The following is a 105,817-nucleotide window of genomic DNA, read 5'->3' on the forward strand; positions in this document are numbered from 1 at the left end:
TCTAGTTTCTTAGGTTTGGCTTTTGGTCAAGATATGTCGCACAGGGTCTGTTTGTCAAATACCAAGGAAGGGTACTGGGCAGCAGCCAAGTCACTGACATATTCCTACTTGACTAGTGAAAATGTACCAGCTGTCCTTCCTCACCTTTAGTGCCCTTGGAAAAAATTCACATAATCTCTGGCCAACTCCTTCCATCAAGGAAAAACATAATTAGCAGTTATATATTTGGTGCAAAGACACATATGACACATAACAGCGATAACAGGAAGATAAGGACTCCTGGAAGGATTATTTCTAGTGGTATTTTATATTCTGAAGTGAGTAGCACAACCAACTGTAAAATCTCCTGGTCATAAATGTACTCCTTGTATTGTTTCTCAATACATACCTGCAAGAAGCTTGAACATGCACTGTTTTCTGGCACAAAGAAAACATTTCTCAGCTGCACAAATGAAGACAATCTCCAGCTTTAAAGACTCAGTTATCATCAGCAAGATCTCTTCTTTCTGTACTGTGGCGTGTGCCAAGATGGGAAGTAATTTCAAAAGCTGAATCAACATCTGGATCATGATGCAATGAACACCCGAGCTAAGAAGCGAAGGTCCTGAACCACATTCATAGTTTTCTTCAGAGATAATAAAAACATAAATTATGAAAAATTACTTGAGCTCAATAGAAAAGCCTGAGGTCAAACATTTGGTAAGTTTTCAGCAAGACAGGAACACTCAGAATCATTTACAGCAGAATAATTACTCTGCTTCAAAAGTTGCTTTGAATAAAATAAATAGCTATTTTATTGACTATACATACATAGGAGGGAGCATCAACTTAAGAGCTGAACTGAGTGTTCATGAAGATACAGAGCAAAACACAAAACACCTTAATTTGTGCTCTGGAAGTGATACATGTTCTAAACATCTACTGAGTCCTTGCAAAGTGTCTTATGCAGCAAGGTCTGTAGCATTCAGCAGTGTGTGTGCAGCTCAAGCTGAGAATATGACAGGATTAGCAGCTCCTGGGCTCTAGCAGTCACACATAAGAGCCACTGGATTGATTGAGTGAGTGCTGTACATACATTCAGGAATGGAACCGAGCAGGCTTTGTCCTTAGAAAAACACACTGCATATAATTAAATCTTCTAAAGCCAATTCAGCTATGCTGAAGATCTAGAAGTTCCTAGCTTTGTAGTATTAGGTACAAACAAACAAAGCTCCAAGGAAATTCCTTGCTACTTTGTAGGTACTAACTGATAAGAATGCAAAACTATGCAGTTTACAATCTTTGCCCTACTTGAAAAACTTGATGCAATCATACCTGCCACCCAATAAACATGTCTCTGCGCTTTATTAACCTTTGTGTAACACAAAAATTCAAATAAAATCTCATCCTATCCCAAATTAGAAAACAGAACTTTATAAAAATACAGTGCTTTAAAAATATATCAGCACATTTTTAAAGCTATCACCCTATCAAAACCAGATCTTTTTCAAATTGTTTCATACACAGACTTTGTAATATCAAACAGATTCTTCCAGGCAACTAAACACACACGTTGCATTTCACTGCTGCCGAATTTTTCCTCCGACTAAGTAAGACCAGGTCAATTATGTACATCAATCTTCCAACGATTTCCAACCCTCTCCCTTTATTTAGTATATATTTATATATTACCATCGTGACATTAAAGCAGTCATTTATTCTAGGTAATACTTAGGTCATAAGCTGCAAGCCTCCATCTACAACCAGAACACTCCCTGTTACATATGGGGATTCTAGAAGAAAGACAACAGCTTGTGCAACTTCATGAGGCTCTCCAAATCTTCCAAGGGGAATTGCTTTCTTCAACTGATCTTCTTCCAAATGAGCTGTCATCTCTGTGCGAATAAAGCCTAAGAGCAGAGAGATGGATGAAGAGTTATCTAACCTTCAACTCAATTTATCTAGTAGATTTCCCACTGAATCTCACAAAGTGAAATCCATTACCAGGATTCGGCACTAGCTACCATTCTTCAAAGTCTCCCAAAGCAGCCCACATCATTTGATGGCCACGACCACTTTTTTATCTAACCAATAAAATACCTTTCCGTTTTGGAAACAGTGACACAATAATCAAAATGCCGAGATCAACAGAAGTCCATTAAAAACACCCAAAAAACCCCAAATAACCAAACAAGAAAAGGTAACTAAAATTCAGTCCAAAACCTATACTTAGTATCACTTTTCTGAAAGACAAAATATACTCATTTCACCAAAATATTCTCAATTAAAACATGAGCACAAAATGTCTGGCAAGAAACCTTCTCAGACTTTAAAATGTTTGCATTATATTTTAGAGCTTATGGCAGTGCTCGCATAGTTTCTATTAGAGCACTCATTTGAAGGATAATTCTTGACATTTTTGAAGGATCTTTTTTACAATTTTCCATTATCTGAGATTTGGTTTTCCCACTGCTGCACAACTCTACACACAAGCTGCAGCTTTATAAAACGCTGACCTTACCTGCTTTCTAGCTGCCATCAAGAAGGGAAAGTCTCCCTTTTGCTTTCTACACTGCCCCTTTATGAAGGCTGTGGATGAACTGCTCAACTCACTAAAGAATAAAAGTATTTTTCCTGCCTAGTCCACAAGCTGAACACACTCATGTAGAATTCTGAAAGGCATCAGAGATACCAGAAGGTGAGCAGCAGCGTACAGAGTTATGAGTGGAAAAATTCAGAAAATACAGACGGGATTTTTCCTTAAGAGTGGCAGTTTGCTTGAACTAGATCATCTTATGAAATAACAGCCTTTACTGACAGAAATAACTTGCAGGACTCCCTCCTTTTACTAAAAGGAGACAGGGGTGCTTTCTCAGGGTCTGCCATATTTTCCTAATAACATTCTCTAGCTGGAGACAAGGGTACCTCTCTGTCTCTAATTAGATCTAATCCTTCCATCTGCAAGGACAGCAAGCTTTGAAGAAGAAACAAAGAAAAAAAAAGACATTTATTACGGATAGAGGAATGGGTAGACTTACTCTTCCAAATTTCTCAGTATTCCCTTAAAAAGACTGAAGGTTTTCTAAAAGAATGTATTATATTTTAAACAAACAAACAAAAGACATTAAAAATATTACTTACAAAGCTGAAGAAAATAATAGAAATTTGTCTTAAGCTACTTTCAGAGTACAAGAAATATCCACAATCTTAATGAGTTGCAACAGTCAAGAGTGCAGGAATTCCTCAAAAACTAACCTGGAGCAACAACGTTGACTCGAATTTGCCTTTTTGCTACTTCTTTAGCAAGAGAGCGTGAAAATCCAACTAATCCTGCTTTGGTAGCACTATACACACTTTGACCAGAGTTGCCCTTAAGTCCTACAATACTCCCTAAAATAAAGAAACATCAAAGAGAAGATTAAACGGGTAACTTGAAATGCTGTACTAGCTTTATCATTTTGGTTTTAAACTTGGAATGAAAAATGAGATCAGAAGGAAAGAGTAGAATATGAATAACTTCACGCACTTTAGCCTGCTAGCATAAGCAAATCTCCCAATTAGCTGTGATTTTTGTACAATCTGTGTATCTATGTTGACCGACAGGCACCAGGACAGTAAAAATAAACTTTTCTAAAAAAAAGTATCCTTGCCCAGATCAAATAAAGAAAGAAAGAAACTGACTGTACCTATCAATTCTTAGTTAATAGCCAGCAGTTGGTAGATCTAGATGTTGAAAGAATTGGTTAAGAATAGCAAAGTTCTTTTTTCAATAAAATATAAACTCTAAGGTGTTTATTACTGAAAAAAGCTATCTAGAAGTTGCTGAAATGACACAAAAGAATAAGCATTCATAAATAAATGCTAAATATAGAATGTCTAAATACAAGGAAAAGGAAAATAAGTAAATTGTAACAAGTAATGTAGCATGTTATACCTGTTAACCATTTCTAGAACACTAATACACAGAACTCCACTGGCTTACACAAGCAACTTACCTATATTGACAATGGCTCCTCCCTGTTGTTGAATCATGACCTTCACAGCAGCTCTGCATGTTAACATTGTTCCCAAAAGGTTCGTGTGAATCTGGGCTATCATATCTTCAGTCTTGGTTCTCAGTAACAAAGCGTCCCTGACAAACAAACCAAAAAAACCCCAAAGAACTGACTGAACAACACCTTGATCATGTTTAGTCATAAAAATAGACTGTTGGACAGAATATTAATTGGGGGGTGATTCCATATATTCAAGCATTCAAAATGACAACACTGCAAGAACTCCACACAGCAAAAAAACAAGTTATCCATGCTTGTGGCCGCAGAACCTCTTTTGCAGAGTGGTATCAAGCACTGTTTTGGACCATTCTGAGGGAAAATGTGGAAGAATAGAGGGGGAACTCAGAATGCAGAAACTACAGTGAAAGCTGTATCATCTGTTAGCATTTTACTGCCATCAGGAACAAAATACTGGCAAGCACTTATTATTGTTTTCAGATGTGCTCATCAGCAACACTCTAACTAAGCACAAAGGGCCAAAGCACCTTACAGCGAGCTGCCTTCATCTAGAATTCCCTATAGTCCTGTAAGGAGTAACCAACCTGTTGATCCCAGCTGCATTAACCAAGTAGCTAATGGGACCCAAACTCCTCTGCATCTCCTCAAAAGTCTTTTGGACTTCTTGTTCATTGGATACATCACAGCTAAGTGCCAGATGTCCTGCTGTATTGAAATATATATAACATCAAAATAAATAATAAAAGCTGTATTTAAATCACAAGCCTTCTTCAGATGTATCAACTCAGTTGCAAAACAAATGTTGAACTAGTTATAATTTAAGGGAACTATTTAATCCCCAGACAATTAAATAAAGACAAATTTCAAGTATTGTATTCATTACTCATGTGATAATTCCTTGGTTTATATTTTTTGCCTTTTGAAATCAGAAGCTCAGTGTGAGCACACTGGTCTCAGTTCTGCCTTGTTCAGGAGCTGAGGGTGACTCACTTCACATCACCTTTACTGTGACCCCAGACAATTCCATTCATCTTAAAATTCCCATCACACAGATAAAATAGATAAGCTACTTTCTCAACAACAATTGTGACAACAAAATCGTACCAGTGTAGCTGTTTTTTAACACTTCTCAGCCCTTATTTTCCTTTTCATCTAGTTAAACAACTAGGGGTTTTTAACGACTCGCTGTTTTCCCAAGTCACCTAAGCACGGAGCAGTGAGGAGATACCTGCACAGCAGCACGTGTACATACCGCCAAGGTGACGGGCGGTGGTCTGGGCCACGTCCAGATTCCTAGCGATGACGGCCAGGCGGCAGCCCTTCTGCGCCAGGAGCTCTGCCACAGCTCTGCCTATCCCACGGGATCCTCCAAAAACAGCACAGACCTTGCCCATCTTCAAAACAATTCACAAATTGCAAACAAACCATCAGCTTCATGTCCACTACAGCAAGACAGTAACTGCTGCTCTTGTCAACATCACAGCCTTTACCTGTAAGTAGCAGTTTGTAATAGCAGGTTATAGAAGTAATGATTTGGGTTTTATTCATTAATTTGTATTCATTTTTTATTCAAAACAGTTGAACTAAATTAGACACCACTTCAACAAATTAAATTAACTCTTAAATATTTCTGAACTATTAAAAAAAAAAAAAAATCATGCACATAATCTAGCATTCCAATACTAGTGTTATGGTAACCCTTATTCAGTTAAAGAATGATGTGATTTATGTACCTAAAGGCCATAATGTAGCCTTCAGCTGCTTATTCAAAGCTGATGTACTGGTTGTAATTATATTGTTCTTGCAACCACTATTCTTGTGCTGAAGTCATTTAGCCTCAAGGTCTCACTCCATCCAAAGTATCTGTGTTGGACAGTACCAGTGCAAGTGTGTTACTGAGTACGATTTGAAACTATTGTATTTACACTGGTTTGATACTGCCAGACTTTGTTTTACCACTAGCCTGAGGGGTTTTGTTTCTGCTTTTGAAGGGGAAAAAAAAAAAAAGGCTTTTTGAAATACAAAGTGATTCTGAAATACAAAGCGGCTAGCTTTGATGTTTAGAACGGAGTAGACAAAGAAAGTACTTCTGTAGAATGATCTTTTATTCTGCAAGTTCTAGAAACCAATCAGCTGTTTTGGGATTTCCTGAGGAGGCAGGAGGACAATTCAAGCAGTAATAATGAATCTTTTTTCCATACATTTGAATAAATCCTTCTTGAACCCAATTATACTGTCTTATCCTGAGGCAATGAGCTTTATTATTTGTGAGAAAGTACTTCCTTTTGTTCCTAAGTTGCTTTCTGATTAGATAATTCTATGAGTTTCTCGTCATACCTTCCCCTTACTGTTCCATTCTCCACCTGTATCCTCTTGCAGGCCTATTCAGTTACTCCTACCCATGTGGAAGCTATTCAATACCTCACTACTGAGTCCTTACACTTGGCCTCACTGAGGTCTATTAAACCCTTCTGGATGAGTGATAATCAGAACAGCACACGGTACTAAGCGTACCAGGCACCACTAACTCATACAGCAGCGTGATGATTTTGGTCTCCTGTGACAGAGTCTGAACAAGCAGACGGTCTGTCCTTTTCCCTAACAAAGTATTCACAAGCGCCTGGCACCAACCCACACGTCTGCTTCCCCTGGCAAGCTCCCGGAGCAGAGAAAGCCCCTCGCGCATTAACCGGGATTCACAGGTGGGGCATAGGGCCCACCCGCAACGCAGTACTGTACCGTCTGCGCTTCAACTCAGGAACGCCACGCCGGCTCACTGGAGTTGTGACTTGGGAGAAAAAAGCTGCAGCAGGAGTAATGACCTGCTGCTCCCGATATAAATAATGGAAGGGAAACCCAGGTATATTTGGAGCAACGGGCCCACGTAGCCACCTCTATCACCTTTGCTCTTCTTTCAGAGTTAACCATTTAACGCGTGACCCCGCAGCGCTCGGCTGCCAGCCCAAGGAGGGCACTGTTAAACAAGGGCGAGCGAGGTTCCCGCAGCCGCGCCCAGCCCGGCCCGGCGCTTCCCTCCTCCCTCCGTGCCGGCGGCGCGGCCGAGCGGGGCTCCGGCTGCAGATGGAGCCCTCGGCACGGACTGCGGGAGGCGGCGCGGCCGCGCCCGCGGGGCACGCCGGGACGCGCAGCCCGCGCGCGCCGCCGGTGCCACGGTGGCAGCACGGCCGCTCCGGGCCGTCCCCGCGTGTCCCCGCGTGTCCCCTTGGCCGCTCCGGGCCGTCCCTGCGTGTCGCCGCGTGTTCCCGTGGCCGCTCCGGGCCGTCCCTGCGTGTCCCTCCCGCCCCGGCACGGGCACAGGAGCAGAACGGGAGAACGCGTTCCAAGCGCGCTCCGGTACCTCCCGGCCGCTAGCTCGTTCCCCTCACGGAGCGCCGCTCCCTCCCCAGCCAGGCCGGCTCCGCTCCGCGCAGAGCGCAGGCGTCACGGGGAGCTGCGTGACGTCACCGCCCGGGGCTGCCGGCCGCGGGTCCCGGCGGGGCGAGGAGCCGGGGCTGCGGGATCGGGGCTGCGCCGCGGGGTCCCCGCCCCACCCCGCCCGCTGAGGGGGCTCGGGCCCCGCGCTTACCGCCCGTCTCCTCTGCGCTCGCACGCGGGAAACACCTCTGCTTTCACCTTAGGCTCGCCGCTTGGAAACTTCCATTTTACAGCGCCCGGATTGGAGCTGAAGCTCTGGGTCCTGCCTTTAGTACCCCCTTCCTGAACAAAAAGGTGCTTCGTATACAGATACAAACAATTAGATGAATCAGGATTTTGTTTCTCTCATTTTCATGTATCCTTGCCCCCAAATACCAAGGATCTTGTATGAGGCATCACTGTACCAGCAGAGTTAAATTTCAAACACGTTAAGGTAGATATGCCCAAAATACAGAAGCGTCTGAGATCAGAGTTCCTGTTCAGGAACCAAAGCAAACTTCATGATATACAATTAAACTAGTATTAAAAATAAAACACTAAACTGCACACCGAGTAAATTTCATCCCTTGAGGAATACTAATAAAATCTATCACAATTTTGTACAAGAGTGCACTTCAGATTTTTTCCAGAAAAATTATTATTGTTACTATTGTTATTAATTGTTATTATTATTTTATGCAGAGTAATATGTTGAAATCCTATTGGAGTTTCTATGAGCAAAGTGGGATTGTAACTTCATACAGTTCTTGCTTTTGACTTGAAAGGTGTTTTTCAGAATTTCAGATTATAGGTGTTTCTGGGGAGCTGTAGAGTATTTAATAACATTAGTTCTATGCATGTAGGATTCTTCTTCCACAGATTATTCTTTACATATAGGAAAAAAAAAAAAAAAAGGCAGATCTAGGCATTGGCAAACAGGTGAACGTATGTAAGAAAAATAAAACTTTGAAGACAATTTAAAATTTTTATTTAAATTGTATTTTATTTGAAAGCTATTATGAGAATTAGTTTCCTTTAGGAAGTATATTTAGATTGCAAGTGGCTCTTCTCAAAAGAGTGAATAAGATCTTGTGATACAATGACGTTTGAGAACATGCCATATTCTGAAAGCCTGGAGGTCCCAGTGATAAAGAACAGGCACTGACAGATGGGACTGACTCAGAATAGTCTCTGACCAAGACTTCTGGTACCTAGCACAATTAATGACCATAATTAAAACATTTACTTCAAGTGAAGCTTATAAGCAAAATAACACGGAGGGCAAAAAATTGTCCTTTAGTGATATTTTCTGAAGATGTGTATACTACAGAGAAAATAACTATGAGCATAGTATTGTACAAGGACAGCAGCAGGCAGATTTTAAGTGAAAAAAAATTGTAAGTAATTATGACTTTACCTTATTTCTGACATGTGTCCTTATCCGCAAAGCTGACCTACCCTTGTAAAAAAGAAAGACCAATCTGTCCTGTACTGTTCAGATTTTGCTGACACAGAGTAAACAGGAGTGTAGTGTGGGGGTTTTAAAGGGTGTTATAGTTGACAAAGTAAAATATCCTTTTCAAAGTTCAGACAATTCTGTTTCATTCTTGTTCATTAACTTAGTGTTTAAAACAAGATGTGTATTCATTCATTGGCCAAAGTGACATTAGCTTTTTTTTTTTCCGGATGCCTGGTTAAATCATGAGATCAGATTAAACAGAGTTCATCTGAGCCAGTTTATTCACACTGATTTCCCATTAAAGCTAGTGGAGTGCAAGAGACAGATCAGTGTCATAATGATTCCCTCCTCATTTGGGGGAGCAGTAGCTGATCAAAGAACTTGATCTGACAGACCTGTTCCATCTATCATAACCAAATCTGTAACAGCTAGTTCAATAGTGGTCATTATTATGCCTGGCTAGCTATTAATGTGAAAATATAGGCTAATAATTCTTGTATGTCTGTCTGTGTGACCATGTATACACACACTTGGAACCTGTCCACAATGTACAAAATGATGCAGCTGTCTTTCCTCAAGCCTAATGCGCTTAGGCATTAAAAATACTCTTCCTAAGAGAGTTATTTATTCCTTAAAAATTTTTAATCATTCTCCCACACAACCAAGATACTGCTTTAAAGTAAAAATTTCTCTATTAACATGGGAAAAAACCAGAATATTTTCAAACAGGAAAGGATGTGTAATGTATCTAACAGCACAGAATGCAAATCAGCACAGAATAGCACAAAACAGGGGCCACTGTAACTGAGGTCCCCTCTATTAGGCATTTTAAATTCCTCCTGGGTTTTGATTTAAGGCAAGATTTTCAGAGGAACTTGAGTCTAATCATTAACCACAGTTATGCCTGAATCTGTGGCCTCTTAAATTTCTGCCAAGAGTCAACACATGAAAGAGCAATGCTGCTCTAATGTGCAGCAGCATTTTCATACTGTTCCCAGTACTGCTTGTGAAAGCATACCTCCCACATTACATGGGTTTTGCGTAAGGCCTGGGACAAAGCAACTGGAGAAGTGGCTGCACATGTGCTCGGTCCTGTTGGAAACAAAAGCCTGCTGGTTGGAGCACTTGGCTCCAAGAAAACCTGCTTTCAAGTCTCCTCCATTACTGGAAACAGCTTTTCACCAGCGAATGAGCTTGTCAGCCACCAGTCTGAAGTGGTTTCAGTTTATAGGAACAAGAACAAAAAATTAAAGTGGGCCAAGGAGATTTGACACTCGAGCCAGATGATTACCATCCAGAAATGTAAAACCTTGGGGATTAAGCATCAATTGAAATCAACATTCAAGAAACTGTTTTGCTTTTCAACTGGCGTATTAAAGATGACCTCCCTAGCTTAAGCAAATCTGATGATGGGGGCATGTATCTGGGATACAGGAGTCATGGGCTTAGAACAGAATTAAGCCAGGGAACAGCTTAAGAGGTTTCCTTCTTTCCAGGTCAAAAGATAACTCAGTGGCAGGTCGCACACTGCCATGCATTTCTTCCTGTAAAAAAAAGGGTGTAACTGGACTAGGTGCCTCATTTTAGGTGAGCTCTCAGGGCTTCTCATCATTTTCCACTTTGCCTGTACAGCTCAGCACTGAGGCTGCTGTCTCTTTTAGTTCCCCTTTCTTCAGGAATGCACTTGTCATTTATCTTTGGAAAAATCTGGTCTAGTTACTAATTTATATATATATATATTTATATATATATATACACACACACACTATATACACATATACAAAATATATAAATTAAGAACGAACAAGTTTTATGTTGCAATTCCCAAATGTATTTGATATAGCCTAAGCCTTCTAGGCAAGTGACAAAACTGAGATAAACTGCTGAGGAAAAAAATCCAACTGCCTAATTGTATGACAGAAAAAACCCACCCCTCTCCTTCCAGTATTTTGCCACTTGGCAGACATTTCCCAGCCACACTAGTTCAGATATTTAAGTGGCTAAATTGCCACACTTTAGCTCTTAAGTGATCTTTTTTTATGACACCGCAGTCTGTTTTGTTTTTCTAGACCATGCAAAATCTCTGCGATATTTGTTCTTGTGTGATAACAGTGAACTTTTATCATGCCTACATGAAGTGGTTTTATACAGTTTAGGTACCTTTTCAAAAGCTTGAAAACTTCTTCCTATTAAGAAATTTCTTCCTGGCACCTCTGTGAAAAGTATAAAAGCTCTGTGAAAACTCTAAAAACAAAAGACAGCACCAAAAACCAGAACAAAACAAAGCTATCAGAACCTTGGCAAGTTACCTAATGTTTTCATATCCTCCTGGCTAAACAGGTTTTCCCACTACGACCAGGATTATTTCACACGTCAGCGTGAGGCCCATGTTTGAGTTAGCACGGTCACTGAACTGCTGCTGCTCCCGGTGAGAAGTCAGGCATTGCCGCTTCATCTGCTGCTAAAATGGAACACTTTACTTCCAGTGCTGCCCTGAGGAACCAGACACGTTAAAATAAAACAGCCCCAACATCACCCATCCCTGCAAAACTATCTTCAAGAAACATTTGTTGCACATTCAGCCTCTGTCCACAACTGCAGTCCAGTCACAGACACTGGACACTCCTACTGCGTATCAGTATGGGCAAATCCAGATTGTTGCCCCCTTTGGTCTTCTGATGCAGTCTCCTGAAAATTTACTGCATCTACTCATATTTATAGTCATTTGAGGAGGGGGAGGGAGGTAGGATGTTGGGAGAAGTGAGCAAAGTCAATAAAGAAGAGGGGGAATAAAGACAGAAAGATTTGACTGAATGATTTGGACTGAACTTATTAGAGTAAGAAAATTCTGCTAAAAGACCTATGCTGGAGGAATAGAAAAACATAGTTAATAAGTAACAAGAGTTGATTCTTCACTTCCTTTCTCATGAGAAGTTCTAAGGACTTACACGAAGCAAACCAAAGCAAATTCTTTGTTTCATAAACACATTAATTAGCCCCCAGGAAACAGCAGATCTGGGGGAAGTGAAATACTTCAGTGATTCCCCCAAATACTTACCTTGACGTGCATAACATTTATGAAGAGTTCAAAAGCTGTTTAAAGCAGGAAACTGAAGGCACATCCACAAGCACTGTTTTTATAGCCTCACATATTTTAGCATACATTCAATATGTGACCATGAATATGTTTTCAAGGGTAGCCCTAATGAGGCACAAATCTACTGAGTACAGGAGTACCAACTTAATGTAGCACATCCACGTACTGACAGAAAGCAGCAAGTCAAGGGACTTGTGCAGTCATCCCTCCATAACTGCAAATAGCTGTGATCCTAAACATAAGGACTTCTGCTGGCAAAACTTCAGCTGCTGATTTGCCAGCAGTGACTGTTGAGCACACTCCATAATAAATGGCAACTGTGATAGTGCTAGTGACAGTCACTCAGATCTCATAGACTTCCCACCTCCTTTATCTTCACCAGTATTATAGGAAATGTCAAAACCATTATTCTTTACAGCTTGTTACCATTTTGCAGCCTGAATCACACAGAGTTATGCTTAGAGAATTTTCAGAGAACTCCCAACATTCAATTTTCTCTATTAGATTGTCCTAAATAACTCTGGTTTCGTATCACATCTTCTTGCGGAAATACATCGCTGTCATTTCATCTCACTCATGTACCTAACTGTGCAGCTGAAGACTTCATGTTCTTGAGACATACAGAAGCTCTTACTGTTGTATGCCCTTCTAATAAAGTAGTCAATCATAATAACACCCAATCAGCTGGCTTAAGAGGTAAAAATTAGGTAATTAAAGATGAAAAGAGGTATTTTCAGATTATTGTTTACACTATTTTTAAATTTATCTATCAGAGTGAATAATTTCTTTCAATAATTATTTATCTATCAGAGTGAATAATTTCTTTCAATAATTATCAGGAGAGATTAGCATCCTTGGAAAAATTAGCTATTGTTCACACCAGACGGTCATATAAGTAATGCTTGATTATATAAAATGTATACTTACCTTATTTCAAAAGCTGGGCTTTTTTAATCATCCCTTACATAGGTTTTGATTTGTAAGAGCACAGATTATGATGAGATTTTACTAGGAGTCAAACATTTTCTAAGCTCCCCATAAGAGCTCCCGACAACACACAGTTAGTAGTGTGGTTTGCAGAAACCCAGGATTGCACAAGCAACCATCTCTAAACTCCAGAAGGTAATTTTGTTATTAATCCTATATATTAACTTTATAGGAAATACAGTTGAAGAAGGGGGAAAGAGCTATTCAGATCATTCTAGAAGGTGTGTCTTTTACCATCAAAAGCGATGAACAAAAAATTCTGATTTAAAGCTACACAATACAGGTGATACAAGAGCCTGGCTTGATTTCTTTTTTTCCAGAACAGGAGAAACTTATATATATATATATAATCCAATGATACATATTTTAAATATACTGCTATGGTTTTATCCTCACTTGCCTAAACCTTCTGCACTTTTTCCATCCTGAACATAGAGAACATACTGTACACTGCACATCGCAGGGGTGGATTATCCCCAGCCACAATTCAGCCTCTCTAACCAGTTTCTACACATCATGGGGTTTTTTTCTTGACAAAAGAAACACTCCCCATACAAGCTTTTTTGATGGATGTAAAACTCATATACCTTTGTTTGATTGTTTGTTTTGTTGTTTTTGGGTTTTGGTTTGGGGTTTTTTTGTGTTTAGTGGGTTTGGGGTTTTTTTGTTTGTTTGTTTTCTTAGGGAACGCTACATTGGCTAGAAATGTCAGTTATGAAGAGCACTGTCAAAAATAATGAATAAAATTCAGGAACGAAGTAGATTTGTCCACGTTTAACATTTTATTAAAAGAAAAAAATAGAAGCTCAGAGACTATTCAAGCTAGTATTTACCTCCTAATTTTCACAGTGTAGCTGCTAAATCAGAAAAGATGGATACATGAAGGCCATGCATTTATCAATGCTATTGATGCTAGACCCTGCTATTTTCCCCAAACCAGGTATCTTGCTTCTCCTCCAGGTTGGCTTTCTGCAGCACAAGGATCATTAGCCATGATTTTTTAAGCTGAACCTACAACTCCAACCAATCTTAACTCAGATAGAAAAGTCCATTGATAATGTTTTTGTGGTTTTCTCTCTTCCTAGTAGATAAAAGGAGGAAGAATGCATCTCTCTTTCCATCTAACATGAAAAAGAGGAATATTTATTGTCTCCAGCCATAGTCTTTTCCTTAATAATGCCCACAGACCGGAGATTTTCGTACAAAATTGCCTGAATTTGGACTCCAGCACCTATTATTGCATAATACCACACTGCATCACTCAGATTATAATATAATTACCTTATACAAGGGCAACATCTCTGCAGAGTGTGCAGTGTTTACATAGCACAGTTTATTTCTCTTTACTTCGCTGAATCATTGTTGAATTTGAGGATGCATTTCATAAACAGTTATTCTGCTCTAATAGTAACAAGTAACACGCTTGCTTTACAGACACCTCAGCGAAGCACTCCTGTCAACATGAATTGTCTGTCATGTGCTTTAAAATGTTTGGAAAAAAAATATGGCATGCCATCTGGCTCCCAAGCACTCACTAAATCCATTGGAACATGAGTGTTAAGGAAGCTAACAACACATGATGCCCACAAGAAAGAAGGAAAGAAAGGAGAGGAGAGGGACAGGGATAGAGAGAGATGATATGAACAAGAAAAAAAGGATGTGTTTACAATTTAATTTCCTACAACTAAGAGCATGCCAACCATTTCAGAGAAAAAAGAGAGATGACAGCTTCTGTTCCCAGGAGTTTTTGGTCCAATATTATTTTCCAAGCAAAATGAAGAAGGAGAAAAAAATCTAGCAGGGGAATGGAATGCTAATGCCATAGATTATTAAGGTTCCTCAGGGGAAGGGTGTCCCCATGAACTGAGATTCAGAGGGCATGCTAAAAGTTTCTTTTAAGACTTGCCAAATCACTTCGTTTTCCCCCTCCAAATGTCAGGTCTCCCATCTTTAATCGAGGCTAACGACTGTCAACTTCCCATATTGGCAGAGCCCCGGGGAAAGATCTAATACATAGTTACTGTCATCTTCTGTGGAAGCACTTTTAGGCTCTAAAGTAAAAAGAGGACTACACCTGCAAAAAGTGAATTTCTGGAATAGATGCAGGATTTAAATCCCTTCTGAAAAGGCATTCTCTTTTATTAGGGGAGTTGTCAATGATTTTGCTCATGCGAAACATAAAAGGATGTAGATTAGGAAAGGCTGGGGCTGGAGGAGTTTCCAAAAAGATATAGAGATAAAAAGATATAAGTGCTTAAAAAAAATCCCCAAACAACCCAGGTTTGACATTAACTCTGTATTTCATGTAATTTTTCAAACAAATTAACTGAAATTTACTAAAAACAGCCAGACTGTCATTTGCTGGAATGTGCAAGTACTTTGCAAAAACAGAGGCGATTTTTGTGCATTTATGTCCAAAAGCTGTTAAATATATGTAAATAAACAATCTGATAAATTCATGTTAAGCAATTCTACTTATGACATGTTGGTCCATTGCCCAATGACAATGATGCAAGAGAAAAGAACAAGCTGCAATCCTGCAGAAAAGAGCCCAGGGAGTAATGGGAAGGAGCACAACAGACAACCAAATGGGCTAAGAAGGAAAAAACAAGAAAGGCCTCATCCAGAAGACACCAGGACACCATCTACTGAATGACATGTAGATTAATGGTAGGTCACTTTCCTCCACTGTAAGAACTGGGTAATGTTGTGCTTACTGACCTTATCCAGCCTCTCTGCATTTTCTCAACTCAATGCATAGCTATTTTTAACAGCAGTACTCTGCAAAATGTTTTATAACTCATTTTGGCTGTAAAGCTGCATCCAGTTGCAACATCCTTCATAGCTTTAACTGTTTCTTTGAATTCACAGAACTAGTCTTGGAGCCGTGGGATTTTGTCAGATTCCTGAATTAGGGGAATTGGCTAAGCCTCTGATGAATGCAACCAAGAAAGAAGAGATACAGGCTATTGAAAGGGGCCCAGGGAGGGATGACACTTTTAAAGCAATAAAATCTAATATTTTAGGATATTTTTAATTTGCACCCTACAGACATAAATTTTGTGAAACTATGAGGAAATTAGTCTTGTTTTCTTTTTTTTCTGAGATATAACCAAAGTCATTTTAGAAATTCAGGCCTGACTGGATGGGGCTTTGAGTGACCTGGTCTAGTAGAAGGTATCCATGCCTGTGGCAGGAGGCTGGATCTAGGTCTTTAAGGTCCTTTCCAAACTATGATTCTGTGACTCACAAACTTACCAAGCTGAAGATGTTCCTTCTTGTTGTTCAAAAGAATTGATTACTTCATACAGTTTGTGCTGCCAAATAGATTTACAAATGTCCAGTCACATGGTCTCCTGTTACCCAAATAAAGTCCCCCAAAACCTGAGCAAGACATTCTACAGCTAATCTGCACATCAGCAGAGTGCCTGCATGAACAGCACTGGTTGAGAAGATTTCTAAATGAGAAAAAAAAAATTTTCATCCATAAAGCTGGAAATCTTCATGGTTTTAGCTCAGCTTTCTTTGAAACCTCTCGGAGAATGAGAGACTCCATTACCGTCAGCAGTGTTTTCATAGCTCCCATCACAACAGGTGGGAAAGACAGCAACAGCCAAACCACCTCATCCCAGCCTCACCTCTGAAATGTCTGCAGAGTTTTTGCCAAACTAATTGATGGTCTTTCTGTATTCTGCATGAAGTGACATGTTTTTATCCCAAATATAAAAGAAAGATCTCTCATGGAAGCTTCCAGATCTCTACTTTGTTTCCTACTTCCTATTCCCCCTCCCACAAGTTTGGGAACATAGAATAATCCTGAATCTCCTTCCAAGATTTTTTATGTCCCCACCTTTTACACTCACTGGATGGCAATCTGTCCTCCACCAAAGTGCAGACAGCACCACTGGCCTGTCTCAAGAACCAGCCAGTTATTGACATTTTCAGCATGGCCATCTCAGTAATACTCCAACACTTGCTAAACACTGCTCTTCACAAAGGCAGACCAGATTAAACAGGTAAGTACTGCATTTCTCATTTAGTTTGATCAGGTAAAAATTGCTTCTCTTTTTTTGGTTTGGGTTTTTAATTTTTTTTTTTTTTAATTATTATTTTTTAAATCTAATGGAACAGTATCTCCAATTAGAATATAAAGAACACACTCAAGCTCTCCAAAGTGCTGTACTTTTCTCTCCTACATGTTACAGTATCCAAGAAATCAATTTCAGGCTTGAAATGTGAACTTCATTTTTTTTTGCTGAATTAGAAAAAGCGTAAGTAACTTCTCTTTGTAAGTAACATTGATTTTTTTCTTTTCTTAGAACCACACGATTGTATTTCCAGGATGGTCCAGAGAGAAAAAAGCCACTAGGATTCAGCAAAATGCCTCCTCAGACATTTAAGGTCATGTTTAAATCTACTCTTGTTATGCAAAGCTTTTGTTCTTTTTTGTTTGTTTTGTTTGTTTTTTGGAGTTTTTTGTTTAGTAACACTTCAATGCACTTAATCCTTTATGAAATGAAGGCCTAGGAGGTTAAGTGCTGCATGTGGGAAAGACAGAAAAGGAGGTAGTTGGGCATAACATCAGGATACATTATAATTAGCCATTAGACATGCTAGTTTTAGCTATAAAAAAGTAATTTAAAGTTATAAGCAAGACATTACATTCATGCCTTAGGGACCTTGCTTATATTTGGAATCACTATTTCAGCATCTAATATCTCTTCCAAAAGCACTCTACTGTGTTACCATATATAGCTGAATCACAAAATAAGCCAGCTATATAAGCTTTTGTAAAGTTGTCCATAGTGCCTTTCGTTACAAAAACATGGGGTTCCTATTTGTGTCTTTTGTAATGCCAGACAGAAATACGCTTTTAATAACAAATATTAACAAGATGCTGACCAGAATCCAATATGTGCCCTTGAAAAAAAAAAAAAACCCTATTTCCTTAAAAATGTTGCTTTTGACAGAATTGCAATAGAGAAAACATGCAGACAGGTGCATGACACATCTTCAGACACATGCACAAACAACTAGGAGTTCCACCCTCTGACAGCAGTACCTGATGACAAAGTCCAAGAGGCTCAAAAGTACAGGTTTGCTAATTTTTCCCCAAACTAGTTCCTGCACCTGACAAAAGCTACTTCTTGTACTTAGATTTAGCCATCACTCAATAGAAACAGGGCTGTGGGCTAATTAATTCACAGCTGCACGAGTACACTCTATTACTGTCCGTGTGAGACTGTGATACTTCGCAGTCAACCCCAAACCTGTTACACTGATTGGCAAAAGTAGGAAGAGAGCAGATGGAACAATTCCCGCATCATCTTGTTCGTCAGTAAGTCCACACACGGAGTCCACACAACAAAGGTTTGCCAGCATAAACACACCCCAGCACTGAGACACACCCTCCTGACTGACCATTTCCCATCAGCGCGACCTCTGAGGAGACGTGACAGCTCTCACAGCCTGGCTTTGCCATCTGAGCTGTCATGCAGCTCTGACAGTGCCATCAGCCCTGGCTGTGCCTGCACTTGGGGGCTCTGGCAATACAGCTGGCACCAGAGCCCCCCCAGACGTGAAACCAGCTAAGTTCTGTTGTGGTCTTCATCTTCCAACATCCAAATACTTGGTCACATTCACTTACAGACCTCCCTGACCTACTGTGGGAAAGGAGCGTTAGCATCATTTACTATGGAATAGCATATTGTAAAACAAAAACCCCAAAATAGCTGTGGTTGGACCAGACAATGTTTCACTGATCTCTGTAATTACCGGGCTGTTTCTCCTCCCACACACTCCCCACTGGCACATTCACTGCTGACATGTCAGTCTTTACAAAGAGAACTGCATAACTTTCCCAGACTCAGAAACTGATGCTCAAGCCCGCTGATCCTGTGCTGTAGAGAACAGCACGTGGTGTTGAGAAAGATCACCTACAGAATTTTATATTTTAGTAGTTAACTTTTCTTTGATTATCTCAGTGTTCACTAACACTGTCAAATCAGAGAAACAAATTACAAGAGCATTGTCGTGCTTTGCCATTGCGGTCAATTTTATCAGCATTTGACACAAAGTTATGTGGATTTCCTTAACCAGGAGTATTCTAGGCAAGGAAAAGAACAAACGAGAAATACAATCTGTCATTTTCTTGAGAGCAGCTATGGCAGACCTCCAAACAGTGATATGGTTGTGGTATGTACAACTAGACTGCTTAAAATCTGGTCCTAAACCAGTCTCTGGTTCTTCAGATGGAATTCTAAGGCCATCTCATTCTTGATCTCTTTTTCCTATTTATTGGAGACATTCTCAACAGAAACTCTCCAGCTTTCTGAGAATTTTAACAGTCTATGGCAGAAATAACCCATTCAGTATTAAGAAATACACATTTAGTGCAAGTAATCAAGAATACTGAATGCCTAGGGAGGATGATTGTTTTAACCTTTATAATGTTTATCTCTTTGCATGTGTTCTTATCTTTCGTGAAAATGTTGATCTTTACAAACCCAAGTAGTACTTTATTTAAAAAAAAACCTATTAAACTTTATCCTTGTAAGAAAACTATATTGTGTATCACAGATTTTAAATTATTGAATGTAAAGAATTTCAGTGACTGCAGGGGCAAATAGTTACTTGTATACTAGAAACTGAAAAGCTGGATAGCAGCATACAGTAATGCTTCGATAAGCAAGAAAATAAGATTTCCCTGATCTGTGTGTATTCAAAAGATACACTAAGACTGCCTACCAAAGGAGTGGAGAGAAATTCTTTGAACTGTAAACTTTTTAGAGCTGACATTCTTCAGCTTAATCAGAAGTTCAACCAGCTGAAATAAGAAATTTGACCTAGGGCACGTCCCTTGTTGTGGAGAACAAAGTCAATGACCACTTTAAAGTTATTCTGCTCCTGACTCATCTTCTCTCCCAAGCATTCACAGATACACCATGAGAAAATACAGCAGCAACTAACCACAGAAGATTTTGGGACTAGCAGCTGTTAGCAAACCAAAGCCTACTATGCAATTGTGGGTCTGGAAATTTATAGGTTTGATTGAAAACTGAGCAAGTCTTCTATGCTTTACAGTGCTGCTAAAAGGCACCATCTTTGATCTAGTGCCTCAGCTGTACCAGTGGGACAAACATTTTTTGAGAGAAGCATAACACAGCCAGAATAGCTCTGTATTTTCCAACTATGAAAATCATCCAGCTCAGTTTCTTTCAAACATATTCATTCCTTTAGGGCAGATGAGATATTTTTCTTCACTATTTAACAGTAGGGGGCATATTCAGTGTATGCCAGCAAAGTTTAATGAAATCAATGAAGTAGCACTGATTTGGAGTAATTGAGAATCCAACCATGTGTTCTAATGCCAAAGAATCTGGATTTTTCTAAGGGCTTATATTACTTTCCTTTCTGGGAAGGAGGGGGATGAGGAAGGGGGGTTTGGGGAGAGTCAGGAATTAAAGTCCATTTGCTTTGTGAAATGGGATTCTATCTGAGGTAGCAGAGACAAGAAAACACCTGCGCAGATATTTTAAAATCTTGACATTTTTCTTTCTGCCTTTGTAATTGAAGTGTATTTTGTCTTGATGTGCCAGCCAAATTTCCACTCTCTACACTCCTGTACAGGCTGTTCTCAGCACTCTGAAATGAGAATGTAGCTAGTGTTTGGACATCCTGTGAATTGGTTTTGATCTGAATGACTACTAGATGCAAACATCAGAAGGCCTCTGGGCCATGTAACCTGAACCATGTGGGCGCTAGAGCTGGGTGCACAGTGCAGCCAAGTGCTATTCACTTACATGTGCTAAGGGGAGTTTTTACAAGCTTGTTAGAACTGTGAGTAATCTGGGGGTAATGTCACTGTGTCTAAATTTTCTTTACTCCACTGAGTAGGAACAGTAGAGCAGTTAAGAACTGATTTGGCCACTTTTTAGCAAAATAATACAGCTGACAGAAAAGAATATAGCAGAAGGAACAGATAGATAATATCTGAGATCTGCTAATATTATGTAGAGTGTAACCACTTTGATTTGATAGGCAGACATTAAATGCTCATTATGTAACATTTTGAATGGCTTTAGCACATTGCAGATTGGGTATAACAAATCCATTTTGTTTTGTTCCTTGCACCAGGGTGATTCTGAACAAAGTGCTCTTCAGCTGTTAAAATGGATCAGCTAAGTCTCTCGCCCTAAGAAGACAGGCTCAAGGAGACTTCTTCTAGGAGGGTTTAGATGCTGATGATCATATTTGGAGGCAGACCTAATCCATCAGAATCTATCTTCAAATTCACAAAAAAACAGTCAGCCTTTACTTTGAAAGCAAGTTTTACACCACATACCTCAGGAGCACAGGAATCCTCAGCTGGCAAAGGAGAAAACAGTTGCAAAAAAAGGTGACAGCTCAAGTTTTCAAGAGCAGGTGCTTACCTCAAGGTTGTCAACAAGTTTGTCTCCCAAAAATTAAGAGCTATTGGGATGACACTGTGGAAGCAGAATGCACTGAACCTTGGTTTGCATTTCCCAAGAGATTCAGTCCTCTAATGTTACTGTTACTGCATAAAATATGTAGAAAGTGGACATTACCCCTGTTTATTAATGCAAACTGGCAACTAAATTCAGAAATACAGTTGCTTAGTTTTGGATTTCAAACATATTTGACAGGAGAACAGCAGTTGTTCTAGACACAAGCATCAAACAAATACAAGCTAAAGAGACTGGATAAAGATTGAGGGCTGCATCTTGAGCCTTAGACATCCAAGTTCCTCTCAGGTTCTTTCACAGAGCTCGACTCTAGTAACTAAGGTAAGATCACTAAGTCATTTAAGATTCAGGTCCCATATACAGATCTTCCAAATCCTTTTTTGTTTCCCATTTTTCACCACATCTGATGTCCATGTTCTCATCATTCATCATCAGCATTCTCAGCTCTTTTGTTCCTATATACAAATATTGCAAATATGCCATTAAAAAGGGAGTATTAGTACTGTTGTTGTTGCTGTTGTTGTTATTCAAAAGATTTATGACGCTGGTTTTGTTCAAATCAAGCCTCAAATCTGCTTATTATTACCATTATTAACCAAGTGCGGAGAATGAGCACCTGAGCATGATGAGAGAAGTATACATATTGCAGAGGCATGGTAGGAATCCAAAGAATATTGGTGTATCCTACAGAGAGCAGTGACGCCACAATTGTGCACATATATGGAAGACTACACTGTAGGAGTTTTAGTAATGCCAGACACAAATCTTTTTAACTAGACAAGTGGATTCTTGTGCTTCATTAAGGTCAATGTACACCTTTAAACACATTTGTTTAAAGCTACTTGGAAAGAACAAGCCAGATAAAATATTTTGCCAGCTGCCTGAAAAAAGCCAGAATGCTCAGAAGCCGTATTTTTAAGCCTATGCAAAACTATCATAGTTGCCATTACTGCTATAAGGCAGAGGTAATGAAGTGAGGGTGAAAAGGATTTCAAGTACCTTTGGCAAGCCAAATGTTAAACACATTATTAGAATTACTCAGTAATTACAGTACAAAACAAGCAAACAAACAAACAAACAAAACCCAACCAAACAACCCAAAGAAATAGCCTTACTTCTGCTACACAGCCACGATGTTTGTGTGTACTTTTCTCCTATGGATGCACTGCTGTCAGACCACAATTCTGAAAAAACAAATAGATCTTGCTTTTGTATATTCTCTATTCTACATTTCTACAAATTTGTTGCTTTCCCCCTCCCCTCATCTCCCTTAATTAAGGAAGGTTAGGTGAGATGCTGCTTCTTTCAGAGAGCACCCAATGCTGCACCATTCACTGCTAGCACAATTTAGGTTCTGCTTGTCAGTCTCAACTAACACTGAGCTTATTGCAGTAGCTGCAACATTTACCAAGTCTCAAACATTTGCAAACACTTGTAGGATTAATTTCCACCAAGTTTCCCAGAGGCCACGTGTATATACAGCAGACATGTAACCACATGCAAATCAAGGTCTCCTCATTAGCCAGCTGCTGCCTGACTGCTGTGCACAGAAAACCTCTTCAGGCAAACGAGTCTCTTGCCACCCAACACTTCTGCCTACAGTGGAAGTTCAGGCAGATGCTTCAGCCTCTGCCAATATATCCTCAGCAGGTCCATTACACCAGACACTTCTTCCTCTAGGGAAAGCAGTTTATAACTATTGTGCACCAATATGCTGTTGATGAGACAGTAGTTCCATCATGAACAGACTGAGATGGAGTTACGTACCCTTTTCTGAAGTTACTCGCTGAAATAAGGAGTTGGGAAAAGATCAGCCAGGTCCTCAGTTCTCGCTACAGTTTTTGCATTATAGTCATCATTCCAAGCTTCTTACATCACGGAATCTGAAATACCCTCCTAGGAATTCAGAAATCAAGTTCTGGGAATTTTATTGGCAAAATCTTTACATGTAATTTATGTTTTATGTTTGCATACACTATTTGCTCTAGCTGTTTGCTAAGAAAATATTTATTAGGATTGGAAGTTTAACATAATAAATCAAACACTTAACATTCACCGGACTTCAAACATAGATATAAAATACCTTACAAAATTTTTTTATGGAATTACACAAAGCAAATGCACAGGGTTTGTCTGTTTCTACACTGAATTAATCCCAAGCCAAAACCAAAAAATAACCCCCAAAAGATCACAAAAAAAAAAAGGCATGATAAACTGCATTTTTGTCATTGTTGCACTACTATGTAATAAGCCCTTTTTACAAACATTTACTCAATGTTAAAAAAGATCAATTAAAAATGTATTCCATCTAACAGAACTATTGGATTAACAGCTGATTTTTAACTGGCTTTACATCATGAAATTCTATTAATAGAGGTACCTTAGTCACTTAGTTTAAAATATGGAGAGTAGAGATAGAAAAAAATTAACCTTTAGTAGTCTTTAATATAAAATGCACTAAATTTTCCAAAATAAGATTACGACACACTAGTGCCAATTTATGCTGACAAAAGCTGGTATCAGCTTCTAACTAAAATTCATTTCACAAAACCTTTATATATTACATGAATATTCAAGTAAACTATTTAAAAGATTTAAAAATGCAAAAAAACTGAATGATACAGTGTTTAAGAGAGATGGTTAATTTGGGAATGCTGTCATGTCCAACTATATACATTTATAGATATAAATTTTTTTAAGACCATCATGATACTACCTGATATGCAAGAAATCTCTGTCATTACCATTTGATATTTTTCAATGTATAACTTCAAGAAAATTATAAGTATTTAACAGATCACTGCTTCTCTGTACTTTGCGACACTGAATCACCTTACTGGCTTCCCTTTGTAAAGTGCTGAGTAACAGCCAAATTACATCGGATTTAAATGGAGATGATGGTGCTCAGTGTCTTACTAAAAAAAAAAAAAAAAATCACCATTAAATTGCTATAATTAAACAACAAAATAAAATAAAAAACCAAGTTCAGTTGAGTAGCGCATGTGTTTACCAGTGTCAACTCTGTAAAAAAACCCTGAAAGACTAACAACGTATTTCTTGCAGTCTGCATTCTTTCTATCCATCAGCTGCAAGGACATTAAAAAATTTTATTTATGATTCAAACACTGGACACCTTCTCCAGCTGAAGGCGAGTTGCTCACTAGTTTTGGTCAAGTGGCTTTTGGGAAATTTTCAGAGCAAAATAACCCAGCAACAGGAAATTGGAATGGAAAATGCGAGCCATGCACAGTTACATTACTGCAGGAATTGAGTAACACATGCAAGACAAAGAAAAAGTCAGAACATAGCAAAGTAGCAATGGTTAAGAAGTTAGTAAAGTTTTCACAGTGTTTCATACAGCCTTTTACTTTAACACAAGTGCATCACTTACCACCACTACTGCTCAGACATTTTAAAACATCTCTTGGCCATGCAGATCATTTTGAGAAGAAAACAGCAAATTACACATCTTAGGCATTTTTAGACATCAAATACAACTTATAATTTTATTTTTATATTCAGTCTTATCAAACAGATGTTTTCAAGTTATATTCATTCTAAGTGTTGGGCTTTAACATCCCTTCCAATTTTGTTGGATCCTGAGCACTAAATGCCCAAAGACCCGGCCAAATATACAAATACAAAGCTAAGCTTTGTTCAAATAGCCAAGTTATTACATGAACAGAAGGTATAGGGAATTTCTTGTTGGCACTCCTAAATTTCTTCTTTCCTAACCTTGAGATGATCCTAACCTTGAGATGGTTTTGCTCAGCTGTTCACATACATCTTTGCCTCCTGGAAACATTACTCAGGTGATTCATGAAGAAGTAAAACTAGACTCAAGAACACCACTGACTTTTTTTTTTTTTTCTCTGTCCAAAAAAGAAAATACACATTTTTTCCCCATTTGGCAAATTCTATTTGACGCCACATCACCACCACTCAACATTAAATCTTACAACAGAGACTTACTCCACTGTTAGACACAGCAGGGGAAAAATGTCCAGAGGATAAATGGGAGGCTCTTTATCAGATATAATTGCTTGCTCATAAGGAGAGAATCCAGCTTCCCCTTTGTTATTCTTTCATAAATTAATAATTTGTTAAAATCATAGTCACAAGAATTTTAGCTATTACACAAAATTCAAGTTTAAAAAAAAAAAAACAAAACCCAAGAATAAATTAGTTACAGCCTTGTAAACAATTGCTCATTTATGTAACATACTTGGGGAAAAAAATTCCTCTATATAATAAATCAGACAGTACAAGGCACACATCACACTTAAGAATTCAAAGTGATAAAACCAGCAGATGCCTTCATCTCCTTTGTTCGCTGGTGTAATTGTGCTATAGACACTGTAAAAATATGTCAATTTTTGTTTACATTACAGTCATTTGAAAATATTTAATGACTGTGCTTTTTCTGGCAAAATATTTGTGCTATTTTACAGTACAGTATGATTTGAAGCTCTTGGAATGAATCTTCTCAAATGTTCTCTACAAAGCTGCCAGGGAAAAGGCCAGTCTTTCCATTTCGTTGCAGAGTGCCTTTGAACCAGCCATCCTCACGTTTTTTGTGTACAAAAACAATGTCACCTTCCTTAAGTTCAAGTTCTGCTTCGCTCTGAGGAGGATAGGATACCACAACCCTGTACCTGTGTAATGAGAAAAAAAATCACCTTCATTTAGGTTCTTTTTTTTTGGTCAACCTCTTCCCTCCCAGCTTTTTTTTTAAACCCAATACTTTTAGAAATATTTCTGTGCCTGTTGAAGCTTATGAACACAGGAAACTGTCTAGAACTTTTTGCTGAGTATTTAACAACTTAAAAGTATGTCTTGAACAGATAATAAGAATAGCAACATAATAAATTTAAGGCAAATTCATGCATCTCCTATGATTGCTCTTTCAGCAAGATCCCTGTAAAATACAGACAAAGGTTAAATAACAGGAGAAAATTGTAAACATTTTTTCCAACATAAATTTTCAGACTCTTTCAGTCAGTGTGAGTCAACAAGAATCAAAGCATTCACAGCAGTAGCTAGGCATAATTTTACATTGTATGTTTATTTTTTATATTATTCCAGTGATGGCTCTTAAGGAAAGGCAAAGAACAAAAGGAAGAAACCAACAAAACCTATTAATTTGACTTGCCTAACCTATTTAACTTGACTAACCTATTAACTTGACTTTAAATAATTTTCATTTTCCTTACAAACTCTTCAAGATAGAACAGCTGCTCAACTTGTGTACTACTATGTTAAAAACTATATTCAACTCAACAATATTCTTAAGCACTTGGCACAAAGTGTATTTTTTGAGTCTCTCACAGTAAAATCACTTTTCGAATCAGTGCATTAAAAGAAGCTACACTTCTCTCTGTTTCTAACATGCATAACAGAACTCAATATCTTCTTCCAGTTTCAGTTCACATTCAACAAAAACCTCTATTACTCCATAGATTGAGATAACTATTCTCTTAATAAGCTTAAAATAATTTATTATTTTAATAGATTAAAATAAATGAACAATCTGATGAAAAGGCAAAGTAACAGGATATAGTCTAGTAAAGGATGGAATGCCAATTATAGCTCAATACACACATAATAAAACAAGTTAATTCTGTAATACTGAAGCAGACAAAGATACTGTGTTATAGTAGAATGTTTTGCTTAAGAACATATGAAACAAAAATTAAGTCTGTCCATACAGTTAAAAGTATTCCGAAAACTGTAGCCGCACTTTGTAAATAATTTAAGTCTCTTAGGAAATCTAAGTATAGCAAAACATATTTGGACTTAATTAGTTGTCAAATGTTATTTATTAGTGACTTATAAGCCATGACTTTGTTTCAGTTATGGCAATCCCCAGATTTCAGAGCACGGGAATTATTACATTCATGCTTCATAAAAGCTACCAAGCCAATTACAAGATTTATTAGTGCGCAGCTCCACAATGCCCAGCATGCAACCTAGGCTTGCAGTAACTTCTGCTGTGGGCAACTTGGGTTTTAATGCTGACTGAGGAAATGAGAACAAAATATTTTTAATAGACTGTAAGTTAAATTGAGACTGTAAAGTGCTTGAGTTAAAACAACAGCCTTTACTCAGGCAGGACAAAGGCAAGATAGGAAAGGATAAAGAACTGCAATAAAGCTATGAAGAGCTTCTACTGTTGTTAACAAGCAGGTTGCTCCCAGGCTGAAAATCAACCACCACACTACACAGTCTGTTAAAAAATGAGTTTCAAGAAAGAATACCTGCCTGCCTCGTCTTGCAGTCTGTCAACCACTGCCTTGTAAACGTTTGAAATACGCTTGTTTTCAGTCTCTAATTCTGTCTCACAGTAACCTCTATGCTCCCCTGAACTGAAAGACAAGTCTGTTCCCTGCTGCTGCTTGCTCCCATCTCCTCTTTGTCCTCCCTTGAGGATCACCAGCTAGCACAGAAACAGTTGCCTTGAGCTTTCCATACAGTGTCCAACAACCTCTGCAGTAATTTGCTACTTCTTGTTAAATTTTAGTTTCCCAACTGGTTTGATATTCATCTTGAAATCTAGTGTCTATAACAGCACAGTGCCCCTGATTTTAAAGTGCAATTTTACTGTACTTTTCAATTTTTAATGAAGGCTTTGCACCTGTAAATAGTGTGTCCTTCTTCAAATTTTCTGTCACATTTTACAAATCCTGTTTGCCCAGAGAGGCGATCAGACACAGACCCATCACACATTCACATAGCTGTCTATCACCCTGGATCAGCTACAGAACAAAAACTAATTTTCCATTACTTATTTCATCATCTACAACATATTGCCAACTACCAATTTCATGCAGAATAAAGAGCTTATGCTTCATCTCAAAAGTTCATTGCAAGGTCCCTAAAGAAAAAATAATCATATTTACTAAGCATGACCTATGTTTTGGAAAAACATGTTCATTCCCACATGTTTGAACCTTCCAAAACACTTCCTTGTTTGTCTCCCTATTTGGTATTTCCAAATGTTTTCAACGACTGAAGGTAAAATTTGTAGACCTAAGCTGTACAACTATGAGATTTTTTTCCTTTCTTTTCTTTGGCTCTCTTATAATATTTTCCATTGATTTTCCAAATATTATCCAATTATTTTTCATCAGCTAGCAACAAAATGTTAGTATAAAAATAAAAGTACTTTATCCTCCCAGAAGTAGCCAATATATTTGCCACCAGTAGTTTGCTGATATTCTTAATGTGTACGGCTATATCCTACAGTGCTTTTGCTTTGTATTTGTAATTTTTTTTTTTTTTTATTTTGAAGAGGGTGGTCTGTCCTCACATTTCTCCATTCTACTTTTCATTTTTAATATTAGCATTTCTCACACTTTTCAGTAACATGGAAAAGATTATATCTTTCATGTGTTTCTCCGTTTCTTCGTTGCTTCTGTTTCACTGGACACAAAATACTGTTTTTATTCCCACCTAGTTGCAGTTGATTTTTGGACAATTATTTGTGGTTTCCCTGATCAACATGTGAATAATAATTTCTCACATGCAAAACATTGTAGCTGAGAGAAACACAGAAAGCTGGAATTAACTACCACTACACAAGTTAAATTAATAAATATTACTCAGCTTCTTGATTTAGCTTTTTTTCCTTGCCCTTAGAATTTTTACTTTCCAGCTCAAGTGTGCCCTGCTGTTGTGCAGATCTTGTGTCTTCTGAGTGGGTGCCTTGACTCCTACAGATCACCAACGCCCATTGAGGGCAGAGTGAATCTCAGCATTTAATTACCAGCATTAAATGGTGCCAGATGTGGTAAGGCTTGCTGCTCCATAAAGCCACTGACCCGCTCACTGGGAGCAGATGTTACACCAGTCATTTTGTGGTAAATGAAATGACTTAGGGTCACTTTAATCACAGAACAAAATTACTGCTTTTCCTTCACTGTAACTGAATGAAAGATTCATTTTATAATTTAGGATATGCAGTGTATTTAGTTTCAACATAAAGTCTCTAACACCATTGTGGTGTGCTGGGTAGTTTATTATTACAATGCTGTACATTTACAGCAACATTTATATTTAAGCAACATTTCCCTCTAAAAGAGAAAGCTCATGAAAAGAGCTTTAAGTTTTCTTTTAACTTTTATGGAAAAAGTAAATTCCTCAGATAACTAAATAACTAAATTCCTGTATATTCATAGCATAGCATGTCTCACTCTGGGAATTGCAGGGAGTTGGGTCTATCTTTGTAAAGAAAACATAATGATCCTTGGCCTTGCCAGCACTGCATCAATACAAGAAATCACCCCAAGACAACCTGGGTATTAGCTGGAGAATCAGGAGAAAGGAGTGAGCCCCACTGCAGAGTCTCAGGTGACTGGAATTCTCCAAACTGGAATTCCCCAGTTACATTGTAATCTGTGAGTGGAATTCTGAGATGTAAGAGCAGAATAATCCGAGCAGGAGATTTCTCTGTTCTTCAGCTTTTGGTTGAGCTTATCCTCATGAATATTTCCCTCCCCAACTCACAAAGGGAACTCAGATGAAACTCTGTCTAAATACACTGACAAAAATGTAACAATTCTGCATGACTACCACTGAGAATTATCATGTAGCAATGCTTCTTCAGTAGCAATTATCACTTAAATAATAGTAAGGATAAAGAGAATGTTTGAGTATATGTAATTACTAGATCAACAAAAATATACAGCATCATTTTCTGTAAGTAGTTCTGAGAAAAAAAATTCCATCATGGAAGTGAAAAAACTACTTTTCGTGATGATAGAAAGAGCTTTATGCTGATATGCACTGGTTATGCCAGAATAAATTTAATATTACTTTCACATTCAAAGCATAAAAACATATTAATGTGCCAAACAGCTTTATGATCATGTGAAAATGAATGATGTTATTGTTAAAGCAGTGTCTTTCAGGTTTTATTTTCCATGTATAAGTGTAAATCTACTTCATAAATTCACTATGAAATACAAATCTCTTGCAAGGAAATTGTGTAGGGACAGAAATAACCTTTCAAAAAATATTAAAAGTATGACATAAGTGAACTAAAGGACAAATAGAAACTTATATACTGTCTGGATTTTAAGACGTGGGTATAACTTAAGATGAACCTCTGGAAGTACAACAAGATGCCAACACACCATGAGATAATAGTATCAGAGCAAAGTCTACAATAGTCAGCTTCAATCAGTTCAGTCCTAGAGCTGTTCATATTTTAACTCTACTATTTTTGCTCTGTACACCACACAATCCTGTAGCTGCAAAAGAAATCCTATGAAACTCTTCATACTGCTTGTCTGCTACCAGGAAGAATAAAAGATCCAGTAGTTAAAAAACTGCCACTTCCTCCACATCCTACTGAGGACCTGAAACTTGAAAAACTACAGGTGGACACAAAAGTCACAGAACATTTAAGCAACTGCCTGTCAGTCTCAGAGTCCAGACAACTCTGTGTTTTCCAGACTCACCTGCCAGAGCACAGAGGCTGCCCTAGAGCCTGTGTGGATGCATGGCCACGGGGCATTCAGACAGTAAAAAGCAGCTTTGCAAAAGCTCAAGAAATCAAGTATTATGAAGCCTACACATAGATAGATAAAGATCTCATTCACCATATGTTTAGGCTGGCAGTTATACACTGCTAATAATCAGGACTGACCTGATACTCTGAAGTGCAAAACTGTACTGTGCTTCTGTTTTGAAAAATAGGAGGTTTTTGTGTCTACCTCAGTTCTCATACCAATCCTGTGATCATCATATTTGAGTGTCCATTCATTCAAAAGCTTTAAGTAACATGAAAAGTAAACAAATATAAACACGGTGTCCTAGGTTACAATGTAAGATGTGCCCAAAGTGCGTATTCTATCACCATCTACATGAGCTGTTGAAGCCAGGTTGGGCAGTGTTTCCCTTGGCCCCCCCCTCCAGACTATCTTCTGTTAATGGCCCATCAATGCCCTGCTGCATGACTCATAGATAACTCCCTCCAGGAGCTATCTCTGTTTAATGGGCAATCAAGGACCCATTGCAAGACTGATAAAATTATATCAGTCCATTGTGAGATGCTCTGCCCAGGGGGAGGAGCCAAGCATTCCCACCTGGATATAATCTGGCATTTGGGACAGCACAGGCAGCCTTACCCACTGGATTCCCAGAGGACAAGAGCTACCAGACCTTTCTGCAAGAACACTGCTTCAACAAGACCACTTCATCTGGACTGCCACCACCACGGTGTCAGGTTGTATTCTGACTCTGTCAGTGATCTTTTGTACTATTGCATGTGTTTTATTTCATTTCATGTTACCTTTTTTTCCTCTCCTATTAAATTGTTTTTTCTGACTTGGAGTCTCTCGCTGGTTTTGCCTTCAAGCTATTGGTTGATAGGTAAATAAAGAATTGTTAAAAGTAAAGTTTCATCTTGCTATAAAATCTCAGCGTTTTGAAGCAGCTCTAACACGCACTACAAGCGTCGGAGAACAGATTTTGTCTCGGTTTGCCCAAGCCTAGCTGCGTAGGACAAGTTACCTTTCACACACGAGAGGCCTGCACTCATTGAGGACCGGCCCCAGCGACGAGCACGGCTGCCGAGGCGGCGGGGCGACCGGAATGGAGGAATCCAGGGAACCGGCCTTGCGGTGCAGGGCCTCCTGTGCCAGCCCAGAGGCCTCGCCGTCGGTGCCACAGGAGCCGGCTTTGCCGTGAGCGCCGGCCGACGGCGGCTCTGGCCCCACGGCGCCTTGCAGGGCCAGCTCTGCCGCGGCCTGCTCAGCCTCCGGGGTGGGGGACGCCGGGGGTGACGGGCGAGGCTTGCGTTTGGTGGATGCTCCAGAAAGTAGCTTCAGCAAACCTTTTTTTTCTTTCTGTAAACCAAAAGCAGAGCCCCGTTTCAGAACGAAACTCACCCAGAAAGAGCTGACCGTTTCCTTCTGATAGAGGACATTGCGCTCAGAGAGGAGTCGGTAAATTATGAGGACATACTTGATATTAGAGAGATAATGATGAAAATTATAAAAGAAAATTAACATTCTAAAGAGAAAAGAAGCAAGTGATTTAGATCATAACTGAGCTATGTCCTTTCACTGTGTTAGGTTAAAGTGTAACTTAAAATGAAATGGCTCTGTCCCAAAAGATTGTCTAGAAAAAGGTGTGAGGAATTAAGATTCCCACAACAGGAATCTATGAAGTAAAACATTTCATTAACATGGACGTTTTTTAGGAAGACAGAGTCACTTCAAACCAAGCAGGGAGAAAAGTCTTCTCTGGAAGCTGCTGTTTAGGTAAGTTTTTTTTATTTATCCTCCTTTAGTAATGGAAGACTTTCATGATTTAACAAAAATTCGCCCCAAGGGGAATGCATTGTGTTTTGCTGCTCTGCTAAAGGGGAGAATTGTAAACATTCTTTTTGCTTGTCCAGACAAGAATCCCTGGAGACTATTACCTACCCTGAAGAGAATTATTTAAGTAGCTTTTGTGTTTCTTTTTTTTTTTTTTCTTTCTTTTTTTTTTTTTTTTAAGGGGTGTGGCAGTGATCTTCTTACCAGCCCTTTGACTGAGTGAATTTAGTGCTTATGAGAGGTGCCAGATTATATGCCCTGGAGACAAAAATAATATTTAACCATAGACAGAAAAAAGCATAAGCACTGGGATTTTTTTTTTTTTCTGACAGCCTGGAATGTAGTCGATTTAGTGAATAAAAATCCTCAGTCCTTTTTCCAAGTCTCCAGTAACTTAGATCCATTTCAGCAAAAAATCTGCTGCCTAGAAAATGTCAAAGATAAAGACAAACTCAGAGAAATTAAAACAATCCACATGTATTAACATTATTCACCTTAAACTACAAATAAGTTTTCTCTAAGGGCACCTCACTCTGATTTTCAATGTCTATGGCTAAAGTAATTTTAAAATAAAGTTCTAGGCACATCCATTCAACAATAATCAACAAAAATAACTAAAAAATGGCTGACATTAGATTAAAATCTTCATAAACTTCACTAAGGAGTACACGTGGCTGAAGTGTAGTAAGTCTAAAACATTTGAGATGTTTTCATTTGAGATATTTCTCAGAAGGAGAAAAAAGTTTTCTAACTATATCACAACTGTAAAACAAAATCAATTACAAAGCCTGAAGAATTTTTCTGACAATATAACATAATCACGACTTGGTGAACAGTGAGAGTGCGTTTACACACATACAAAATACTTCAAATGAAAGGAAAGAAAGCAGAATCACTACAGATTCCGCTGTCCTACATTTAAAAAAGATGGTTATGTGCATTCTTTCTTTGTCCAATAAACATTGCTGGTAATGTGTTTTTCATAATATCTCAGTGTGTCTGCTTAATAGGAAAGGTAACCTAAAAGAATTTTGATTTTATTTTTATTTTTTTATATTCCTGCAACTTCATGTGGGCTTTTTAGGTTGTGTTGTTAAATCTCTTAAAAGACTGTATGATGAAAATAGGAGAATTCAAGGGAATTATTTTATTCTCTACCCACCTTGCCATCCTTGTCTGTTTTACTGACAGCAGCATTTCCACCAGCTGTTAAAGCACTCTCTGGAGATGCAGGAGCTCCAGGGTGAGTGTTTGCAGTTTTCCCACTGGTATCTCCCTCCAAAGGTGAAGTAGCAATGTTAGGAGAATTCAAAGAAGCTGCTGTACATGCCAGTGGGATGGTTGAGCGGTTCACATTCACAGCCGTGACATAAGCAGCAGTATTTGGAAGCTGGGGCTGGAGCTGCTGGGAGGCAACAGAGTGGTGGGGAATGATCACAGCTGCAGGAATAAGGCATGTCGGACTTTGTGCTTGTATGGGTGTGACTGCTGCCGTAGGTCTTTCTTGACTATGTGAGGCAACTAGAATAAAAGAATGAAATGTGAATTGTCTTTTCACAAGACACACAAAGTGAGGTACAGTTACTGTGTTACAGCTAATCAACCACAAGTTTTCTTCTTACCTTTTAAACTTCCATTTATACTACGATAGTGACATGATACACACCACCAAATCTATTTCACCTGAATAAAGCAGTTGCATATGCTACCCTACTTGCACCAGTATGCAACAGAAGAATAACAGCACTGCAACTTCTCTGTTGTGGAGAAATCCAAGCTGCTAAGTAAAATGCTTCACATAAAGACAGATGCAAAGTGAAGATTACACTTTAGTACCTAAGAGCTAGCTAAATACTGCCTGGAACTTGTTTGCTCCTTTTAATATGATGTGTAGTTGTCAAGGCATATAAAGGAAGGTAGGAAGAAACACACCTTACAGAAGCTGCTAAAAATATAATTAGATTGTTTCCCTAAACTATTCACAAAATCCACAACAGATTTCACGGGTCTTTCAAACAATAAGCACAGTGGCAATTACTGCTATGAGTGCTTTCTCTGAAAACGTAAGCTGTTGTCTCTTAGGATGTTTAAATATAGAAAGTGGATTTACTCCTACCTCTGTGAAATAAAAGGAACATCTACACTGGAAGCTGAAGAACAGCACAGGGCTGACTATATTAACCTGGGTTGCAGTGCAAAGCTGCAAAGCACACAGCTTTGCATGAACTAATTTATCCTTTCCAAGAAGTAACACTGCTGTTAAAGTCATATGGTCAATCATATATGCATGCTGTTGGACCATTTCAACAGTTTGGCATCTCTGCACCGCTGGGTGATATGAAATGCAAACACCTTAACTGAACAATATAAAGCAAAACATAGCACCCCAGTGCTGCACAACCTCTCTCCTTCAAAGTCCCTTTGAATTTTTCAGTTTGGACCTGAAAAGTCGGTGGGAAGTATGTTGTCACATTTGTCAGCTGAATGGAAGTGTAAAAGCTTATTCATCTTGACAGCAGTGCAGAGATGTAGGGACAGAAAGGCCTCTGGAGCCCACAGGAACTTTCTCCTTTGTATTGTCACTTGCAAGCTCCTAGGCAGCTCAAAAGAAGGATTTAGAGTAGAAACAACCTGTGCCTAAGAGGCAGGAAAGTGCAGATGCCTTGCTTAGTTTCTCTTACCAGTTGCCAGCAGCACCTGGTTATTTTCATTTAAAGGCAAAGAATAAAGTTGTTACAGAGGACTAACACACCTGCTCCAGCTTCAGATCAGACTGGAGGAAGATGTGGCCAATTAAGGAAATAAAATAACTAAAGACATATGTACATATCCTACCTTCAAAAGCAAACCTGGTGCTGACATCTGAACGTGCACAGGGTGTTTTAGGAGATGCATGACTCTGAAAAGTGGGCTAATCCATGGATTTTGAGCCCGTAAGAAATAACTCTTCTTATGGGGATAACAGAGCATACCACTACAATTTTTTGCTTTCTCTTTTGCTCTGCCAATAAGAATCTTATGATTTAATTAATTAAAGAATCCTTTTTGTCATGATACTCAGTCAGGAGAGCACAGACCCTAAATGCAGGGCTGAAAGGAGAGACATTGAGACAGTCAGAAATGTGAGTTTTCCTTTTTTCCTTTTTTCTTTTGAGGACCTTGAAGCTGCTGGAACAGATTCGGCTCCAGTTGTGTGGTATTTTCTTAGCCTGGCAAATCCACAGAGGAGTGCATGGATTTGGTAAACAAAAACTCTTGAAACCACCACTATCAATCTTTTTGGATCTGCATTTAAGTAACAAGAAGGCATGTTTCACTATGATGTGGCCTGCCCCAGACAGTAAATGAAGAGTTACACCTTTCAGAAATACAGAATTTTATTACATAGATCATAAGGATCTTGAAGCCAGTATAGCCTTAGTGTTTTCAGGGTCAAAGCTGAAAGAAGTTACAATTAGAGAACAAACTGGAATGCCTAAGGACCAACCCTGATCAAGAAACCTGAAAAGGAACACTAAAGGTATTCAAAGATGTTAGAAGGTAATTTAAAACTGAATGCTAAATTAGAGCAATCTGTAGCTCTTATGCAGTTAACACACAAAAAATAAGCTATGACTCAGATGTTCTTATCACTTTTATTCCTGTATGAATTGCATATGAGTGGGGAAAGAGTGTCCCCATCCCAGATACTGCTGGAACAACAACAACAACAACAACAACAAAAAAAGAAAGAAAGAAAGAAAAAATTGCACCTGAAGTACTTGCATATAAATCCCCAATAGTGGGAGTATGTACATACACACAGTTGCTTAGAGGAGAATTATAATAAGATCTAACACGTCAGACTGTCATTTCAGAAAACATTCAACTCTAAACAATGACACTAAGAAATGCTTTTACAAACCTCAGCATATACTTACACAGACCCTCACTCCAGTCATTTGTCAAGATGTATTCTACAGTTTGTAGAGTAACAAATTTCAGGGGTTTTCTTTACCTGTTCTAACTGCATTTCGAGCCTGGTTGACGGTCATTTGTCCTGTCACGTGCATAAGGACCTTGGTTTGCGGACTGGTTTGGATATGTGCTGCAGAAACCACTGCTGTGGGTACTGTGCTGGAGTTCACTGCCACCCCATTCCCCTGGAGCTTCTGGGATGTTCCACTAGCAGTGGAAGGGCTGACCATAGTCACCACTCGTCCTGTTTGGCCAGCAGTAGACATGGGAACTTTTGTTTGTGATGCACTTGTCACGGTCCTGCCAAAATTTAAAGCAAACAATAAAATACAACTGAAAAAAAAATAGCTAGTTACTAAAATGCACACGTCTTCTATTATGCAAGAACAGAAAAAAATTTGATTTGAAACCAGCTAAACTATTTAGACACTTGTATATTACTGTACCTTGTAACTGGAGCCACATAATTTCCAGGAAAAACACCGATCTTGCTTGTATGCATGGAAGTTCCCTTGAACCAGCCATCTTGGCAGCGTTCAAACACAAGGAACATTTCTCCTTTCCGCAGTTCCAGTTCATCTTCTTTTCGAGGAGTGTAGGGGTAGATAGCAACATACCTGAAAGACAGGAAAAGAGATGCAAGTGGTAAAACTAAAACATTTCAAAACATCACTTGTGTTTTCTGGCACAGAGAGTTCAGTCAGAGATGAGAAGGCGTGGCAGAGATGGCTGTGATAATCCATCATACCGTTAAAATATTAAAACAGAAGTTATGGTAATATTAAGGAGAAACAATGACAATTAGGAATATCCTCTGAAGTGCACTTTAATGGAGTGCAAAAGACTTGTAATAGGACTGTCCATTTTCTTAATGAAGTTAGTGATCTTAATTAAGTAGGTGTTTATCAACTACACATCCCAGCATATCCCACTTTTCTTTCCCAACACCTGCTTCTCGTATCTCTTACACTTTGTGACACATCAATTTCTTTTTTTTTTGGAGAGTTGGGAAGAATGGAGAAGTTCCGTTAGTTGTAATTGAAAGATCAGTGTTAGAACTAAATTTTAAACTGCAAAACTGGAAGCTCCTATGCAAACTTCAGTGCAAAAGAAAAAGATGTGTTACTAGAAATTTAAGTCTATGGGTAAGGTGGTTAGCAGCCAATTCACTCGTAAAGTTTATTTCCTTTTATGTTTTCTAAGCAACACTAAAGCATAATACAGTACATTTGAAATCATGTTGAGAGTTCAGACACATTTGCAATTTTTCTTAAAAAAAAAAAAATCTTAGGAAAAAAAGTTAAAGAAAAAAGCTGAAGCTCCTGTAGTTGCATCTTGGAATGTTCCTAGGGAAATTTTCAGATAGGTTTGCACAGTTCTCTATTACTAGAAAGTACTAGAGTAGTAGTCTAGTACTAGAAAGTACTAGAAAGTGATACTGTTTTGACCACCACAGTGTTCTCTTTTCTGCCACATTTGAACCTAAAAAAATCCATTTGAACCATATATACAATTATTGACCCAGGCCTATAGAAAATATGCATTCCAATAAATCCCATTTTCTCTGAAATATACTTTTCACAAGAGGCAGCCAATTAAGTAGATGGGTATACTATCCCCTTCTATGAAAAAGGATCCTCAACTGCTTGCAGTGCTAGTCTTTCCCACTCCCCTTGTAACCCCAAGGGCAAAAAAGTGGCTTTAGAAAACATTCTTTCATCAAAATTGTCTCTTGTGCACAGTAACAATAGCATTAACTGCATGCTTCTCCTTTTTGCATTACATTTTTATTCCTTGCTGTCCACCCAAGAAACTCTGCAATATCTACAAAAATCCTTTAAAAGCAAGAGAGGTACCCAAAGCAAGCAAAAAAATACACTTTAGAGGCAACATACAGTACAGTGGCAGCAGAAGGCTTCACTGGTACATGATTTAGCAGTGATCTACAAAGCCACACACAAAGCAATTGATCTGCTTTAACTGATGTTCATTAACTTCATTTCTAGTTAATTTATTCCAAATTTCATTAGTATCCTCATATAGAGCAACGCCTTGAAGACAGAGGATGGACGTAAATGAGATGGGAACTTGATCGACTGCACTAGGTGCACTAATCCGTAAGAATCAGCGCTAGAATGCCTGACACCAAGAAAAAGCCCAAATCCAAATGCACCTGCTATACAAGAAGGGTGCTTTTTTGGAGTGGGAGGAAGCCTGTTGGGAAGGTAACAAGAACAGAACAAAAGCAGTCCTTATTCAAACATGTCCCATTAGATGGTTCAGCATCTCCTGAATTTTACATTTTCTCGTTCTTATTCCACAAGCTGCACACAAAGAAGTTTTCAAGAAAGACGTTGTTAGCAACACATGTTAAGATACCAAATATTTTCACCCAAAAGGATGACGCATGTTTGCTTGTATTACAAGCATGAAGACATAATGCTAACTAGCAGCTTTCTGCCTTCATCCCAAATTGCCACCCACTAATTAAGTGCACTGTAGAATCTTCAGTCAAATTTCAATTGCAACTGACACAAGTAGTCTGACAGTAACATGTTTAACAGTCTAAATTAAATACAGCGCTTGCTGTGTTTTGGCATAAGTTATTCTACATGAGAATAGCCTTTTCATATCATACATAATGGAAAACATTGAATAAATTCACTCCAGTGAAATGACACTTTTGAGTTATCCAGTATTCAGTGCTAACGCAAGGATTCATTCATCTTCTGCCTAATAAATACTTTATATTTTTGATGTGAGTTCTTTCTATACACAGCTACAGCTGATTATATTTATCTAAGACATAAACAATGCTCAGTATGGAGCCTGTTTGGGGATATCACCTTTCTGCATGCTTTTCTTCCAAGTTGCATGCTTGGCTTTTTGGCAATTCCAGCAGAAAAGAACCAGCTGCTGTGCTAAACGTAGAGGCGGAGTTCTTGATCTTGTTCCGTTTTTCTGACTGGAGAAAAGTTTCAATTTTACTTACACACTTGGACGAGTTTGCTGTCGTAAATGGTCAGTTGATCCCGATGCAGACCTTTGTATGACACTTGTAGACTGAGGTCCAGAAGTGGCCGATGCAATGATTGCAGCAGACAAGAGAGGTGGTGGCGGAAGTGGGGGATTCATATTCTGATTTTATAAGAACAAAAAAAATAACAACAGATGATCAATATTGTTTGATGAGTTCAATCAACTGGGGAAAAAAAAGGCATGATGTTCTAAGGAAGTGGAAAAAAGCAACTGAGTCCAGTATTACTTTACCTACTGTTACAATATAACTGGAGAGTTAGCTTTGTCTCTATTTCTCTTTTTTTTCAGTTTAAAATCTTGACGTTTTGGCAGCCAATTAAGCAAATGACAAGCAATTTCTCAGCACAGGATAAATGGAAAGCTCTGTTTCTAGTTATAACATGTTTAGGATAGGGCTTGACAAAAATTCAGAAGCCTTCCAGGAGGTAGATTTTGCATCCTGCTGCTGACTGTACTTCATAACGTGATTGTTTTTGTAACCTGAAGCTGAAACATAATATACAATTCATCTGCAGTGCACCCAAAAGCACCCCTTCTGGGGGAAATTTTCTTTTGATGTGTGGGTTACAAAAGCAAGCACAATATGAGGCCATAGTCACCGAGCTATTGTTACCTCTTTCTCCTTTTCTTCTAGTTTAAAGAGTTAGCTTTTGAAATTCAGTATTATCAAGATTGGTAATCTTTAACAAATACCCCAGTAAAAAGGCACCACAGATCATAATGGGGGTCCTGCCCACAGACTTCTGTGCCTTTTGAGAATCAATGGAGCAATTGTTACCTTCTGCTCTGTAAGGCCTCAGACAATTCTTTAGGACCTTGTGTACTGACACTCCTGGGAAAAGGCACTCACAAAAGGAGAGCATTTCCTTCCCCCCTTCCAAAAATAACTATTTGTGTTACCACACGCACAAAAAGAGTCATAAAAAACCTCCCACTTTTGAAAAAGTTAAACTGAATTAATTTCAAACATAATCTTCCTAAAACCCACAAAACTAGAATATTAATTGACAAAATATCCTGAAGTAGTGCCTAGCACTTCCAATACATCAACATATAATGCACTGCATTACATTATCAGTTTGGAAAATATGTAATTGAAAGACATTTTAATTCCCCTCCAAACCCTTCACTTCTAAAAGGTTTTGCCTTTTTCTTTTTCTGTTTTTCTAAACAAAGCCTATATTGAAACTGAGTTTAGTTCTAATTTTCAGTTTTAGTTCTACACTGTGTGATTATTACTTTGCTGCATTTGGTGAAAATGTTAATAAAAAGAGAGTTCTTTAAACCAATTTTACACTGCCAAGTCACAGTAAAGTACTGCATAATTAAAGACTTTCAAATCTAGAGAAAACTGAACAACTCTTCGAGTGTTTCAGTCAAAATTGTTACACTTAGCTATGGTATAAATTGCATGTTATATTGTGAAATATTCCTATTTTATTTAAAGCTTTTTTTCTGGTTATACATTAACACATTCTTAAGACCAAATAGGCCTTCTGTATACAACACTGAACGGAAATGACCTGCAGGAGAAACATCACTGCGAGCTTTGATACTAATAGTTTTTTACAAAAATGGCAATTGCATCTGCTTCATATTCTACCCAACAAATTTTTTTTAAGTATCCAGATAATTCACACTGAAATACCAACATTTTTCTTTCAGCTGTTTTACAGCTGAAGTTATTTGTCCCTCTCAGTCAGACAGTCAACAAATGTCTTAGCTGAACGTAAGCATCTAACTTTTATGCAACCTATCAATAGAAAAGAAATTGAAATCCTTTTTTAGGCATCTATCCTTTTAGGCATCAGATTTCTTTATATATGGTAGAACTTGGAAATCTACATTAGAAGATGATTAGTTGGAATTCTTGAAAATTAGACCTATTCATGCACAATATCAAGGTTGTCACGGTTCCATACTTCCTACATCTCTAAAGATGCTGAATGTTGCATTTTATTCATTTGAACACATAATATACACTGAAGCTTGAGCTGCAATAAAGGCACCTTCACAGCTCTATTTTATTCTGCTTTTTTCAGTTTCTGCTCCCCTCGCAGTGTCTATCAGTATGGTAATGAGACCAGCAGTGAGCCACAGACCAATTAAACTTCCAAAGACTTGGCAAGTACCAAGATATCTAAATAAACTACTTGATAGGCTTTAGAGGACTAACACTCCACAGCTTGCACTGCTACAACTTGGTAAAATAGATCCAAATGATCTAGCCAAGTTTTCAAGTTTTCTGGCATGTAACCATTTTTCTAGCTGTTAAGAAGTACACCTACCTCCAGGGCACATGCTAGTTTTGATGGTTCCCATAGTCAACATTCCGTGAAAGAAAATACACAAACCACATGTGATTTGACAAAGTATGCTCAACCATAATTAAGAGTATTTTAGGTAGGTGAGGGGGAAAAATTTAATGTTTCTGCAACTAATTTTCAGACACCAGGTGTACTTTAAAGCATACAAAACAGCAAGTAAGTGATAAATTATTTTTTTAAAACTGGAAGATGAAAAATTACATTATTTGATAATTAATGTATGTTACAACTTCAAAAAGTATCTATACTCATGCTCTAGAAACACATGTATATTTCTAAACTTAAATATAATTAGGCTCCATTCGGTTAATTGAAGATCAGTAATCACTTCACTCAAAGAATCATAAAAGGCACAGCAGTGGAAAAGAACATTCATTAACAGTCTTCACTCCCACAATGTCTACGAAAAAATATACGGCTTGCAAAATTCCCTGAGGGCTAACAAATTAAGGCTTGTGTTTAACAAAATTCCTAAACGGTACGTTATCAAAAACAGGTCTCTCATACAAAACTTCATTGTTTCTTCCAGCTGCTTCCTCTTCACAACAAAAGTTGATTTGAATTTTGGTTGATTAAAATTAGGACAATTCTTATTAAAACCTCCTAACTTGCACTATTGAACTTACACTGGAACTACATAAAAGAGGTAAATGTCATCAGTGTATTATATAACCCTCACAGCTTGTGCCTCATTAATAATAATTCAAACTACCTTGTATTCTTCAACATAAAGAGCATTTTCTCTTTTTGTGCATGTATAACAGAACAAGACCAGAAAAATTAGGTATTTTTTACTTTTTGAAAGCTTCAGCACATAAGTGAATGCAAACCATCCAAATATAGGCCACCTATTTCTGGTAGTTAAGTGCACACACCAAGACACCATTTTCAAAGTCAACATTTCCAATCTGTAGAAGTAGCAATATGGACATCTAGGTTGACTGCAATCCAAAACACTTTTCACTTCTCAAGAGACTGTAAAGGCAGACTGAAAGGAAGATAACTTATCTCTTGTTGCTAGATTGTTTTTCTGCTGCTGCTTTTGAATGTAATTCTAACTTTGTTGTGGTATATTTAGTTTGTTTTTCCCATATCTTGGTTCAAATCACATACTTTAAAATTATTTTTCAGTAAATTCTATGGCAACTAGATCTCCTCCATTAGATAACTACTTTATAAATTACATCCAAGAATTTCCTTCCATGTGAATAAACCTTACATAATTGTATGTGCATATTTTCACCCAACAACTACTGAACTTGACATCTGTTATTTGTATTTTTCAAAGAACTTTAAATATTCCAAACACCTACATTTGAACAAAGGTTCAGAAATGCCAGTGGCTAAGATAAGCAGACCAATTAATGGCCCAATTAAGGGTAAAGCTGTGGTTGGAAGTTCCAAAGAATAGTGCAAGAGATAATATCCCAGCCAAAAGCTCTAGCTGTGAGAAGTCTATCTCAGTTCATAGCTTCTTCAATTTTAAAGACTCAAACCTCAAAATACAAGCCAAGAATTAATGCTGTTGTCTAAAGAACTGCTGATGCAAAATAAAACTTTGAAATAAATTATCAGAAGTTTTCTGAATGAAAATTAAAGTCTGCTTAAATGATACAAGCAGTAGAGAGCATATATGGTCACTTGACAAGGACACTCTCATTTCTAAAGCTTATTTATGTCAATTTTGGCTGAAACTTTGTATATTATTTACTTCATACAGTATCGGGTACCAAACAGCATCTACAAAACATTATTATGGACAGAATAAAATTATTACAATTCGCATTTTTGAACCACCAGAGCAACATAAAAAACAAAAATGCAATCCTATACATGTACACAGATAAAAGAGTCACAGACTCCCTTGGGCTAGGAATTAATCCAAACTGTCTTAGAGAAACCTGTTAGACAACAAGACACCTCAAAATATCTTCTGTTGATAATAAAAATGCCATCTTTTCTTACAGGAGATAAGAGAAGACACTAGGCTTTCCTTGCTTTGAGATTCAGAAAGCAAAGATAAACGTAGCAAAGATGCATAAATTCAGAATTACTGTAAAGGAATATATGCTTCTCTTCTTCACTGATGGGCAGTCATGCTCATCCTCTCAGATTTATTCTTTCTTTCTTAATCTGAGTTTAGCATTATATAAAAGAAGTGTACAAACAGCTTGCTTTCAAAGAACAAATAATTTCAATATTGTTATAAGCACCGAAACGACTGATAGGAAAGACATCAAACAAACTACCTTCATGCTAAAGAGAAACTCGTCCTGTTCCCATCCAATTTCCCTGTCAGTTGCTTAGTATTCAGAAATTAAGAGAAAAAGCTAAAGGGAGAAACTTAAAGAAATACAGGAATTTCTACTTTCAAAAGCAAAAAAAAATATAAGAGCAAAAGGACTCAAGCCAACCACTTCCACTGTACTAAAAATACAATCACAATTGCTCAGAATGTCAGGAAGGGCATTTCCAGAAGGGAAACATCTAGAGAAACAAGAACACCACTTTCTCTCTTGACTGGTCAGAGCTACTTTGCACATTTCTAAAATGAAAACGAGTTGATGAAGAAAGAGGAAAAGGGTAAGCAAAAGATATACCTCACAGTCTGTGACTTTACAAACTGCATCATCATCTAATATCATCTATCGTAAAAGAACACAGGAATCACCTGACTCCAGCCTGAGCTGCCAGCTTGCATTTTAGTCATGCTGAAAAGAAGTCAAGAAGAAATAGAACATTATGTACAGAAGGCTGTGGACTTTTAAAGAGGGTGGCAGAGAATAATTCAAGTTCTCAACAGGAATTATATGTCTAATTGGAAACATAAGCAGGAACATGATTATCACAAAGAAAAAGTAGCACCCCAAGATACAGGACAATCATATGGCAGGAGTTTCTCTCCATGCTGCATTTAGCACTGCAGTTTAATTCCTGTGAATACCCATGGTGAGATTGCCTTTGAACAAGCTTAAGTAACTAAAGCACCCAAGGTGGTTTAATGACTTTGAACCAGCACCAAACTGAAGTATTTTTCCATGTTGGCATCAAATAAAGAACTACAAATTCTTAATAACAAACAGAAGTGTTTGTTATTGAGAGCAAAAAAAACCTCAGCTTCTGACAGAACTTCTGAAATCATGCAATGAATGCTGTCTGCTCAATCCTCTCCAAAACACTGATAAATCAAATCAATTACTCAATGTTTGCAGCCTATGTGTTAGCTAGACTTGCATTCTGCCTGACAGCATCTGACAGTGATTCTGTTTGCTCAGTTCTCACACGTATTTTCTGAAGGATAGGATGAAAGAAGTGTAAAAGACTATATGGATTAGTATATAAGCAGCTAATTGTTCCTAGAATAAGATGCACACCTTTTAGGCAAAAAAAAGTCCTGAGGGTCCTTCCTGGTGGACACCAATTTGATTGAAAGCCCACAATGTACACAGGTTGCCCAGAGAGGTTCTGAAGTCTCCATTCTTGGAGATATTCCAAAGCTATTTGGACAGAGTCCTGGGCAACTGGCTTTAGGTGGCCTTGCTTGAGTAGGGGAGGTTAGACTAGACAACATCGAGAGGCCCTTCTAAACTCATCTGCTCCATGACATTAAAATATGAATCTAAATATAATGAGATTATTAACTGTTTCCAGATTAGCATTTATTTAACAGTAGGGTTACACAGATAATTCAGATTGAAGGAGTCAACAATTTAACGACAATAGGACAAAATCATTGCTACAGCTCAATCTGCATCATGCAGCAAGGCAGGGCAAAAGCACACGATCCATATAACTGTCAATAATAAAGTCATCTGTCTGAAAAGCAAAGAATGTGAAATACATTTACCTGGATAAGAGCAATTACTACATCACAAAAGATGATGAAAATTTGTGGCATCAGGGTGGATATTTAGCTAAACATAAACTTTATGCTACAATCAGGCTAAAAAGGTAAAAAGGTTATACTGTCAATATCTTCTTCACTGGAAAAGACTGCAGTATTGCACCCTTAAATATCTCTGAAAACTGGTATTCACAATCTTTATTGCAGTAAGGCCCTGATGAGTACAGTATGATATATGACATTCTACATCTCTTCTAATATAAGCCTAGGAAACTAAAGAATTCCAGTAGGTTTTGGAAAGAAATCCTGCACTTTTTGAAGAAAATGTCATTTTATTTGTTCAACAGGAACAGCATTGCAATATATCTCTTCTGTTAAAGATGGCCATTTGCTACGTTTTCCTATTGATCTCCAAGAACCTAACTCCAACGTGCTAGACACGTTCTTCATCTGCCACAGATGTACATGCATCTAAAATCACCTTATTTAATGAGGAGATGGCAGACTTTTGAAGCTTATTTCAGATAATCTTGAAAATCTTGAGTTAAGTAAGACAGAAACACCTGGCAGCTGTGGCCCCAAGCTGATGTTTTTTGTAAGAACCTGCTTGCTTCCCCAAACTTTCCCCCCAGCATAATCTCTTTTCTACTCATGCTTAAAAGAGAGACTGTTGTGGAAGGAAGTGCGCTTCTCGTGTTTACTACAGAGAAATTACAGAGGAGAGCTGGAGAAATGGATATGCACAACAAGATGCAAACATTGTAGGAATAGGGCTTTTGCTGTATTTAAATTCGTATCATTGTCTATGACATAGACACAATTCCCATCAAACCATCATTTCAAATCAGTATGTCAGAACTTGAGAAAAAAAATTACTGTACAAGACCAAAGAAAAATGAGAAGGCTGAGTTTTCTTAAGCAGTACTTACCCCAAGGGCAGCTTGGTAGGTAACTTCCGAGGGGAACGTGAAGGAAGGCCCTGTTGTGACTGGGCTGCTGGGGGGTGGAGTCACAATCAGCCCTGTAGTGCCAATATGAACCTGTGAGAGAGAAAAAGCCCAGTAGGGTCAGCTCTGTGTGGTTTAGTAAAAGCTGCTTTTGACAGAGCTATAAACTTCTCGGCCAAAATCACCAGTATTCTACTCCTTGTAACCTTAAACTAGACCTAATTTTCAGTTAGATATTCACAAAAATAGTGTTGAATCACACAACTCACTTTTGTTTTCCACACTGACATTTCCCAGTCTTTGGAGATACATCGAACCAGCTACATGCAACACACTTTTAACCAGTGTCAGTTTTCTTTTTTCTCCATTAAAGGCTGTCAGATCCCAAAGATGTGCAAATAAATCATATTTACAAGCTAAGGTAAAACATCACCAATACCTCCTAGGCTCCACTGCTCTCTCTTTTCCCAAAGTGTAATAAGTATATGAAAAAGACAATTTATCACAAGCTACTGAATAAATAAATTAAGTCAGATAAATATTTCTACTTACCTCAACCAGATAAATATGCGACATTTCAGGAATTTGTGTAATCTTCAGGCTGAATATTTTACTTTTATAGCATGCACTTTATTAATATTCATTATTAAAATTAATTGAGAAAAAAGAAATAAAGAAATTAAATCGCTCCTGTTGCTAGTTTCCACAGCTAATAAAAATCTTTGCGGCACTTAAGAATATAACAACTGCGAAAGACTAGCCTGCAAGACCAAAACTATTTGCTGTCATTACCTAAGAAGTGCTAGAAAATACTCTCCTTAAATGTTCTCATGTTGGAAGATAAGCTTTTTGAAAGTGCATATTTAATATTAGACATAATTAATCTGACAAGATGAGAAGCCTTTCTAGTTATAGGTGATTTCATGTGAGTTACCTGAGAGGGGGCACTACAGGACAGTCCCGTCAGCTCACTTATGCGCGCCGCTGCCGTTGGGTTGCTGGAGCTGATGAGGACAGGAGGACTGATTTCCATGGAGTGGCGATTCTGAGAAGACTGTGAAGCCTTGTTGGACATGGTGAGGGAGGTAAAAGAGTGTCGTTTTTTGGTGTTTTTCTTAGTATCCGTGTGCTTTTGGGTTGAATTGTTGTGGGCTGCCCCAGAGGTACCTTCTCCAGAGTCAACAGCAGAACCTGAGGGCTTGTCCAATTCTATCAACTGTTTGGCTGCTGTGTTAAACTACAAAAACCAGTAAGATGTTAGTATTGTTTTATTTACAAAAGTCACCTGAACGTAACAAATCATCTCTTTTCCTTTTATTCATAAGATGGTTTCAACCATGCAACTTAAAACACAGGTTTCCTAAATGCAGGTTTAAGAACACAGTAGGACAGACTAAATACCCAGCTATGACAGCATACTGCCTGGCTACAGGCACCTATACAGGCATAAGATGGCGTAAGGAGAAAAGATATATATAAAGGCAATTCTGTGGAAATACCTTCTCAGCTTCTGAATTTTCTAATGTAGAGGCACCATCTCTGTGACATTTTTTCTCTTTTTTAAGCTTAGCTAAAGAATTTTTGTTCACAATGGGATTTTCTATCTGCTAATTTGTAACAACAATACTACATTAAATGCAAACAAATCCTTCCTTTCCAATGAAGAAATGAAGAATCCCACACATTTTCTTCTTACAATGAAATGTAAGCTATATAATGGGGAGGAGGAGAGGAAACCAACAAACAAACCCTCTATATTTTTCAAAACCCCTTTATTTTCAGAAAATCTTAGCACTATTAGAAATAATAATGTCAGAACTCTCATGTAATCATGAGCCAAAATAACACCAGCACCAGTTTTCTGAACATGTATCACTAAATATAAATACTGTTACTTGAAAAGTGTAGCTGATTATGAAGAAAGAAAAGACCTTTCCTGAAGAACATTGGGATGAAATAATGAAATTAGTCACTGTGGAATTACTATTTCTATTCTTCAGCATATTATTTTTTCTATTTATTTTACCATTTTCCTGCAAGTCTTGAGATACCTACTATGCTCATGAAGAGTTTTAAAGTAGTATTTTACCCTATCAAAAACTTTACTAGACAAACAACACACTATTAATCATGATAGCAACAACACTGATTTAAATGAAGCTCCCACAAATGACCAACTTATATTATGAACACAAGCAGATATCTACAGAGACAGATATATATAAGGTGGTGTAAAAGATTTTTTTTTTTTTTTAATATAGAAGAGGTTGGCACATGATATTTGAAAGATGTCATCTGGAAGGAAATTTCATTCATATACCAATAAAAGACGAAGTTGAAAACCAGAACTACTGGAACAATGAAGAGTTGACATAAAAACCTTCTGCAGAAGAGGAAGAACTACATGGAACGTGGAGAAGGAGCATAATGGGGGATTTGAAACAGGATATGAAGTCACAAATATAGAATTTTTTCCTAAACGTTCTTATTGTTGGTCCTTTAGAACGCAACAGAAGACAACTGGAATCACAGAATGATTTGGGTTCAAAGGGACCTTCAAGATCATCAAGTTCCAACCTGTCTGCCATGGGCAGAGATGCTTCCCACTAGACCAGGTTGCTCAGAGCCCCATCTGACCTGGTCTTGAACACCTCCAGGGATGGGGCATCCACAACCTCCCCTGGGCACCCTGTTCCAGCACCTCACCACCCTCACGGTAAAGAATTTCTTCCTAATATCTAAATCTTCTAATCTCTACCTATCTTCTTCCAGTTTGAGCCCATTACCCCTTTTCCTGTCACTACATACTCTTGTAAAAAGTCCCTCTCCATCTTCTTTGTAAGAAGGAAGGATAGGAGAAGACAATGTCAGAGCAGTATACAACCCTATGAAAAAGATGGATGCTAGATTTTCCCTCCTGCTGCTACTCAAGGTGGATCATATGGATCAAAATAATGTTGTATTACTTGTGTATAACAGAAGATATAAATATACCATTTTCTCCAATGAAGCCCATAGATGATCACTGAATTTTAAATTTAGATCAAAAATACTTTAAATAGACCAGTGAAAGCATTTTTTCTTTACATAACACTGATAAGAGGCTGAAGGATAGTAGAAACAAGTAGGAAATAAGACCAAAAAAAGCCTACTCTGCTGTTCAACTTGTCAGGGTCTTATTTGTCATCATGACAAACATTCAGGCTTTTCAAAGTCTAATATTTTTATCTATTTTGCACATTTTATTTTTTTTTCAACTCAGATTGAAATTCTTCACATCCTTCCTGAGAATCTATGTATTCCATACTGTTGATACAATAGCTGTAACTCTTTCTATTCTTATGTAATCTATATTCTTATTTGCAAAGAGCTACCTAATCAGAGAAGTTAAGGGATCACAGAGGAATGAAAAGCAAAACCAAAAGCCACTTTGCTAACAGCACCCCAAGGTACCTGTTACACCTAATTATATTTGTTTACCTCCAGAAGCTATCAATGCTTGCAGAATCTGATTACTCTGTACAGTGAACAACCTAATAGGGAAAAGTTAAGGCTTGCCCATGGGATCAATTAAAGACTGCTTCAAATATAAGCAGTCTACTGTGCTTTTTTGTGCAGAGGAACAAGCAAGCGACAGTTGCATGAATCTGAAGATGGAAGAGAACTGATTACTGGCCTCCTCTTTGAAGTAACCTGAGGACAGCAACAGCTGCAGAATGTTCTGCACAGTGCAGTTTACTTGTCTTTCTTGATAAAAGAAATTAAGAACCTGTATGCATTCTCCAGTGAAATGGCTAGCAGACAAGGGACAGAACCTAAGTCATGCTATGAAGTGTTTCAATCCAGCATTCCTTTCTGCAACAAATACCTATGTATCTAGACTCACAGTTCCTACATCAGTTGTTATCCTTAACAGACGTATTTTCACTGAGGCTTCTTCAATGTTCACATTTCATTTTTTCCCATTCAACAAAATCTTTGCTGTAACAAGAGGCCTGAAATCCAATTCCCTTTCCCACCAAACTCCAGGAAATGGAAGAACTTTCCAAAGAGGGCAGGACACAGGCAGCTGGCTGAGCCGATTCTCAGCGCCGCAGCAGGGCTGAGGTCAGCATATAGCTTTCATCTGCCTGCAGATGTCTGCAGGAATTACCATTTCTGCAAGGCCTCTTAGACTTGTGCTTTGCTACACTTATTTTGCAAATTAATTCAAGTGTTCTTTATTCACACAAAAAAAAAACCCCAAAAAACTGACATCATATTTGACGGACAATTTAACTGAAGAGTGATTCCTTTTCCCTGATTTTATTCTATTCTGGGCATTTATATTTGTTTATGAAGTGTTAAACTAGGTCAAAACATCCAATTTGAGGTCTAAGAAATGTATATTGTACCCAGCACCACAATAAATGCAGAAAAATTCTAATAATATCGATTTAGTTATGAATAATCTTTCTTTCTGGAACAGAGATAAGTATAATTGTTAACTGATTGAATAGAATCACTCTTAAAATTTCTCTCAAAATATATTGTCTTACTTTTATTATTACCACAAATTTAATATGTAAAAGTTAGAAAACATCAAAGTAGTGAACACTGATTCATAAAAGGGCAAATTTTTCCTCAAATACGATCAGAGATTTTCATGGACTTTAACATGACCTAAAATTTTATCATCACTGTACAAGAAATATCACAATTATTACACCTATACTACAGAATAAACATCACAGACTATTCCCATTTTATAGTTAATTACTTCAGAAAATCTCTAGTAAATGGAGCTACTAATTCACATTTTTAAACAAAAGGATGTGGACAAACATACACAAGGTAAAAGGTATGTCTGTCATTGTAACATAATAGAATACCATAAAAATAGGCAATGATTACAGGACTGGGAAATGCAATGAAAACTACCATGTAAAAAAATCTTTCAAAACTATTAATTACTTCTCATTCATTGTCTTTCATAAAATAGGTAAGAATGGTTTGCTATACTTGTTTCTCTCAGTTGTCTGTATATTTTCCTGAACAATAGTTATATACTCTCAGAAACCAGGCATTTCAAAATTCAAACCCATACTTTACTGCACACCTCATCGCCCTCCACCACAGTGTGCATTTCAGTTTAGTATATACTGAAAAAACCCACCTATCTGATTTGAAGTAACTGCAAGGGTGTATTTTATCATTCTAGACTTTCCATTCCACACTTCAGTGGGGATTTGAGAATGTGTACATGCTTATGTGTTGATGCCTGTTCTGAAAGTGTTAATTGAAAATACATTTTCTTAGTTGATGTAATCAGTCTAAAAACATAAACAAATACATTTTGTGACTTTCATTTTTACATCATATTTTTGAAGGCTGTATCTCCTTTTTGCAACTTTTATAGAGATAAGAATGTAGTTGTTAGCTAAACAGCTCTAGTGGCAGCCCTAGAAAAGGGCTTTTTTTAACAAGGCTAAGTAATTTAGTTTGAAAAAACACTACAAAAAGCTTTACCGGCTGAATTGAAGGGGCAGTTAATTGCAAGAAGCTAGGAAAGAATACCCAAGGGCAAGAAATTGTTAAACTGGCTTTTAAAACTTCTTAAAGTGAAGCCAAAATTGCACTAAGCAAGTTGAAACAATTTTGGTCTTCTTGTTTTTACAGTCATGTGAAATTTTCTATCTCCAGGTATACCAATCCTAACATCAAGCTAAAAAATATGCGTTTTTTCCCTTTTAAAAATAATAAATTCTATTTATTTGAAAGCAGTAAGTTTTTTGAACTTCCCATCTCATCATAGGATTCAGAAACTGAATTAATAAAACCTGACTTGATTCTTCATAAGATTACACATTTTTTCTGTGACCTGAAGTATATATTTCTCATCCCAGAGATAATGTGAAAATACTTTTTTCTTTCATCATTCTGCCTCATTTATTTAAATAAAATACTGTCGGTGCAGGGAAGTGTATCTTACCAAGTATTCACAGCATACTTATCAGAAATGGACAAACACTATTCCAAACCTTTGTATCTTTCCGTAATGCAAATCTGAATAATCATCGTGGCTGTACACACTGTTCCTAATCACTGATGTCTTTCTATATAAAAGATACAGCTTTCAACTCATGAAATTTAAAAGGTTGGGGAAATTTTCTCCACTGCTACCTCTTACTGTAAATTCTTGTAACACATATGAGAAATGCAGAAAGATACAGAAGATTTTATATATGGCTCTGTTGATGAAAAAGCTGATTCTTTACCTACTTAACTACTGCCTTTGATGTCCTAGCTGTGTTAATTCAGTTTTGAGAGCTGGATATTAGGGACAGTGGAAAGCTAACTATTTCTCTGATTTGCTGACTGCTTTCATTTTCTGGCTAAGTGTGGTTTGGATTGATTGCATGACTCCAGTATTAACAAGAAAACATAGTGTCTGCCTCCAATTACACTCATTTCCATTCCATTCAATAAAAATAGGTATCAAATAGCTAAGTGAAAATCACTGGTTCAACTGCTGAGGCCATTAACTTTCCCAAAGAGCATTTTAGGACTAAGATTATTTATATCTCAGGTAATTTTAGAATCATTACCAGTACTGATTATTTTTCCTTTCAGAAAATTAAACAGTGGGCACAGCCTTACGAAGGATCCAGCTTTACTTACCTCAACATACGAAATGGGAAATATTCCTATCTTGTCAGCCAGCATTCCTTCTGCCCAGTTTTCATCCACACGGCGAATTACAGTCAGAACATCATCCTGTGTGAACATGCAGTGATTATGTCTCCCAGCTCTAATTTAACTTATTTAATTTTCCTCCATAACACAGGAGTAATCAGAGAAGGCAGGACATGGACAAGAACTGCAGAGAAGGCACTCTATAAGAGCAGTATGCTGCTTTTGGGGTCAAAGTCAATTCAAGCTGTTCTTTCTTCTATTTTGTTAGAGTTCAACTAACTGCCCATCTCAGTGATCTGACTTTGTCCATAGTGCCAGTCTTCCTGTCATGTGCAGTCCATGTTACTCATCAGCCCCCCCTTAATTCCTTGGCATTAATTAACAGAACCACAACCATTTTCCTTCTCAACTGACTCATTACCTAACCTTCCCTAGATGTTTTTCTGCTTAAGTACTTAAGAACATCGCCAGTGATACGACTTTTCACATCTGTAATTTGAGTGTTTCTTTAGAAGATGGAATGCTTTTAATTCACAACATAGGTTATTTCTCATAAATTAGGAACATCACTACAGCAATTACGAAAAGATGCATTCTCAGAAACAAAAATTATATGTAATTTAGGAATATAAGGCAGAACTAATCAATATAGAAGAAATACTTGCAGAATTACTTGTCCTTTTCATATGTGTGCAACTCCAATAAGAAATGCAGATAAGACTACAAAACACTTGTATAATTTCTTATCCAAGTGAATGAAATTATTAGAAGAAAGTAGTAATTGTATTCTCTATTTACCTTTGCAAATGGTAAACAGTCTTTATCTGCTTCCTTGTCTTTTACTTCAAAGTCATAAAGTGCTTTGCACTGAGGCGGAGGTTGAGGTAAAGGTTTAATAATCTGAACAAAATTGGTAGGAAAAAAGCCATGGATGCCATTGACTTCTCCATGATACCAATTTTCATCCACCTGTCGACGTAAAATGATGATGTCTCCTTTACTGAATTTAAGATCTCCAGGTTCTTTTCCCTCGTAGTTATACAATGCTTTGGCACATGGTAACTGAGGTACACCCTAAAGACAAAAAAAAAAAAAAAAAAATCATTAGAATTAGATGAGCATTACTAAATAGAATTTATATTATATTTTTGGAGAGTATCAATGAAACTGCAAAGTATAAAATTGCAAAGTAAAATTATACACACATTTTATTGTAATGATTCTATTGATCTTACCCACACAAGTGAGAAGAGCTTCAGTTCGCTACAGTCTCAAGATGTCTCTAAGTTTCATTATGATTTTTAATCATACGAAGTTGCTAGACACAGGAAAGGCAGAAAAGCATACTACTTTAACCCTCATGTACTAATTGACTAAGATTAAACATTAAAAAAAACAAAGCAAGCAAACTGGAAAGCAATCTGACCACTTGAGAGACCACTGGCAGAAAAATGCTGCAAGAAAATACAACACTGGAATAAAAAATTTGCTATAAGACCCTAAAGGCAGTTTTCCTGCCTGACTTTCTTATCATCTTCCTCACCCTATTTACTTCATGGGCAGAGAATAATGACATAATGGAGGTGTTTTCCAGCTTGAAAAAACAAATCTCAGTTTATTAAAAATGAAAAATTTCATCCTGGAGCTACTGTTTTAATTCAATTACTTATTTCAAACCACAGCTAATAAGAATTACTGGAAAAGACCTGTGGAAGGTGTGCATCCTTGAGTTTCCTTCATTTGATTCCTCCATAATATCTGAAAACTATAGATCGTTGGTGCATATCAGAAAGATTGGAATTTAACACTGTCATCCTTCCTTATATATATTGCAGGTATTATTTTTTAATTGCTCAGTCTGTATCTCCAAATTTTGCAAGGGAGAGCCATAAAACTCTACAACTCTGGTGTTAGGGCTACTGCCTTCAAAACTCTCTTTTGTCCAAATTTAAATGCCTTGATGGGTGCTTATCCCCTTAAAGATGCAAACAGCAGTAACTTGCATTACTAATAGAGCCTTTCCAAAGCAAAGGCAGCCATTACAGTCACACAGAGCACATTATTTCACATCTTTAAGGCAAGCCCATATGGAAAAGGCAAAATTTAATGACATTCAAGGTTGCCGGTATTATTTGCCACATGAACCCTATGGTATATCTCTCCTCTCAAGTCTTCCACTACCTCAGACTGTAAATTGGAGTTGCACTTGCAATATCTCAAGGAGACATATATAATGTAAGGAAATTCTCAGAAGGAATTATCACTTTGTGTCTGTCCATGGGGCAGAAGATAGAGTTTTGATAATGTATTTCACATTTAACAAAATTTTATCTTTCAATATAATCCAATTTGGTTGGGCAGCTTTAATTTTTGTACATGCACATTAATGTCTCAAATGTGCAAATAATATCTCAAAGATTAAATTCTCTAGTAACCTTTCTTCTATACCAACAGTCAAAGGAAATATGTATGTGTACATACGTAGGTACAGAGGAGTATGATTTACATATGAATACAGGAAAAATCAAAGTTCCTTCTATTATCTGCAGGATGAATATGAAAAATACTATATTAGCAAGATCCAAGCAATTGTTCACAATCAGTGATCTCCGGACTGCAGCAAATAATATTGTTCTTCATGATCACACTTAATTGCATGAGCGCACAATGACAAACCTGGATACGGAAAAAGACACCAATTAGAGAATTTGTGGGCCTCAGCTGAGTGAGAGAAAAATTAATGGTCAAAATAGAAGAATTTAAAAATCATATATATGTTTATATATGTATGTATATGTATTTTTTAGTTTTATGTTCTCTGCAGGGTAAACAGACAAAATGAAGGAGGCAGTCAGTGTAGCTGGAGTAAGAACAAGTGCAAAGAGAGAACTGTGGGGGAGAGGAAACAAAAAGAAACACACCTCTAAACAAGAGAGGAAATGCTGCTTGCTTATCCCTTTCCATCACAATAACAAACAAGCAAACAAACAAGCAAACAAAAGGATTAGGAGCCAAGAATTACTTGACAGAAAGTGGGCCCCAGGCAATTATGGCTACTACAGGATAAAGAAATCTCTCTTGCACTGGAGCTAATAGTTTAACTTCTCCCAGGAATTGCCCCATTGTCCTGGAAGAAAACTTTCTATGTCCCCACACTGAAAAACAGGTTTTAGATCAGCTTTGGGCATAAAATGCAGTTGGAAAAAAAATCTCTAAAAACAAATAGAACAAGCTAGGAATACCAGCGCAGATCATGTCAAAGCAATCAAACTCATTAGCCATAATTTAATTGTTAAAACTTCATACTGAGTTTATGCAGTTTATCACAAAGGCTCCCACAAACAAATCTGCATACAAAAGTACAAACATCTGTTTATGTTTTATAGGAAGTTCCTTTCCCAGTGTAAAGGTTGACTTTCTGCAAAGCTTGTTTCCCACGTTAAACAGAAATGGTTCCAGTCCATAATTCCAAATAAAACAAAGTTCAACTACACACAGTTCCCAGTTGGACTGCCAGGGATTAAAGAGAAGTAGTTAAATGACTGAGAGGAGAAGTGGATGACTTTTCCTTCTGTCCCAGGGGGAGGATGAATTGAGAAAGAGCGGGTGCAATGGGGAGGGCTGCTTTCAGGGGCACAGGATCAAGAGCCCTCAAGCACCATCTTCACATTCCTGCTCCTCTGAGCAACTTGAAGTGATGGCTCATGGCCGGCGCCTTCCTGGCCCTTGTGGTTATGCAGCTTCAGCCCCCCTTCTGCCCCTCTGGCTGCCCACCAGCAGAGATGGACATGAGGATACGGCGAGCCAGAGTTTACATTTCACTCCATGTCTCTCACTTGGCTAAACATGAAAGAAGGGCTTTGGAAGAAAAACTTTGCAGCCTACCCCTAAGTTTACAGCTGCCACTTACCCTGCCAGTTCTTTGAGTAAGCAGCAACAACTACACCACCAAGACAAAAACCACTGTAGGAAATTAAAATATAAAATTCGGAAAGACTCCACATGACAGGCTCTTAGAATTATTTCCTTAGTCCTTAGGCAAAAATCTGAACTTCTAATGCTACTGCTGATAGACAAACTGTTTAAATTAGTTTTTAGCTAAGGCATAGATATACATATATCACATGCCAGATTCCTTTAAAAAAATAATGTATGATGACATCAAAACAAATGGTTTAAAAAGAATATTAAAAAATGCATATGCATTCATATATAAGAGGCTCAGTTTTCTTCTCCTAACCCAGACATTTTGTCTTAGAAACCTGCAGAATGCACAATTTCGCTATTTTGATTTATACTTTTGTTTTCAGTCACCTTATTTTGAACTTTACTTTTACTTTTTAATGGGAAATACGCAACTGTATGTATTTTTTCATAAGCTTAAGCCAAGAGAAACTTAAGCCTATGGAGAAACACGAGATCTGATTTCCTTTAAAAAGGAGTTTCGGCGGCAGAAGCCCAAATGTAAATATGCTTACACTGGCACAAAACCGTGCACATTCTGTACTTATTGCACTTGAAGAACCAACATAAGCTAAAGTAGTAGAAAATAGTAAATAGTTCTCTCAAGGAAACAAATGGAACAGATACTGGATCAGCTGCATCTCCGTTTCTTTTGAAGCCTCCCAGACATGGTGCTGCTAGTTGTCACACTTCCAAGCAAGCAAGGCACTCCTGGTTCTCTGGCTGCAAGACTGGAAGTGGCCTGGGCTTCCCTGTGTGCCACTTGAATTTACACCCAGAATAATTGCACTGGTTTCACCTGTCTGAGTCCTTAGACACTGAGTGAGGCCCTGAAGTAGTACCTTTTATAGAAGTACTGCTTATGTTGGTATTAAGTCAGAGAAAAACACGTTTCTGAAAATGGCTACATGGACAAACAAAGCTCTGTGAGCTTCCAGAAAAATCCAGCCTGCTCAGATACCTCAGCACCAGTTTTAAGGCCCATCTTTCTTTACAGAAAATGTAAAAACAGGAAGGTGATCCATGTCAAGAGAGGATCTCAAACATGCATTATTTGCAACCTTCTTACAAGGAAAGACAGAAAATTGATTGTTCTTCACCTACATTTTTGCTTTCTTAAACAAAATGGGGAAATGATGCCTTAAGTGCTAACTTTCATGTTTTCCAGGTTCTGTGCTGCCTAGGGGTGTAGTTCTGAGCCTTGCATTAAGTGCTGGTTAGCTTTCTTCACAGAGTAGGTAGACAAAACAAAGCCTTTTCCTGCTGAGGACCAAGGACAACTTTCAAGCCCAAAAGCATAAACAACAGTGGACTGAAGGGAGGAAAAGAAGGATGAGACCTCACAACCTGAAGCTGCAACTGGACAATTAAACCCCAATATGCAAATGGACCAAAACTTATAGAAATGTAAGAACTCATAACTGGTTAGCCATTCTGTGACCATTTTAAGTCCACCTTGGGTGTAGCCCTGGTCAGGCTTTTGTCCTGCCCAAGGTGTATCCTAAAGGCTTTTCAATAACTATCTACTTTATTCTCTAGCTCTGTTCAGTCTCTGTTTCAGGTCAGCCTTCCCAAGGCATCACCATGCAGTTCCTAAATCAAACAAAGAGTCACATTAATGACCACAACAAGATGAGAAACTATCACAAAAAAAAATCTCAAATTACAAAGCAATTGGAAATACAGTAAGTTTAGTGATGTAGAGGAACTTTCTTCAGTCAACTTTTTTTTTTTTTTTTTTCCCCCAAAGAACCAGTATTATAAGACATACTTGATTGCCAGTGAAAGGTGTTTTTACATAAGGATAACATAATGCAAATGTTTGCAGCCAAAACTTGTTTGCAAGGCAGATTTGGGTCAAGTGAATTCTTAATGTGTACATTCTGCAGTAAGTACAGGTAAACCTGAGATTTCCTCTTCAGACTCCTAGTCATTCAAACCTTTTGAAGAACAATTCTTTTAATCTTCTGGTCTATTCTATTTCATATTATTGCTTTCTCAATTCAAATCTTCCAAATGGATACTTCCAATTACTTTTTTTAAAGCGTATTTTTGCTTTCTTGCCTTCTTTGGCTTTACTAAGCTGTCCAGTTCTGCATGCAAGAACATCCCCTTTTGCATTTTTTTGTATTTCTTTGTCTCTTTCATCTCACTGGCTCCAATAAGTAGTTTTAAGTCTTAATTTATAGCCACCTGATCTGTGTAATTCAGTTTTCTTTGTTTCAGCCTCCTTTGTTCCTTCTCTGCTTGCATTTAACTTTTCATGTATTTTGAGACATAGAGCATATGAAAATACTTTACCAAAGACCTTTTTAAACTGCTTACATTAAAAGATGTGTTCTCTTAAGTAGGATTTCCTTCTAAAGGAGGAAAACATGTTCCCTGTGTTAAGATGCCAGTACATTGCTTTAGCCTGAAAAAATTAAACACTCAGTTTTGTAGGACAGACCAGCCTAGAGATGATAACATTTGAAACTAAATCTCCCTGTTTCATTTTGAGCACCAGAACACAGTGTTTCCATAATCCAAGCAGAATGTTAAAAGCTGGCTCCCTGCACTTACTTTTCTCATCTAAGGAACAATTCAAACAAGGTCAGATTTGTGCAAAGAAAGGCTGACTTAAGCGTTGTTCATCTGTACCCAACACTAACTTGTTAGCGTAATCAACTTTACATACTTCTGCCATCAGAACTATCTCAGAAGCCTGCAGAGGTCATCAATACAAATGAAGTTTTTTCTAGACAAAGTGTCTCTAAGGTTCCTGCTAACTGGATGACAAAAAGGCAAGCTGTTTTTATGTCAGGAGGCTGTATCAAGTTGCCAGTATACTGTAATAGCCATAAAAACAAACCTTTGGTAACATCTGATATAAATTGCTATTGCTCTACTGAATACAGTAAACCAGGGTTTGGGTTTTTTTATATAATAGTTCACTAGATTAAAGAAGTGAGCAACGTTTATGTTCATTAAGTATATTCATTTCTACTGGTTTCCTATGACACAGTTGTACTAAATCTCATTTTTCTCCTCACACATAAGGCAAATAACTAAACATTAGACTTAAAACATTACAAACTTGTAGTTGTTTTGAAATGCTGTATTCAAATACAGTTACTCACTATACAGCTTTTGATTTTAATAAAAGTAGAAGTTTAGCATGAAGAGGAAACTAGCTAGCCAGGTTACCCTGATCAGAGAGAACAGGTTTAAAACCCAACTGTGTGTAATTTAATCCATATAACAATCATAATTTTGAAGAAAGATTACTTTAGGAAAAATACCAGGGTGCACAATAAAAAAATATAATCTAGCCAACATATTTATTATACATTTGGAAAAGCTGAATAACGACAATCAACAAAAGTTTTAGGATCATGATAAATTAAGAAACAGGATTACATTTTTACTGTTGCTTAATTCAACTGAAGTTAAAAATTCTTTAGCAGACATTACTAATTTTCAAGGTTTCAGCCATATAATGCAAGTTGACACACCAATTGTTCCTAGACCCCTTTGCCTGACTCTTTTGAAGACTTTACCCGTTAACTTTGCTCTTGGTAAGTTGCAGAAAAATTTCACAGCACAGACTCAGAGAAACCTGTATGTTATAGCAGATGGGTAACTCCTTTATTCACGTAAGCAATTCTTATGCGCTCTTTTGAGGAAAATTCTCAATGGCCTACTTAAAGTAGCCATTTTATTAAACTTTTTCTGCCTCCTCTGTCTTAACAGCTTTTAGAAGAAAACATTTTGGCTTTTTTTTCTTGTCTGATGTTCAGCTATAAATATAAGGTCTTTTAATGTAAGTATGAGCAACTCTTTCCCACAAAGTTGTTTTGAAATTAAAAGCTGGAATACAGGAGAATGAAAGGAATTTAAAAATGTTGCCTTAAGGCCTAAGCAATCACAATAATAATATGGAAGGTTAGGAAGGGACATTTTCCAAAAGCACTTCTCCCAGTCCCTTCCTGTGTCACACCTTTGTAAACATTTTTTTCAAATTAAAAAATGTGTCTTCGGAACGCTGCCTTTTTTTCTTTGCCTAGTCAAAACGCAAAGTTCTCAGCTACTTTCTTTTCCAAAGTTTCTTCAGAAAGTTCTGTATACTTTCCACTGAACTAAACTCCTAAGTTAATAAAATAAGTAAGTAAAAATATGAGAAAGTGGAGGAGAAAATAATTATATCCTGCACACAGTATGTCCCCAAGTATTTTAACTGTATGTACGTGACAGTTTCAAGATTGCTTCTTCCACAAACAAACAAAATGAATTACGAGAAAACTCCACTGCACAGGAACGACTGAGGAGGCAACTTTCAAGATGCAGAAGAGAATGCAGGCCTGTATTGCTGTTGATTTGCATATTAAATAATTCCATTACGAATCTTTAAAAACCTTTTGATTAATTGTTTACTACAAAACATTTTTGCTTTGAAAAACCCCAGATCCTCGTAAGAATCTAAACAAAATTGTGCACTACATAGAGCTAGGAGGTTTATATAAAATAGCTACTTCCAAAAGCAATGATTTGTTTGAAAGATCTGCTCTTACAATCTGTTGCACCAAACACCACTGCTGAAACTGAAAGTGCCACTATTTCCACTGGTTTTCTCTTGGTATGCTGCGACTCATGGGTATTTCATGTCTCCATCCAACTTAACTTCTCTTGTCCCAGTGCCACCATACAGCAAGTGTGGATCTCCTAATCTCTTTTAGCACATCAAGTTAATACGCAGCACTTAGATTCTCCTAGCAGTGTCATTTCCAACGCATTCTCTTTTCAGGTAATATCACCCATGGCTTCTAAGACAAAAAACACTGCACACTGCAAGAAGAAGGAAAGAGAAAACCATCCATCCCTCTTGGCAAGGATACATCTACAACTCTGAGACAGGATAGTGGGACATACTAGTTCTACTCTGAAGGGCTATCCCTGAAGAAGTCTCAGTATGGGATGTTAGAATATATCTAATGATCCCCAATCATATCCGATTTCTCATTATTAAAACCCCCATGAACATCCAAAGTTACAAAGGTGGGAACACCGAGTGCTTTGGAAAGTTGTGCTGTTCCAAATTCCTCTACCCTGTAAAACTGCAAAAAATTACCTCTCAGTTATTAATTTCATCTTTTTGAAGAACAGCTTGGAAAAAGAAAAATAGCTGCAGTTGGTTACTAAACCACATTCTAGACGGCTTGAAAAAAGTGTCTTTATAATTGTAAGACAAACTTTTTTTGGCGGAGGGAGAAAAGAAAAAAAAGTGAACTGGAATAATGTGGCAAGAAAACAAGCAAACAGATTTAAAAATATCAGAATAAAGTATATGAAGGTCAAACACTTGACAAAGACCTTGCAAAAGATTGTGAAATAGTATGTCTCAAGTACTTTTCTAAGAGATATATATCCCTGAAGCACAGAGTACAGACTATATGACTGTTCAAAATACCTAATTGTAAGATAGCACTTTTGTGTTTATCAAGAAGCCTCATTTTGCATAGTTATCTAGTAAACGCCTTTCATAACTACTCACTCCTATCCAAAATCTGTTACAGGAAGTGTGACAACTCTCCGGTGCGAAGAGTTTCTTAAGTATCACTTGTTTTTCTGCTTGTTTATTATATGAACATAAAATCACAAAACAAGAGAAAAGAAAACCCTTGTGACCACTACCAAAATACAGACCACATATCAGTGTTAAACTCTTCCCCTAAATTCCTTCTTACATGGCTAATACATAGCCCTCCCTTTTCTGTTTTAGTTTCCACATAAACTGGAAATTACACATCTTTGGCATTCTTTTCCTGCTGCCTAAATTCATACTTATCCTTCTAATACAGTGACTTACAATTTACTTTCACTGTCAAAAGCCATAAATGCAATTGCTTAAACAGCCAAATAATTCCCAAGAAAAAATGTGCGCCATTCTGAGCACCAAGTCCAGAACAAAGAGAAATTTTCACATAAACTCAGAATGCTTTTCTTTCCTATTGGCTCAATGTGAGGCAGCTAGAGAAGCCACACACGCCCTTCCACAAATAAGCATCAATAACTGCAACTGTTGTAATTTCAAATCTGCCCTACTCACTGAAATGCCATCTAACCCTATAACAACTTCTATCAGTCACAAGAAAGAGAAAAAAAATATTTCACCTCAACATCCATAAAACAACACCTTGCTGTAATCTACATAGTCAGTGAGGCAGACATATCACAGTCAACGGGGCAGACATATCATACATGACAGCTTGTGAGATTTCTGTATCATATGTAGTAATTAAAGGGATACAGTCAACAGCAATCTCAGAGAAAGGAACCATCTTGCAACCTTAGAACCAGAAAGAAATAAAAGGGAATCTACATAAACCCATAGGGCATTGCTAACACCTAGAAAAGACGCCTTACTACCAGGCTGTGCTATGCTGGAGTAGTGGTAACAAAAGGAATCTTCCAGTCTTTTCGTGGCTAATCATTATCTTCTTTCATTTTTTTGCATTAAACGGAAGCCATAAATATTGGAAAAGTAGATGCATTTTACTGACTGCATATCAAATTCTCTCACAAACTGAACTTTACAATAGTAGTTTACAAACCACTTTACAAAACACATTCTGCTTGCTTACTTTACAAGAAACAAACAAACAAACAACAACCAAAAAGCCCCATCAACATTAATCTACTTAGTGTAGAAGACTGGAACATTTGGTTTCTTAACAAATCACTGGGACACAGGAGGCCCTTGTCCCTTCTTCAGGGAGCTGATATTTTAACACGAGCTTCAGAAGTTCCAGAGGGTTTACCAACAATATAAAAATTTAAGAGTAATGCTCTGTATTGTTCTAAAGGTTTTTACACTTTGAAAATGAACATGAAGAAGCTTCCCTCAATGTGATGTGCAAATGAATACGTTTACATTTTGCACTAAGAAAAGGTAAGGGAATTCCAGATGAGAAGACAAACTGAAAAAACACTAGTCTAAAAATCCAAAACAGAATAAATGAGAAATGAGATTGCTAAAAGCAAAATCTTACTGAGCTTTGGAGGTGAGGAGTTAGAACATGATACAGGAGGAGCAAAGCGAGCAAATGACTCTGAATAAGGGAGTGACTTGGTGAGGTTATTCTTGGTGAGATCAGCATGAAGAAATGTTCCCTTAATCTCTCAAATGTTTTGCTGCCAAAACTTAGTTAATGGGAAAACACAGAGCTGCAAATTAGGATTATTAGAAATTAGCTGCTGAATTTTTTGATGAAAACCTATCAAGGCCGACAGGCCTGACTTTATCTGAGCATGCTTTGCTTTCCACTGTGATCAAGTGTGAATTTGTCCCCCCCAAAACCGTACAAGCTCTAAAATTACAACGGCACTGTTAATTGTATTTAAAATGAGAGTAACCACAGGTATCTTTTTTGTCTGAATTTGATTTTACAGTCCTGAGATAGCATCTGACATTCCATTACCTTCTGAGAGTGTTTTTAGGTTTATTTACCATCACTTCCACTATTTTGTAAATGCTCAGGTGCTTGTTCAACCTTCTTAATGAGCCCAACAGCACCATCACACATCCTTCTCAGGTATTCCCTGCAAAGTCTTGTTGCCAGAAACTGGAGGGACTTTTGTTAAGCTTGATTTAAAACTGGTATCATGTCCTCTTTCTCTTAAAACCACCTCACTCTCTTGAAATTCATTTGGAATCAATTTGATTCCTTTAATATCCTGACTTAAACAGCTTCTTGCCTATTGCAGAAAAGGTGCTAATCTTAGCTGTCACTGTAGCATACACAAATATACATCCACTGCATGCACAGAGTAAATAACAAACTCTATTTTCTATTTATTCTTACTCATCTTTTAAAATTTTCATGCTTCAAAGCAAAAGATTTTTATGTTTCTCTACTTGAAGCAGCTGGTCGGCATTTTGAAAAGGCAACTAATCCTAGCTGAAATGATGCTTTTTTTTTAAGCTAAAGATCCTGTATGCTCTTTATTATAACAAAAGAGCAAGAAAAATGCTACATTAACTTTTATCTCTTGTGCAGTGACAAGCTGCAGTTTGCGGTTCCTGGTTATTTCCTCCAGTCTGTAGAAGCAGACAAACAGCAAACAAGCCTTCTGCTCAGTTTAGTACTACTCGAACAGGCTTGAGCACAGAGTGCCTACAAGAAAGGATTATGTTTCACATTTCATACTGCTCAAATGAATCTGTTCTAGCATAAAAGCATGACTATTAAAGCCCAAACCGATCCGCATATCTTGAGTTATGAGGTCTGAACTGGTACATAACTTACTATCACCACACTCCCATCTGCTTTCACTGTACCTGTACAAGCCCGCCCTTATGGGAAAAATACCCCTTTAGATGAGGATGAGGAAAACTTTCCTGCAATGGACCTTTGTTGACACATGTTAGTATTTCTTAGGTTTCGTTGTTTCATTGGTTTGTTAAGTTTATGTCACCCTGCTACCACATATACACACCTGCCAGAATGTTCTTCCTTCCCTTGGACCCCATTGGGTTATTTTTGCTGCAGTACTACACCCCTGTGATCCTATTAGTCCCCCTGGTTCCTGGACCCCCCTCTGCACCACTTTTCCCCATCCCTATTGGACCCTGACCTCAAGACCACCCATTTTCTCTGGTATATAACCCTGGATCCTTGGCCCCATTTTGGCTCTCATCCCTAGAACACATTTGAGGCTGTACCCACGATGCAAGTGCTGACAATAAGCAGCGCTCAGATTTCCAAATGGGACTCCATCTCCTCACCTTTATCGCCAGCTCCTTATTAGCAGAGCGCACTGGTCGCTCTCAGGGACACGCCAATAGCATGATGCAACACTCCCTGAGTTCTGGTTTTTTATCCTGTACCTTCATGTTCAGTATTTCTTCATTCCTTCAGCATTCTTCATCCTCCCTTCCACCTTCCCCATGATTCATTTCTGCAGGGAAGGTCAGTGAGGAGCTACACACTTGGCCACCGAGCCACTCTGCAAGCCTGCTTGCAGGCCCACCGCCCCTGCTCTCCCTGTCCCTGGAGATGAATTGGCTCTTCTCTCTAAGCAGTGCAGAAAGCCATGTTCCATGTGTTTATTTTCATTAACTCCTTATTCCATTAAAGGCTGCCACTGGTTTTACATGGCAGCTAGCAATGAAGGAAAATGATGAACTCCAGCGCACCCTGGCCAGGTTTTCTCCCAAGCTGCTCAAGCCTAGTGTCCTTCAGTGTACAGGAGTGCCTAATGCTTACAAAAACTATCAGCTCAAATGAAAGAAAAGCTCTGTATTCTACTGTCAGAGGCAGGGAGAGTTGCATAAGCAATAAACAAAGTATAACTAGATAATTCAGCATAGACAAATAAGGATTTTCCAGTTTGCTTTTTAATACAATTCTTTGTCCAAAATGTTTGTTGTGGTTTTAAGCACGAAAGGTGCGGAAGGGTCAGAAATGCTAGGCAATAGGAGGCTTACATTGCAAGGATAACCTGTTCAGCTCTCAGTCCTTTACTGCAGGAAAGGTAACACCTGTTCTGCTCCTCTAGTCCACTTGCACTGTTACCAAATGGTTATAATAATATAATATATATATAATAATATCAATATCTAGTTATAATAAACAGAACAGATTGCACTGCAACACAGAAACTAGAAGCAGTTAAACTACTTAAATGAATGATTTTTTAAGCAACTGTGTCTGCATTCACTGTGGAAGGAAGATAAAATTTGACATTAACAGGTTGATTATTACTATGCTGCCATAACACAGATTAAATCTCTATGTTTACATATGATTTCACCAGGAAATCCTCCACCTTTTTTTTTTTACTATTTGGTAGACACTGCCTGTAAATTACAACCTTTGAGTCTTACATGCACAAAGCTACTTCTTGAAGACAGTGCTCTATTTCAAAATGCACATCCTTCTACTTCAAGCAATAATTTAACAGCAATTCTACTCTATTGTCATATGTATTTAACTAAAAGCCCTTCACCTCACTGAATGCTACAAGAATTTTGTAGTCACTTTGTAAACCAACATCTGAAGTATCTCTTGGACTTAGACCACAATTCATGAGTTTCTAGCTACAAAAAACAAGTTTATACAAGGGTTGGGGTTTTTTTACTCTCAAGTATTTGAAAACGTTAAGGAAAGTAATTTTTTTCCATTTTTCTATGACAGAAACACAAAAGAAAAAAGTCATTCTTTCATCCAGTTGAAGAAAAATTACTATTTTACTTCCACAGCAATGAGGGTTTATATGTTATACTATGAACTCTTTCAGATCTGCTTATAGTTTTCATTTATGTGTTCATGCCATAAATGAAAATGTATGCTTCTATATAATGATTTTAATCAAACAGCTATATGAATGAAAATATTTAGTAAGTAGCATATTCTGGTACACTTTTTTTTCCCTTCATTTTGGAACAGCCTTAATGTAACATATATTAGTTATACCGCTTCTTTTATGAAATTAAAATGGAAGGTGTTCTCCAACAACGGTCTACTCATCCAAACATTCCCTGGAATCAGAGTAGAATTCACTCAAAGTACTACCTCTGAAGAAATACAGGCTACCAAGTCCTCAGCATCCACTGTTTTTCTTCTACGTATCCATTCCCAGATTACTGGTAATATCCAATGCAGATTACTTGTAATATAGATCCAGCCAAAGTTTTCCCAGGCTAAAGAAGTTTTTAGTCCTTTGGTTGTAAAATGTGATACATGCCATGATCTCAATGTTTTCTTTGAAACAATTAAAGCAGTTCTTACTCCAGACAGGTTAATCTCATCAAAAGTTTATTCCATGGAAGTTAATTCCACGATATTCTTCAAGGCTGTACAAGGGCTTCCTGTCTTTAAGACTCCACAGTAAGCAAATTAATAATCATCTGCAGAATAATTACATTTCATAAATAAATACTCAAGAACAGCTTACAAGAACTACAACCTTCTCATTAAAATAAAAAGTATTTTAATTAAGCAAGTGCAACCATAATGCATTATTATGGGAAAGCAGTGCTCTGGAGCCAAGAGTTAAGAATCTGATAGAATAATGAAAGGCTGACGGCTCTTTAATTCTCTCTCTTAACTATTCATGCTACTCAACTGGTTGAGATATATTTGGAAAGCAGAATTCAGTCATCCTGCTTCAGAATTCTCTAACTCAGACTCCACTAAGGCCTGATGGAAGACAACTCCTGGAGCAGGACTGTCAAATAAAGTGAAACTCCACCTATTTTTGTCACCACGCAAGGACAGCTTACACCTTGAGGCCCATTGCTAATCGAGCTGGTTTTGCTCAGCTCTTGTATGAGATTGTAGCTTATTTCTATAGAATCAAACAGATCAATTACTCTTACAAGAAACACAAATATATAGGAAAAGCCCTACAAATCACAGCATGAACACAGCCCTCAGCTTTTTAACTGTTCCATTCAGCACGTTGTTGTGAATTGGCGCTGACACAGCAATAAGGACCTGAATAAGGTACAAAACCTGCATATGGTGAAACAACACTAATATTAGGTTACTGTTCATGCTGTCATCACATGCTTTCAGTGATCGGGCAAGGTAAATACTCTTCAGCCACTGACTTAAGCTCAAAGTGAAACAAATTTTCTTGTAAGCAAAAACCCTCCTCCATGTTTCTCGTAATTAACCATCCTGACAAGTTTTCTTGACATTCCAGTTTTTCTCTATTCACTCAGCTCTGTTCTCTCTTTTTAGGATGGCTGAAGTTTAGGATTTGAGGTGATCCTAGACACAGTTTTGGAAAGTATAGTACAGAAATACCAATGTACATCATGACATTCTGTCCAAAATCTGCAGCCTTCAACAGAGCTGACTTACAAGTCTGTCCCTGCCTCAAAGGCAGTATTTAAGGCTGTTTCTAAAGAGCCATTAAGGCTGTGATGCAGAACACTTTTTCCAGAAAGGCACCATTTTCACTGGCATCCCATGCTACAATGATTTAGAAGCTTTTTAATGCACTTGTGCAGCCAGGGTAACTTTAGTCTCTTACTTACTATCACTCTTCTGATTACAAAAAGCTGTCGTTTGTATTACTTTTGCTATCCCTTCATTCTGCCACTCGCTATATGAAACTAGTAACGCTAATTTTGGGAAAGTAGCCCTTTTTGAATCACTAAATATATATCAGGGTACTTTCCTTGTAACATGTCTCCATTTTGGTTAGACATGAACATGATCATCCTACAGTACAAACAAAATTCTAGCCTTCAGAAAAAATTGGTGTGACACCATGGTGCTCTTAAGTATTCTGCTGGGTACATGCACACACTTCTGCAAACCTCATTTATCATCCACACAGAAGGAAAAATACGTTGCAAATTTATTATATTGCCTAAAGGAAAAAACCCACATTATCTCATTATTCAAGTGTTCAGATTTAATTTCCTTTCAGCTTTTAAGTCTACATTAGCAGCTTATATTTAGTTTAAACTTCCAGATAAACAGTAAATAATTAGCTCTTCATAAAAATAGCAAGAGTACCTCCTGTGCTCCTTGCATCACACTGTTTTTGTAGTTTGCAAACTTTCAGCTGGGAGTGCTTAATACATCTTCCTATTTGCTTTTGCAGAACTATACTGCTCAATAGTTTGGTAACATAAGGTTTGACTGCTGGATGTTCCAATTAAATCATTCAGATGTTATGAAACATCAGACATTGCCTCTCCTCTCCCTTCCTTAAAAAAAACCAAACCAAACCAAAACCAACCAACCAAACAAAAAAGACATTTCTGGAATGTACTTACATTGTTTGGTGCACGTAAACAAAGCACTGCATTAAATTACCCTTGCAAATACACTGCTAACTAGTTACAAGTAAAAGCTTCTCCAGATTTGCAAAAGGTAGTACAGTTTGGTTTCCTAAATTTCCTTTACCTGTATCTCTAACATTGTCCTTAAAATTACCCATACTTGAATGTTTTCTGTTAAATTCAACATCAGTCTTTGAACACTATACAGCATAAAAACAATCAGAGAAGAGCATTTTAGAAATCAGCATTGTCATCATTACAAATCAGGATGTATTTTAAAAGCATGTAATTGATTTTCTTTTAAAATATTAAAGACAACAATAAAAAAGCCATACAAACTTTGGAATCTTGCTCTCAATGGCAACAGTTATTGTTAACATCTGCTCTAAACATGAGCTAGAATATAAACCTTAATAATGCGGATGAAAATTCCAAGATCCGATATGGCTTTACAGGAAAAAAGCACACCAGATTTGTATGAAATGTTCCATGTCTCTTATGGAGCCAAAGGCAATTTTTAGCTTGGTTACATCTGAAAAGGAATCCCTGCAGTCTTGGCCAGCTCCACTCCTCTCTCTATCAAGCTGCATTAAAACAAGCAGGCACAAAAAAAGGCAGAGTGCCACATTAGTGCCATCCTCTGCCTGGTTCTCTGTGGCTGTTGACTGCTCACTGAGGACACGGATAATCTGACACCAGCTCCAAGTGTCCCTGTTCCAGATGGCTGCTAGGGGACATAAGAGTGGTAAGGGGCACCGGCAAACCCCAAACCCTATGGGACCAGTTAACACAGAGGACATGAAGAGGCATCACAGGTCACTCCAGTATCGGTACATGCCTAAATCTTAATCTAATGAAAGTAAGCAACCTCCTTAAAAAGGAGACTTAAAGCTGAAAAGCCTTTCAAGAAAGTTACTCGTGCACAAATTGGAGAAATAACGTAGGTGGTCTTCTCCTCTTCCCCAGCCAAAGGAACAAAGGAATAGGATCAGTGTTTTCCTTTGCTTGGGTTCAGTGGTTTGACTGTTGCAGTTCATCACTAGCTAACATTCAAGGTGTTGAACAAAGACCAATCAGTGGGAAAAGGGAAATTGCTGGAAAGCAACCATACAGGCAAGGTACCAAACTAACAGTTACAGTATAACCACAGCTTCAACAACACACAAACTGGGATAATGGGATTCACCTGGTCTTTCTAGGGAAGAAAGTTCTCTGCCTACGCTTCCAGATCAGCCCACGCAGACCAACCACTTCATTTACTGACAAATGTCCATTATCTTATTCTCTTAGTTAAATAAAATTATCTGCCTTGATAGGGAGTTACAAATCCAGACTTCCTAATAAAAAAGTTCCAAGCTGAGAGGACAGTAACAGGCAGACCCAACTGTGTAGGACAGCCATCAAAATCCAGACTGCAGCTACCCTGCAGCTCCTTGAGCAGCAACTGCTCCACTTCCCTACAAAGGGGAAAACCACACCTAGCCCAGCCCAGCCTAGCCTAAACAAAGCAAGTCTCAGTTTGTGAAATATGTTACAGGGTGACCACTGAGCATAAGGATTTCTTCTAGGCAGCTCGGAGCACCAGGGAGCCTCAACACTTGCAGATCAGAAAAACCAGGAGCAACTCATTATTTAGCTGGCTCTTAGTAAGGACCAGGACTACCAACATACTCTCAAGCAAAAGCTCACCTTAACAGCTTCTGGTACAAATGACATCATATTGACTGTAGCTTGCTTTGTGTTACCAAGCTGTAGCTAAAGACTTCAAATTTGCCAGTCATTGATCTGAAATAATTTACTGCTTCTTCTGAATGGTTACCTTTGTTACATCAGTGTGGCTTCACAGTCAGTGAAACAGGCAGGCATCCTAAAAATCCTGGACAGGCTGTAATGGCTTCTGAAACATCATGTCTTATCACACCAATGAAATTCAAGACCAAACACAGATATACTGCACTTAAAATCTTACCTGCATGACATACTTAAAGTCTTTGACAAGCATGGACTCTTCCCTGCACTCAAAATGCCCCTCTAGAGAAAGATCTCACACCAAAAACAGGAAGGCAAAGGATCCCAGTCTAGTTTCTCTTTGAAGAGGTGATAATCTATTGGTTCATCCACAAGACAAATTTCAGATTTTCCAGAAATGAAGCTGATGTTTTGGAACACAGAATATACTAAACTACTTGTTCTACATAACCACAGAGAGATTATTCTCCCGTTGCATCACTCCCAAAATATCATTGTAATGATACTTCATTAATAAAGTTTCAGCTAAAAGGCCTCATAGAAGCTAGTTTTCTTCTCCTTAGATGAGATTTTGATACCCAAGTTAGCCCAGTAAATAACAACTCAAAGCTGAAATATTAAGCCTTTTTTTACTCTATATTATTAAATTAACAAATCAGATCATGCTAATATATAGAATGCTAATAAAGTTTCTCAGCTTTAGTCCTCTGAGATTATATCAGTAAAATATAAAGTCAAAAGAAAAATTAGTCAGAACAAATTTTAATATATTTGGACTTTATAAAATAAACATAACATGTATCTTCCTCTGTATAGACACTTTGCCTTGGGGGCTTTTGTTGGGTTTTTATATAATTATGCATACACAGAGGTTACAATATAAAAAATTGGCTTGAAAATCTGAATGTAGTAACAGGGAAATGAAATCTCACCTTTTAACATTAGAAGTTGAAGAAACCTGGACTTTTCCAAGAGTTTTAGACCTCCACAATCCATTTCAAGTAACAAGATTCTTCTTGTACGGTTGTTTGGTGCTTAGAAGATAAAAAATTGTCTATATCTGTAACTCTATTTAAGTATCTGTACTATCACTCTGACTGCAAGGACTTGCCAAACTTGGTCTCCCCTTCACATCTTTGCTACAACTGGGCACCCCAGAATAAATACTTTACAGGTTAAGAGTTTTATGCTTCTCCTGTGTTTCTGTTCTCCATAAACTTCAGCCTGCTCTCTTCCAGTCTTTGAGGAAGAACAATTTTTCTTTATACTCCCTTCTGATAAAGGGTTTAGAAAATATAGTATTATTAAAAACCCAAAAACTAAACAAAGCCCTATTAGACTTCTAAAGATGTTAGTTTAACCCTCTATCTTTTAAGCATGTGTATTAACTTCCCTTTTATTTTTTTTTAATTTCTTTTTACCTTTTCCCAAACAAATAAAATTATGTTTTGGATTTGGGTGGAGTGAGGATTTTTTGCCTTTTTCTTTTTTTTCATTTTTACTATATCCAGCAACTAGTTTATTCCAGCAAAGACAGCAGTTCTGCATCATTAACACTCCAAATATTTGCTGTTCCCTACTGCCTTTCATTTACATAAAAGTATTGTTTATTTAAATCCCTTGGAACATCGATTGTTCCCAGGTACACAGGTAGATCACGCTAAGTGCACTGGGGAAAGGCTTTGAACAGTCTGAAACCAGAAGAGGTTTCCATGGCAGAGCTCTATCCCCAGACCAACTGAGCAGCAATCCATCTCCTCAGGGAGTTCAGTGATTGCTCTGACAAAGATAACAACCTGCCCAACTAGTCCCTTCCAGAACCATCAAAAGCTCATTTTTGTTGTGTTTCTTCCAAAGATGAAGTGATGCCACAGAGCCACAGAAAACTGCATTATGAACAGAGAAAGCCTTATGTCAAAAAGCATTTGAATGTGTTTTATTAAAATATTTACAAAATAAGGAACTTAATCTAGAACTTGAAGAAATGAAGGATGGAAAAAGTAGTAAGAAAAATGAGAGAGTGACTATAGGAAAGGCATGCCCTGTGCAAGTTAGGAGATCCCTCCACAGAGTTAATACACTGTTTTTATATTTAAGAGAAGCGTATTGATAAGACATATTTCAACAAAAATTAGGAATTGAATCTAAAGACAACTTCTCTCACTAACTTCAGGAAGTGTTAGTAATTTGCCTTGGTTTCAGACTGAAAAATCATGCAAAGCTGTAATAATTTTCATAAACTGGACTGATAAGATGCCCAATTTCTGAAAGCCAAGACTTTCTAACTGGCTCAGCAAATGTCATCACACAGATCATCGCAGTATCTTCCCCCAGCCCGCGCCCCCCCCCCACCCCCGCAGCTTTTTCCAACAGGAGATTAAAAAAACAACAGAAATCCATGAGATATCATGCTTAACGTCATCTGTTCAGGCAACAGTGGAAAACTAACAATCCAAAAAAAGCCCTCTCTCTTAAGACAGAGGAATAACATATAACACAGGGATTGTATTTTACCTACTGGTGTCATACTGGGATCTGAAGAAAAGCATTTTAGTCAAACAACAAAGCAACCCCTCCAGCAATACAGAAAAGCTGGTCTCATTACTCATTACTGGAACCAACTTACATTTAGACACAAGGTAGTTCTACTGTCTCTTCCTTTCAAACACAATTTAGATTAAAAGCCAGTAGCATTACATACTCAAGTCCTCCAAATTCTGAGAATGCTTTCCAAACATCACATTATCCCCCTATCATAACACAGTCTCTAATTATATGATCACTGTTTAACTTTCTTGAGAGGAGACTGCATTACATTGTTTTCTTATCATTAATCAGTGATCATAAATCTCCATGTCTTACTCATTTGACTAACCCAGAATACTCAATTTTCAGTTTCCCTTACTAAAGTTTTAATAAAATTAAGTTTTTAATAAATATTCAAAATTGTTCCAATGAGATGGAGTGGTGTAACTTCCATTTTACAGAGAGAGAGAGACAAAAAGTTAACAACCTCAAGTCCTCATTCCCTCTAGCAGAGACTTACTTTGTTCCCTTCCCTCTTGCTTTCCTTTCCAAAACAGAACACTCAGTATTGTACTTCTGAGTTTCATACAATAGGTACCAGTGATGGCAAACATTAACATGGTAAAACACACAAGCAAACTTTTCCATATAGGAAACTCTTGCAGGCTTACAAATTGATAACATGTTATGAGTTAATATCGAAATATCTAAGAAATCTTGGGAAAAGAAAGACAACATGCAGTCACTAATTCAGATAGAACATCTGAAGTACTCAGCTATCCAAGAGACCAAATTATGCTCTGTCTGTATGTAAATAGGAGGGACACTTTTCCTTTCCAAACACTCACAAGCAAAAACAGGTAAGGAGAGCAAATATATCAAGAATGCTTGAGAAAGCATATGCATGGGATCACAAAAAGTAGTATTGCCATATCAAGCTTTGCACTGTGGTTGTCAAATGTGAGCTGTTAAACTCAATCTTCTTTGACAATGGCAAGAGATTAAAGTATTGGCTTTTGCAGGGGGGGGTGTAAAAAACAACTAAAAAGAAAACAAACACCCCCCCCAACAACAACAACAAAACCCCAGTCCCCTCCTTGCACTTCTGGTTCACAACACTTTTCTGGCCCTGCCCACCTGAGTGGATCAGCTAAATTACCACTTAAATACCTTGGAGAAGGAGGAAAGAAGGCTTAAAAGCAATTGTAGGAATAAAGCAACTCAAACACAAATTTTCAGAACTAAGCATCATTTATATCCCATGGGCACATATCAAATGTCCCTTGCTTTAAAACCTACAACATCTGTTCTCTCCTTAGACTTTTATTTTTAGTTAGCTGTAGATAATCTCATATAAATACATCTGGCCCCAGAGAAACCAGCTGCAATATGCAAAATTTAATGAATGGAAAACATTTGGGGATTATTTTCTAGCTGCCCCTTCCCAGACAGTCTCACTCATTCCTTCCTCAAGATGGACAGAGCTCCCCTTCCTCCTGTGAGTAACAGAGATTACCAGGCATACATACATCATTGTACTTTCAACAGTAAAAACCCAGGTGCAACCTAAAGTCGAAGCACTAAGACTTAAAGCCTTCAACAGTGGACCCTTCCTAGTTGTCAAAAAGAATAATTGCTATAAAAAGCGAATGTGCACATCTCTCCTGTCATCCTCCACATCCTACTCAAAAGCAAACGTTATTGAAAAACTACGTTCTGCAAATGTATTTTCCAGTGTTGAATAATCAACAAATTCTAGAAAACTACTGCAGTTAACATTAAAAAAACCCCTTCCAAACTATTAAATGCACCATTTAAATTCATGGTACTAAATACTTTCTCATTCTGACTGAGTAATTTGAAGCCTGACTCATAGTTTGGATTACAGTATGTGAGTGAGGCAGGCAACCGGAAATGGAAAAGCTAATGTCCATCAGCCTAGCTATTTTCTATATACTGTTTTTATATTAGCATTTCAAAGGATCTATGAATTACAAATCAGCTGTCTCCAGATGTGCAGTGGGACTCCAGCTACTCCAAAAAACCCCACGAATTATGTCAGGAAATCCAAGAAAAAGTAATCAGTACTTCCAAATTACTTAATGCACTGTTAATGACTACGTTATTAGAGCTTGCAAAATGTTTTACAAAATCACAAGTGATGATTTAAAAATGCTCAAACAAACACACTTATGGCAACGTACACAGACTCCTCTTAGGAATTGCTTATTACACTGGTAGTTAGCATCCGTTCTACGGCAGATTTCGTGCATTTTATCACATCCGTAATACAACAAAAAATTAATCTCCTATTCTTCTGTTTCCCAAAACCAATCAGCAGTGTAATGTTACAGTTTAGTTTGCCAGTGTTACCAAAAGCCAGGCAGGATATTTTTTTTCTGGGTGAACGAGTGCTAGTATCCATTCATACTTTGGCACAAGCTTGTTCATTAGCAGCTTGACATTAAAGCAGAACAGCAGCATTCTGCAATAATGACCTACTGTGTTATTTTAAGATGAAGCGTGTTTTGGACACTGAAGAAAATAAGAGGGAATATTAAAATAGATTACATTTTTTTCCTTACGATGCCTCAAAACATGTAGTTGAATGCATTAGATAAACAAACATATGCAGTCAAAATATAACTAATTTCCTTGGGAAGAGTCTTCTATTTTGCAGATGCATTGAAGGGTTTGAGTCTTAGAAGGAAGCACTTTGGAGAATGCTGGTTAGATTTTGTTTTGTTTTCTCCGAATATTTGTTGCAGGGAATACATACTCTTGAGAAAAAATATGCTTTCCTGTTGGCCCTCATTTTTCCCAGCAGACAATAGCTGCTACTGTCCAGCGTTTAAATGACCTTTGCCCTGCCCTCCTACTTTGTTTCCCTTAGGAATGTTATTCATCCTTTTGTAACACTTTGCAACTCATTATTGCCTTACTTTTTCCTGCCACTTTGGTTCTGGTCCTTAAAAGAGAACATATACACTGTTTCAGTCTAAAGAAAAAAAAAAAAAAAAAAAAAATTTGGAAAGTAAATCATTACGACCTGGGAGAATGTCCAGAGACAAATACTCACGTTACAACATGAATATATGAATATTCAATGTAATCTGAGTTTTTACCGATAAATTTACCAAAAGTAGTGAACTTGTTGTAGACACAATTAATTGCCACATTAAATAAAAAATCTAAGTATATTTCTATTTTTCCTCATTATCTATTCTCTGTCATTGCTCCCACATCTTCATCAACACTTCAACATGCAGCTGGAAGGGAAAAGAGGTTGCATCCCCACCCATCTCAAACCAGTCTATATGCAATCTTCATATCCTCACACCTTTCCTTAGAAAACTTGAATTTGTTTAGGAGAGACATAATCCTTATCTACACTAATAGTTTTCACAACATATTCTCACTGTTGCTATTGCTTCTTCAGATACACACACGGAGGAACAAAGGCAGATCTGCTTTTGTAACACACCTGTGCAGCTGAATATTAGAAGATACCAAACTTCTTTTAATAACCACTCCCCAGGTATATGGAGATATAGTATGTTTTTTTGAGAATTTCTCTGAAAAAGTACCTGAAAAGAATAATTTCAACTTAAGAGTCTAAAGGGTAAATAACTCGACTTCTTCAACAACTATACAAGAACATCATTTTCACAGTCAGCAGTACAGAATAATACCATTTTCCTTGACCACAGTTCTTTGCCTAAGAGTAGTAAAGATACTGGTAATAAAACACAAAAGTATCCAAAGATTACAGGAAAGTGGCAACCGCAAAAGTGCAGAATTTTGAACTAATTTAGACCTCCTACATATTGAAATATACTTTGGCAATCAAACCTAACTTTCAGAAATACATAAAGAGGGAATACAAAGCTTAAAATAAGTGGCTTGAATAATCCTTCTGAAAAATAAGCATTACATGGAAACATTTACAAAAGCTTACTGTTACAAAAATGATACAGAACATTATAAACAACACATTGACAATTTAGTTAGCCCAATGAGATGGGCACAATTTAAACCACTGCCAAAGCAAAAATGGTTTCTAGAGGATATGGTTGGGGCGACACTAAAATTTTTCAAAATACAACTATCTACTGTGAACCAGCAACACTGCAGGAAAAAATAATCCTTCCCCTTTTAATTCACCAGATTATTTCTCCCCATGCTGGTGCTACACACTAGCAAGAAAAAGGAAGTCTTTGTTTCCAGTCTTCCTTTTATTTATAGTTCTGCGCCTCCCAGGGCTCACAGCCTCAAGCAATGAAAACTGCCACTGGAAACACCGCGACATCGTGTCAAATCACACAAACAATTACTACTTCCACATAACGCCCAACAGTGGAAAACCAGAGCTCTCTGCTATAAAAGGATAGCTGATATGTTGCACATGGTATTTCATTCTTTATGGGTTTTCTTCTCTGATTTTTTCAATCCCACTTAATAACCCAGCTGCCAGTCACCATGCCAGTAACCAGCGAGAGGGTTTCACACAGCCGTGATAGCCAGTTCCCGCCTAACATCGGGATTTAAAATGAACCTTCCTGCAATCCGTCCCTCAATTCAGAACATCTCAACTTCTGCAAACAAGTAAGTGCAAAGATCAGCCCAAATCATTTACCGCTTTGCCAACTGGCTCCTCGTTCCTCAGGCTGAAATCCTTGGCAGTTTAGCAGAGATGCTCTTGTCTGCCTTCCAGCCGCCTGCTGGGATGAGCAATATTTACCATCTTACTCTTCAATCAGAGGGCAACAAATAACAGCGTGAGTTAAAAGGGGACCAATTCCCATTCCAGCAGGAGTATTTGAACTACTGTCTTCAGGGAAAAAATTCAAATAGCCTCCCACGTACTCACCAAAATTCAGCATTAAGAGTAGCTTTAATCTTTTAGATGCAGCAGTGAAAATCTCCAGCCACTTCAGAGGAGAAGCAGTTAACAATCTAACAGTGAGTGTCTTCTCCAGAGCCCAGCTGCTGGCAGCACAGAAACCTGCTCTGCTGGGAGTTTTCTTTCTGGAAAACTGTTCAGCATTTCGATGCTGGAACACAATAATGTGAGTCACTCTTATTTGAGGGCATGGTTTTATTTGAGATTGATAGGGGGGAAAATCATTTTACAATTACAGTCTTAAATTTTATGTTCATATGTGTTCATTTAGGATTAGATATGTACCACCCTTAGTGCTTAAAAAAAAAAAAAAGTATTATAAATTCATCTCTGTACAACTCAACATGTGAGGTAAGTTACCTCACAATCCATCAGACAAATAGTAATTCCAATCATATTTACTGTGATCTAAACACCATTCAATTTTTCAAGTGCATTAACTATAGACAATTTATAGAGTTTTCTCATCAGAATGTCCCATCTATTCTAACTATATATAATGAAAGGTTTCGGGCTAATACCAGATGACAAATGTAAACTAAAACCACAAGCATGTCTAATTAAGAAGAACTGGAAAATTATGAAATCAGTTTCAGTTTGCCTTACTCTTTTACTAAAATCGGCACTATTTTAAAGTAAAACACTGGGGAGAAGTAAAAATTAAATTTACTGTGTCACAACATGTTACAATAACTAACAAACTAAAACTTGAAAAAATAATTGAAAAAGTCAACATATTTTAGACCTTCTTGCTACAAGTACCCAAAAAGTACAAAAACAATCTCCTTTTAAAGGTCGAGATGATAGTATCATGCATACATGATAGATCATACACTTTTCCCATGTTTCAATAAAAATAAGAAGAAATAATTACACCCCCCCCCCCCAGTATTTAAATTTCCTTATTTAAAAGATATATTTACCTTTAAAAATGTGGCAGTCATTGAAAAAGTTGTGCATTTTGGTTATTATGGGGCTTTATTTCAAGTCGCAAATCAGCTTTAAAAAAAATCCTCAGTTTAAACAAAAATATTGGATGCCACAGTTCATGGTTCATATTTGCTGTATCAAAATTTGCCTAAAGCAACGCAGAAGGCGTTCAACTGTTACTATTTTCGATAATTGTAGTAACTCATAGCAGCATGAGATGCTAATAGACTTCAAACAAGGAGAGCAAGACCTCTGAATTTTAACAGCTGGGACTATTAGTAGCACCAGAACATAATGCTACTTCTCTGATCACTTCCTCTGAAGTGATCAGAGAAGTAGCACTCAAACAAAATTTGACAGGATGTTTGACATCACACTCTGAAATGATGCATACACACTGAATTTTAGCAAACATCATTTTACAGGATTTTTACAACTAGTGTGCTAATGTACACATTCAACTCTTTCTATTCCACAGGATCAGACTCTCTACACAATCTCCAGATTTCCCTAATTAGCCCAAAGTAAAGCATTGAGCTCTGTGGGGATATCGTGCTTATTAACAATCAATTCAAGGATAGTCAGACTTTAAAAGAAGCACCATGCTAAAGAGAAAAAAGTCCTATTTGTGTACCAGGTAGCAAACCCGTTAGAAGAAACCTATAAATGTACCACATATCTTAGGAAACATTCATTATAAAGTGAAATTCATACAACAAAATTTAAAAAAAACATGAAGAAATGAAACAGAAGTTTGATTTTATTCTAATATGCACTGTACCATAGAAAACTTAATGTTGAAACTATAGTTACTATACTTAACTCACAGCATGCTCTGTAGTGATTTAGGATGTGCTTCTCTAAGCTTTTATTGATCTCAGCACAGTAAACTGAAACACCTGTATCCGAGGTTTTAAAAACTGTATTAAGATCATACAATGCAAATAATTAAGGACTGCACATGAAAATTGCTAAGACAAGACTCTATGCTAGTTTAATTACAGTTTTCTGAAGTGGATACTCACCTGAGCATTACTAAAGCTGTATACATACAGCTAGAATAAGCAAAAGACCATTTTTCTGTTTACTGAATGCATAATAGAAGTACTTAAACATTAATTCAAAAGAAAATTCACAAACACTGCATGCTACACAGGTAATTTAGTTTATGCTAAAAAGAAAATTCTGATTTATATTCCTGAAATCTACAGGCAGTTTGTAACCCCTTTTGCCAAGACTTGTCTATATTCTTTTAATATTCTGTTTGCCATTGGGAAATTTTTATTCATTCCATTTCATCAGTACAATGATTTCCATTTCAACAAGTGTGTAGATACAATCTTAAAAACTCATTTATGAGTAAGCAACCTTAATTTCTTGTATTACAGAGTTCAAGAGCAACATATATAATTTTTAAAATACCACACAATATTCTAGTGTAAACACCATCACTATGCAATACTTCCATGTTTTTGCTTTCTTACCATACCCACAAAGAAGATCTAAATGTGTTAGAAACCAAATGTTTTGTAAGTACACAAATTATATATGCTCATTCCATTAAAAGAAGAGATATGCAGGGTTTCTAGAGAGACAAAAATACAATAGAAGACAGATCTGCTCCACTCACTACTTTAAAAAAATATTTTTTAACAATCAAATTAGGCCTCAAAATACAGTCAGAAATATCACATCCAAAACCCAGCTCTGTTTGCTACTACTAGCTAAGTTATAGCAAAGCAAATCTACTACTGTAATCAGTAATCTGTAATTCCCGTAAGAAACCATAGAATCACAGAATGCTTTGGGTTAGAAGAGACCTTCAAGACCGTTTACCTACAACCCCGCTGCCATGGGCAGGGACACCTTTCGCTAGACCAGATTGCTCAAAGCCCCATCCCGGAACACTTCCAGTGCTGGGTCACCTACGGCTTTTCTGGGCAACCTGTTCCAGTGTCTCCCCACCCTCACAGTAGAGGATTTCTTCCTAATACCTAATGTAAATTGACCCTCTTGCAGTTTGAAGCCATTCCCCCATGGTCTACCACTCCACATCCTTGTAAGCCCCTCTCCAGCTCTCTTGTAAGCTCCCTTCAGGTACTGGAAGGCTGCTCTGATGTCTCCCTGGAGTCATCTCTTCTCCAGAATACTGAACAACTACAATTCTCTCAGCTTGTCTTTACAGGAAAGGTCTTTCAGCCCTCTGATCATAACCAAATAAATACCTGCTCGTGTAAAAAGTAGTACTTTTAATCCTTGTTTCAGGTGTGGTAATTTTTTACTAAAAGTTAACATGAAATAAGTATCATTTAATGTATTTAATAAATGAAAAATAATTTGCTTTGGCAAGCTTTCTGTAAATTACAACAACTGAGATAGCTAGTTGCACAAGCTAGACAAAAGCATTATTTCTCTTTTAGGGCACATGGTTGTTTCCTCATTCCAATATCTAAATGAAGCACAAAATGATTTCTGGCTTCCCTTAATCTTCAGTACAAAGTAAATAAGCAGTGGACTTTTTTTTTTTTTTTTTAAAGGAAAAAAATATTATTATATTAATTTCACAGATCAAGAACTAAAGACTAATTCAAGCTCTCTGGAAGACAATACTACAGCATCTAAAGTGTTATTGCCTCTATTTTCTACTCCACTTTCCTGTTGAAGATTATAGTCCATTTGGCAAGGACAATAGGAAAAAACCCCATGTGCTAGCTCATCAGCAGGTACAGTTCATAACCTGCCCATTAGCCTAAGCTGAGTTTATCAGTAACCTTCAGCAGAAGACAGGAGTGGTAACAGTTGAAATTGCTACAGATAAACCCATCAAAAATCATGACTCAGCACATGACATGATCAGCCCAATGTCATATATTCAGCTTAAGAGCTGGAACTTAACAGGAGCTTACAGTCATAACTACAAGACAGCTTTCATTAATGCACTTATTACCGAGGGCAAAAAATGAATTCATCCTGTAAATTTCATTTTCTTTTTGAATGCTTCTAGTCCTTCCTTCTTTCCCATAATGCCCAATTCCACCCAAGCCTACAAAGAATTAAAAAAACCCCTCACACCTTAGCAAGACTACTTTCTCTTGCAATATAGAAATTTTTCAAATTCACATACTGTAATATTTTCATATGGCTGGGCTGGGGAACAACCTTGACCACAGGAACCTGAACTTGAAAGAATACATCTAGATTTGGTCTAGAACACTGATACAAGCTAATCTCTTCCAGCAAATTCAGTGGGATTTGATTATTTCTACCCACTGTTGTATGGGTTTTTTTGCTTTCTTTTAAAAAGTATGAATTCATCAGAGGTACCTTGTATGTAACACTGGCTGAACACATAATAGCCAATCAATATTTATGAATGTATGAATACAATGGTTACTAAATATAGAAGTACACTGAAGGTGTTGCTGTGCCTGCACCTTCACGTACAGGCTGAAGTGAAAACAACTTCCGAGTACAACCTATTATTTGTTCGAAAGGAAACGAGTGTCATCCTACCTCTGAAAACGTGTTATTTTCACAGCTTGCTACACTTACGGCAATGGACAGTAGGATGAGCTACTCTGGTAAAAAACTTTAGCAGAGAAGGCAAAACCAAATGAGTGGTGTGTAAAATGCATCATGACTACAGGAGACAGTGTTGTGAATCAGATTCCACCTAACTCCCCTTGATCCCCTCAAATGTACTTGCTGAGAATTCAGCAACTCCCCGACTGCTGGAAACAGGATCTAAATGGTAATCCAATTCACTGAATATATTTTAGAAAGTATTTTTGTATCATAATATAATCTTTCCACTAAAGGCTCAGACTTCAACGGCAAGGAAAAAAAGAAAAAAAAAAAAGGGAAACTAATAAAAGATTATTTGTTGTCACTCTTCCCCACAAAAATTTATAAATATTGGCATCACCTCTTTTATAAAGAAATATAACTTGTTATAAGTTTGTCCACCAAGTGAATGACTATTAAGAAACTAAAAATATTCTTACTTGATAATAACTCATTTGCCTTTTCCACAGTTGTTTACAGAATGTGTACACTGAAACTAATTTTCAGTATCTTCACTTCACTTATACACTTAAAGAAAGCAAGCAATACTAATTTTCCCACAATAGAAATTAGCACTTAATTAGTACTTAATACTTTCCCACTACTACTAAAGTTACACATTTTTAAGAGCCATGTTTAAATTATGCATTGACATGTAACAAAGGCCTGAAATCTTGAAGGATACAGTAGTTCTTTCCTTATTTATACCACTGAAGACTACAGTTAAACCTATTTTACAGCCTTCTTCATCTACATATTAATTTATAAATAACACTAGTCCATTCAAGATAAAGGCAGCAATTTGCCTTGTCAATCGCTGCCACACCCCAAAAAATTTAGGGGCAGGAACTACAGGATAGCTCATTGCTTCTGTCCCAGTAATTTCCAAAATAATCTGTGCGTCAGAAATATTACTAAAAGCAGCAATTTCTACAGTAGCTTGAAATCCTAAGCTCTGCCTGTCTGACACACCAGGTTTTCATAAAGAAAGATTTCTCCACACCTGTCAATGAATATTTCATCTCACATTATTTGATACTATCCGGTATGGGGTTTATAGTAAAAAGAATCTTAAATCAATTTTGAGTACTGAAACTACAAATTCTTTTGGAATACAAACACAATATTGAAAGTAAACATAAATTTTCTAAAAAAAAAAAAAAAGATTGTACAGGGACTGAAAGTGCCACATGGCACTGACTTGTTCACCCAGCCAGCATGCTGACAGCTCTTTCCATTCCACCTTCTCTCTGAATTAATGAAATAGACTGATCTTCATCTGAGAAATCCAGGAGGTTAATCTAAGTACTGACAGTCATTAATTGAAAATTTGTTTTCTTAAAATTGTGCCCTCTAAGGTCATTGAGATGCTTTTTAAAAAACAAGAAAAATAAAAAACTCAAAATTTTCAAACTCCAACAAAAATTTAACCTACGTTCAGTCTACCTTTAGCCATGGCTAAAGGCTTTTGTGCCCAATTAAAAATTTCACTTTTTACTTATTTCATATCAATTTCAATTCTATTACATCATAATTTTACCATACTGCCAGCAGTTGCACTTACAATGCTCACCATATTGAGCATTTAAAGTAATTTCACCTTTGAGAAATTAAGGTGAAAAAAACATCCTTCATGCTGATTTGGAGGCATCTGTTGTAAAGTAATACTAAACATAGCTGATCTCGAATCAGAGATGCATAGTAGCCCTGGTAGTTGTTTTACCCCCTCTTTGTTTTCTATTGACCTTTTGCAATTGTCTCACATAAGTTTTCTTCTTTTTCTGGCATGGCCTGCATGAGAGTAGAGATGACTTACAGGTCTTCAGCCTGTAGCTGGGTGGACAGTGCCCACCTCCCAGAAACAAGAGCTGAAGAGTCTACAGCCCCACATCCTGAGAATAAAAGGCCTATGTATTTTGGGAAGTACTCAAGACACTGAAATACTGGGTGCATTGCTGTTGTTATTTTAACTGACTGTCCTATTTTAAGGTGAGTTTTTTGTTTTTGAAGAAAAAACAACTTTTGAACGAATCCTCAAAGTAACCATTTCACTCTAGAGAGGATTGCATACTGTGAATACCAGTGAACTAGTCTTCTGCAGTTCTAGATTAGTTTCACTCAGCTGCAAAGAGGCAGGATTTCAGACACTTACTATTTTTCAGAGGTACCTATGGGCTACCTGCAGTGGATCCCTGTGAAATACCAGTCATTGGGAAACCAAAATCATAGCTCATGTATGTGATCAAAGCTGCAGTATTAAGCATCTTAACAGTCAAGTCTTTGCCAGTCTAGCAAAAGACAGTAAGAATATAAATGCAATTGGGTCAGAGAGAAAAAATTTGATGTTGCCCAATCAACAGTAAAAACAGGTTTCTGCAGAAGAGTGTTACCAGATACATACACTACCTGTTACAAAATATATGGCTAAAATTAGTTTCAGAAACTAGCATTTAAATTAAGATCTCTCACAAATAATTGACTTGGAAAGCACGCTGAATTTCAACAAGAGCAAGTGTGAGGCGAGGATTCCATTAATAAACCTTATCATTAAATCTACTATGATTAATTCTACACTCACAAAGGCTACTGCTTATTAACAGATCTTTCTCATCTCAGCAACATATTAGCTTAAGAGATAGATGAACAGCTTATTTTTACTGTTAAAATGCTGGAGGCTAGATTTCGTTTTTGACAGCAACAGCAGCTCTGACGTGCCTTGGCGGCACTTTTCATTGCAACGTTATCCTTACAAACTGGAAAATCCAAACACTGACAGCACGCACAGGAAAACGCTGGTGGATATACTCAGCATTTAACAGTCTTGTCTATTCAAGGATGATTCACTTCAGAGAAGCTTCCAGCACAATGTCACTTGGAATAAGGATTTCTCCTAATTTTGCCGGACTTGGACTAAGCAACATCCAAAGGAGAGTAGTGATGTAAGCTAGACTCGAGTGTTTTGGGCTCCACCTCCAGCCAAGAACAGTCAGGGCCATACACTGGTAATAACCTTGGCAGCGCTCTCCTCCGCTTCCAGCACTGCCAATACTAATGAAACAAAACTAGACGCAAGAGGTTCCTCAGAGACTTTGTGTTAACGCTGCCTGGCTGGAACTATCTCTAATGCTTGTACTAATTATCCCTGAGTAGATTAGAACAGAGAGTGCCAAGCCAGTCCAGCAGTCCTTTCTGTGCACACGCTGCTGGGTGACCGTATTTCCAACCTCAAAATTGTATTAAATGGTTCACACCAACAGAAATTGCAACAAAGCCATAAGTTTAAAAATCATTATAGCTACATTAAGACAATCATCACTGATGCATCCCGATTACAAGAGATTAAAAATATATAAACTCACACAATACACAAAATTAATTCACATAAATAAAAAATAATGAAGTGATAAAGTAGAAGGCAAGCAGTAAAATACACCCATGAAAATCCTAGTTTTCCATTTTATTTGAAGTACTGCACAGAGTAAATGGAAAATGTGCAAAGGGAACAAAAGGATGTTTTCTACATACCAGTAGTTCAGCTTTCTAGTGCCAACATTTTATATGGCCCATTACTGGCCCTTTTATTCCCTTGTCTGCATGCAGCAAGCAGAACAGTTATTCTTCATCTAGAGCCATGATGAGTATGTAATTGTACTCTTCAATAATATTACATTTGTAGAGCCTCAGTTGTTCTCTCTCCTTGGAGGTGAGAACAATTCTACTTTTTAAAAAAGAAGCAAAGTAATCTTACACTGCTCAGTGATTCTCCTCAAATACGGATTTACTACTAAGATGTCAAACATACTGTGCAGTAACATAAAACACACAATCTTTTGTTCTTTTTTCCTACCACCTAGAAGGAACATACGTGAATAGGAAAAGACTAGGTACAGTATGCAAGGTCATATGAAAACTGAAGTCCACATACATCTCAACGTACTTTGATATTAGTACTTTTAAGGGAGTAAGAGTAAACTAAGATTACTGCTTTTGGTTTTTCCTTCAAATTCAATAGCAGTCATATAATTCCCACAGGATCAAAAGGATATAGCATACCTGAAACATAATATTCTAAGTTATGTATGCTTCTAATGCTGCCATTTTAAAAGCAATTTAACTTGCAAAGACCTCCTTAATTTATGATTTGCCAAATATTAGTTTCTTTCAAAACAATAATGCTCCACCATCTGAAAGCTTATCCCAAGAGATACTATTTTCTTATTAAAAACAGAAGTCAGAAACAAACTATTTTCTCCTAAATTAATCTCATCTTTACATGAGGAAAACGAGAAGAGAAATATCACAACTAAGCCAACACAAACAACAAATGTTATGTTCCCCATCTGACAGTCAAAAAGTAGAGGAAAACTACACTTTGAGCCATGGTTAATTAAGTGCTTTCTAGACAAAATATGCAATCAGAATTATTTTATCATATCAGATTATTCACTGTGGGTACAACCAAGGAGATTAAGAAAAAAAAGAGAAAATGGTTCTATTTCCATAAAAAGCATAATTTATACCTGCAATACATGACCCAACACGGCATGAGATCTAAGCACCAAACCACAGACGTCTTGGCATGGATTTCCCCTAACCTCTATTGGAGCACTGAAAGTGATGACAAAACAATTCTCTGGCTCAATGACCCCAGCACCCGCCTGGGATGTGAACAGTTGGGTTTTAATCCTTTTTCCAGGGAATTTTTTTTTTTTTTTTTTTTTTCACAGAGCGGAACAACTTCACTTGTTCCCCTTTACAAAGGGGGCCAAAAGTCTCTATATGATCAAGCCACTACAATCACTGGTACCAACCTTCACAGCACATCAAATGCTGAACCAAAGGCTGACTTACCTTAATTAAGGAGATTCACTTAAGGCAGATTTAATGCATACTGACAAAATGACAAAACAGAGAAAACATGGGACTTCTATATCCTGTACTATTTTTTTCAATGCTTCTTGAAAACACTGCATGCAAAAACAAAAAATCAGAGATAAAGTACAAAATACCTGTTAGCCCCCAATCTAAACACTAGCCAGCAGTCCTAAGTCCTTGCTGACTCACCTCCATTAGAAAGACAAAATGAAATTCAAAAGAATATTTACTAAGAACATTCATAAAATCACTATTTAATCCAAAACTAACGTGACCAAGAAACAGCACCCTGCGCAATTTGTTGGTGCTATCAGAAATTACTATGCTCCCCAGAGCATCATCCGTTGCCTTGATCATTCATGCAAAGCTCTGATGCATTTCTTCCTTCTTGTTAACACTCCCTCAAAAATTCCATTTTTCTTCAGGCACGCACCAGTGACCCAGCTCTGCTATTTATGGCCAGTTTTATCAGCCTTCATAGAGTAGTCTTCCCTGTTCCAGACTTATTCTGCTGATCGGTGCCTTTAGCAGCAGCTTTATTGCTTCAGCTACCAAAGGAACACTAGTGTCCCTCTAATGAAGGGTATCTGCTGCACTTAATGATTTTTACCAGATCTGTTTTTATGGAAGCCATTAACACTCCTCTCTATTCCAACAGAATATTTTCCAACATATATTTTATTAGCAAAGTTCAAAACTGCAATTTTATTTCTATAGCTACAAGATCCTGAAAAATATAAACATAGTGAGTGTTTACGTAAGACCACTTTGGATAGATTTCATCCATTAAATTTTATATGCTGAACAGACCAAAGAAATCTGCAAAAAAGTATTCTTGTTTCAAAACACAGAAAAAATCAAATGTTATTTCAACCGCCAAGTACCACTACTAAGACATTCAAATTCATTTATCCTATAAAAATCAACTACCTTCTCCAAAAACAAAGCACAGTTTGGCATTTAATGGTATGATCAGCCTAAACTTCAATAATTGGAATCCACACCCAAAACCAGAGCTCTGTGGTGCTGACAAAGCCCCAACAACTTGGTGCCAAGTTTGGTCTTCTTTTGCAAAAGCAGAGAGTTTTCTTTAAGCTAAAAAAGCCACACTCTCACAAAAATTTCACTGCCTCTACCTCTTTCCCAAAAACGAAACATGTGGAAAGAATATGCATCTCTGGTTTTAAATATATTTATGCATTCAAGTCTAGAAAACTAGTGCATAACTTGATTTTATATGAAATCTTAAAAATTCTTACTGATGTTCTAGCTTTGAACACCAGAGGTACTTGACTTCCCAAGAATTAGATGCTGTTCCCAGGAAGATGCAGGGTGCTAATGTTACAGCACAAATAGCGGTGGTTAGAAGAGAGAGCACGATGATTTCCTAAACAAAACTGCAGCCAGTGTCCAGATCTGAGGGTGAAGCTCTCTGTTTGAGTACAAAGATGTTGTTCTCCAACATCATAAGGTATCTTACACAAAACTTACTAACTCTTGAAAGCAACAACTTGAAGGTTTGCTTGAAACACACCATGTGGAATACTGCAATACTTTGTTTTCCATTTACTATATGTGAGACTGTGCTGTGGTTACTGCATACTGGGCTAAAAGATTTTTTGAGCTGTAAGACACGCCTAACTACAACGACCAAGTTAGTGTGTGGTTTGATGCGGATAAATTACCTTGAACTTCAATCTGGCTATGTGCAACTGGGCTCCAATCTGGCTGTATTTAAGTGAAGCAGCACTGAAATCCCTTTTAAGATGAAAACTTTCATTCATTCAGGTTTCTTCCAAGGACTGTACATCTGAATATTTTAAGTCCATATCTTCCATGGCTGCAAGTACAAAACTGTCTCTAAAAGAATTTCATTTCTTTTTTAACCATTTCTAATATAAGCTGTTACTTGTGAACTGAGCAGTACACTACAGACAAAAATATACACCCATCTAGGCAACCACAGCCTACAAACCCCAAGAAAACGGGTATAAACTTCAACCAATCTATCTCTGTAACTCATGTAACTCCCAACATCAAAAAATAAGGAACTGTGTGGTAGAGCCTAACTGAAGACATTTCAAAATCGCTAATAGGAATATGGATGCCACATTACATAAGTTTTACTCAGAAAATATTTGAGAATATTTTTAAAATGGCACTTTTTGCATAAAATTCTGATTGCTGCAGAGAAAAAAAAAAAAAGAAACCAACACTTCTTGACAGTTGAGCTGGTTTAACTCATACCCCCATCTTCCTTGGATTCTTTTAGCGTAAACTCAGAAAATTTGAAACAAATACTATATTAAAAAAAAAAAAAAGTCTCCCTATCAAACACTATACATGCAATTATGAATATTCCTTAATTAACTGCTTAAGACATGGTATTTAATATTTTAATTTTAAATAGAAAAATTCACACCACCTATGTATAGACTGCAGAAGACCATGGTTTCTCTTCTATGCCATTTAAAATGAACTTTGATGTCTTTCATGCTGTTCCATTAAATGGCAGAGCGATAAAAAAAAAAACAGATAAGCACAAATGACATCAGTTCCCTGTTGCAAGCAACACAATTCTGAATTGAATATGTGAAAAAGTATGATTTACTGGGAAAAGAGCATAAACCCATAACCAGAGCTGAAGTCAGAAACAATTTTCCTTGACCCTTATGTTTCTTGCTGGGTTCAGAGGTTTCAGTACAAGAAGATAAATATTTATTGAAATTTTAAACTACATGTTGGGACACATTTCCAGAAACAGCCTACTAGTTATTCTATTTCTGCACTGAAAAACCAATTCCCTTATTAGTTAAAGTAAACAAAATCCCCCTTACAGAACAAAATCAATGTATTTTGAAACCATAGTCCTGGAAAGATAGTTCTTTTAATGGTATTACAGAAAGGTGAGCTGCTCCAACAGATTGAAAAGATACTGAAAATATTGGTTTTCTTGGAGAACATGTACCATAACATCCCTTCATCTTATCATCGTGACTGAATTCAAAAAAATAGACTGTGACCATGCTTGTAATGCTAGCTTGATGTTTAAATCCTTATTTTCAGTTATTACTAATTGAAAGAATAGACAAAAGACTGAGGAAACATGGAAGCAAGATGAAAGAAAATGCCATCAAATCAAAACAGATTATGTTTATTTTTTTCTTCCTTCTTTGAGAATCTTTTTCAATTTCCCAGCAATTCCTAGGACACTTGCCGCCCCTTTCCTATATTCTTTTTGTTTTCATTTAATGAAATACAGAATTTGTAGCTTTAGTGGTTCTATACGAACAATGAGGATACATTATAAGTAATAAGAATCTGGTGAAGAATCTCAAAGTGCTTGAGAGATATGCCAGAAGCAATCCTCAAAGTTCTGAATGAAAGTTCTTCAACCATTTTGGAACTGCACTAGTCTAAATGTCACGTAATCATGACACACTACTACAAAATAAGCAATGAAAAATAAAATACACAGTATTCAAATATACTGAAGGAAATGAGATGGCATGTGAGTCAACATACTTACATTTCTTTCTCACTGCTTGTCTAGCCAACACCTCCATAGCAACTTTTCTATTTTGAAGCTCTCCAAAACCTTCCTCAAACATCAAGCTACCTCTTCAGCTTGCTCCTGCAGCACTTCCCCCTCACCAAGTCTCTAATTCAATGCCAGTGAGCCAGGAGTCATTCACTTGATCCCATTTCCTCCGTAGTATTTTATCTAATTGGTCTATTGCTATGTTCCAAGCCTACTACCACAGTTTGTTTTCTTTCAACATCACTGTCCCTCTTCCTCCCTTATTTTTTGACCATACTTGTCCTTATCAACCATCAGTACTGAAATTTCTCTACTTTTCAGCCATCTCCTCCCAGAGGCCTCCTCCCAAGCCTTTCAAAGTGATTGCTTTCATGTCTCAAGGCTAGATGTGTGCTTAGCTCTTCTGACACCCTCTCCAAACATAGGGTCACCCTTTCCATCTCCTAGACCTGGTCTGAATCCCACATTAGAAAAAGTTCCTCAGGGAAGTGGTAGAATCACTGTCCCTGGAAGTGTTCAAAAAACAAGCAGATGTGGCACTTCATGATATGGTTTAGTGGTAATAGGGATATTCAGTCAAAAGCTTGACTTGATTATCTTGGAGGATTTCTCCAATATTAATGATTCTATGATCCACTTCCTCTGTTCCTACTCTGGTGCTGTGTGAACATGTCTGGCAGGAAACCTCCTGTTAGGCTGAATTCTTCCACTACATATGGCTTCTTTTTAATTTCTCCAACTCCACTACCTCAGGAGTTATGCCCAGGAGACAGGCACAGCTTAAGCTCAGTAGTGTTAGAAGAGCCAAAACTGAACAGATGCAATATCCAGACTGCAGTGGTAGCCAGGGCCACATTATTGGCATAATGTTCTTTGTGGTCTTTAAATTCTGGTCCACAGACTCCTGATTACCTGCAAGATTTGCAAAAATAGCTTGCAAAACAACTATGAGAAGATTTTAATCTGCATATGCACAAGATCAAGGAAACAAACTGTTATGTTTACCTACCTCATTCAATAATTAAAATTTAACCTAATTTTATTGGGTTGCAAACCAGGAATTAATGCTTTTTTTTTAAAATCCTTTATTTACTCTTCCTCCTCCCGAACAAAGAGATAGTAATTTCAGCTTTTTCCTCAAGTTGTAAGTACTGCGGTAGTGCCAAAAGTGAATGGAAATTCAGATCAGCATTTCTCAACTTTAAGATCTGTCTTCTGAAAGATTATCTGTTCATCTGCTTATTGACTATCCTGCCCTGCTTAGTCCAAAGACCTAAGAGGATTACAGAACCTGGTGGCAAGGCTGAAGGCTTGTTAACTTAATAAGGCTGTGGATTTAAAACTGTGTTAAATTAAACAGGTTTTGAAAATGGCTTAAGTCCACTAGTGTGTCTAAAGAGTCTCCGCTCTTTATCCAGCTTCTAAGAAAGACCATGTGAGCTAGAAGGGCACTGGCACACATGAACATGTGAAAGTCCATGAGACATTGATTCTCCTTTAGCACGCTCTCAGCTTCAGAATAAAAGCTTCCTCACTATTCAGGGGCACATTACCACAGCGCAGTGAATTCAACTTTACTGGATTTTTAAAAAATAAGCTTCTAGAACAGCTATGCCCTATACATGCCAACTTAGATTATCATCTGATTATCTTTGACTATTTTTCATTCTAACACTTTTCAAAGTCAGAAGTGCTTCATTCTTACCTTTTTTTTTTTTTTTTTAAATAAATAAAATAAACACCATAACCTAAAGGGCTAAGATAGCATACCAAAAAAGAATAATTGAAGAGACATGTTTCAAATTATTCAGTATTGATGTTCTGCCACCTCTGTGCAAGTAAGACTACATTCCTTCTCTTGAGATCAGCGCTTGAAAGTCCAGTGGAAATGAGCACTTTTGTCTTTAATCAGGGCTTTTCAAAAGCTTGTCTTGTAGAACTATGGTTCATGCAAGGTAAAACAGTGGCTGAGTTCTTAAAAAAGCTTTCAAAGCACGTGTATATTTTGAAAGCTTAGATGCTGAAAAGAGGAAGTCAAGAAAGGCAACATGCACATCTTTCCTTTACAAGAAAAGAAAAGAGTTCTCATCTTTCTGCAATGCTAATGCCATGGAATAAAATCCATTTTATTAACAAAGAAATGCTAAAGACTAAGGAGCACTTCAGGTGTTACAAAGTCCAACAGGACACTTGATGCCAGGCTTATCTTCTGAACAGCACTGGCAGCAGTCCTTCACTTCAGAGAGGTGAATGCTATCTATATTAATATATAGACAACACTGAAATGCTTACCTTTGATCAAAATGCATTTATGATTAATAGCCTACTTCCCCGCTAGAAACTATAAATTTATACTTTGTACATTTACAGAATATAAAAATGGACTGTCTATATTTGACTCTGAAAAATCAAGAAAGATAGAAAGAACAGTTAAACACAAGAACAGAGCTTTTAGTTCAATTAAAAACAAACAAAAAAACTCAAACAGAAATTCACACTATATTAAAAAAAATAGATGTTCAAGGCCAAGCATATCAGCAGTATTTCAAGCAGAATTACTGTGTGAGAGGGATGGCACACAAGAGAACTTTGCCCTCAGCTGTAGATCAGAAACATCCTTGCAGGTTCAGGATTCTTAATACTTGAAAATTTAAGTGCTTATGTTGGGGAGGGGTTGGCAAGGGGTAGATGGGATTAATCAAGCAACGAATGAGATAGGAACAAAGACCTAGACAAGAAATTACTTAGAATTCTGAAGTGTTTATACTCTTACACTACAAAAACTTAACTTTAGACAACAAATCACATACTTGAGTCCCACAAGTGTAAAACCCAAAGCTTCTAAGGGTATGGCAGATTATTCATATGCACCATGGCCAACTTCTGCTTACCTAGCAGGCTCAGATTCTGAGACACTTTGGTAACAGTGTCTGTAAATGAAACATTGACTTCTGTGTTTCATTTCTCCTTCAACTGGAGAACCCAAATCTGGAGGTTTCCAGGAAACATTGAAAGACATTTTAAAGATATGTATATAAGCATCACATGTCTAAAGATTTTAAAATACTGGACTCAACTTTTCTCTTTGGAGTGATTTCCCTCATCTTCAGAGCACCATTCTGAGTCCCAATGATTTCCTGATATTTTAGAGGATGCAAATGTGAAAACAGACAACCAATTGCCTCTGTGCTGACCAGCTCGGATTTTGCACTGAAACTGCATGGCAGCTCTGGCAAATATCCATGGGGAAGGGATAAGTGGCATGCTCAGTGCAGCAAAGCTCTAAAGCAGCATGAATCCCAGTGTTCAGTCTGCCCAAGGACAGTACTGTCATCTTCCCCTCTATAACTAAGATAAGGAGTACAGAAAAAAGCACTTGGATGTGTGACTCTTCCATTTTAGGGTTACTTGCTTTCTAAAATTAATCCAGCTCACCTCAAAGTAGCAATTGTCAGACCAAAAAAAAAAAAAAAACCAACCAAAAAACCAAACCTGCTCTCCAAAGAGACTCTGATTTAGTGATGTGAAAAGAAAAGGATTTGATCTAGTTCAACTGACCCAAGAATTCACTGCTGATTCTCCAAGATGAGTTTGTCTGTCTAACACAGAGGGATCTGGCAGGAAATGAGGTTTAACAGATGCACACTTTTCCTCTGTAAAGGCAGTAACGAGGTGTGTGCATGAACAGGGCTGACCAGACAATATTTCAGCTTTAATTACTGAGACACATTCTTGCCCACACTAGGATGCAGATATAGTCAGTGATTTAAAGGAGAAGAAGAAAAAGAAAAAAGGAAGAATAATCCCAGGAGGCTAGGCAACACAGTAATACTAACTTACACTTTATGCTCTTCACATATTTGGCAGATCTTAGTCATATATACTACAAGACTGTACGTAGTCCATATACCTCAACAGAAAGAAAAATTTCTTATTGTTTGTTTTTTGTTTCTTCTGTCTGACACAGTCATGGACAAATGGGACACAAGAGGTAAGTTTTCTTTTTCTTGGAAGCAGTACAGTAAGATCAGAGGCAGGAGATCATTTGAATAAAGGATAACAATGGAGCCAAGGAAAAGACCAAGGAAGATGTTAAGCGTATCATAAGGAGAAGGCCAAAAGCACTGCAAGGGGAAGTTCACTGGAAGACAAACAACTGATCATAACAAGTTTCCAGATTTATTATCACAGCTGCAGTTAAAGGCTTTCTGATTTCTGCCGTTCCTATCCATGCACTAAACACTGAAGTCCCATTAAAAAACATTTCACTCAGTTAAAGGAGAGGGAGAGGAAGGATTTCTAGCTGACCCCACCCCAACCAGGTCTTTGTACCATACATGATGCCTATTAAGCCACCAAATGCATTGCAGAAAGCCAGACACTATGCACAGAGAAACACAACAGCACCAGGGATTGACTTTTCTAACCAGATCCTGGATCACGTACATAAAGCAATTTTATTGGAATTTGATTTTTTTGGTAATATGAGAAAAAATTCAAGGACTTTTATTCTCTCTAAAAAACCCTGCTTCCCTTCACAAGCCCATTAAAAGTAAGGGCTTGAGACTTACTTTTTATGCAAGAGTTTAAATTTTCTGAATGATCAAAGCTTTTTGAGTAGAGCAACTCACTGGCCACATTAAAGTGGAGGAAAAAAGACACCATTTTATTTCATGTAGGTGGTTTTAAACAAATCTACATAAATGGAGGAATATTAAACTGGAAAATGAAGGGAAATAGAGACAGCCCTCTCTTCCACATGAAGACACACACACACAAAAAAAGTTTGTAAACAAATTTAAAAGGGATTTCAGTATTACATGTACATAATGTGGACTTCTTTTTTAGTTCATAGATCAGATTACTGCAAAATGTAATTGTTTTCTACAGAAAGGTATTACACTAGTTTGACAGCTATTGCATCAAGCAGATTAATGTTAATTGGCAGATTCAAGATAGCTATGCAGGTTCAAGGTATGGAATGAAAGATTTCTGCATTACCAATACAATTTACACAAGATATTCCCTTCTTACTCTTTTCAAAACACACTGAAATCTACATACCAGTGTGCCAGTCAGATGCAAATTTCCCTAGCTGAAGGGTGCGCTTCCACAGATGTTTCAAGTGTCTGGCTTTTCCTCACTGAGGTATTCATGTGATTTCCTATTAAACATCCAAACAAAATTAAATCCTCGTAACAATGTGACACTAAGCATTGCACCATCTTTGGGACAGGAAATGGATTATGAACTGTTCCCCAGTAATGTGGAAGTCAATGATTTAGAGTTAACAGCAGGATATACTGACCTCAACTGAGACTGTGCAACCATTGTAAAACAACCATGGATACATCCACTATTTTAAAAAAGTCAATGTCTGCCCTGGAGAGCATAAAGCCTAAAGAGTGAGTCAAACAAAGAAAGTACTATCAGTCATATCTGCAGATGGGAAACAGAGGCACAAAGAGCTTTGAGTGACTCTGTGCAAGGTCATAAAGGATGTCTGTAGCAAAGCCAGGAACCGAGCCCGGAAGCTCTCAATCCTAGCCGAATGCCGCTGGATACAGAGACAGTTCTTCCTTTTGCTTATCCTCCTTCTCTATCTAATTATTTATCTCTGAAAGGGAACACATTAACACCATGAGAGCAAGTCTACTTTCCTTTTATATTTATGATCTCCATTAAATTTTCTCTAGTTTCACATAGGATACAACAGTGCTACAGAAGTAATTAAACCTATACAAGCAACTGTAAACATTAAAAGCAGAATCTGGTATCTCAGCAAGCAGGAAATGAAATAAAAGCAGGCATAGATGATTTGCAAAGGCTTCACAAAATATTTTCTAATGATCACTCCAGAACATGAATAGGTGTCTATCTCCAGATTCTCAAATATTACTTGGGAACTTCCCCCCCTTTCCTCCTTCTTTCCCCAGAATTTATACGCTGATCATGATGTCATATGGTATGGAATAACCTTTCAGTCAGGGGGGTCAGCTCAAAATCAAGTACCATCAAGTAATGATTCTCCAGTCTATGACCACAAATAATAATAACTGGAACTAACTACATTAGCCACAGTTTTTTGCATATATCTACAACTATGTTTTCCTTTAAATGGGTATACTTTACAATCTGATCTATTATGACAACGGGAACCTTCTCTAAGAGTACCCCTCCAGCAGAGGGGTATGTACTAATACATATCTTTGTATTATTTTATTCCACTAACTCTTGTTCCAAGATGATTTTAAACATCTGTTCCAATCTACACCTGCTGCTATGCTTGGTGATCCCCATATTTATTTACAATAATGTAATAAAATCATTGATCTATGAAAGCACATTTTCAGTCCTACTGTTATTTTCTAGTCTAAAAGGTTTCTTTTGATACTTAAGTTCTGCCAGGATCTCCACAGTCCAGCAAGTGCCATGACTACAAAAGCAGCAGTTGTTTTGGCTCCTGTCAAAGTTTTGCAACTGCTCAGCAGTCAAACTGTGAGAGCTGCACTCTGAGCTCTCTTCTCCAGGGTGTTTATGATAAAAGCAAACTGATTGCTTATACCATCCATTGAGTCTGATAGAGAAGCCCAACCTGCTTAAGTCCACACAGACCAGAAGGTGGCCCACTGCCCCTACTGCCCTAAGATGTGGGGCAAGGTCAAACACCACAGCTATGGGTGGAAAACCTGGCTCCATTTAGTTTCCTTTCTGCCATTACAACTGTTTCAGCAGTTCCCAGGCAAGCTTACTGGATCACAAATGATCACTGCTGCAACAGTATAGATACAGGAATTTAAAAATTTAGTATTGCTTTCCTTGTTAAACAAACATGAAAATGGATGCATGGGTTTACATGACACAGCACCACTGCTAAGCATTTGAAGAAACTCGTGAAGCAATCTCCTGTTAATGGGTTCTTCTTTCCTCCTCAGTGTAAAAGAATTTACCACAAACAACTCAGATGTTCATACTAGTGGCTCTAGCCCCCTTTAACACCTAAAGGAGCATTTTCCAATAGCCTGTAATGATTCCTTACCCTCCTATTTCAAGTCGACTTTACCGAGAATGGTATCTCCAGAGGTTTCTAGGAGCCTTCCAGAATAAAAACAACCAAAAAGGGAAAATATTTAGGACTTTCCCATTGCACTGCAACATTTCTTGTTAAGATTTTCCACTGACATACAGTGTAATATACTCAGATGACAGCATCAATTCTTACTCAGCATAAGCATCAACTCTATCAATATTGGCCAACTTTTGAGCTATTTGTGCTTTTCTTTTGTTAATGGAGATATTTTGAATTCTCCACTTAGCTCTTCCTGGCTACATTTGGTCCAGAAAACAGATGAAAACCTTATCAGAAAATATTTTCAACAGTGATGAGATTTCACACTATCTAGACAACTCTCCCCTAGGTTCTGTGGAAAAGATAGCCCTAACTTCAGAAAGCTGGACTATATACAAACTAGGAGACTTAGTATGCCTTAGGCAAATATAAATTCAAAGGAAAAGTTAAACATGGATCATGTTAAATCTATCTAGGAGAGAACAAATCTCCAACATCTAGCAACTTATGCACACAGCTACATTTTAGACTCCTGCAATAAGCATACCCTCGTAAAACTGCCATAAGGAACTAAGGATAAATTCTTGTTTGATGTACTCTGTGAAAATGAAAAAATTAATAGAATGAGCGTAAGCATAAAAGGATGAATCCTAACATTTTTGAGTGCTCTTTTGAAGGAAACAAGGCTAACATGATCACAGAGTCCCTCAACAGCTCACAATAAACTTGCTCCTGATGATCAGTCTCAAGTAGATTTGACAGTAGGCTGTGGCTCTTACAGCTCTTCCAAGCTGTCAACCTAACTGAAGGTTTTCATTTGAAAAAAAGGAGAAAAGCATTAAATTCACATCCATACCAGAGAGGAGGCTGCAGTATGTATAACTGTTGTCCCAGGCAAACTGTCTGCCTAGAACAGAACTGCTTGGCAGAGAGCAAACACAAGTTTTCCATCAGGTGCAGCAGAATGCTGCTGCCTTTGTCCAGCCAGTACCAGGGAAAGGCACAGGAGGCTTTATACATCAAAACAGCAGGAGAACAAAATAGATTAAGAACTTGAGCAGAGAAATTGCCGTTGTTACAGCAGTGAAAGCTTTTAGAGGTTACAGAAAGAAACAGGGCTACTCTTAGTGTGGGAGATACTAAGCACAAGATTTATTAATCCTCACCACCCACCCAGCTTCATTAGTTTTAAGACTCAAGGAACCATTTGTTTGTTTATTGCCATGTGTCACCACATACATACAGAGAATGCAATATACTGTGCAATTACAGGGCTGGCCACTCCACAGTCATTGATACAGTTCAGGAAATCATGCTGCAGTACATGCTGTATTAACCTTTTCTGAAAATTATGGCATTCTCTGAAAGGGCATTTATGAGCTTAGTATTACTTCAGGGTAGAAGCAGAACGTTTATGACTTGACAGCCTTCATCCACATTCACTTCATTTAACGTAACAGCAACTTTCATTTACTAGTTTCCCTTCAGCAAAATTAGTTTAGGAAATCTGACTCTGCCACTCATCTAGAAACAGATTTTCCTCTTCAATTCCCAGGGAGGAACTGTATTTGCAAGCATCTTTATGTTAGAGTTAGCAAAACAAACAGGGCATTCATTTCAATGCTGTCCATTAAAGTGACATTTTGCTTTCTGGACTTTTTTTTTTTTTCCCAAAACCACTTTTCATATGGAAAATGGAAAAGTAGTTCATGTCTCCACCTTCTTACCCATCAAAGTTGGTTCATGTTCTTAAAAGAACTGCTTCCTAGTAAAAAAGGCTCTGGACAAAGTGGACAAATGATGAGATCATCATCTTTCCCTGTCTCCCAAAGGAAAGGATGCACAAGAGCACAAGAATGCCTGTGAAACTCCAAAACCAAAGATGGAGTAAGAGTTACTGTAGAACACTGAAAACTATCACTAATATACAATGAGTATCACTTAATTGCATGAGGAATGAATATGGTCACAGTTTTAATGACAAATGGTACAGCATAAACTGAAGCAACCTTCCATGTGTTATCGCTTTCTACTCTGTGCAACATCTGGAAATGCAAATGTTGCAAAACAGGATATTATTGAACATTTTAAAAAAAGAGAAAATATTCCATATTCAAGTTATTCTGTCTAATAATACTTTGAGAAACTCTGAAGTACAGTCTTTCATGTACAGTGCTGCACCAGAAACTTTTTTGGAGGAGAAGCAGTCTCTGAAAATAAACATTTATTTACAAAGGTCAACACAAAAATATACAAATTATAAGGGGTTTTTGGTTGAAGTTGAAGAGTATTTGCAAATGCAAGGTATCTTCATAAACACCTTAAAGTTCTGGAGAAGACCAGACTGGTTTTGATGCTGCTAATTCTTCTTTGCCTTTGCAGTACTTCTTAAGGATTCTACATTCGGAAAAGAAAACTCACCAAAAACACAAAACCAAACCATTAACAGAAAAACCACACAGATCACCTTCTCTCCTCACCAATTAATATATACAAGACAAAACTCATTAGCAGGAAGTGAGTTGATAGTTATAATTTCTATATTCTAAAGTAAATAACCTACTGAGATCTCTAGCAAGCAGAGAAAGCAGTATCAGCTAATGAAAAAACAATTGTATTTTAAATCCTTATGTAAACTTAAGAGGTGTATCTAAGATCTTTTGGAGAGATTCCAATCACGTCAAGTACAACTGAGGAAAATCAGTGTTAGGCTTCCTTTGCTGGGTAAGTAAACTAAATAATTCAGATGCACTTCAAAATAAAGACTAGTCCTGCCAAAAATACGTTCAAGTCCTCTTCTTGGAACTCCTTAGAGACATTTCATAAAAATTGAATAAACGCCACAAGTCAGAACCCATTCAGAAACTCCACTTCAAACACAGGAACTCAAACAAACTGGGCAGCAAAACTTTCAGAGAAGCTGTCCTGCTTTGTCATTAGATAAAACAGAGCAGGGTTTGTCATCTCATAAAATTATATTTCCTGACACAGGTTCTAGAATGAATAACCACAAATGAGGCTTGATTATAAGGTATGACAGAGTCTACAGGTAGCACAGCTCTTAGGAAGGAACTAGAGTACATAAAGAAGGCAATGTCTTCCCATCCATGGTGCACAGATCTTCCCAAATCCCCTAGAAAAAACACTTGAGGAGAAACTAATAAAGAAATTATGAGGACTAAGAGTGCAAATAACTTAACAGATTGCAGGAATTCAAAAATTTCTTTTTGAAGCAAAGAAAGTAAAAATTTAGGTACTTAGTAGCCAGTGGCAACACTTCTCGGCTCATGTTTAACATTCATTATGTCTAACTTAAAGGAAACTTACTGATGGTAGGAATCATTTCAGAAAGTGCACGAGCCAAAATGAAATCTCTAGTCTTGCAGTTGACAAACTAAAAACCATTTCAAATGTTCTTCACAAGATTTCTGTCCTTAATGATAAATTTAAGTTAAGCTTTCCACATAAGTTACCTTGCTCTATTTGACCGTCTTTGAATTGGACAGTTAAGGATTTCTTCTTTTTGCCCCAAAAACTGAGAGTTTTAATAAGGAAGCACTATTAGTATTTATATAACGTTAAACCAACGCTCATAGGAACACCAACATGCTTTGCTAGAAATCTACAGAAATTCTCAAAATTACTTGTTTTGCAGTGTTAACTGACTGCCCTTATCCCGAAGCAGAGGTCATCAACCATTTTGAAATGGTGCAGGAAAAGATGGTAACGTAACAAAATACTGTCACCACATGCTACTTACCCTAACAGGAGGGCTCCGTGCTTGCACTCTTTGTTGCTGTCCAGCTTGCGAGCTCTGCGGGTCCTTGGATCCGCAATTAGCTACAGTGCTGATGGGGACCCTCAAAGCGTTTGTGCCAGCGGTCCCACCGCCGGCGCCGGGTTTTCGAGGCCTCTGTTTGATGCCATCCAGTAGTCTAACAAGCAAAATATTACTGGGGAGTTCATCAACACCGCAGTCCACTAAAGTCCGGCACTCGGGACACCGCAGCTCATTGCGAGAGCTCACAATGCCCAGCAGGCAGCGTTTACAAAACGTGTGTTGGCAAGGCAAGACTTTCGCAGAAGCATCAAGGCGTTCTAAGCAAACAGGACACTCCAACAGATCCAGCAAAGCCGATTCATCCATTTTCCTTGTATTACTTAATGAAAAAACAAATCTTTGCGGAATTTGTGTGTTTTGAGTACTGCAAGGGTATCATGTTACATCCATTCCTCTTCTGATGATGCTCTAAAATTTTTTGAGGGGAAAAAGGCATTAATAAGCTGGAAAAAGCCAACAAGACCACTTTACATGATGATGTTTCTACAAAGTGCAGAATAAGAGATCACTGGACTGATTCAGTAGATCCTTTCAATAAATGAAACAAGAATACAGTGATAGCAAGCTACATTAATGTATCTGTTTATTTAAAATATTTTAACAAATGCTGACAACTAAGGTTTTTAAATTCAAGTCCCCATAAGTTCCTGTCTGAGTGATTTTATTTTCTCAAATTATTCCAGAACAAAGAGCTATCCCCAGTACAGCAGTATAATAAAGCTTACTTTTCATAGCTCTCAATAAATGAGTTTCTCTGAACGTTTGAGATTACCATTCTTTCACAACAAGAAGACGGCAAAGATAACTACAACGGGGTCCAAAACCACACCGTCTACACCAACAGAGCATGGCAAGGGGAATTACATTTATGCCAGCACTAAGCCAACCGTGAACTACATTTCTACCCTTTCTATGAAAACTACTGCAGCACGTTATACAGCTCAGCCTTGAACACAGCCTCCAGCTCGCAAGGTTTTAAGCTTACCGCAAACACTGACGAGAGGGTTCATAACAGTGCCGCCTTTAAGAAGCGCTTCAAAAACTATCGCGAAGTGATTTACAGCAGGAAGTGCTACTGCCATATCGTTAGGACAACACGAGCGCTGCGTATGCAGCCACAGAGACAGGGGCGAGCCCCCAGCCACTTCCAGCCTATGCAGCGAGGGGCTGGGAAAGGGAGGGGGGAAAAACAAACACCCCTAAAAAAAAAAATACATTCTGCGAGAAGTCACACCAGGATGCTTCACGGGCAGAAAAAGGCTTGCTGACCTCGGCAGTGCCCAGCGCCGGGAGAAGTTGTGCGCCTCCCTCAGCCCCCGCAGCCGCCTGCGGGAGCGGCTCCCCCGGCTCCCCGGGCGCTCGTCCCGCACCTACCTGCTCTCGGGCTCCGCGCCCGGACCGCCTCCCCGAATCGCTGCTTTATATTCCCCTGCCCCCCGGGGAACAGCGACCCGCAGGCGGGCGGACGCGGCGACGGCGACGCGCAGGGGTTCCCTGCGGGGACACGGGGCGAGCGGGGACGGCTCCCCGGGAGGCGGGGGCGGGCGGGGGGCACGGCGCTGTCACCCCGCCCCAAGGCGCCGGGCACAGGGAGGGAGGGGTCGGGCCCGCGGCCCCTCCGCCGCGCCGAGCCGCCCCTCGGGGAGCGCAGGGGTACCCGGGGAGCTCGAGAGCCGCCCCCTCCCCGTCCCTCAGCCGGCTCTCACCGTGTGGCCGCGGCGCCCCCGCTTTGTTCCCGTGAGGAGCCGCCGCCGCCGCCGCCGCCGGCCCCACCGGTGCCTCTCCCGCCGCGGCAGCGCCGAGACTCCCGTGCCCTCCCCGCCCCGCCGCGCCGCGCAGGGGCCGCTGACGCGAGGGGCGGCACCGCCCCGCCCGGCACCGCCCCGCCGAGGGGCCGCGGGCAGGGAGCGGGGGCGGGCCCGGCGGGTGCCCAGCGGCAGCACCGCCCCTCACGGGCGGGGCCGGGCCGTGGGGCCGCCTCGTCTTCCCCACCGTCCTCACCTCGCTAGGTGTCTCGGGCCGTGGCTGGGGCGGTGGGAGAGCGAGGCGGCTTCCTGGGACGGGAGGAGCAGGCGCTTCCCCCCTGCCCTCTGCGTTGGGGACAGCCCGGACAGGCACTTGGGGCTGCCGCCGTCCGCGTGTGGGCGGCGGCGAAGGAGGAAGAGGGATGGAGGGAGGGAATGAGGGTGGGTGCTCGCTGGCTCGCTCCTCGCTGGGCGGCCCCCGCTCGCTGTCCGTGGTAAGTCACACCCGGATCGCCGGCCTGCGGCTGCCAGGCCCTACAGAAGGGAGGAGCCGGGGTGCCCGGAGCCCGCGGCGATCTGCCCAACGAGACTCCTCATGCCGAGCGGGCTTGTGCTGGGCGGGGGACCCTCCCTGAGCCTCCCCCGGCTGTGCGCCTCGGTGGGACGCGGTGAGGCCGCGGCGGTTCCCGCTCCGGGGTCGGGCGCCGCCTTGCTGGGCACGGGCAGGGAAGGAGACGGGGCTGCCGTGTCACGTCCGTCGCTGCCCCCGGGTGCGGCGCGGC

The 105,817-nt window shown here is 38.0% G+C and overlaps 2 protein-coding genes and 1 long non-coding RNA gene across 12 annotated transcripts; all 3 read right to left on the bottom strand.

The window, feature by feature from the left end:
* Positions 1 to 776: 776 nt before the first annotated feature.
* Positions 777 to 7,676, bottom strand: CBR4 (carbonyl reductase 4). 7 transcript variants are annotated; one of them, XM_040065580.2, is made up of 6 exons: positions 7,579 to 7,676; positions 5,245 to 5,386; positions 4,577 to 4,697; positions 3,975 to 4,111; positions 3,235 to 3,369; positions 777 to 1,889 (listed from the first exon to the last, which is right to left on the bottom strand). In XM_040065580.2, the coding sequence occupies exons 2-6, from the start codon at positions 5,384 to 5,386 to the stop codon at positions 1,711 to 1,713; spliced, it is 714 nt and encodes a 237-aa protein (XP_039921514.1). In that variant the 5' UTR covers positions 7,579 to 7,676; the 3' UTR covers positions 777 to 1,710. The 7 variants fall into 7 exon arrangements, with proteins under 7 accessions (XP_039921514.1, XP_039921511.1, XP_058276772.1 ...); XM_040065577.2 differs by lacking the exon at positions 7,579 to 7,676 and adding an exon at positions 7,351 to 7,458; XM_058420789.1 differs by lacking the exon at positions 7,579 to 7,676 and adding an exon at positions 6,894 to 7,036 and having other exon boundaries at positions 4,577 to 4,694.
* A 14,147-nt stretch (positions 7,677 to 21,823) lies between these two features.
* LOC120752554 (uncharacterized) lies at positions 21,824 to 23,280 on the bottom strand. Its single transcript, XR_005700747.1, has 3 exons — positions 23,203 to 23,280; positions 22,551 to 22,619; positions 21,824 to 21,890 (listed from the first exon to the last, which is right to left on the bottom strand). It is a non-coding gene; the product is annotated as an uncharacterized LOC120752554 (long non-coding RNA).
* Positions 23,281 to 23,426: 146 nt separating this feature from the next.
* SH3RF1 (SH3 domain containing ring finger 1) lies at positions 23,427 to 105,391 on the bottom strand. Of its 4 annotated transcripts, XM_040065642.2 has the most exons (13): positions 104,997 to 105,070; positions 104,276 to 104,489; positions 103,210 to 103,698; positions 54,347 to 54,622; positions 53,534 to 53,629; positions 47,808 to 48,110; positions 46,856 to 46,966; positions 39,709 to 39,854; positions 37,163 to 37,333; positions 36,757 to 37,016; positions 33,922 to 34,280; positions 31,951 to 32,285; positions 23,427 to 26,090 (listed from the first exon to the last, which is right to left on the bottom strand). In XM_040065642.2, exons 3-13 carry the CDS (start codon positions 103,594 to 103,596, stop codon positions 25,922 to 25,924), a joined length of 2,613 nt encoding a protein of 870 aa, XP_039921576.1. In that variant the 5' UTR covers positions 103,597 to 103,698; positions 104,276 to 104,489; positions 104,997 to 105,070; the 3' UTR covers positions 23,427 to 25,921. The 4 variants fall into 4 exon arrangements, with proteins under 4 accessions (XP_039921576.1, XP_039921578.1, XP_039921575.1 ...); XM_040065644.2 differs by lacking the exons at positions 104,276 to 104,489; positions 104,997 to 105,070 and adding an exon at positions 105,292 to 105,391; XM_040065641.2 differs by lacking the exon at positions 104,276 to 104,489.
* Between the last annotated feature and the right edge of the window lie 426 nt (positions 105,392 to 105,817).

This window comes from Hirundo rustica, chromosome 5 (assembly GCF_015227805.2).
Source record: "Hirundo rustica isolate bHirRus1 chromosome 5, bHirRus1.pri.v3, whole genome shotgun sequence".
Classification (NCBI taxonomy): Eukaryota; Metazoa; Chordata; class Aves; order Passeriformes; family Hirundinidae; genus Hirundo; species Hirundo rustica.

Coding starts and splice junctions, on each gene's coding strand:
- SH3RF1 (XM_040065644.2), bottom strand. CDS start 103,596: ATGGATGAATCGGCTTTGCTGGATCTGTTGGAGTGTCCTGTTTGCTTA. Junction 53,630..54,346: donor ACTGTTTACCATTTGCAAAG/GTAAATAGAGAA, acceptor ATGTTCACACAG/GATGATGTTCTGACTGTAAT. Junction 37,334..39,708: donor CAGCAAACTCGTCCAAGTGT/GTAAGTAAAATT, acceptor CCTGTCTTTCAG/GTATGTTGCTATCTACCCCT.
- CBR4 (XM_058420788.1), bottom strand. CDS start 6,920: ATGGTTAACTCTGAAAGAAGAGCAAAG. Junction 3,370..3,974: donor AGGAGCCATTGTCAATATAG/GTAAGTTGCTTG, acceptor TCTTTATTTTAG/GGAGTATTGTAGGACTTAAG. Junction 1,890..3,234: donor AGTCAACGTTGTTGCTCCAG/GTTAGTTTTTGA, acceptor CTCTGCTCTTAG/GCTTTATTCGCACAGAGATG.